Source organism: Sus scrofa, chromosome 4 (genome assembly GCF_000003025.6).
Source record: "Sus scrofa isolate TJ Tabasco breed Duroc chromosome 4, Sscrofa11.1, whole genome shotgun sequence".
NCBI classification, from domain to species: Eukaryota; Metazoa; Chordata; class Mammalia; order Artiodactyla; family Suidae; genus Sus; species Sus scrofa.
The window spans coordinates 15,980,830-16,086,303 of record NC_010446.5 but is presented as its reverse complement, the minus strand read 5'-3'; the positions used below and the strand labels follow the sequence as shown (position 1 = coordinate 16,086,303).

General features: G+C 39.9%; 2 protein-coding genes across 4 annotated transcripts in view; one reads left to right on the top strand and one right to left on the bottom strand.

The window, feature by feature from the left end:
• Positions 3,961-74,026, bottom strand: ATAD2 (ATPase family, AAA domain containing 2). Of its 2 annotated transcripts, XR_002343117.1 has the most exons (29): positions 73,483-73,987; positions 62,290-62,438; positions 55,595-55,647; positions 53,843-54,008; positions 52,908-53,010; positions 52,574-52,661; positions 51,412-51,591; positions 50,544-50,661; positions 44,207-44,314; positions 40,624-40,732; positions 40,261-40,376; positions 36,417-36,591; positions 35,267-35,355; positions 32,657-32,816; positions 31,589-31,679; positions 30,607-30,921; positions 29,348-29,480; positions 28,330-28,516; positions 27,291-27,476; positions 19,873-20,008; positions 18,664-18,860; positions 17,960-18,119; positions 15,414-15,536; positions 15,143-15,286; positions 12,297-12,689; positions 10,081-10,214; positions 8,553-8,681; positions 7,401-7,557; positions 3,961-5,144 (listed from the first exon to the last, which is right to left on the bottom strand). XR_002343117.1 is itself a non-coding variant. In XM_001926030.7 (28 exons), exons 1-28 carry the CDS (start codon positions 73,648-73,650, stop codon positions 7,513-7,515), a joined length of 4,155 nt encoding a protein of 1,384 aa, XP_001926065.5. In that variant the 5' UTR covers positions 73,651-74,026; the 3' UTR covers positions 3,961-7,512. The 2 variants fall into 2 exon arrangements, 1 of the variants encoding a protein (XP_001926065.5); XM_001926030.7 differs by having other exon boundaries at positions 3,961-7,557; positions 73,483-74,026.
• The window catches only part of WDYHV1 (WDYHV motif containing 1), an 18,233-nt gene continuing 126 nt past the window's right edge, over positions 87,368-105,474 (top strand). The window contains exons 1-6 of one of the 2 annotated variants that reach the window (XM_001928505.4): positions 87,368-87,828; positions 93,098-93,197; positions 94,437-94,487; positions 100,258-100,406; positions 101,053-101,177; positions 104,908-105,474. The exon at positions 104,908-105,474 is cut by the window's right edge and continues 126 nt beyond it. In XM_001928505.4, coding sequence (XP_001928540.1) covers positions 87,740-87,828; positions 93,098-93,197; positions 94,437-94,487; positions 100,258-100,406; positions 101,053-101,177; positions 104,908-105,017 — 624 coding nt within the window. In that variant the 5' untranslated portion in view covers positions 87,368-87,739 and the 3' untranslated portion in view covers positions 105,018-105,474. Of the gene's footprint in view, positions 87,829-88,040; positions 88,072-93,097; positions 93,198-94,436; positions 94,488-100,257; positions 100,407-101,052; positions 101,178-104,907 lie in introns of those variants that run through there. The other variant, XM_013996501.2, reaches the window with a different exon arrangement.

Here is a 105,474-nt window from a genome sequence, read left to right as displayed (position 1 = left end):
AAATCCAACAGCAGCAGCTTCTAAAAATATAAACAGGAGTTCCCGTCGTGGCTCAGCAGAAACAAATCTGACTAGCATCCATTAGGAAGTAGGTTCAATCCCTGGCCACGCTCAGTAGGTTAAGGATCTGGCGTTGCTGTGGCTGTGGCTGTGATGTAGGCCTGTGGCTGCAGGTCCAATTTGACCCCCAGCCTGGGAACCTCCATATGCTGTGGGTGTGGTCCTAAAAAAAAATACACACACACACACACACACACACACACACGACATGATTTTTTTTTTTTTTTTTTTTGGTCTTTTTGTTGTTGTTGTTGCTATTTCTTGGGCCGCTCCTGCGGCATATGGAGGTTCCCAGGCTAGGGGTCGAATCAGAGCTGTAGCCTCCGGCCTATGCCAGAGCCACAGCAACGCTGGATCTGAGCCGCGTCTGCAACCTACACCGCAGCTCACGGCAACGCCGGATCATTAACCCACTGAGCAAAGGCAGGGACCGAACCTGCAACCTCATGGTTCCTAGTCGGATTCGTTAACCACTGCGCCACGACAGGAACTCCCTTTTTTCTTTTTTTTTAAGGGCACATCGGAGGCTGCAGGCCTACACCACAGCCACAGCAACACCAGATCCATGCTGCCTCTGCAACCTATACCACAGCTCACAGCAGTGCTGGATCCTTAACCCACTGAGCAAAGCCAGGGATTGAACCTGCATCCTCATGGATACTAGTCAGATTTATTTTTGCTGCACCACGACGGGAACTCCTCACCCTCCTTTTCTAAAGTATAGGCTTCTCTTCACCATAGTCCCCACGGTCCTTTATTTTTTAATGTCATATCTTCCTGTTCTCCCGCTCTCCTTATCTATTGCCCAATCACTAAGTCAACTGACATTTATTTAGTGTCAACTATAGACCTGTTATATAACTGCTGGATCTATAATCATAAAAATGAAACAAACTTAGTGCCTGACTTTAAAAACTTCCTCCTCCGGGGGAGGTTTTAGAAGAGAAGGCAATGTAACCATCAAGTCACAGCCATGACAATGCTGAATCCTTAACCCACTGCCCCACAGGAGAACTCTGGAAGCGCACACATGATGCAGGAAAATGGCATCTACTTAGTAAGTGCAGTTTGAACAAGTATTTTAGCAACCTGTGTCCTATTCTAATCATGCCCTTCCCCCTGAACAAAACATTTTAAAAAAGCAAAAACGTCCCTTTTTATTTGAAAGTTGTAGTATTCCTACTCCAAGTGAGAAATCCCCCTTCATATAAAATCAATTCAGAACCTCTTTCATTTCCTTCCTCATCTTACTCTCATATATATCCATCCCAGCGTCTGAGGCAGACTCATCTCAAGGGAAGGAACTTAGATGATTGTTCTTCTCACCACCGTTTATAGACAATCGTAACTCCTCCAGTTCTGAAGGTCAAAAGTCCAAAATCAGTTATCAGTAGGCCAAAATCAAAATGTTGGCAGGGCCGCACTGCTCCAGAGGATGGGGGAGGCAGGGGGAGAGAGCTGCTCCTTGCTTCATCTAGCTCCTGGTGGCTAGCTGCCAGCATTTCCTTGCTTGTGGCAATCGACTTGACGGTCACACAGCCTTCTCTTCTAAAACCTCCCCCTGGTCTCCCTGCATCAGGATATATAACTGTATTTAGGGTCCACACAATCCAGACTAATCTCCCTATCTCAAGATGCTCCGTTTAATTATACCTAAAGAACCCTTTGCTTTTTTTCTTTTTTTTTGAATTTTTTGCTATTTCTTGGGCTGCTCCCATGGCATATGGAGGTTCCCATGCTAGGGGTCGAATCGGAGCTGTAGCCTCCGGCCTACGCCAGAGCCACAGCAACACGGGATCCAAGCCGCTTCTGCAACCTACACCACAGCTCACGGCAACGCCGGATAGTTAACCCACTGAGCAAGGGCAGGGACCGAACCCGCAACCTCATGGTTCCTAGTCGGATTCGTTAACCACTGCGCCACGACGGGAACTCCTGCTTTTTTTCTTTTGCTATAGAAGGAAACATTCGGAGGCTTTAGGGATTAGGATGAAGATATCCTTCTGGTGGCCATTTTTCAGTCTATCACAAAAGTTATGTTCAAAATACAAACCGTACTCTTAATATTACCTGAATATCAAAATGTTTCCAATTACATTCAACTCATTCCTGAACCCAGCAACTTTTCTCTATTATTGTTAATACCCCCCCCCTCCAGTCCCCAGGGGGCTTATAAACATGGAATTATTTTACTATGCACTGTATTACTAAGCAAGTTCTTATTAAGTTTTCCTTTGCAATAAAATGCCCCTGAAGTCTTTCTTTTGACTCTCCTACCTTCACTTTTCTGGACCATCCAAGAAAAGGTTTCAGGTCCATTTGACTCTGCCACTTGTGTGCTCAAGGACTCACGGGCTCCTTACTTTTTCCACTTTTGGTTCCTATAAGCAACAAGTCCTGAATAAGAACCCTAAGCATTAAAAATATTATTATCCCTCCATCCTTCCATCTTCAAGGTCACCTTACAGTCCAAGATAGCTTCTGAAGTTCCAGCTGTTTTCTACCTTTCTCTATTCTATTATAGCAAAATGTGGTCATGTGACTAAGTTCTAGCCAATGAGATGAAAAGGGAAGGGCGCACAATTTCTAGGGAAGGTCTTTGAAAGGAAGGCGTAAGAGCACTTTCTGCCGTCTGCTTTATATATATATATATATTCACATACACACCCCATATATATATATATATACACACATATATATGGTGTGTGTGTATATGTATGCTACATATAATAATACATAAATATAGGGGGGTTCCCACCATGACTCAGTGGAGACAAATCTGACTAGTATCCATGAGGACACAGGTTCGATTCCTGGCCTTGCTCAGTGAGTTAGGGATCCAGCGTTGCCACGAGCTGTGGTGTAGGTCAGATGTGGCTCGGATCTGGCATTGCTGTGGCTGTGGTGTAGAACAGCAGCTGCAGCTCTGATTCAACCCCTCCCCCATATATATATATATTCTAGGCAGCAGGTAAAAGGAAGCACAGATGCACAGAAAGTGTTCTTACTCCTTCCCTTCCAAAGACTTTTCCTAGAAATTCTGCACATGTCCTTTTCTCTTTGGCTAGAACTTAGTCACATGGCCACATAATTGCTGTTCAAATCGGAATCAAGAAAACACAATTTTCCTGCTCAGGGCTTTGTTACAAGGAATGAGAGAGGGTATTAGGGGGTAAACTTGCACTCTTTTCCTTTATGTCCTAATAGAAAGCGAGTTTTCCTCCTACATTGTTGGTAGGAATGCAAACTGGTACAGCCACTGTGGAAAATAGCACATATGGAGGGTCCTTTAAAAACTAAAACCAAAATTGCCATATGATTCAGCAATTCCACTCCTGGAAGACAAAAACTCTTAATTCAAAAAGATACATGCACCCCATTGTTCACAGCAGCACTACTTACACTAGCCAAGATATGGAAGCAACCTAAATGTCCACTGACAGATGAGTAGATAAAGGTGTGGTATATTTATACAGTGGAACACTACCCAGCCATAAAAGAGAACAAAATAATGCCATTTGCAGCAACAGGGATGGACCTAGAGATTATCACATTAAGTGAATTAAGTCAAACAAAGGCAGACAAATATATATCACTTACATGTGAAATCTAAAATGATACAAATGAATTTATTTACAAAACAGAAACAGACTCACAGAAATAGAAATTTATGGTTACAAAGGGGAAGGAGGGGGGAGGGATAAATTAGGAGTTTGGGATTAGCAAATACAAACTACTATATATAAAATATATCTACAAGGTCCTACTGAATAGCACCGGGAACTATATGCAGTATTCTGTAATAAAACATAATGGAAAGGAATATGAAAAGTGACATATATGTATACATAATTGAATCACTTTGTGGTACTATTGTAAATCAACTATACTTCAATAAAAAATTGAGTGAGTTTTTACCCTCCATATAACATTCCTCAGCAAGTAGTTACCTTATACTCAAGTCTCTCTTATTACAGGGCAATCTCTCAACTGCATCATTTTGAGCAAAAAATGTATTTGATGTGTGTTCTGTGGCGGGGGAGGCACTTGAGAGAAATTAAGTGAGACCGAAGTAATTTCAACTGATCCCATGGTGCACACTTACAGAGATCCCTGATAGAAACACTACAAAAAAGAAGGGGGGGTTAAGGGGGGCATAACTTCTTATTCCTTAAGAGTGGGCTATAAAGAAGAAGAAAAAAAAAGAATGAGCTATACAGTGATCTTCCAGAGCACAGAACCCAAAGAATAATTTAACAATGGAGAAACCTTCGAAACACCACTTCTACCAGGTGTCAAGGTCAATCAACAGTCATAACATACCCAGAGTATATAACCTTGATATGATCACTTTACTCCGTGATCTTTTCAAAACCTACAATCCCAGTCTAATTACGGGGAAAAAAAAAAAAAAAGACTAATTCTAACAGAGGGAAACCTTCCAAAATGCCTGACCACTACTCCCCAAAATGGTTAACTCACCAGAAAGAGCCACTGTTGGACCTTTTCTTCTTGCGTTTTGAGATAGTATCATATTAAATTACATAATAGTATAGAAACTATCAAAAGCATGAAGGTTTTTTAATTTTGATGAAATACCATTTATCTAATTTTCCTTTAGTTGCTAGCATATTTTTGGGGCTATATTTAAGAAAATCATTTCCAAATTCAAGATCACGTTTCCTTCTAAGAATTTTATAGTTTTAGCTCTTTAGTTCTGATCCATTTTGTGTTGTTGTGTATATGGTGTCGGGTTGAAGTCCATCCTCATCCTTTGGCATGTGGATATTATTTTCCCAGCAACATTCGCTGAAGAGACTATTCTCTTCCCATTGAATGGTCTTGGGCACCAGTGTTAGAATCAATTGATCACAGACACTCGGATTTATTTCTGAACTCTCAATTTTATTCCATTGATCTATAGATCCATTCTTTAATAAAACAGTGGGGTGCTGTCATAATGTAACTTCATGTAAATTTTGGAATAAAAAAATATGAGTCTTCCAACTTTCTCTTTTTCACTGTTTTGGCTACTCGGGGTCCCTTGCAGTTCCATTATGAATTTAGGATTGACTTTCCCATTTCTGCAAAAAAGGCCATTGGGTTTGTGAAAGGTATTGCACTGAACCCACAGATTGCTTTGGGGAATATTGCCATTTTAACAACATTGAGTCTTCCAATGCATGAACACAGGCTCTTTCCATTTATTTAGGTCTTATTTAAAATTTCTTTCAGCAATATTTTGTAATTATCAGTGTATAAGTTTGCACCTTCTTGGTTAAATTTACTCCTAGGTGTTTTATTGTCTTAGATGCTATTGTAAATGGAATTGCTTTCTTAGTCTCCTTTTTTGGATTTCATTCATTGCTAGTAACAGAAATACAACTGGTTTTTACGTTGATCTTCGATCAAGCAACTTTGTGGAATTAATAGCTTTAATCAATACATTGTGGATTCTTTTAGGATTTTCTATATATAACATCATCTGTGAATAGAGTTTTACTTCTTCCTTTCAATTTGGATGTCTTTTATTTTTCTTTCCTAATTACTATAGCCTGATTGTACTTTTAAGCCAAAAAAAAAAAAAAAAAAAAAAGAGAAAAAAATTCTAAGCTTGCAATTTCAGCAGGATTTTTGAAAGTCTACATAAGGCATGTAGATGTATTAATTCCCATGTCTGTAGATAGTATATCGTGAAAAAGACAGGAAGCACATTAGCCTCTGTAGCTAAAGAATATATATACATTCCACTGTCAACAGCATTTAAAATTATGCACAATAATAAAATAGGTTTGTTCACCTGTCTTGCATGGAATTATTTTTAGGGCATTTTAAAATAATGAAAAAAACAGGAGTTCCCGCCGTGGCATGTGGTTAACAAATCTGACTAAGAACCATGAGGTTGTGGGTTTGATCCCTGGCCTTGCTCAGTGGGTTAAGGATCCGGTGTTGCCGTGGGCTGTGGTGTAGGCTGCAGACGCGGCTCAGATCCCGCGTTGCTGTGGCTCTGGCGTAGGCTGGCAGCTATGGCTACGATTCAATCCCTAGCCTGGGAACCTCCATGTGCCACAGAAGCGGCCCAAGAAATGGCAAAAAGACAAAAAAAGAAAAAAAAAAAAAAAAACAAAAACCAGAAACAAAACTGAGAAGCAATTTTTAACCTTTAAAATTTATTACAGAAGCTATACATACAAAATCCTAGTTATAAAAGATCCATCTAGAATAAGTTACAATTAACTTCACTAAAAATGAGTATGTGTGTATGTATGTGAATCCAGGAATGTACATGTATTTAAACATTTTCAGTGACTCGCACTGCATTATGTATTACATAAGACATAAGACAGTATCGACTAATTAAAGTATCTGAGCTACTGGGTTTTAGAAGGCTTTAAATACAGTATTCAGATAAATTGACAACAAAAGGCAGTTCAACTCAGAAATTGTCTTAGAGTCCAGAGCCTCTCATTTGAGATTATTTCCCCCTATTCCCCTCAAAAGAAGTTTCCAACATAAGCCTTTTCACAAACTACTACTAGTATATGTCCTTTAAAAAAAAGAAGATTAAAAAAAAGGAGGGGGAAAAGGGAAGAATATGTATGGTGGTGAATTTTTTTATTGCTTTAAGAAATGTATTTTTGGTATCATTAATACAAAATTTATAATATTTATATTTATATAATTGTATATAAAAGGTAGCTATAGAATACAACCTAAACACACGTTTAGAAGGATATAAAGTTTTCAAATATAGAAATTTTGTGCCATTAAAGCAATGTTTAACAAAGTGGTTATTAATACATTTGTTATGTATAAACATAAAAGTAAACCAAAAAATATTAAAATTTTTTATTAACCCAAATTAGAATTATAAAAATGTTTATCTAAAAAGCATTAATTTTTAAGTACATTCAAGTACAGAACTGTGGTGCAGCCAAGAGGCTGTTCAAGGGGCCTCCTGCAAATCATGACTAGAACATCGGCTTTTAAGTGACGGGTAGGGGAAGGTAAAGGCAGGTCTGAGAGAGGAGCACTGAAGAACACAAAGGTAACAAAAGGATGGCAAATGTACAATGGTTCAACAAGTTTGTAGTATGACCAATCAACTATTTTGGGGAAGGATAAAATTAAAAGTGCTTAAAACAATAAAGGTCAATGTTACTAATTACTCTTAAGTGTCACAAACAGCTAAGAGTTGGCCACACTTCAACTACTGATAGGCACAGCAATACTATTACTACAGTGACTTGTTCAATCAAACTTCTAATATTTATGTTATCTTGGCAATTTATCTTACACATGTACATAAATATGAGAAAAGTTTAAATATCTTTATTTACCATTTTAATCTTTTCCTTAAATATGCAGGATTTCATCTTGCATCAGTTATATGAACATGACAGAGGTGAATTAAATAGGAACTGAATATAAAGAACATCTGGTGCCCGGACATCATAATCTGGAACAACTGAAGTTTGCTACCTCTTGCTCCATTTTCTAAAGGACAGGGAGGAAAACAAGTAAGTTTCAACACAGAAAAAACGAAAACATTACTTCACTGCTGCCTTTTTTTTGCATAAACAACTTTAAGGATATTATTACCCACGTATATGTGTATATATACATATACACGACATATACGATACGTGTTTTCACTATATATATGATAGTGAAAACAGAAATCTTTTCAGTATTTGTAACTACCACACAGACTGATACCACTGATGGGACTTACTATTTAAATCCATTTGAATTAATTCTGAGATGCTTTCATCTTACATTAAATTCAAATAGTTATATAATCAAGGCACGATGTACTTAAAGATATTAATACATTATATTTCGTACGTACCAGTGTTACAAATATATTATACTGTGTAGGTACCATAGTATACTTTATTAGATATACTAAAGACTACATATATATTACATACTAGCAGGCATATAGTAGATACCAGTAATATATGTGCATACATATAAAATACTATATAGGTTTTAGCCAGTATCACTTTTTAAACATTAGCACTCTAATGCTCACTATAAAGAAAGATCAAGACAAATAGGTCTATCAAGTCTGTCTTAAAAAGGAACTATAAACCTTCATTAAAATAGATACAAAATAGATTTTCCATAGTTTACAGATATTACAGAGCTCCACTGTTTAAGACACACAAACTACATATATTTATGGCTGTATCCACAGCATACAGAAGTTCCTGGGCCAGGGACTGAATCCTATGCCACAGCTGTGGCATCCTTCAACCCACCGAGCCAGGCTGGGGACCAAATCCACAATTCTGCAGTGACCTGAGCCTCTGAAGTTGGATTCTTAACCCACTGCACCACAGCAGGAACTCCAAAACACAAACTAATTTTAAGTGCTAGATTTTAAAAGTAGAGAACAGTTGTATCTAGAAATAATCCATAATTCATATTAAAAATTATATTTAGAAATCTTTTAATCAGTTGATTTCTTATATAGATTAGTTTACCTGAATGAGTGTTGTTTTGTCATAGTCCCTGCGATGCTGATAAATACACTGGCTGATTACAGCATACAAATTTTCCAACTGAAAAATATTATATCCTTGACTTTTCTTAACGACAGTCTTCAAAAGATTCTAAAAGAAAACATGAGTGTTCACATATGTGAGAGAAATCCCCTGAGATAAGAGATTTTAATTTTGAAGATTTGGGGGCATCTTTAGCATATAAGGCAGAGAAAAGGCATACAAGTCATCTGATGGTGGCTCTGACATTCAGCTGTTAACTTTATCATCATTTTAGGGGTGCCCATCGTGGCTCAGTGGTTAACGAACCCAACTAGTTTTCACAAGGTTGCAGGTTTGATCCCTGGCTTTGCTCAGTAGGTTAAGGATCCAGCATTGCTGTGACCTGCGGTGTAGGTCATAGACACGGCTTCGATCCCGTGTTGCAGTGGCTGTGGAGTAGGCCAGCGGCTGTAGCTCTGATTCAACCCCTAGCCTGGGAACTTCCATGTGCTGAGGGCGCGGCTCTAAAAAGACATGAAAAAAAAAAAATATTCTAGAATTCTGGCCTCTGCTGCCCTCAGTAACTCATCCTAAAAACTACAGTTGAGGAGGTTGCCAATTTCAATTCTAGTCGTAAATCTCTAAATCTCTACAGACAAAAAATAATTCACAGGAAAAAAGGCAACATTTTTGCAGGATATTTTATGGCACTATGAGTACATTATAATTAATTGTGTTATGTGAAACAAAAAGAGACAGCACAGGGAGTTCCCTCGTGGCCCAATGGTGGTAAGGATCCAGCACTGTCACTGCTGTGGCTTGGGTTCAACCCCTGGACCAGACTTCCTTGTGCTGCAGGCATGGGCCAAAAAAAGAAAAAGAAAAAGAAAAAGAAAAAGAAAAGAAAAAAAGATGAACCACCTCACCACATCAAGGTTATTTTCCTACAAAAAGGAATTTCCATCTGCTCAGTATTTTTTCTCTTGACTGAAATGGACACATCTCCAAGTCTGGTCCTACCACAATATTCCATTATCTCATAATTTTCCTCTTTTTTTTTTTGGTTGCCCCATGGCACATGGAGATCCTGGGCCAGGGATCAGAATCTGTCAGGGATCAGCAACACTGAATCCTTAACCCACTGTGCCAGGCTGGGGATTGAACCTGCATCCCAGTGCTCCAGAGACACCACCAACCCCATTGTGCCACAGCAGGAACTCCTCCACTACCTCATAATTAACAAAAACATGCAATCATGGTTAAGTTAAAAACCAACTAAAATGGTTCTAGGTAATGGTCATAAAAACAGTGTATGGGATCAATGATACAGACAAGTATATTAAAACCAATAATGTCAATACATTAGCCATCTCCAACCACTGCCTTTATGAAAGTTATTCTATACCAAATTGATCCTTTCATAAACCATCACTATTTACTGCATGCCAAGGTGATACATCACAATCCCTCTTCACCTGGCTTATGTTACTAATCTGCACAACCCAAGCACCGATTTAAATTTACATACTTTTAATCGCTCATGGTCCACAATAAGTGAGGGGGTAGGCTGAGAAAGAATGGCCAAAGCCTTTTCAACACTGATGAGCTGCTGTTGCTCTACTTGGGAACGTCTAGCTCGAGTCATCCGCAGAACACACATTTCTAGAATGAAAACATAACTATTATATGGTTCACAGACATTTTATAATGTCTAAAATAAATTTCAGACAGATTAAATAGCAGGAAATACTAAGACACAAACCCCAGTTCTGGTTTACTGACTGCTGTAATATTAAGATGCTGCCATTCTCAAACACTCAGAAATTAAGGACATTTGAGAAACGTTTTCTCAAATAGAGTATTTTGGGAGATCCACAACAGATTAGACTGTCTCCAACTTATGCATAAAACCCAGAATTTAAGAGCTGGAAGGGCCTCAGTAATTTAGAAAAGGAGTTGCAACTGCTACCATAGGCTAAATTTGGTCTTCTGTTATAATTAAAGTTTTATTAGAATACAACCCACAGCCATAATGGAAAAAAATAAAAATCATTAAAAAAAAAAAAAAGAAAAAAGAACATAACCACACCCATTTTACATATAAATGTCAGTGAGGCCCTTCCAGCAGGGCTGAGCAGCTGTGACAATCCAGCTCTTTACAGAAAATGCTTATCACTGATCTAGAACCATCTACTCAGTGATAGATGAGAAAAATGACACTGAAGAAAGGTGAAGAGACTTCTAAGGTCAATATACCTAACTGTTCTTCGAGCCAGGACAAGAACCCAAATCTCCTGACATGGGAACACTAAACTGTGTCCTTTCAAAAATGACAATGATAAAAGAAAAATCAAAACAATCCAAACTTAAGCAAAACACACTAAAGTATAAAGCCAGAAGATTAACATTTAAAATATTCACATTGGAGAGTTCCTATTGTGGCTCAGTGGTAACAAACCCAACTAGTAACCATGAGGATGTGGGTTTGATCCCTGGTCTCACTCAGTGGGTTAAGGTTCGGCGCTGCTGTGTGCTGTGGAGTTGGTTGCACCGGTGGCTTAAATTTGGCATTGTTGTGGCTGTGGCGTAGGCTGGCAAATACAGTTCTGATTTGCCCTCTAGCCTGGGAAATTTCATATGCCGTGGGTGAGGCCCTTAAAAAAAAAATTCACATTGGAAATGCTACATCTTAGCCCATTCTGCTGATTACTAAAACACACTAGAACTTCACGGAAATCCTTGAAAAAGATTTACCTACAGCCTATAAGCCACCGAAGAAAACCAGTCTCATTAACGTAGTCAATACTTGTTTTTGATCAAAATAAATTTTTGACCCTGCTACCCTTCTTTTTGCTTTGTAAGACTAAATGATGTTTGGCTTTTCCAAAAACCAAACAAATCTAAATCAAAGATCCAAGAAGATCCATATAGAAGGCAATTCTAAATGAAAAACTTTGGGAGCAGTATCATTAGAATAAATATAAATAATCTTGGATTCAAGCTACAACAGAGGAACGATGGGGGTGAGTAAGAGCCGTTCTACATTACTCAGCAAGAAATTACAGGAAACCGCTTATCTTGCTCAAAATGAGAAAGTATCCTGCCAGCTTTTAAAAGCACTTTGCTACAAGCTTTAGATGTATTACTTTATTCAATCCTCAGAATATCTTACTACCCAGCAAACCACCCCACTATTGCAAATCATAAAACTGAGGCTGATGGGTCAAGAACCTTGACCAAGGTCACAAGCTACTAAGCAGTGGACTAGAGGCTCTGTTTGATGCCAGAGTGTGCTTTTAATAACAGTGATTTATTAGCTCAATAGTTATTAAATATTATGCTATTTTCCCTAATTAACATTTATACTCTGAAAGACAAGGAAAAAAGAATACCCTGAGACAGTAATTAATCATTTAAAAACTTTGAATGGGGAGTTCCCGTGGATCAGTGGTTAACAAAGCTAACATCCATTATGATGCAGGTTCGATCCCTGGCCTTGCTCAATGGGTTAAGGATCTGCCATTGCCCTGAGCTGTGGTGTAGGTCAGAAGATGCAGCTCAGACAGATCCTGCATTGCTGTGGCTGTGGTTGGCAGCTACAGTTCCAATTTGACCCCTAGCCTGGGAACTTCCATATTCTGCAGGTGTGGTTCTAAAAAAAAAATTTTTTTTAATTAAAAAAATAAATAGAAACTTTGAATGAATCACTTCATAAAATGAGTACACTGCTTAACTGAGACTTACCTCTTGCTTCATTTTCATCAGAAATATCTATTATCTGAGAGCTAGAAGCATCTCCATTGCAAGCAATTTTATCTTTCCTTAAATCTGTACATGCTGTAGTCCTCCCAGATTCTTCAAGTTCATTCTCAATACAAGTACCTGAACTATTATTTCTCAGTTTTATTTTGCCTTCAGAGACATTTTGCTGCTTTTCATTTTCTTCCATTGAAGACTCCCCTGTGTTTCCGGTCTCATTGTGGTCTGCGCTTGTATCTTGATTTTCCTCTGTATCAGTCTCAATTTTGTCATCTGTGACATTTTGGCCATCATCTTTCGCCTGTGAAATCCTCCTTCGTTTTGTTATGGTGCCCAAGTACCACTTTGACTTTTTGCGGATTTTCCTCTTTAACTGAGCTTAAAAGAAAAAGGATTCAACAATTTTCTAAAGTCTAATAAGTGGGGTAAAAATGCTTCTTGAGACATTAAGAGGAGAATTTGAGATATCACCCTAGTTTTGTTTGGTCGGAATATACAAACAAAAGCAGAGAAGGTAAAGTTGGCAATGACCTATCATTCTAAGGAGGCTGGAATTTATCTTGAATTTTTTGCCTTTTTTTTTTTTTTTTAGGGCTGCACCCACAGTTTATGGAAGCTCCCAGGCTAGGGGTCGAATTGGAGATACAGCTGCCGGCCTATGCCGCAGCCACAGCAGAGCAGGATCCAAGCTACGTCTGTGACCTATACCACAGCTCACAGCAATGCTGGATCCTTAACCCACTGAGTGAGGCCAGGGATCGAACCCACATCCTCATGGATCCTAGTTGGTTTCTTTAACCACTGGGTCACAAAGGGAACCCCTTATCTTGAATTTTTAAAAATCTTGAATTAAAATTATTCAATTATTAAAATTAGGCATATAATGACATGAATTGTTCGATGCATATATTACAAGGTTACTTTGGCAGTAGTATGAGAAATGAACTGGAGCAAGGGTAAGACTAAATTAGCCTATGCCTGGAGTTTCTTGGTGGCCTAGTAGGTTAAGGATCTGGCGCTGTCATTGCTGTGACTCAGGTTTGATCCCTGGTCCAAGAACTTCTGCATGCCATGGGTGTGGCCAAAAAATAAAATGAAATTAGTCTACTTATTGAGTGTTTACCACATATATAGTAGGAACTCTTCTAAGCCCTTCATATGTACTAACTCACTGAAATTTCAATTTAACCTGATCAGGTTACTACATTACCAACATCATTTTACAGATGAAGAAACTATGGTATACAGAGATTAAACATTCTGGTTGGCTAGATCAGTAGTCTCGACAGTCTAACCACACTGCAACCTTATGTTTGGGAGACTCATCTGTACTTCTGTATGCACATGAAGTATAATTAGTTCTCGCTTTTATATAATAATCTGTATTTTTCCATCCTACTGTTGATGGGCATTTGCGTCCCTCCCATTGTTGGGCTATAATGAATTTTGGTTCTACAAAAAATTCTTTTAATTTTTTTTGGCCATACCTGCAGCATGTGGAAGTTCCTGGGCCAGGGATCAAACCCACGCCACAGCAGCAACCTGGGCCGGTGCAATGACAATGCTGGATCCATAACCCATTGCATAAGAGAACTCCTCTATGAACATTCTTGTACATGTCTTTTGATGATAATAACGTACACAATCCTGCTGGGTATATATGGCTAGGAGTGAATTGTTTTCAGGGAGTCCTTTTCCATGTCCTCAATCCTCGTGTGTGTGTGTGTGTGTGTGTGTATTTGCTTAAAGTTGATTTGTTGGAGAATGTTCTGTTAGTGGAAGTTTCTTGCTAGTTCACTTTTCTTATTTTCCCTTTCCCAGCTGCTTCCTCCCATTTTGACAAAAGAAGGGCTTAGTCTATCTCAAATCAATCATCACAGGACAGACAAACTTGTAGTATAACTAAGGAAGGTTCCAACACACATACTTACAAAAGCACTGGAGACCTAAGAAAGCACTAAGGAATTATGGCACCAGTATCTGGGAAAACGAACAGCTAAGAGGTTAAGAAGCCGAGGACAGTCTGACATTCATGGAACTTAAAGAGCAAAAATTGGAATTAGGAGTCTGACAAGAGAAGCTTTGGGAAACCCACAGGATTTGGGTTGCTACCCCGTGAAGTTATACACTAAGAAAAAAGAAGAACAGGAAGCAAACTAGCATTTATAGGAAATAAAACGCAGTTTCAAGTTCCTGTCGTGACTCAGTGGTTAATGAATCTGACCAGGAACCATGAGGTTTCGGGTTCGATCCCTGGCCTTGCTCAGTGGGTTAAGGATCTGGCGTTGCCGTGAGCTGTGGTGTAGGTCGCAGATGTGGCTTGGAACCCGCATTCCTGTGGCTCTGGCATAGGCAGGCGGCTATAGCTCTGATTAGATCCCTGGTCTCGGAACCTCCATATGCTGCGGGAGCAGCCCTAGAAAAGGCAAAAAGACCAAAAAAAAAAAAAAAATCAGTTTCAAATCAAGTCAATTCACAGTTAGATTATGAACTGAAAAGTGAACTGGGATTGCAAGTGGTACCTTATTGTAAGCCTGGATTTATTTCAAGAATGCAAAGTTGCCCTAATATTAACAAAATCAATGTAATTTTCTGAATCAATACAGACAAAGGAAACTGAGGGGAAAAATAAATGGCATTAGAAGAGAGCAAAGGATTCAGATTTTTCATAAGTAAAAATCAGCAAAAAGGGGGGCAGGGAGAGTTCATCTGTGGCTCAGAGGGTTAAGGATCCAGCATTGTCTCTACTGTGGCTCCAGTTCAATACCTGGCCCGGGAACTTCTGCAAGTCTCGGCCAAAAAAACCCCACAAAATACCAAAGTGCTCTTACCAGGAGTGCTGCAAGCCATAGGAGTATTGGGTGTCTTCAACTTTTCATTTTGCTCTGGATCTGATTTTTTATCACCAGCAGGGGTGGAATTTTGCTTTGGCATTACATGGTAGTAAGACGGGGCATATTTGGAAGAGCTACAACCTTATAGAGAGACATGGGGAATATCAAATCAAATTTCCAGATTTCAAAATTACATAAAGAATTAACCAAAAGGACTCAATGCATTACATCGAAAGCATCTTTTTCTGATATCACATCATTTTCCTACCTCTCTTCTTTCTAGATTCTTGAATTTCTTCACAAAGCTGCTCAAAGTCTTCATCAAGTTCTTCTTTAATTATTGCATAGGCAGTATCTCTTAAAGCACAGGCTCTGTGCCTAATAAGACGATCTAAGGGATGAATAAAGAATTTTAAAACTTCCTCCTTTAATAATTCAACAAAAATTAACTCAACATGTCAGACTAAGATTACAGCTATTCCTTTTTAACTTCCACCGTGAATAGTAAAAGTCACTGGCGTTATGTTATTTCTGTTTTTAGCATTAATCTAAACATCTGACTCAACATGGCAGACTAAACCCAGTTTCACTGTCCTGTTCTATCCAGATCCCCCTGAAATGTCAGAAACAATATAAGAATCAATCAATAGCAAGACTAAACAACAACACAATGACACAAAAATAGCAAGGAAGGCTATCAGGGTTATTACTGAACCAGGGATGAAAAAGAATTTCGGAAGAAATAAAGAGGACATCACTACACTGACTGAGAAACTAAACAAAGACAATGAAACAGTAATCCCACATGGGAAACAATGGAAAAAATCCTAAATTGAGTACAAGCACTGTAAAACTGGAATATGCCTTTAAGCAGGAGGCAGGTAATAAGAGAATGTAAGAGTCCTGTCATGGCTCAGTGGGTTAAGAACCTGACTAGTATCCATGAGAATGTGGGTTCGATCCCTAGCCCTGCTCAGTGGGCTAAGGATCCAGCAGCACTGCTGTGAGCTGTGGTGTAGGTTGAAGATGTGGCTTGGATCCTGCATTGCTGTGGCTGTGGCATAGGCTGACAGCTGCAGCTCTGATTGGACCCCTAGCCTAGAAACTTCCATATGCCTCAGGTGCGGCCCTAAAAAGCAAAAAAAAAAAAAAAAGTGAATGTAAATTTGCTTGAATAGCTGGATCAGTCCCCCTCATAGGGTAGGAGGCTGCACTATCTCACACCCAGTTTACAGTTGACAGCAACAGCTACAAGGACAGAAAGGATATTGTTTCTAATGTGGCCTGAAAAAAAGGAAGGACATCAGTTTCTGGAGTGTGGTAGCATCGGCACCACCTGAGAAACTGTCAGAATCCCATTCTTAGGCCCTAACCTACATTACAGAATCAAAAATCACAGAGATGGGCCCAGCAAGCTCCTCTTAACACGTCCTTTAGGAGATGCTGATGCATGCTAAAGTGTGAATATCACTGGTCTAAAGTAATTTTAGATTGTCACAATGGACAGAAAGGGAAGTAGCAGCGGTACAATTACAATGAAACAGGCTATCTCCCTCCAGGATAAATGTTTCCCTCTTTCTACAGTGATGAGATACTCCTCCTCTTGGTAGCCTGTTTGCCACTGCTTGCGCTCCAGCACTTTGAACTGTGGGGTAAAGCCTATGGAAAGCGGGGGTAGAAGACTGGCAAGGGAAGAAGAGTAAGCTTTTCAGCTGCTGAAGAAACTCCCAGTGTTAATCAATCTAATTTATAAACAGTACAAATTTAAAAGCAGAAAGCCAATGTACTGGAGAAGAGTGTCAATGCAGAAAACAGAACTATTAAAAAAAAAAAAATCATCCACTGAGACAGATAAGGACAACATGGCATCCATAAAGCAAGACTAGGAAACTAGGGAAAAAAATCACCTGAGAGAATATTTTTGGGAAATGAACACGTTTATAGCAAATATGAAGATATTTGAATATATCATTACATATGTGAACAAATATTATCACTTAAAAATCCCTTTATATATTTTATTCATTAATAGACCAGACAGGTGAGGTAGAATGTGAAAGCATTCAATTCATTGAAAAGGTCTGGAGCGATATCCCCAAACTTAACAGTGTCTACCTCCGGAGAATGGAAATGGAGACTTAGTTTTAAAACTATTATTATTAGCAAGTATTATGCTATATTACTTTTGTAATACAAATTATAATGTGCTTAACTAAGAAAATCCTTTCAAACTTACTAGTTTTAATTTTTCTATTTTGAGAAAGAACACTGATAAACAAAGGAGACAAGCTAAGTTATTACATAATTTGTGTTTCATTAGAAGCTATATCACATAATTGTCTTGGAGTGAAAGAAACCTGCAAATTCTGTCTCTGCCACTTCCTGATAGTATCCTTGAATAAGTTTTTTTTTTTCTTTTTTTTTGTCTTTTTGCCTTTTTAGGGCTGCACCCACGGCATACAGAGGTTCCCAGGCTAGGGGTCAAATTGGAGCTGTCGCCACAGGCCTACACTAGAGGCACAGCAACGCTAGATCCAAGCCGCGTCTGCGACCTACACCACAGCTCACAGCAACGCCGGATCCTTAACCCACTGAGAGAGGCCAGGGATCGAACCTGCAACCTCATGGTTCCTAGTCGGATCCATTAACCACTGAGCCACGATGGGAACTCCTTGAGTAAGTTTTTTCTCTCTCTAAACTTCCATTCTCCTCAACTGTAAGATGAGGATATTGTTGAATGGCACCGTAAAATATTTGTAATATAGAGTCCCCACTGCACCCTCTGGGGGAAAACAAAAGAACGCTAATGCTCACCTCCAGGATCTCTATCTGGATTATATTCTAAAGCATTACTACAGATTAGATCAATATCACTCAAATAGTCTTTCACAGTCAGATACTTGTGGAGATCAATTTTACTGATTACAGACGAAAGGTCCATTGGCTGTTTTATTACAGAGACATAATCAGGAACCTAAAATTCAAGCAAATGACCAAATCACTAAATTAATTCTGAACATAAAAAATATGAGTCACATTTTTCTGCCAGGCAAAGTAGGGGAGAGAGAACAAATACATAAGAGACAACGAAAATGTATTATTATGAAACTTTGACTCTAAGATGGGCTTTGCTTTATATTAATTCTTATTCTTGGGCATCTATATCTCCAATAACATCCTATACCTCTTTCCTCATCGAAATGCCACCAATCCTTCAATGTCAACTTAGGACCTCACTCTTAACTCTGGAGGTCACAATATCATCATGCAGCATTAAGACATTCTTGAATTACTTCTAGAATGTTTGAGTGGGTCAAAGTTAATTATCTATGCTTGTAGGAAAGGAAAATGCCTTCCTCTCAAAGCCTCCATGTGCTTAGGAAACTACTTGATAGGTTTCCAAACACAGAAAACAAATTCAGAGTGTATAGAGGGAACCACATAAACTATTCAAATATCCTCTAATTCTGAAGCATTATTTATATAGCTTAGCACACATTTTATCCAAAGATTAATACCTCATCAGGGTCAACAGGTTTGGTAAATATTCTGAATCGCTTGTCACTAGCAAGTCTATGTGTAACATTTCTTAAAAAAATCCTCAGTTCTCTAAATGTATCTTCTTCTTGTTCTTCTAGTCTTTTCACTTCTTCTGCTGTCAATGGTCTTGGCTCAGGTGGTGGTGCTACGGGGAGTACCTCCAAGGCCTGCAAAACTTTACACGAATGGAAGATTTTAGTTACCACTCTCCCATCATACCGAGAGTGACAAATGTTTCAGTGCACACAGTAGCTGAGCTTTCAGGGGTTATCTCCTTATATTCGACTGCCAGGAATCAGAGGATCTGGAATACTAAAGTGCTACAATAATCCCAACCACTACACCCTCTCCAGCAGTAATTAGCTACTTGTAATTTGGAGTGCTAATTCCTAAGTCATTACCACTTTAAAATCCTTTAAGAGGCTAAAATTAAAATTTTGAAAATACATATTTTCAGACAAGAATATTCTATTTTAAAAGTTGTCTTTATTAAGTTAATTCTTGAACTAATGAAAAATTATGGTATGTTTCAAATATAATAAAAGTTTTATTTTGTTTAGATATGCAATAACAAGCACTCAGGATAAAAAGGGGAGTATGAGAGTGCTGTTCCAATAAGTTGACAGTCAATTAAGGGAGTAAGAGACATAATTATAACATCACTGTAACGTCATATTAGTAGTATGAAAAAAGTACAGTGCATCTTAAAGGTAGTGTTAATTTTGTCTATATGTTGGGGGGAAATGACTTATACTAGAAGGGAAAGTAGTTCCTTAGGCAGTGACAGGGCTAGGGATAGAAGAATTACTGACAGAGAGCGAGGATGCATAAAATTATGAAGACAGGATTATGTTGTATATGATTTAAAGACTGAGTGCTTTGTAAAGAAAAAGGTAGGGGAGAGAAAAGTGCCAAAAATGGCCTTGGAAAAACAGATTAGTAGGGCTATTCTATGGATTGTGGCCCCAATCCCACACAGATTTGGGCTATCCTATGAAAGGCTTTTGTATGCTTTAAGAACTTTAGTCTATTTTAATGGGAATTATAGGGATTTTTAATCAGTAAGAGCTATCAACCTCATAACAGGTTTTAAGCTTATGTTATTAAAAGCTAGCAATGTCATTAACTGATATTTTATTTCCACTTTCTCAAAATTATTATATATTAACTTTAATATAGGAACTAACCTGCTTTCTTTTTTGATATAGGAGGCTTAGCAGCTTGCTTTAGAATTAAATCTTCAAAAAATTGTGTCCGTTCTTCTTTATTAGGTAACTGGACATTAAAAATTTCTCCATAATCACGGATAAATAATTCTTGTACCTTAAAGAAAACAGATGTATATATGTACACACACACTACATATGTGTCAATCATTCAAGGCAACAGTAGATTACTGTACACATATTTCTAAATAGCAATCTAAATCATATAATAAGGATAATAAAGGACTTCTTAAATCTTTATACTAGACATATATAAAGCATGTATGCAATAGATTAGGAACTAAAAAACATGAGATCGTCTTTAGAACTCAAGACTTCAAAACTATAATTCCTATGGTAACTGATAGGATAATATTTTACCTAAAAGTTTTTTTTTTAAATAAATTAATTCACTTTCACAATCCAAAGTGACATATGAAAATGAGTGGTTGTTCAATAAGAATAAAGGCTGGAAAACAACAAGTACTGGTAAGGATGTGAAGAAATTAGACCCCTTGTAACGGTAGGAATATAAAATGGTGCACCCACTGTGGAAAATGGTATGGCAGTTCCTGAAAAGTTAAACACAGAATTATCATGTAACCCAGTATATGTATTAAAAAAAGACTCAATAGATACTTGTATATCAATAATCATAGCAAGATTATTCACAGTAGACAGGAGGTAGAGACATTCAAATGTTCATCACCAGCTGAACAGATAAAATGTGCTGCCTAGGTACAGTGGGATATCATTCAGCCTAAAAAAGGGATGAAATCCTAACATATGCTACCAAGTGGATGAACACTGAAAATATCATGCTAAGTGAAATAAGCCAGTCACAAAAGGGCAGATACTCTATGTTCCACTTAAATGAGGACACATTCCAAGAGACAGAAAGTTACTAGAGGTTTCCAAGGGTTGGGAGAGGAGGGAATGGGGAATAACTGTTTAATGGGTACAGAGATTCTGTTTGGGATGATAAAAAATTCCAGAAATGGATCATGGTGATGCTGCATGAAATGAACAGACTTAATGCCACTGAATTATATGCTTAACAATGTTAAAACAGTAAACTGCATGGGTTTTTTTTTGGGGGGGGCGATGGTTAGGGCTGCACCCACAGCATATGGAAGCTCCCAGGATAGCGGCAGAATCAGAGCTGTAGCCACTGGCCTACACCACAGACAGAGAAATGCGAGATCTGAGCCACATCTGCTATCTACACCACAGCTCTTGGCAATGCCTGATCCTTAACCCACTAAGTGAGGCTAGGGAGGCTAGGGATCGAACTCGCATCCTCATGGATACTAGCTGGGTTCTTAACCTGATGAGCCACAGTGAGAATTCCGGTAAATTACATGTCATGGATATTTTACTGCCAAAAAAGTAATATGGCAAAACAGATCTCCAAAGGATGTTTCTACATAAACCTCTAGATCTTTCCAAGTATTATTTTCATTATTTTCTTCTTTTTTGGCTCTTCCATGGCATATGAAGTTCCTGGGCCAGGGATGGAACCTGCCTCCCAGCACTCCCAAGACACTGCAGATCCCATTGTACCACAGCGGGAACTCCTCCAAGTATTACTACTTTTATCTTACTTTTTTTGGTCTTTTTAGGGCCGCACACATGGCATATGGAGGTTCCCAGGTTGGGAGTCAAATTGGAGCAGTAGCTGCTGGCCTATACCACAGCCACAGCAACACCAGATCCATGCCACCATCTGTGACCTATATACCACAGCTCGTGGCAACGCTGGAACCTTGACCTGCTGAGTGAGGCCTGGGATCGAACCCTCATCCTCATGGAAACCAGTCAGATTCGTTTCCACTGAGCCACGATGGGAACTCCTCCAAGTATTACTTTTAAAGGATAGTAATGTTTATTCCTTATATGATGCTTGTGTGCTTTGATTAGCATATCTTTATACAGAGAAATTTACATTTATGGCTTTTGCACTTTCTGCTTTGTCGGGTTTTTCCTGCTTCAAGCTTATGAAAATTATGATAATTTTCCTCATATCGTCCCAACACAATTTATGAAATAAGCCCCTACTTTGCTAATTCATTTAGTTTACTAAACTACTTATATACAAGAGTCTACTAATGAGCTGTAGTCCATTAATATGTTCACTCTGGCCCAAATTCAGAGTTGTTTTTTTTGTCTTTTTGCCATTTTCTTGGGCCGCTCCTATGGCATATGGAGGTTCCCAGGCTAGGGATCGAACTGGAGCTGTAGCCACCAGCCTACGCCACAGCCACAGCAACGTGGGATCTGAGCCACGTCTGCAACCTATACCACAGCTCACAGCAACACCGGGTCCTTAACCCACTGAGCAAGGCCTCAGTGGGATCAAACCCGCAACCTCATGGTTCTTAGTCGGATTCATTAACCACTGAGCCACGATGGGAACTCCCAAATTCAGAGTTTTAATTGCCAACTTTGTGGTATGCTTTACCAAATTTGGTGGGCTAAGAACCTACTCACTGCTTTTTCAAAATTTTCTTGGAAATTCAAACACTTTTTTCTTCTATGTTAAATTTTAGAATCCACTTGTTCTGTTGATATTTTTATTGCAATTTGTACCTTTCCCCGCTTTTTGCTGGCCTGGAAGTTACATTTCTATTCTTTTACTGTTATAAGCTTATTTTCCTACCAAACTGTAAGGCTAATCATTGTCTACATATTGGCTAAATATCTGATTTTGCTTTTACTGCCTCATTCTCAATATACCCTTCCTGCCGTTTTGAGTTCAGACCAAGATCGACTTAGCTTTAGTTTCACATTCCTTAAAAAAAAATGTTTTTAGCACAATTTTGTAACAAGTTTTACTGCTTTTTTCACTCCCTGCTTCTTATATGTCTCTTCTGCAAAACAAACAAAAACAAAAAACCCAAGAGGAGAAATAATAACCCTTTAATAATTCTTTCAGTCAGGGGTATATGGGTAATAGTTTCTTAGGCATTGAATGTTCAAAAATATATTTTGCTCTCTCATGCAAATGCTAACTTTGTTGGGAAGAAAATTGCAGGTTCAAAATCATTTTCCTTCAAACTTTGAAAATATTGCTTATTTGCCTCCTTAGTAACCAGTGTTACCAATAAGAATGTAGAAGCTTGGATCTGGCATTGCTGTGGCTGTGGTATAGACCAGCAGCTGTAGCTCTGATTAGACCCCTAGCCTGGGAACCTCCATACATATGCTATTGGTGTGGCCCTGAAAAGCAAAAAAAAAAAAAAAAAAAAAAAGATTGTAGAAGCAATTTTTCAATCCTTTCTAGTAATGTTTTATTCTCTTAGAAGATTTTTTCTCTTTACTTTTGATGTTGTGAAATTTTATCTAGATGTGGATCTTTTTATATCCATCAGTTAGAACAAGGGACCTTTTAAATCTGAAGACTATGGTATTATTTAATTCTATGAAATCTTCTACAATTCTTTTCTCTCATAAATCCCAACAGATGTTAGACCTGAATCTATTTCCTCCATTTTCTTTAACTTTTCCTTACTTTTTAAATCTTTATTATTTGTTTTTGTTATATTAGGAATTCCTGATTTTATGATCTTCCATCCTGCTAATCCACTCTTCAACTGTGTCTGCTCTTTTTTCACCTTGTGGGCCTTTTTATTTTCATGGAGTTATTTCATTTATAATGTCTTCAATTGGTTCTTTTCCACAAGTCTGTCGCTGATACATGGACATGACTGTCTTACTGCAAATGCTTATTTATAATAAAAACCCATCTCTGCCTTGAAATCTCTGAATGTTCACTGGCGCCTTTTCTGTTTATTCTAACTTCTACTTTCAGTGATTATGGAAGAAGCTAGCCTATACTGGTACCTGTAATTTGTCTTCTGGGCACAGGGTCGCCCCACTCCTTCTGACATTAGCACCTATGGATAAACTCAATGCTCTGCCACACTAATTCTTGGGTGCATAGTCACTGCTCTAGCTGGGGACAAACAACTCTGCTGACTGCTGTCTGGCATGGTCAGAAGTGAAGAAAGCCAACTACCCCAAAGTTGTCCAAGGACTCTTTCAATTCCTTACTAGCACTGACCCAGAGCTAGAAACTACTCCCATCTTTCAAAGCAGTCCTTTCGCACACATACTTTGAAATGTGGTTACCTGCATCAGGCTAATAACCCCTGCTTGTCTTTCACGGATCCATCAAAGTATCTAATTCACTGATGACATTCTTTCTCATTTCTCCATACTGCTAAGTTTTTATGTCCACTAGTGCTCATGCATACAGACACTCTGACTGCAGTTTTGAGATGGACAAACTTTAATGTAGCTAATAATGGTTTACACAGTAGTTCTCATGTATTATAGTCCAACACTATATAGACAGCATCACTGAATCACAAAGGACTATATAGACTACATAAGGCTCAAAGTGGATTTACTTATTTGTATCTATATAGTCTAGTCTAGATTATTCATTTTGTAAAATGAGCAATTCCAGGTCCAGTATCCATTCCAACCTGCTGTACAGTATGATACTAGGATACTTCATCCAGTTTAAAATTACATGCTCAGGAAATATTACTGTAAGAACATGAAGAATTTGTCTTAAAAAAATTTTTTAAGCACAGAATTTCCACATTCTCAATAAAGTTATCCCAGGCTAAATTTTTTTGTTTTTCAACTTTGTCCATATAAAGAAAATTCAGCTAGTTTGCCTTACTCATTACCAAGAATACAAACTTATCTTCACTTTAAACTTTGAAATAATTAACAAGTTTTAACTTATAGTGAGTACAATAAATCAATAGTATAATGGGGCTACTAAATAGCAATTCTTCTTTATTCTGTTAATCAGAACACTGCTAGAATACTTAATTCATTCTGGGTACAGCCTTTTAGAAGGAATATAAAAAGAAAGACATTCATTCAGGAGAGTGACTAGAATTTTGAGGAAACTAAAAATATGTGTGATGTGCAACACAGCCTCTATTATCACAGCCCATGTTCTCCTCTTTTTGATGCACACTGCTGTAACACTTTTCCTAGTCTCCCTTGCAGTCAGGTTTGGCTATGTGAATTTTAGCTAACAGAATGTGAAAGGAAATAATATGTATTACTTTCAAACCAGGCACAAGAATGGGCCAATCCTTTTAGCTGGGTGGAATAAAAATAACCTGGAAAGCCACATGATGAAAATTAGAAAGCTCCCTCAGCCCAAGTGTCTGAAATGACTACTTGGGGGAGGGTAGACCTATCAGTCTAATTATCTGCCTGGTATTGTTAAATGAGCAAGAAATAATCTTCTATTGTATTTAATAATTCCAGGGACTATACCTCATCGTAGGAAAAATGTTTAGTGTGAAAAACCCTGGGTCAGAGTGAAGAATAGAAATGAACTCAAAAGTATATTTGAACATACAAAGAGTTATCATAATGAAGACAAATTAGACAGGTTCTCAACTGTATTGGGGAAACAAATGGAGATTAAGAAATCTCTCAAAATAAATGCATTTTTTAGGAGTCAGAGCTAACAAAATGAAGAGAGAAGGCGCTCTACACAATGGAAAGACTTTGAAGTTCAGAACTAGATTAACTAAATTAGAAACCTTTAAGGACTCTTCCCACCCCAAGAATCTGTAATTAATCTATACGTAATGTTCCTTTCACAATTACTCAATTCTTTAGTTGAATGATTCACAAGGACTAAAACTGCCATCAGGGACATTATCTGGTCCTTTGGTAACTTCTTGACTTCATTTCCTTCTATTCTACCCTTCACTCAGTCTGCTCCAGCCACTCTGGACTTTTTGCAACTTTTCTAACACATCAAATGCACTTTTGCCTCAAGACTTTTGCACTTGCTTGTCCTCTGCCAGGAACCCTTGTTGCTTAGATGCTCAGGTGGGTCACTACCTTACCTCTTCCAGGTATTTAAATGCCGTGTTCTTAGTGACGCCAACCCAGGGGATTTAATAATGTGAACCTACCACACTTGGCAATGCTTAGCTAAATTTTCTCCAAAGCTGTAGATTAGTATTATATTTTATTTATGTCTGTTTCCCACTCAACTAAAATGTAAGCCCTAGAAGGATATGAATTTTGATCTGAATTGTTGAATGCTATATTCCAACACCTAGAATGATGCTTGTCATAGAATAAGCGCTCAATATTTCTTTAATAAAAGATTTGAATTTATCTTCCTACTAATGTTCTAAAGACTATAAACAAATTCTGTTAAAGGCAGGAAAAACGTATTAAAGTCTGTTTTTTTTGTCTTTTGTCTTTTTAGGGCCACACTCATGGCATATGGAGGTTCCCAGGCTAGGGGTCAAAACGGAGCTATAGCTGCTGGCCTACACCACAGCCACACCAACGCCAGATCCAAGCCTCATCTGTGACCTACACCAGTTACACTGGCTCCTTAACCCATTGAGGGAAGCCAGGGATGGATCGTGAGTCCCCATGGATACTAGTCAGGTTCGTTAACCACTGAGCCACGATGGGAACTTCTAAAGTCATTTATTTTTAAAAAAGCATACACACAGAGAGACCTTCGATATACTCATCAGTATGTACTCTGGGGATAGAGAGATAGAAAAAAAGTACTTAACTTTACATACTTTACATTCTGCTAGGAGAGACAGAGTCAAAAAAGGAATATTTAATATCAAGTAGTGACAGAAACAAAGCAGAATAATGGGCAGAGGTGCCACTGCTATAATTGAGAGGCTAATCAGGGAAGACCTATCTGAATTGATATATAGGCAGAGACCTGAGAAAAATAAAGGATCATGCCAGGAAAATATCTAGGAGAAGAGCATTACAAGCAGGGCAGCATCAACTTTTGTTACTGGTAGTTGTGTAAACTGATACAAATTTGAAGGACAACAATTTGACACTATCAAAAGTGTCAAATGTGCATATTCTGACAAAGCTATAGTTATTCCATTTCTAGGAAGGGATGCTAAAAAATCCACATAGTAATGATCACACACTTTAAAACCCAAGAGTACTCACTGTAACAGTTCAACAGGAAAAAAAAAAAAAGAGGAAAAATGAAATATCTATTAATAAGGATTTGGATAAATGAGTTATGGCATATCAAGACAATGGAAAAAGTCATGTCACTCTTAAGACTTACATATTAAAAAATACATAAGATATAAAGCAAGTTACAGATTATGCATCAAATTCCGTTTGCGTAAGAGAAAAAAAAATTATGTGGTCTTACTATACACATACACATGTACACATAACATCCTGCCCAATAAGAACATATAACAAACAGCTAACAATGATTATCTTTAATAGGAAAACTTTTCCTTATTTTATTCACCTCTGTAGCACTTTGAATTTTTACAATAAATTCTTATTACTTTGGTATGAATATCTCTTTTTGAAGTATAATGATTTCTCCCACAAATTACCTCTTCTGGCAGAGAAGAATGGGGTTTGTCAGAAGTTGCAAGTAGTAAAACTGGAGCAAATGAAGGAATATTCTGTAATAATGTGGTAAATGTGGCTTTGAGTGTTGGTCCAACTATTTCCCACCACAAGTGAATATGAGGAACATATACTATACTTGGTGCTGTTCTCTTAGCTTCACGAATCATCTAGTAGAGAGAGAAAAAAATTACATTCAATTAGAGTCAGTATATTAGTAATGTGCTTTATTAATTTGAAACAATGTTAAGCTTACCAGAATTTTCACATAAAACCTTGAGTTTTTAAAATGCTCCCCCAATCTTTAATCTTATTTTTAAATGTTTTGTAGAAGTCTCATTTTTTGAAAAACACTGATTCAAGCAATTAGAACACAGCTCAAGAAATCTAGAAGATTTTTCTTTTTTCTTTTTTTTTTTGTTTAGGGCTGCACCTGCGACATATGGAGATTCCCAGGCTAGGGGTCGAATCGGAGCTACAGCTGCCAGCCTACACCACAGCCACAGCAATGTCAGATCAGAGCTGCATCTGTGACCTACACTCACGGCAACAACCTGGGATCCTTAACCTGATGAACGAGGCCAGGGACGAACCTGCAACCTCACGGTTCTTAGTTGGATTTGTTTCCGCTGTGCCATGATGGGATCTCCAAGAAGACTTTTTTTTATGACAACCAAGGTTAAATATAAAAATAAAACACTTTTACATTTACAAAAATTAATATAAACATAGTAAAAATAGAATCGGCAAATATCTGCATAAAGCAGTCACTGTTTTAAGTACTTTACTCATTTAATTCTTACAACTGCCATACAAGGTTAAGTACTCTTATTATCTCCATTTTACAAATAGGGAAAAGGAGACAGAGAGATCTAATAACTCTCCTAAGTCACACAGATATTGAGTGGTGAAAATGGGATTTAAACCCATACTCTTTAATAAAAAAAAAGAGGCAATTCTAAATTCTGTCTTTGGAAGACTACTTTTTCTTACAGCTTATCTGTCTGAGCAAAAATGAGTTACCTGGGCACATGTTTCTTCAGGAGATGTAGCACTGACTCCAAAAAGAACAGGAATGTCTAATGTGTATACTGCAAATTTTTCCAAAGCATGGATGACAGCTGGGGCTAAATGAGAACCCTGCCCAAATCCTGGCTCTCCCACTATCAACATTCTTGGTCGAAAAGACATAGGTTGATAACATGCATTTCTGAAAGAAATGAGTAATAATCTATGTTTAAGGAAAAAAAGTTTAAATTTCTCTCCCAAATTACTAATCAAGAACTTTTTTCCCCTGTCTTTTTAGGGCCCTACCATTGGCATATGGAGGTTTCCAGGGGCTGAATCAAAGCTGTAGCTGCTGGCCTACACCATAGCTACAGCAACGACAGATCCGAACCACGTCTGCGACCTACCCCACAGCTCATGGCAACACCAGATCCTTAACCTGCTGAGTGAGGCCAGGGATCAAACCTGCATTCTCATGGATACTAGTCAGATTCGTTTCCGCTGAGCCACGACGGTAACTCCTAATTATGAACTTTTATAAGTCAAAAAGTTTTGACTACATGGCTAGTCAATCATAACAACATGGTTTAGGAATCCTTGATGGGACACAATGGGTTAAGAATCTGACTACAGTGGCTCAGGTCGATTCTGGCTCAGTGCAGTGGGTTAAAGGATCCAGCGTTGCAACAGCTGTGGTGTAGGTTTCAGCTGTATCTTGAATTCAATCCCTGGCCCGGGAATATCCATATGCTGCAGAGGCGGCCATAAAATAAAGTTTTAAAAATAAATAAAAATAAAATAACAGCATGGTTTATATGGCTTTTGGAAACAACCAACCTCTACAGATTTTTAGGAATACTTTAAATAGTATAGTTTCTACCATCACGACAACATAACAATAAAAAATTTTTCAAATAATTTTAGTTTAAAAAAGATTAATTAGCATCCATTATCTTTTCAAACATCATTTCATTTAGTCTTAGAGAATTTACACATCAAAGAATACATATATTAATTTTCAAGGGAAATGTACCTATTCAAATGAAGAAAATTAAAATTTTCTTTTGCCTTATTAAAGGATTTTTGAGAAAGTCCATTTTCATATACTGATGGAACATCATCATCACTGTACGCCAAGTCACTTTCTAACAGAGGACAAGAAATATCTATAAAACAAATGAAAAAAGTGTACATTAGTAACGTTTTGGGATTACAAAGCAAATCTTTGTTACGATTCAGTTAGCAAACTGAGAAACTTCCATTACATTTTTTAGCAAATGGATGTGTACATATGTATAACTGAACCGCTATGCTGTACAGTAGAAATCTTCCAACATTATAAATCAACTATTCTTGAATAAAACTAAAAAAAAAAAAAAAAAAAAAAAAAGGGAAACACCAAAAAAAAAAAAAAAAGTTTCTTGAGTTCCCATTGTGGCTCAGCAGGTTAAGAACCCAACTAGTCTCTGTGAGGATGCAGGTTCAATCCCTGGCCTCATTCAGTAGTTTGAGGATCCAGCACTGCTGTAAGCTGCGGTGAGGGTTGCAGATGCAGCCTGGATCTGGTGTGGCTGTGGCTGTGGCATAGCCTGGCAGCTGCGGCTCCAATTCATCCCCTAGCCTGGGAACTTCCATATGCCATAGGTGCAGCCGTAAGGAGAAAAAAGTTTGTACAGAGGGTTTCCTTGTAGCTCAGTGAGTTAAGGATCTGGCATTGCCATTGCTGTGGCTTGGGTCGCTGCTGTGTGGCAGGTTCAATTACCGGCCCAGGAACTTCCACATGCAGCAGCGTGGACAAAAACAAGTTTGTGTAGATACAAATAACAAGTAAATATAGAAATGCATTCTAAACTTAAAAACAGATTAAGTCTAGGGCAATCTGTGAAGTAAATTTCCTTCAAATATCTAGGCAAGGATGACCAAATTACTTTCAAGAGGCTGTTTATAAAAGAAGTATCACTGGGATGTATAAAACACCTAGCTTTATTGATTATAAAAATGAAATGGTCAGAGTTCCCGTCATGGCTCAGTGGTTAACAAACCTGACTAGCATCCATGAGGACACAGGTTCAATCCCTGGCCTCACTCAGTGGGTTAAGGATCTGGTGTTGCCATGGGCTGTGGTGTAGGTCGCAGATGCAGCTTGGATCCTGTGTGGCTGTGGCTGTAGTGTAGGCTGGCAGCTATAGCTCCAATTCAACCCCTAGCCTGGAAACCTCCATATGCCACAAGTACGGCCCTAAAAAGACAAAAAGGCAAAAAAAAAAAGACATGGTCAATCAAATTTTGTACCTGAGTCTAATGCCTTATTTTTCCTGATTTCGGCATGTGGAAATACTCTTTGCAGGGCTTCTAAGATCTTGTGAACGGTGCTTTGCAGAAGTGGTTTCACAATGGTGGACAATGCTTGCCCAGGCGATGTCACAGCTCTTTGGGAGGCTGGTATCATCTTTTGCATAGCTACCTCAAAATCCTTAGCTGAGATAGTAATTGAAGACAGATCCAATTGTAGTTTCTCACTAGTGGTATAGATCTGTGGGTAGCGTCGCCGCAGAGCACATAAAGCAGCCTCAGAGCATATTGACTTGATATCTGCACCACAGTATCCTATTCAAAGCAACCAAAAAAAATTTTTAAGTAAACCACGACCCCATTAGAGTGACCAAGGTTAAAAAAAAAAAAATCAGCCTAGCAATATAGCAGCAAAATCTTTTAAGAGTAATAAGGCTAACATATCTCTCATTCCTCCAGGCAACTTACATGGTGGTAATAATCCTTAACAAAGCCATCAACTATTTGAGTGAGATGTGCATGAGGGGTCAAGAGCTTAAGTTTTAAAACCAGACAGGCTATGTTCAAATTCTAATTTGTCATTTACTAGATGTGTGATTATTAGAGAATCACCCATGTTCTCTCAGCCATTTCCACATCTGTAAGATGGGGATAAGGCTAACTACTTCATAGGACTGATGTGAGAATTACCTGAAACAATAAATGCAGAATGCTTAACAGGATGACTAGAAAAATATTAAGTCAGCAAAAGGTAACTATTATTATTATTGCCTAACTTTGTTCTCAGACTACCTGACAGCCAAAATGTCCATTATCTCTATTTAATATCTAGGACTCCATAAGAAGAAAACATGCCACAAACAATAAATTTAAGAAATAAATATAACCTTTATGTCTTTAAACATAACCTCAGCAAAACTGCAACTTGTTCCATCTTTGAAACGCATGTAATATTTCTTTTAAAGCTTAAAGCAATGTTTACCAACACAGTTTTCTGCTAGTTCTTCTAGAAACATGTCCAGTGGTTTAGGATTCCAATCCCTTGTGTGAATCTTTAGAATTTCTTTTCGAGCCTACAAATAAAAATAATTTAATTTGTCTATAATAATAAAATGCTATTCAGATTAGAATAACAAAATAATTTGATCAAAAATTTAAAGACATCAGTAACTAATATAAACAGAAATATGAAACAGTAAAAATGAAAAAGATGTATTTTCAAGCACTTAAAGAATTTGTGTTAAACATATCTGCATTTACAGTGCTCAAGTTCTATTCATTATAAATGTGAATGAGAGAAATTAAGTCATTAATGGACTACTGTTTATTCTGGAACATATTAAGAACTGTTTTATTTAAGAATACTGACAACTTTACTCATCTTTTCTTACTTAGTTCTCAAAAGATTATGCAGCTTTAAAATAACTAAGTATGATTATATAGTTATATCCATGAAAAGCCAAGGCTAATGAACTGGCTAAGGAATGACTGTTCATTATGGCCACATGTTCTGAATCAAAATCAACTTGCATGATTAACAAGCAAACGTTGTGCTCAAACTCAAAGAATTTTAAGAGCATTTTCAGGGAGGTACTATTTTAAAAAAAAAGAATAAAAAATTATCCGCTATTTCTTTAAATAAAATAATACCTCTTTAAAAATACATACATTATGTATTGGAACATTAATCATGCAACTTTGCTTCAGAATATACAAAACTCAATCCTCAAATTTTCACTATACCAAGACTTGTTCATGATAAAGGCAATCAATTTTGTCAAAATTTCAGGATGTTAAGTTCTTTTTTTTTTTTTTTTTTTTTTTTTTAGGGCTGCATTTGCGGCATATGGAAGTTCCCAGGCTGGGGTCCAATTGGGAGCAACACCAGATCTGAGCCACATCTGCAACCAAGACCACAGCCACAGCAACAACCTGGGATCCTTAACCCGCTAAGCAGGGCCAGGGATTGAACCTGTAACCTTGTGGATACTAGTCAAGTTTGTTACCACTGAGCCAAAATGGAAACTCCAGAGTGATGTTAAATTCTTACATCTTTATCAGGTAGGCTAAAAAGGAATTCTCTGTCAAAGCGACCCGGCCTTCGTAAAGCAGGATCAATGGAATCCAGTCTGTTGGTAGCTCCAATGACCACAATTTCTCCTCTGCTGTCCAGTCCATCCATAAGAGCTAGTAGGGTGGAAACAATCGAACTAAGTTCAAAAATAAGAGAGAAGAGATTAATTGTATGAAAGCTGAATACATCATTTCTTTCTTTGCTAAGATTTAACACATTAAACATATGAATGAATTTTCTCGGAGCATCCCATTATTTTCAATGGACTAAAAAAATCTGTAAAATAACATAGTAAATAGCACATAAACATAAAAATCAGTGGAAAATATAGTCTTTAGAATGCCACGAATGATCCTGGAAGCCATTTCATAAAGCATAATTTCACCGAGGAACTTAAAGAGTTCTCAAACAAGGAAACAATATAAAAAATTATTAGGAAATACTAGGCAGACAAACAGGAACTAAAAATCACAAAACGCTTTCTTGTGTATGCATTATCAAAGGACCCCAAAATAAAATGGAATATACATACAGCATAAAAACAGAATTTTAACTATATTTTAATCTTTTTATTATGGAGAGAACAGTAAAACAACCTCTACATCTTCATCACTCGGTTTCAATAATTGTCAGTATTCCTTTATATTTTTACCCAACAGCTTTAAAAAGATCCAACCAAACAGAAAAATCTCAGATCAGTTAGTCCACAAATATTTCACGCTAAGTACTGCACATATGTATTTCTGAGATGAGAGCTTTAAAAAACTCCCATGAGGAGTTCCCATTGTGGCTCAGTGGTTATAACGAATCCGACTAGGAACCATGAGGTTTCGGGTTCGATCCCTGGCCTTGCTCAATGGGTTAAGGATCCGGTGTTGCCGTAAGCTGTGGTGTAGGTTGCAGATGCGGCTCAGATCCCGTGTTGCTGTGGCTGTGGCGTAGGCTGGTGGCTACAGCTCCGACTTGACCCCTGGCCTGGGAACCTCCATATGCCGTGGGAGCGGCCCTAGAAAAGGCAAAAAGACAAAAAAATAAAAAAATAATAAAAAAATAAAAAACTCCCATGATACTATGACACCAACATAAATGACATTAATTCTTTAATATCACCTAATATCCAATTTCAATGATTAACTCAAATTATTTTTTAAACTTTTTTTTTTTTTAGTGGCCACACCTGTGGCACATAGAAGTTCCTGAGCCAGGGACTGAACCCAAGCCTCTGCAGCAACCCAAGCTGCTGCAGCCAGATTCTTAATCCACTGTACCACAGCGGGAAATCCCTTTTTTTTTTAATAATTATTTTTATTTTTTCCTTATAGCTGGTTTAGTGTTCTGACAATTTTCTACTGTACAGCAAGGTGACCCAGTCACACATACATGCATACATTCTTTTTTCTCCCATTATCATGCTCCATCATAAGTAACTAGATATAGTTCCCAGTGCTATGCAGCAGGATCTCATTGCTTATCCATTCCAAAGGCAATAATTTGCATCTCTTAACCCCAAATTATCTTTTTACATTTCGATCTGCTCAGGCCAAGATACACACATGCTGCACTTGGTCAAGCATCCCTCAAATCTATAACAGTTCTCATCACACTTCCGTTTTTTCCCCTCTTCCTTCACGCCCTTTATTTGTTGAAGAAACTGGTTCATTTGTCTTTCTACATTCTGGACTTGGCTGACTGCTTCTAGATAGGGTCATTTAACTTTCCTCTAGCTTTGCATTTCCTGTAAACTGGCAGTTAGATCTAGGAGTGTAACAGATGCAGACTAAACTCTCTGGGATTACATATCTCACAGCAAGATTCCATGTACTTATTACGGTGTATCTCAGGAGGCACATAATACCAGATTTTCATTTAAGATCAGAGAATTGGGTTTAGTTGAGGTGTCATCAGCTCACTCCACTCAGCATAAACTTTACTATTAACCTTTTCACCTATTTACTGTTTTAGCAGCCTCTGATAACTATTGCTCAGATCAGGATTTCTCAATCTTGGCTCCACTGACATTTTGGCCCCCATAACTTTTTGTTGTGGAGAGCTGTCCTGTGATTACTGTAGAATATTTAACAGCATCCATGGTATTCATCCACTTGATGTCAGCAGAGCACCCCCTCCCAGGTGAGACAATTAAAAATATATTCAAACATGTGTCTCCTGGGGAAAGCAAAATCACTCCCAGTTGAAAATCATAGGTCTTGATCCACTCTTTCATAAGAGGTTGAAAAATGGTTATTTTTCTAGCTTAATAGTCTCCTCTGCATTTATTAACTGTTATTTTTCCTATGGAAAACAAAAGTTACTTCAACAATACTATTAATTTGCTTTGAATCATGGCCTGAATCATGGTTATAGGACAGGAAAAAGAAAAGCTTGATTCATTCACTTCATCAATTTTCAGAGTAATGAGTCACTGTTCAAGCAACTCTGGAGTGACCAATTAAGTTTTTTTTTAAAAAGAAATAAAAAACTGATGACTTCTGCATATTTCTTTCACCATTTAACATTCTATCCCTCATGCAACATCAATATAGTTTAGAACGTAGGAAGAAAGGCAGAGGTGCCATCAAGTTTTACCTGTGAATTTGATCTTGCCTACTTGATCGTACTGGAGCCAGACCGTCGATTTCATCAAAGAAAATAATTGATGGGCGCATCTGATAGGCCTAGAAAGCAGGTCCAGTGATTGCATGTTATCATGAAAACCTTCAAATATGTAGACTTAATATAAGTCATTTTAATTCATTTTCATTCTAACTTGCTTCTAAGAAGTTATACTTTTTTAAAGAAGTTACACTTTTAAAATATAAATGTAAATTAAAGAACTATGTTTTAAAGATTCAGACTAAATTATAACAGCATACTATTTAAATTTATTTGCATTTTTAGTTGGAAATATGCAAAATACTCCACTGGTTATATCCCTTAGATTTCATATAGCTATAATTATTGGGACACAAAAAGTATCTATTAAAGACCAGCTGTCAAAACAAGAGAAAGAACAGAAGACAGTGACATACAAAACCTTCCTCCACGTGAGGACGAGAAAACATTTAACAAGATGCTGTGGTTTAAAAAAAAATCTATTTCAGACTTTTAAAAATAAAAATTAAATACCTCAGTGAATTCTACAAAGGGATATAAAAGCATTTTCAGGAATACGTCTCAGTAGATGAGAATGTATTGTCTCACAATGTGCTGTCAATACAATGAATATGTATTGAAACTGAATGCCACTCTGGGGCAGAGCTAATCTTCAGCCTGCATCCTGAATCATCACTCACTACTGCTGTGTCTCTAAGTACAAAACTACCAATCTCTCTCTAGATATGGGACCTAAGACTCCAAAGAACTTAGATCCAATTACTCCTTTCTCTTTTTACTGTAAAACTGTTGGTTTGATACCTGGCCAGGCACAGTAGGTTAAAGGATTCAAGTTGCTGCAGCTGTGGCATAAGTCACAGCTGCAGGTTGGATTTGATCCCTGGCTTAAGAGCTTCCACATGCCACGGGTGTGGCCATTACAAACAAAAAACAAAACAGAAAACTTCAGAAGATGGTGCTATCATAACACACAAAAGAAAAATAATCTAAAAAGATTATATACATGGTATAATTCTCCTGAGTTTATTTCTATGAAAGTGATTAAAGCCAAGGTTTATTCAATTCTTACATACTGACATCTACACTGATTATAGATCTAGATAGGTAAATTTTAGTATCATACCTGGTCAAATAGCAATCGCAGCTGTCTTTCAGATTCTCCTACCCACTTACTCAGACAATCAGCACCTTTCCTCATGAAAAATGCTACTCTTTTATCCCCTTGACTGCACTCATTGGCAAGCGCTCTAGCAACTAGAGTTTTTCCAGTTCCAGGTGGACCATAAAACAAACAACCTCTGTAAAAGAGTAAGTATTATTTTAGTACTACATTAAAAAATGGATTATTTAAACAAAGTTAGAAACCAATTTCATGAATGCACCTAATTAGTAAATAAGAATGTAAATAAGACACCTGAAATATCATTTCAATCTACAAAGCACAACTTAAAACCTGGAAATCAATAGTGATACTACAAAACTACTATTGAAACTAATTAAAACCCTTTATTTGAAATATTTTCTTTTATTCATTCAACATGCTTATCACATTACTTTACCTTGTATAAAAGTAATGATTAAAAAGACATGACAGAAGTTCCCATCATGGCTCAGTGGTCAATGAATCCGACTAGAAACCATGAGGTTTCCGGTTTGATCCCTGGCCTCGTTCAGAGGGTTGGGGATCCAGTGTTGCTGTGAGCTGAGCTGTAGGTCGCAGACATGGCTCGGGTCCAGCGTTGCTTTGGCCCCAGTATAGGCGGGCAACTACAGCTCGGATTGGACCCCTAGCCTGGGAACCTCCATGTACCATGGGCGCAGCCCTAGAAAAGACAACAACAACAAAAAAAAAAAAAAAAAAAAAAAAAAAAGATAAAAAGACCTGACAGTTTACTTTTATAACATATCAAGGGAAAGAACAGCAGATTTCATCTTTAATCTTTGGCCCTTTGGTACCTAAGACCGAAAGTTTTACAAGAAAACACGCTGGCAATGAACAGGAGAGAAAGTAAGATAAGAGAGAACAATGGTGGCTGGATGATAGGAACTAGAACGATGCACTTTTTTTGGGGGGGGCGGGGCTGCCCTTTGGCATATGGAGTTTCCAGGCCAGGGATCAGATCCAAGCCACAGTTTCAACCTATGCCACAGTTGCAGCAACATGGGATCCCTAACCCACTGTGACAGGCCAGGGATCAAACCTTCGTCCCAGCCCTCCAGAGACACTGTTGATTCCCTTGCCACAGTGGGAACTCCAATGTACATAGTTTAAAATAATTTTTGGTGGTTATCACTGCACTGCTATGGAGTAAGATACAGCTTTTCTGCGTACTTTCAAAGCTATTCATTGCTCTCAGGAAAGAATTCTGAGAAAATGGGTTATATTCATAATCTTGATAGAAATGATCATTAAAGTAACTGCTTTTGAAAGGAAACATGGAAGACCCCAGAAAAACGGAAATGACAAATTAAGAACGGAAAAAAAGAAATCACAAATCTTATTTTCTTTTACATTTTATTCTTGACTTTGAATAGATTTCAAATAGACTTTTGAATAGGATGACATCTATCCAAAGTCAAGAATAAAATATAAAAGAAAAATAAGATACAGACATAATCAAATGCAGATGGAAAAAACAAAGTAACTGTTAAGAAAAAAATCAGACAAATGGAATAAACCACAGGAACAGATTTTTAAAAATATATCTAGTGAGAAGTTCTCTTGGTGAACAGCAGTTTAAGGTTCTGGCATTGTCACTGCTGTGGTGCAGGTTTGATCCCTAGCCAGGGGAACTTCCATATGCTGTGGGTGTGGCCAAAAAAAGAAGCGCTCCCTTTAGTTAGAAGAGAAATCGCAGTGAAACAAGAAAATCTTTAAAAAGAAAAAAAAAGGAGATGGTAGTATTTGAGACACTCCAACAACATTTTGCAAGTTAGAATGCAGATGACACTGGACACCTGAAAAAGCTAAAAACCTGAACTTAAAAAGTACCCAATAAGGAAGATAATTTGCAAAATCCCTCTCATAATTTAGAGGCAATTTATCTCAAGGCAGGAGTGAAAGGCAGGGATGAAAAAGGCACAGTGTGAAACACTATTAAAGAGCAGCGAGACAACCCTGATCCCCTTTCCTTATCCTGTGCAGGCAACTTGCTTGGGTGGTTTACTTTCTAGTAGAGCACAAGATGAGTTGTTGCAAGAATTAAGTTTAAAACTCCATACTTAATGGTGGAGACTCCTAACCCTTGCCTAGATCTGCTGCTACAATGCTGGCAGTCAGGCTCAGGCGCATAAGCATCAGACAAAAATGGAGGAGCCGTCCCCGGGCGGGAACCCTCCTAGATATCGACTCTGAGAAATTCTGGTAAAAGAATCATCCTCATCAATCACCCTAAGGTGAGGCCTAGAACTTAAGCCCCACTAACGAGCTTTTAAAAATATGTTTCATTCTTAAATACCAGCAGAGAGCTAAGGATTACTAGACTTAAGGATAAGCCTCTAACATCAAGACAAACCAGAGAAAAAAGCTAAGAAAAGCAGATTATCTAGAAGGTCCAACATTGAACTGACACGAACTGAAAAAACAGTGAAAAAACTATGAAAGAATTTAAAAAACTTTTTGAGAAATCAAAGCCATGTTTCCAGATCACAAAGGCATAGCCAAACAAAGGACTGAGGGGAAAAAGAGATATCATGAGTATTAGTTACATGACCACTCTCGAAAATGAAATAAAAAATAATCTCCCATTCACTTTTTCCCTCAGGCTAGTCCTAGAATGTGCTCTACTAAATATAGCTATAAACCAAGGTCTTAGCTGAATCCAGGAAGCTGGGAACTCAGCACCAAGAAAAACACAGAGGAAATTCATGATGATGGTAATGAAGTCCCGCAACTGTGTTATGCTACAAAAGCCTCCCATCTGACAAACATTAAAGTTGGCGGGGAGAGGAGAGATGTAAAAGAGAAAATGCAGTTACAACATAATGTGGCTCAACTGTAAGAAATATTTATGTAGCCATAAAGCAAACCCTGAAAACCAGCTCAACAACTTTATATATGTATAAATAAACTACTATTGAGGAATGGGGAAAATGAATGAATGTGGAGGGTGGGGAAAGTAAAAGAGCCAAATAGCCACTGTTCATAGTTAGAAGTCTATTAATTGTGTCTAAAATAGAAAAATAAGAAACTATGGTATAAATATATTATTTAGATATGTACTGGTAAAAATCTAACAGCAAAAAGAGTTAAAAGTGGGAGTTCCTCTTGTGGCTCAGTAGGAACGAACTCAACTAGTATCCATGAGGATGCGGGTGCGATCCCCGGCCTTGTTCAGTGGGTTAAGGATCCCGAGTTGTCATGAGCTGTGGTGTAAATGGCAGACACAGCAGACGAGGCTTGGGCTCTGGGATATGAGCTCAGATATGGCGTGGCTGTGGTGTAGACTGGCAGCTCCAGATTCAGACCTGGCCTGAGAATGTCCATAAACTTCAGGTGCAGCCCTAAAAATCAATCAATCAATCAATCAAGGAGTTAAAAAGTAATTGGCTCTGGAAGTAGAAACTGAAATGGAGAAGGGTAGAGGAGGGCCTACTATCATTATTTTCTTTGTAAAACTTACAGCACTATTTTACTTTTAAATGCACATATTTTACTTTGTTACAAATTTATTTTTTTGTTACAAATTTAAAACTAAATTACAAAAATGTAAGAAAAAAGTAAAGAGTATTCATGGGAAGAATTTTACTAAATGTATAGAAAGCCCATAGAAAATGATTTTTTAAAAATAGAGAATCAATTTGAAACCATTTTTCATGTTAAACATTAAAAATATTCAAAATACCAAGGACCTTGCAAGATAAATATAACAAAATACAGTACACCTGGAAAATTTCAACCAAGAAGCATTATCTTTCTGGACAGAGCATAGCCCAGAACTTGACTTAAAGAAAAATAACTATATTACCTTGGAGGTTGAATTTTGAATTTTTCAAAGACTTCTGGATAAAGCAATGGAAACACTACCATCTCTTTCAAAGCTGCAATGTGATTAGACAGGCCACCAACACTATCAAATCGTACCTGGTAATGGAAGAGGAACATTGACATTCTTAGGTCTGGAGTCAAAATTAAAATCTCACTTCATTTCCAAACCATACTCAAGCCACACAGTCAACTGAGTAATCTTAACAGTTGTGGCCTGAAGAGTAAAAGACAAGAAAGAAAAGAAGCTATAAAGGTTAAAGTTTCTGATAAAATAAAATTGGCTTCTTTTTTACCTTTAAACTAAAAAAAACAATATTCTAGTTCAAGCATAGACTGTACTCACTGAAGAATCTAGTTGCATTGGATCAACATCAGCAAGGCTTGCTCCAATTTTCATTCGATCTTTATAAATTCCTTTTAATTCATCTTTCCGAAAATTTAGTGGAAGGCACCTATTTTAAAAAGATTTTAAAAAAAAGAGTGGGAGTTCCCGTTGTGGCGCAGTGGTTAACGAACCCGACTAGGAACCATGAGGTTCTACAGCTCCGATTCGACCCCTAGCCTGGGAACCTCCATATGCCATGAGTTCGGCCCTAAAAAGAAAAAAAAGAAAAAAAAAAAAAGAATATTGAGGAGTTCCCATCGTGGCTCAGTGGTTAACGAATCTGACTGGGAACCATGAGGTTGCGGGTTCAATCCCTGGCCTGGCTCAGTGGGTTAAAGGATCTGGTGTTGCCATGAGCTGTGGTGAAGGTTGTAGACTTGGCTCGGATCTCACACTGCTGTGGCTCTGGCGTAGGCAGGCGGCTACAGCTCTGATTAGACCCCTAGCCTCAGAACCTCCATATGCCTCGGGTATGGCCCTAGAAAAGACAAAAACAAAGCAAAACAAAGAATACTGATATTTTTCTTAAGAATTAAAAAAAAGTCCAGGGAGTTTCTGTTGTGGCTCAGCAGGTTATGAACCTGACTAGTATCTATGAGGATGTGGGGTCGATCCCTGGCCAATCTCTGGCCTCGCTCAGTGGGTTAAGGATCCCATGTTGCCTTGAGCTGTGGTGTAGGTCGAAGACATGGTTCAGATCCCACGATGCCATACTATGGCTGCGATGTAGGCTGGCTGCCGAAGCTCCAATTCAACCCCTAGCCTGGGACTTCCATTTGCCACAGGTGCGACCCTAAAAATCACCGCCCTCCCCCCAACCCCTGCCAAAAAAGGGGAAAAAAAAAATACGAATGCAGCAATCATGAGATTATGTGTTTTAAGTTCCTAATTTTTTAAGACTGAGAACTCAAGTGTTAGAAATATTATTAAATATATATAATCAAATGATAATATTAGTTTTCAAGATACCAAAGTAAAGTAATTCATGGTTGAAAATTCCAAAGGTATCAACATATATTATAATGATTATGTCCAACCTATAGAGACCTATAAATATAATAAACTTATACAGATCTTCCTATTTCCTGAATACTGTTCGGGTCTCCAAATCTGCAACAATTCTGCTACTACACCTCTCGGCAAAATATTCATAGTCCACCAGCACTTGGATCCAAGTCAATCCTCCTATGCAAGAATGAATCACTACTTCCCTAATTACTCTCAAAAACAGTTATGGCAGCTTATGAAGATATACCTAGAAAAGTCTGCATGGAAACCTGAGGGAAGAATGAAAACACTTATGTTAAAAATTAAGATGCTTGTACCCGAATGTCTAAGCAAAGAATGCCTGTTGCAACTGAACCTAGGTAAAAGTACCCTATGGTCACCCCAGGTGAAAATTCCTGCCAGTCTCAAACTCTACAAGGAATTTATACTGTGAAATTTAAGATGGAAAAGCTTTCAACTGCAGCTTTTAAAAAGGTGTTTCTTAAATAATTCTTTTTTTTTTTTTTTTTTTTCTTTTTGCCATTTCTTGGGCCGCTCCAGAGGCATATGGAGGTTCCCAGGCTAGGGGTTGAATCGGAGCTGTAGCCACCGGCCTACGCCAGAGCCACAGCAACGCGGGATCTGAGCTGCGTCTGCAACCTACACCACAGCTCACGGCAACGCCGGATTGTTAACCCACTGAGCAAGGGCAGGGACCGAACCCGCAACCTCATGGTTCCTAGTCGGATTCGTTAACCACTGCGCCACGATGGGAACTCCAATAATTCTTAATAAAACTGTAACTGCATAATATAAAAGCCATATAGGATTAGATGCACATTTCTATGAAATGAAGGCAAAGTATATGGCTTTTGAACAGTCTAACTCATTGCTGTTAAACAGAAATAAAATGCAAGCCAAAATATAATTTAAGATTTTCTATCAGCCACACTAAAAGAAAAAGAGTAAAATTAATTTAATACTGTATTATATATTCCAATATATCCAAATTATTTCATCATAAAAAATTAATTTAGAAAACGAAGATGTTTTACATTTTCTTTTTTTTTTTTGCACTAAGTCTTTGAAATCCAAGAGTGTACTTTTTTTTTTAAATAAAAACTGATAGTACATCCTAATTCAGACTGGCTGCATTTGAAGTACTCAACAATGACATGTGGCTAGTAACCACCTTACTGAATAGGGCAGAGTTAACGTGAAAAAAGCATAGAGCTCAGGATACAAAGAACAACTGGTTTGCATGCCCCTTCAATTATTATGTTATGTTCCAACCGCTTTATTAAGCATTATTTTCTACCCTAATACTATATTACTAGAATCCAAGCACTGAATTTTTTTTTTTTTTTTTTTTTTTGACCACACTGTGGCATATGGAAGTTCTTGGGTCCAGGATCAAATCTGAGCCATAGCTGTGACCTATGCCACTTCGGCAATGCCAGATCCTTAACCCACTGAAACAGGCTGGGGATCAAACCCGTGTCACCAAAGAGCCCACCCAGATCCTTAACTGGCTGCACCACAGTGGTAAGTCCCAAGCACTGCATTTTTCACTTACCCACCCACACCCATAAAATGGGAATATTCCTTGCCCTATCTACTTCATATAATTATTGTGAAAATCCAATGAGGTGATTTAGTATATGTGAACTTACAGTACAAGGAGTTATGAAATGAGTTAACCTTTCAAATTTTCTAAAGAGTTCTATAACAAGAATGTATTATTATTATGAACAAAAATATACATATTTGAAATGAAAAAAGTTATTTCAAGTCAGTGTTTATCAAGAATCATTTTGGTTTTACAAGACAATATATGTTCTAACCTGTTATTATTTTCAACTGCAAATACTTTAAAGACAGCATTCTGGCTTATACATTAATTTGGTGTATATTTTTTATTTTTTTTTTTATTTTTTAGTCTTATTTTTTGCCTTTTCTTGGGCTGCTCCCACGGCATATGGAGGTTCCCAGGCTAGGGGTTGAATCGGAGCTGTAGCTGCCGGCCTATGCCACAGCCACAGCAACGGTGGATCTGAGCAGCATCTGTGACCCACACCAAAGCTCATGGCAACGCGGGATCCTAAACCCGCTGAGCAAGGCCAGGGATCGAAACGGCAACCTCATGGTTCCTAGTCCAATTCATTAACCACTGTGCCACGAAGGGAACTTCCAGTGTATATTTTTTAATTCAGCCAAGCTTTACCTATTGCCAAATTATTCATCTTTCTTTCCACTTAAAAGAAAAAAACTGGTATGGAGTTCCCATTGTGGCAGAGTGGAAACGAACCCGACCAGTATCCACAAGGATGCAGGTTTGATCCTTGGCCTCGCTCAGTGGGTTAAGGACCCAATGTTGTTGTGAGCTGTGGTATAGGTTGCAGACACAGCTCAGATCCTGCATTGGTAAGCCAGCAGCTGTAGCTCTGATTTGACCCCTAGCCTGGGAACCTCCATGTACTGTGGGTGCGGCCCTAAAAAGCAAAAAAAAGAGAAAAGTTGGTAGTTTTGTTAAAAGGAGTCAGCATGCACTTACCTGTTAATAGCTCTATTACGGCTCCTTTTTCTTCGCCTCTCAAAGTGCTGTTCATCTTCAGAAGAGGAAGATGAAGTAGAATCACTACTGTGGATTGCATGTCTTCGCCTAAAGTAGAGGAAAGCTGAAATCATGATGCAGAAAGGCAGGAGAAAAAAGGGCATGTTTCTGATGCAAACATCAGAAATACCTAATGATCCAAAAATGTTTACCATAAAATTAATACATTTGCTGAATCAATGAAGTAAGCTTTGTGGGCTGAATCTTTTGAAGGGAATAAAACACTTGGCTAACTGAGAAGGGAAAAAAGATAGGAAGCTCAAATGTTCACTAAGAGAAAATATGGTTCAGGCAGAGTGACTTCTTAGTCTTAATACAAATTGGTTATCCTCAAAGAGAAAGGTGGCACAAAGAGAGTATTAGCATCTTTGGGACTGTGATTTTGGAATGCATTTTCAATGTTACAACACATATAATTTCACATTTGGAAGAGAATCACCTATTTTGAAATGTCAAACAACCCTAAAAGAAGAACAAGAGAATATTTTTTTCTTTTTATAGCCACACATGCGACAAATGGGAGTTCCTGGGCTAGGGGTTGAATTGGAGCTGCAGCTGCCAGCCTACACCACAGACACGGCAGTGCCAGATGTGAGCTACCTTCTGGATCCAGAACAAGAGAATTTTTATGTATACCAAAGGGGATCAAGAAAGGTTAAAAAAAGTGAAAAGAAACAGTGAGAAATAAGATGGCTTTTTACTCTATTATATTTTCAACTCTAAATTTACAACTGCTAGAGTTCCAGCGGGTTAACCTGCATAGTGTCTGAGGATGTGGTTCGATCCCTGGCCTCACTCAGTGGGTTAAGTATGCAGTGTTGCCGCGAGCTGAGGCATAGGTCTCAGATGCAGCTCTGATTTGACCTCTAGCCTAGGAACTTCATATGCCACAGGTGCAGCTATTAAAAAAAATATAGGAGTTCCCGTTGTGGCGCAGTGGTTAACGAATCCGACTAGGAACCATGAGGTTGCAGGTTCGGTCCCTGCCCTTGCTCAGTGGGTTAACGATCCGGTGTTGCCGTGAGCTGTGGTGTAGGTTGCAGACTCGGCTCGGATCCTGCGTTGCTGTGCCTCTGGAGTAGGCCAGTGGCTACAGCTCCGATTCAACCCCTAGCCTGGGAACCTCCATATGCCGCGGGAGCGGCCCAAGAAATAGCAACAACAACAACAAAAGACAAAAAGACAAAAGACAAAAGACAAAAAAAAAAAAAAAATATATATATATATATATTTTTTTTTTAATGAATTCACAACTGACATTTAACAGTCACATAAATGCGGATGAATTACCCAGCCCATATAAGCCTCAATCTTCTCACTTACCAAAAAAAAAATTAATAAATAAATAGATTTAAAAAATATACAGTCAAAATCTGGTTGGTAGTATCAAACAAGATGCTAAGTGCTACAAATATTCCAAAAAAATTTAAATCACTTTCACTTTTGGATAGTTGCAAAAGACCCACAGAATAAAAACAAAGAATCTGGCTAGGAAAACCTTTAATCATTCTATTGGCTCAGGGTCAAGAGCATTTTCCTGAGTCAGAGTGCAATCATGGTTAAGTAGGTATTTCCAAAAATATACCAGGTTCACAATCTATTATCTGCATAATTAAGGTGTAGAATCTTATGCCTAAAAGACTCTGAAAACAAGTTTTTTCCATTATTCACTTAACACTTGGTGGCAAAACATGACCTGAATGTTATAAAGGCATAATCTCCTTTTGCCCCGCTTACAAAGATTATTCATGTTTTACTATTAAATTAACATATTTGACTATACAGTGCTGGCTCATACATACCCACAAATATTAATGTTGTACATTATATATGTTGTATGTTACCTTTGTAAATTCCACCCCCCCTCATAAAATCTGAATTCTAGAATATAAATGGCTCCAAGGGTTTTGACAAGGGGTTGTGGAAACATAGCTATAAGTGAGAAAATAATCCACCACCATTCACCGAAACACATCTAAGACCATTTCTGTGATTTGCCCAAAACTAAAATTATCTAGTAGAAGTCTGAATTTATATGAAAAACCAATTAATAAATTTATTTAATATCGCCATTAATATTACAAAGAGACCAAGTTACACTTACATAATACACATAATTGTATATGAATTTAGTAGGTATCAACATAATTTAGACTAATTCAACAGTTAATAAAAATGACCAGCATTTACTAAGTGTTTCTTATGGTAAGTGGCTGACATATTACCTCATTTAATCTTTTAAAAAATTAAAAAAAATTTTTTAAGTATAGTTGATTTATAATATTGTGTCAATTAATCTTAACTAACTTTGGACAAGTTCATATTGCATGTATTACATGTGTTAACTCATCTAATTTGCACGATACTATGAGATAGGTGCTATCGTCTCCATTCTACAGATCAAAAGGCCATTATTTCAGTTTTTTTAGAGGATTCTAAATACATATACCCACATTCACTCACTTTTTCTTCATTTTACTAAAAACTTTTAAAACTCTGGCATGGAGAGCACTGGACCAGCACTTTGAATTTAACCAGAGTGTCTAGACTTGCCAGTTCTAATTTCCTGACAACCAGTAAGATGTACTTTGGAATACTGGTGAAACAATTATGCTATTTATGTTACCTTCTTGTTCAAAAGGGTTAGGCTTGTTCCAGAACTACAAACTAGGCTAAAGAATAACCCTTAGATGACTAGAGGTTAGCAATCATAAGAAAGAAAGAAAATCCTACTTAAAGGCAGCATTCCTCAAGCTCTGATACATAAGTGTGTCAAAAGACTTTCGGAAGATCCTGCATTAACAGGCTGCAAGTCTCACTAAGAGCAATGTTCAAACACTCCTCTGGATGTGGGCTTTTTATCCCATGCCTAAACAGGATATGAACTATAAAAAGAAGCTAGAGAGTTCTCTTGTGGCACAACAGGTCAGGGATCTGGCATTGTCACTGAGTGGCTTGGGTTGCTGCTGTGGCATGGTTTCGATCCCTGGCCCAGGAACTTCCACTTGCCATAAATGTGGCAAAAAAAAAAAAAAAGAAAGAAAGAAGTTGGTATCATCAAGAGAAAGTAAAAAGGCTAATAAGCAAAATATCTACCATTAAAGCTATCACAAGGAATGAGATGTTAACTCCACCTTTGCAAGAAAATTGAAAAAAGGAAAAAGGTTTAAAGGGCTACATTCAAAAGATCAGGTAGTAACAAGTATTAGTAAAGATGAAGGGAAATTGGAACACTGTACACTGCTTACAGGAATATAGTGTAGCAGCCATTTGGGAAAACAATTTGGAAGTTCCTCAAAACATTGAATATAGTTAGTCTTTGACCCAGCAATTCCATTTCTAGGTATATACCCAAGAGAAATGCAAACATATGTCCATACAAAAAGCTGTACATGAATATTCACAGTAGCATTACTCATAATAGTCAGAAAGTAGAAGCAACCCAAACGTCCATCAACTAACAAAGGGATAAACAAAACACAGCATATTGAAATAATGGAATCTTACTTGGCAATCAAAAGGAATGAAGTGCCAATACAACTTGGATGGATCATGAAAAGGTTATATCAAGTTGAAGAAGCCAGTCACAAAAAATTCCACTTACAAAAAATACCCAGAATTTATAGACATAATGTAGGCTAGAGGGACTGGGGAGTGATAATTATAGAGTACAAAGTTTCTTTTTGAGGCAAGAAAAATGTTCTAAAATTGATCAGATGATAGTTGCACAACTCGGTGAATATAATAAAAGCCACTGAACTGTGTACTTTCAACAGGCAAATATATGGTATGTGAATTATATCACAATAAAGCTCTTATCGAAAAGAAAAAGTTAAGAGTTCCCATTGTGGCTGAGTGGGTTAAGGAACCATTATACTCTCCGAGAGGATGTGGGTTCAATCCCTGGCCTTGCTTAGTGGGTTAAGGATCCAGCATTGCTGCAAGCTGCAGCACAGGTTGCAGATGAAGCTTAGATCTGGTGTTGCTGTGGCTGTGCCATAGGCTGCAACTGCAGCCGATTCGACCTCTAGCCCAGGAACTTCCCTATGCCACAGGTGTGGCCATGGAAAAAAAAAAAAAAAAAAAAAGGAAAAGAAACGTTCTGGAGTTCTCGCTGTGGTGCAACAGGATCAGTGGTATCTCTGAAGTGCCAGGATGCAGGTTTGATCCCAGGGCCAGCCCAGTGGGTTAAAGGATCTGGTGTGCCACAGCTGTGGTGCAGGTTGCAATTGCGGCTCAGTTCTGATCCTTGGCCCAGGAACTCCATATACCACAGTGCAGCCAAAAAAGAGGGAAAAAAAGAAAGAAAACGTTTTAAAGGGAGTTATCAAAACCAACACCAAGAAGATAATTAAGTCAAATAATGTGATTCAGGGTACAGCTTAAATCTCTCAGTTCATACTTAAATGTGTCAGAATCCTCCACTAGTCTGAAATCCAAGGGCACAAATTCTAGCTTAGTCATTTTTATATCCACAGTGCTCAGCAAATAGTAGTAGTCAAACATTTGTTAAGTAACTGGAGGGGAAAAAAAATCCTGTACCCAAGAAGCTATAAGATGACATAAGACACTCTCTGCAGAGAAAGAGCAGGCCCTGAGATTTAAATATGGGAACTCGGGGTTCCCGTAGTGGCTCAGGGGAAACAAATCTGACTAGCATCCATGAGGACTTGGGTTTGATCCCTGGCCTCACTCAGTGGGTTAAGGATCTGGCGTTGCCGTGAGTTGTGGTGTAGGTCCAGACACGGCTCAGATCCCATGTTGCTGTGGCTGTGGTGGAGGCTGGCGGCTACAGCCCTAATGGGACCCCTAGCCTGGCAACCTCCATATGCTGCAGGTGTGGCCATACAAAGACAAAAAAAAAAAAAAAAAAAGAAAGAAAGAAAGACAGTAAATACATACATAAGGGAACTCAAGCACTAAAGTGGCAAAAAAAATTCCTACCCACTGTAGGTGGTGACTAGAGAGGTGTAGTCAATCAACATGTTACTTTCAGAAATAGAAACCCTCTCACTTCTGTTGGATCAAACAGACCTATCTTTTGAGTCAGGCAACCAAGTCAGTTGCCCTGGGCCCTATGCCTGATAAGGACTACAGAGAACGCTACACCTTACTCTCCTTTTCTGAAGATAATTAAATTTCACTAGCAAAATATTAGTCTTCAACAATATCCTAAGGTGCCTATGAAAAGTACCAGCAGCGTGGCCTCCTTTCAAGTGCAATTTATCTTGGCTAGCCCTGACGGGCTGACTTTTTGGTCCTCTATCCTGGGCTCTGGTTGTATGAAAAGGGATGATGAAATAAGAAATCGAGAATGTAAATGGGATGTTGACACTCTGAAAAGGAAATTCAAAGACCCCGGGACAAAGTGGTATTTCATGGTTTCCCTACAAGAGAGGAATTTGTCAGCACCTAAAGAGGTGTTGCCTTCCATGGGCAAAATATGACCAAATAGTCTCCTTCTATGAGAAGGCTTCTAGGAACTGTTGGAATAGCTGAAGTCTCCTAAGGCTTCAGTCTTACTTCTGAGCAGACTAAAAATATTAGGAAAAAAAGCACCATTTCTCATACCAATGTCATTTCTTTCTGCCTTGTTAGGCTTCACCCTATAAGCTCTTTATCACCCAAATAATTCTAATGCATCAGAAAATCCTTTATTACTCAGGAGAATAAAGAAATAACAAAAATTACCTCTCTGGACTTAAATATAACAGAGGAGCAATGGGTGTTAGGATGCAGAAGGAAAATTAACCTACAAATAATTTGGGTAGTCAAAGAAAACTAGTGTTTTCTACTATAAAGGAGAAGTAAACTCAACAAAATAGATCCAAAAACAGATGGTCAGTTATCAGGAGTCTAGAAGCTATGTAACTTGAATGTTTTTCACGGTAAGAAAATATGTCTGGAATAGACAGGGATACTAAGTCTATACTCTAACTTAATGTGAAAAATAAATGAAACAGTCTATGTAAAATGTTTTAACACCAAACCAGGAATACAGTAAACACTGAAGCAAAGGTAGCTCTCTATTATTAAAGTGTGGAATAATGGAATCAACTACCTTCCCATGGTAGTTATTAACAATTCAATTAGTGAACGCAAAAACAAAAACCACTCAGTGGGAGTGGGGATTAGAGCACTAGAGGCATAGAGTTAACGCTCTCAAATACATAATTCTAGAATTCCGTCCTCATATACCCAACCCTAAGACTCTAGAATCCTACCTACATAGCCACAATTATGTTGTCATAAATCATTCACTCTTTCAGAACCAAACCTGTTCATTCGTTTACAATAAGGACTCCTCGGTCCCGCAGAAGATAATCGATATCTTGGTCTTGCAGGAGAAGCTGGGCCACTATAAAATATGTTGCGCTTTCTCTGATGACGAGGTTCTAAGAAAAAAAATTATATCTATGTGACATATAAATATGTATAGCAAAAAGACAAAAAAATTATGTATAAAGATAATTTTACTTCTCATCTAAATACTTACAAAAGTGCTTACCTTCCACGAAAATATTAGTACATATCTACTATAGAATATTTTACTGTTCACGTTTTAAATAATTTACTCCTGCAAGGTTGCTGCTGAATATATGTGTACAGCACAGACAACGACCAACCAAAACATACAGTGGCCATAAACAACCATTATGATTATACTCATGCGTAACAGCCTTACATACATATGCTCATAAGTACTAAGGCACAGCTTTAACATAAACCAAAAGCAGTCCTATTCCTATAATCTTATAAGTACAAAGTTGTGAAATCTAAAATAACTAAAGACAGATATGAAATCTCAAAATAACCAAATTATTTTCTCTGGTCAAGGCTAACATTTAACTTTCTTCAAAAAAACAACTTCCTGAATATCTTGGGTAAGTTAAGAACGACAATAGCCAAGGGTATTCCACAAAATGAAAACATGAAAAATAAGAGTAACAGTGGTGCAGTGGGTTAAGGATCCAGCATTTCCTCAACTGTGGCAGAGGCTGCAACTGTGGCTTGGGTTCGATCCCTGGCCCGGGAACTTCCACATGCCATGAGCACCTCCCCCCACCCCCAAGTAATAATAGCAGAAGAGCAGTAAAGATAAAGGCAACATAATAACATCTCTGGAAAAAAAATATAGCACTTACTTTCCAATGGAGCCTGGTAGTAAACAGTAGCTTTTCTCTGTCTAAGATAGTATCGCTTCTGATTATCTTCTTCTCCATCCTCTTCGTCATCCTCTTCGTCATCCTCTTCGTCATCTTCTTCATCATCTTCATCTTCACCATCATCCTCATCTTCTTGGTCTTCACCCTCTTCAGATGACTCTACAATTAAGAAATACTTACTTTCAGGCTGCTCAACCAAACGTCAATTTTTAACATGGGGAATAGAAAGAGACGATCCTTTTAAAATTTATTTACTTCTGGACTGTTCAAAGAAAGAATTTGTAATTTTGAAACACTGCAGATTTTTAAAAATGAAGTAAAAAATTATACAATTAGAAAAATTAGAGGGAAAAAAACTAGAGGGCAGAAAAAAAGTAGTTTAAAGACTAATGTCAGTGAGTATCAAACTAAAGTTTAGAGCATTGGTGCTAATTTAATATAGTGGACTTCTGGCTGTCATTGAGTTACAGGCAAGTATAATTCAAATGGTCTACTGACGATAATGTAAAACTCCCCCACCAAACATTCAAAACACATTTCAGAAGACTGATTTTCATTCAAGAAAAGTTCTAAGAAACTACAGCAATAGGTCCTAAAAATAAGAGTAAAACTTAACTTTAATCATCTTTTAACTAAAATAGGTAGAGAGATACGTTGTCTGTAGACGGATTATACAAGCAAACTTATTTCCTTTTTTTTTCCCCCCTTTTAGGGCAGCACCCACGACATATGGAAGTTTCCAGGGTAAGGGTCAAATCAGAGCTGCAGCTGCCAGCCTACACCACAGCCAGATCCAAGCCACATCTGTGACCTACACTGCAGCTCATGGCAATGCTGGATCCTTAACCCATGGATCGGCGCCAGGGATCGAACTCGTATCCTCATGGATAATAGTCAGGTTCGTTACCACTGAACCAAATGGGAACTCCCTTTGTTTCATATTTGTTGATTTCAAGTATTTTCTCAACAAAACAGACTATCCTTTTATCTCACCTGCCCTCACTTTTTTCTTTTAAACCACAACCAACCTAATTTATCAAACTATCATAAATGTCACAGCTTCTGAATAAAAAGGCTATATCCTACTAAATAAAAACTCTGAAATTCAAACCCAGAAGACAGAATAAGAGAAAAGACTAACCCACACTGCCTTCTTGATTGTCAGTTGTTTCTTCATCAGTTCTTTGAATACTTTTTTGTTTTCCTCTTGTGTACATGTTAAGATTCCCCTAAAAATGTTTAAATAAAATCCATTAATGTTCAGTATGATTTTTTGAAAAAATCCAGTAGGAACTTCCAATCTTGCTTAAAATGAAGGTATTTCCAGCTATAAACTCTTACAACTCCAGCAATAACTAATGTCTGACCACACAAATGCTGAACAAAATTAACAAACAAAAAATGGATAGGTACTATAGAAAAAAGGTTAAACTGGGGATTATTAAATCACCCCCTTAATGGAAGAATATATTTACTTCTTCTGTTTCATTGAACACCGCCAAATCTTCAAGTTCTCTCATTCGCTGTCTGCGCATCTTCTTCATATCATCCATTTTCTGAAGTACAGCTTCAGCAGTGCTTTAAAAAAATGGAAATAAATACAAGCTAAAATTGTAAAAGAGTAGTACATTTTAAAAACTTAGTTTTTCTTCCACTGTGTTCTTTGAGTGCTGGGTTTTTATGCCTTTTTTTATTTTTTTTAGGGTTGCACTGATAGCATATGGAAGTTTCCAGGCCAGGGGTCAAATCACAGCTATAGCTGATCGCTTATGCCACAGCCACAGCAACAGCAGATCCAAGTGGCAATTACTCACGGCAATGCCAGATCCTTTAACCCACTGATCAAGGCCAGGGATTGAACCCACATTCTCATGGATGCCAGTCAGATTCATTTCTGCTGAGCCACATCGATAACTCCGATGCTGGCATTTTCAATATCTCTATAGCAAGTACTGATTTACTTGTGTAAAATTTTTTTTAACTTGTGTAAAAATATTTTAATATTCTTTGTAAGAACTTAGATACACAGGAGTTCCCGTCGTGGCTCACTGGTTAACCAATCTGACTAGGAAGCATGAGGTTGCAGGTTCGATCCCTGGTCTTGCTCAGTGGGTTAAGGATCTGGCACTGCTGTGAGCTGTGGTGCAGGCTGGCGGCTACAGCTCCGATTCGACCCCTAGCCTGGGAACCTCCATATGCTGTGGGTGCAGCCCTAGAAAAGACAAAAAGACAAAAAAAAAAAAAAAGAATTTAAATACACATATAGAATTATTACAAAATTCTCTAATAATCACTTTCCTTTATATTTAGATAAACTGAATATATTAAATATTTATGCTAGTCAAAATTTGGTCCCCAACAAAAAGTTTTCACCAGCTAACCCATCTTGATTTAAGTAAGTTTTACTTACTTTGTTATAAGTTTGTCAAACAGCACAGACTGGTTCACACTGCCATAACGACTTCTAATCCTACAGCTTCGGCGAACTTCAACATCACCATTCTCTTCATGCAAATGTTCTGCATTTTGAACTATGTTTCTAGTCCTCAATGACCGAGTAACTGGAATCACTTTGTCTTCACAGATGTGTACATAAAACCAAACACAAAAATTTGAAATAAGAGCATTTATAAAACAATTCTAAAATGAACAACTACACTTTCATATAACAAAATTATAGTTTCTTAAACTTACCCTTCTTAAAAATACTAGAAAACAAAATAAAGACATACACCCATCATACATGTACCCATACCAACATCAAGAAAAAAAAAGATATATATACATATATATAATATATAGACTTATTAACACACTGTTCAAAGCTGTTTTGTGACTGTCCCAAAATGTAAACAACCCAAATGCCCACTAAAAGATGAATAAACATACTGTGGGAAACAACCTAAGTGTCCATGATAGATGAATGGATTAAAAAAAGATGTGGAATATACACACAATAGAGTATTACTCATCCATGAGAAAAAAGGACATCCTGCAATATATGGATGGACCCTAAAGGCATTATGCTAACTGAAATAAGTCAGAGAAAAGACAGATATTGAATGATATCACTTACATGTACAATCTAGAAAAACTGAGCTCACAGAAACAGAGATTAGAATGATGGTTACAAAGAATGGAGGAGTAAGAGAAAAGAGGAAACTGATGGTCAAAGAGTACAAATTTTCCACTCTAAGGCAGTTCTGGGGCTGATTAGTACAGCAAAGCAATACAGTTAATAATCCTGTACTGTATACTTGAAAGCTGCTAAGACAGTAGATCCTGAATGTTCTCAGCACAAAAAAGAAATTACATGACATGACACAGATGTTAGCGAAAGCCACAGTAGTAATCATCTTACAGTACGTAAGTACCAAAGCAACATTCCTTGTACTCTTTTAATTAACATAATGTTATATGTCAATTACATTATACTAGAGCTAAGGAAAAAAATCAAATTGTGGTATATCCATATAATGGAATACTACTTAGTAACAGAGGCAACAACATGGATCATGCTCAAAGTATTAGGCTGAGTGGAAGAAGCCAGGTGAAAAAGAACATACTAGGTAATTCCATTAACATAAAACTCTAGGAGTTCCCGTCGTGGCGCAGTGGTTAACAAATCCTACTAGGAACCATGAGGTTGTGGGTTCGATCTCTGGCCTTGCTCAGTGGGTTAGGGATCCGGCGTTGCCGTGAGCTGTGGTGTAGGTTGCAGAAGCGGCTCGGATCCCGCGTTGCTGTGGCTCTGGCGTAGGCCAGGGGCTACAGCTCTGATTGGACCCCTAGCCTGGGAACCTCCATATGCTGCAGGAGCGGCCCTAGAATAGGCAAAATAAATAAATAAATAAAAACTCTAGAAAATATAATCTAATCTATACTGAAAGAGAGTAGTTTGGGGGATGCTCAGGAATCTTGGGGTATAGAGAGGAGCTAGGGGAACAGGAGGGATTATAAAAAGGGCCTGAGGAAATTCTAGGGAGTGATGGTTTTCTTCACTACCTGTTAGCTTATTGTGGTAATAGTTTGATAGCATACACTTTTGTTAAAACTAAACTATATACTTTAATCATAGTTTATTGTATGTACCTCAATACACCTGCAAACAAAATACTAATTTCATGTTTCAAAATCTGTAAATGCCTTTAACATTACTTACCTTCTTTGCACTCTTCTTTTTTTTTTTTATCAGCCTGCTGTCTGGCCAACTGCCTATATGAGAAAAATATATTAAATAATTCAAAATAATTGACAATTTAAAATTCTACATTTTATAATACTACAAACTATGATAAAAAATTAAGTCAGCTTGGAGGGCAAATATTTATAGCTACCTAAAAACCACTGAAAAAATAGCTTGAGAATATCTATGCTTATATAAGTTATGGCTAAACAAAAGCTGAGAACCTGCTGTGAAATTCAATGATATACAGTATCGGCAGAGGATGTGGTATCTTCACGGATACCAAAATCCCAGGATGCTCATGTCCCTTAGATAAAATGGCATGGAGTTCCCACTGTGGCACAACAGGATCAGTAGCATCTCCAGAATGCTGGGACGAAGGTTCAATCCCCAGCCTGGCACAGTGGGTTAAGGAGCCGTCATAGGTCACAATGCAGCTTGGAAATGATCCCTGATATGAGAACTCTACATGCCTCGGAACGGCCATATAACCTATGCACATCTTCTTGTATACTTTAAATCATCTTTAAATTACATATAATACCAAATACAATGTAAATTCTATATAAACAGCTACTGGTGAGTGGAAAATTCAAGTTTTGCTTTTTAGAATATTTTTGATCCAGTTGGTTGAATCTATGCATGCAGACCCAGTGGATACAGAGGGCCAACTGTATGCAATGACTCTTAGCTAAACAGAACTAATCAAATCAAACTATTTTACTTAAAGAAATGAAATCCTTAGCTTAAGTATTTAGGTATAACTGAACTAATACGCATTCAGCAAAAATAAGACAATGCGTTTTACACCACAGGATACAGTGGTCCCACATCCTTGAGGAATTTATAACTATACACAGACCTACAAACATGCCAGAGAACTTAGTGACATGTTTAGAACATTCTAAGAATATCTGCTGGCTACAATCTTTACTTAACGTACATTACCATTCCCATGTAGAAACGGTCACATTTGCAAATCACCTATCCCGCATACAAACTGGCATACAGAATCCTGAATTGGAAAGAACACCTCCCAAGGTTTAAAAAAAGTACCCTCCTCTCATCTTTCCCCCCAAATCTATTGCACAAACAAAGCACTATGTCTATTTCTAGGGACTCCATTTTCCATACTAGGTTAGGCTATATCTATTAATCAACCTACATTATCAAGCTATTTGTAAGTGAGCTGGTTATACCCATGGAATTTCAAATATGACACTTTATTTATTTATTTATTTGTCTTTTTGTCTTTTCTAGGCCTGCACCCATGGCATATGGAGGTTCCCAGGCTAGGGGTCGAATTGGAGCTATAGCCACTGGCCTACGCCACATCCACAGCAACACGGGATCCAAGCCGAGTCTGCAACCTACACCACAGCTCACGGCAATGCCGGATCCTTAACCCACTGAGCAAGGCCAGGGATCGAACCCGCAACCTCATGGTTCCTAGTTGGATTCGTTAACCACTGTGCCACGATGGGAACTCCTCAAATACGACACTTTAAAATAAAATGAACCATGAGGTTGTGGGTTGATCCCTGGCCTCGCTCAGTGGGTTAAGGATCTGGCATTGCTGTGAGCTGTGGTGTAGGTCGCAGACATGGCTCGGATCTGGTGTTGCTGTGGCTGTGATGTAAGCTGGTAGCTGTAGCTCCAATTGGACCCCTAGCTTGGGAACCTCCATATGCCGTGGGTGCAGTCCTAAAAAGACAAAAAGACAAAAAAAAAAAAAAAAAAAAAAGGAAAAGGAACAAAGGAAACCATCCTATCTGGAAGAGTTAACTCATGTATCCTTATAACAATTTAAGTTATCATTAATCCCTTACCTCTTCTGAAACACAGGTAAGAACCAAGCAACAAAATAATAAACCTTTCAGCAATCCACATATAGGTCTGTTCACAGGCTCACAGACTTTTCTCATAGAGAAGCCACTCTTTCCATACCATGTAGGTCTATCCTTTTATAAAGCAGGTCCCCATTGGAAGCTAGGGACACAAAGATGAAAGCAATACTTTTTTTCCTTTTTTTGTCCTGCGGGGGAAGGGAAACATTTTTTTTCCTTGCAGGAGTTGGTAAACTTTTCCTTAAACAGCTAGATACTAAGTGTTTTTGGCTTGTTAGCTATACAGTCTCTGTCATAAATACTAATACAACTCTAACATTGAAACAGGAAAACAGCCATAGACAGAATGAACGGGCATGGCTGTGTTCCAATGAAACTACTTACAAAAACAGGTGTCTGGACTTTTGTCAACTCCTATGAATTTGATGAAAGCTACTGATCTTTTATCCCTAGGAAACTGCACATATACATACAAGTTTAAACATTATTTCAGAGGTTTCATGTGCCTCCTGAAAACTATGATTACTGAACCCTAGTGAAGAACTCCAGGGCCAAAGAACTATATATCCTGCCTGCAAGGCACAACTACTCAAATCTTTCTGTATTATTCTAACAGTCTTGGTTCTCTGGTCTTGAGCCCAAAATAGATTGAAAAAAATGTGGGGAGGGGGGTAGTTCCCGACATAGCTCAGTGGGTAATGAACCTGACTCAGTGATTAATGACTCAAGTTCGATCCCTGGCCTTGCTCGGTGGGTTAAGGATCTGGCATTGCTGCAAGCTGTGGTGTAGGTCACAGACACCGCTCAGGTCCCACATTGCTATAGCTGTGGTGTGGGCCAGCAGCTATAGCTCCAATTCTACCCCTAGCCTGGGACCCTCCATATGCTGTGGGTGTGGCCCTAAAAAGACAAAAGACAAAAAAAAAAAATGTGGGGGGGAATGGATAGACACAGAATGGAAGTATGTAAAGGGATTGATTGGCAAAGGGTCGGGCAAATTGGCAATAAGAAACAGGAAAACTACATAAAACAGAATTCAAAAATACTATAGGCCACTTTATGTAAGTCTTATACAAACAGATCCTGATATTCATCTGATTTTGGGGGGTTTTTGGCCACCCCAAGGCATGCGGAGTTCCCAGGCCAGGGAAGATCCAAGCCACAGTTGCAGCAACCCCAGATCTTTAATCCACTGTGCTGAGCTGGGGATCGAATCTGTATCCAAGAGCTCCAGAGATGCCACCAATTCCAACGCACCACAATAGGAACACCCAGGGAGTTTTTTTTTTTAAAGACAGGAATTCTTCTCCATAAAATACATATAAATGACAGGCCAATGAATACATGAAAAGATATTCAGGAGTTCCCATCGTGGCACAGAGGAAATGAATTTGACTAGCATCCATGTGGACACAGGTTCAATCCCTGGCCTCGTTCAGTGGGTTAAGGATCTGGCATTGTTGTTAGCAATAGCATAGGTCACAGATGCAGGTCAGATCCTGTGTTGCTGTGGCTGTGGTGTAGGCTGGCAGCTGCAGCTCTGATTCGACTCCTAGCCTGGCAACCTCCATATGCCTCGGGTGTGGCCCTCAAAAGACAAAAAAAAAAAAAAGGTACAGCTGTTCTGGGCAACAGTTTGGCAGTTCCTCAACATTAAAACAGTTACCATTTAACTTAGCAATTCACTCCTAGGTTAGGTATATACCATATGTCCATATAAAAATTTATAAACCAATGTCACAGCATTATTAATAATAATCCAAAAGGATAAACAATTCAAATGTTCATCAACTGATGAGTGGATAAACAAAATGTGATATATTCATATGATGGAACTTATTTGGTAGCAAAAAAGAATGAAGTGCTGATAGATACAATACAAACAACCTTCAAAATACACCAGGTAAAAGAAGCCAGACACAAAAGGCCACATATTATATGATTCCATGTGTATGAAATGTCCAGAATAGGCAAATCCACAAAGACAGAAAGTAGATGCATGGCTCCCAAGGAGCCAGGCATGGGGGGATAATGGCCATAGGGGTTCTTTCTGGGGTGATGAAAATGTTTGAAATTAGACAGCAATGGTTGCACAATATCACAAATATTTTACAACCACTGAATTGTACACTTTATTTATTTATATTTTGCTTTTTAGGTCTGCACCACAGCATATGGAGGTTCCCAGGCTAGGGGTCAAATCAGAGATACAGCTGCCAGCCTACACCACAGTTACAGTAACTTGGGATCAGACCCGCGTCTGCAAACTACACCACAGCTCACGGCAACGCCGGACCCTTAACCCACTAAGCAAGGCCAGGGATTGAACCTGCATCTTCATGGATCCTAGTCGGGTTCGTTAACTGCTGAACCATGAAGGGAACTCCAAAATTATATACTTTAAAATCATGAAATGTATGATATGTGAATTATACTTCAATAAATTATTTTAAATTAATAAAAGTATAGGAATTCAATATATCTTAGAAGGAATCCAATTTAAAAATACAAAGTCGCTCATCTTTAAATCAAGATTTAAAAAATGTTTACTACACTCCTTTAATACCTTTCGAGCATAAAGCCTAGCACAATGTTTTACAAACCTGAATAACATACGGAGCTTTTGAAAGCAAAGACTTGGAGGATTTCCAACATTGTTTTGTTATGACTACCTATAAGCCAAACTAAATATAAATTCATTTAAGTTTTATACAAATATAAACTATAAAAACAACTACCAAAAAATACATTAACAGAAGACACTGGAGTTTTAGCTGAAACAAAATAACCATTTGCTGTGTCAATGTGGTTCAGACTGCTGTTGGTTTCTGTTAAGTTTGGCATGTTATGTATCACCTTTGTTTTGTATTATGACTCAATGTATCCACTTTAAGTGCTCCAAACCTTCATTTGAACTGCATGTCATAGCATAACAGTTTTCTCTTGGAAACAGATACACTGTTTATGTATTAAGTAAGATCAGAGTCAGTTCTTACATGGTGAACCCCAGAGATAACTAAAGCAGTACTACTTGGTGCCCATTCTAAGCAAAAAGGTAGGGCCTGAAATTTTATGGCTATTCTCTATAAGGAAGCAATTTGGATGATACAGAATGTTTATTTTTAATTCAGATCATGAATCTTTTTTTTTTTTTTTTTTTTGGCCCCCCTGTGGCATATAGAGTTTCTGCACCAGGGATTAGATCTGAGCCACAGTTGTGACCTACACAGCCGTGGCAACGTGGGATCCTTAAACTACTCTGCCAGGCCAGGGATCAAACCAGCGTTCCAGCACTCCAGAGACACTGCCAATCCCATTGCCCCACAGCAGGAACTTCCAAAACATGAATCTTTAAATTCTCATAGAATTTTAAGTCATGGACCCCACCCACCCCAAGAAGACTTCGAGTTTCAGAAATACCAGGGTAGCTTTTTTTTTCTTTAGGGCTGCACCTGTAGCATACCGAAGTTCCCAGAGGTCAAGTCAGGGCTGTAGCTGCAGGTGTAGCCACATCTGCGATCTATGCCGCACCCTGCAGCAATGCCAGATCCTTATCCCACTAAGCAAGGCCAAGGATCGAACCTGTATCCTCATGGATACCAGTTGGGTTCTTAACCTGCTGAGCCACAATGACAACTCCCAGAAATACTGGGGTAGCTTAAATTGTATTTCACTGATTCTAAAAATTGTACATTTTCTCCCCATTTTAACATCTCTGAAATTGAGATGTCTCCTAGAACTGAGAGGATGTCATAATCTAACTTGCAGTGTTTTTTTCTTTCTGTCTCACAAAATAATGTTGTGTGTTTCAACAGCTGTTGCTACCTTGGAATCCATGAAATACTGTAGTAGCCTCTTCATAAATAGTGGGTAAAATAAGATACAGATTTAAATACATATAATAAAAGACCAATTAAATAATTGAAAAAATAACAGTAACAAAAAACAGACTTAAAAGGGCACAACCTCACTTTTCTGGAAAATCAGCTACACAAAAAGAGAATCAAAATTCTATTTGAGAGAAGAGAGTTCTGGTTTTCAAAGTCATTATAAGTAAATTCTTTATGAGAAGAACATAAAAACAATTATTTCATCAAACGAATTTTACTCTAATTTGTACCTCCTCCCAATTTATGTTAAGCCCCACCAAAATGGAAAGAAAAGTGAAGATTTTGAGCTAATTAAAGTTAGATTTAAATTTTCTCTGGACCAAACAAACCCAAGTTCCATTAAGTACCTACTACCTAATTCACAGAGTATTAAAATGGGATTCATAACACCTACCTCGGGGTCCTTGAGAAACGAAATTTAAGTATGTATAAGGCACCCAGTCCAGTTGAACAAGTGAAAATAAAAATCATGCTCTTAACTCCTATGTGAAGACAGTTTTAGAAGCATACCAACACAGAGGTATTCATAAATGATTTAGAACTGATGAAAACTTGATAGTAATCAGAAATATTACTACTGTTTTAAATAAAGACTTTTTATAAACTATGAAGCAGAACCACATATCACAAGTAAGTTTACAGGCATAAAGTCTTTATAGATTACTTAAGTACTCAGAACTGATCCTGTATCAACCAAACAGGTCAGCTGCACTCACACATAACACAGATAGTATTTTTGAACAAGAAAACAAAAACAAACCTGACATTAAATTTTTAATTCAATAATATTCATTTGCGGCAATTTCTTTTCAAATAAATTTTTTCTACAACCTGACTACTGATGACCAGTCAAGAATACTCTTAAAAATTAAAGGCAAACCCTAAATTATTGCTTTCAAATTATTTTAGTTAGCATTCAAGCATCTTGCATTACCTTGTAAAATGCCTGCCATTAGCATGCTTCTCCGTTATTTCCATATTCTTATCGAAACTAGAATCTGAAGAATTCTGTGCATTTTTTCTCAAAGACCTTAAAGCACGTGTCCGCTGATAAGTTTCAACTTCCTTAACTGAAGACCCATCCTTTAAAAAAAAAATTAAGAAAGCCATCTAAGTTTTTCTTCAGTCAAATCCCAAGTTAAATTCCCAAGATTTCTGATTACAAGTTCGTAACAACTGCTTCTGGTGCAGTACCATTTTTGTATCTCTTCAACAAACTATAAAAATTAATATCTAAAATAATCATTGTAAGGTAAACAAATATCAGCAATGTCTACGAAGTGACTAATACGATTTATTGATGTTTATAGTTTAACAAGTAGTCTAGAGGGTGAAATTTTTCTACCACTGATCAAGAGTTGTAATAGTTCACAACAGTAGGTATGCCTTTATTTTAAGGCTACAGCAATTAGAAAGATAGACGCACACATACACCATTGTCTGCCATGCAACCTTTGGCAGCAACCTTAAAATAACTAGACAATCAGAATTATGATTTTGGCTTGGATGACATAAAGGAGTTAATACCATCTCACACAATTTCACCCAGATAATTTAACAACTCAATTTAAAGACTGTTTAGGCCTGTTAATCTGTTATAAAAACCACAGAGCTCTATTTATTTCTGCTCAACAGATTAGAGGCTAAGTTAGTGGGTTGGTTTATGAGCTGGAGAGGTTCCATCATAAAGTATTCAAAATTTCATATATGGCCCTTTGAAATCATATAAAAGATACTTATATATTAGAAGAGAAGGAAAATGTACCTAACAGCTCTATAATCCCATGCCTTACTACTCTAAAAATGTATAATTTTAGAAAAACAGGCAGTTTTGTTTTTTTTTTTTTTAAATGTAACATTAGTGTCCCACCATGGTCCTTAAGCTGGCTTTACTTGGTCATTTCATCACGTTTTTATTAAGATAGTCTGCCATTTAATTTTGTTTCAGGGAGAACATTTGAGTGGTTCACAAGTAAGGACATTTATACCATGAGGATCTGTGTAAGAATCAGACAGGTACTTCATAAGGTATTAAGTGATGTGTATGATTTGTCATCATTTTTATCAGTGTACCTATATTTAAGGATGTTTGAGAAAAGAATATCTACACATTTTGGTAGGTGTATTATTTTGAAAATGGATACCTACATCTTAAATGGGTGTAGTGCAATATAAGACTTTCCAAGGAAAACTGTAAGGGTATCTATTTCCAGTTTCTCAGTTTCCATATGTACTTTTCTTAAAAATACCTGAGAAGGCACCCTAACCAAGGCATCCTCTTTCATTTACCTTTCTCCCATTTTACAAAACAAAAGTCATGTCTCTTACTTTTTCTGAATCTTACTATTGTGGACTGCTTCAAGGCATTAAAAAAAAACCTTCATAAAGCCAAATAAAGAAAAACATTAATGTAGGTGTTAAGAAATTGAATGGCTAAACTAGGCAACAAATCCTTTCCTTTGTTAGGTGGTTTCCAATTCTCTGCTTTCAACAAAATTGAAAGGAGACCTAATCAAGCTAAGAGACCATTAAAAATGTTTGGCAAGTGATTTTCTGCATATAAGCCAGAAAACCTGAGTGGCACTACAAAGAAAACTCCTTTCATTACTATCTACTTACTTATATGAACAATGTCTCTCAGTGCTTAAATTTATAAAAACAATGAAACTGATGCCAAAGCACTGTCTTCAGCAATAAATAAGATTCACCCATAGATACACTAACTGGGGGGGGGGGGGGAGATTTCAACTATATGAAATCCTAAGAAAATGGTATTTCCCATGTTTAATCATTTTTAATCGATATAGGTACTTTTTTATTGTTTTTACCACTTGAATATTAATAAGTATAATACATTAATAAATTAAATTTTATTTTTGGAGTTTTATCATCATGGAAAAGTAGAAAAAATTCAAATTTTGTTTTATAAGTATAAAAGGATAATAAATGACTTTCAAGCATAAAAATATATCAAGATAAAGTGCTGTGGATTTAATACAAATTAAAAGAAGAAAAAAGAATCAAGGTAAACTTTCTGATGTTACAAGAGCTTGTTCCTGTATTATTTTTTAATGTATCAAGACAGGTATCAAATAACTGGTTTTTAGATTCCAGGGGACACTTAGAAAACTCTAATGTAATAGTTATAGTTTTATTTTATTTTAATTTTTATTTATTTATTTGTTTATTTATTGCTTTTTTAAGGCCCACACCTGCAGCATACGGAAATTCCCAGGCTAAGGGGCCAACTGGAGCTGCAGCTGCAGGCCTACACCACAGCCACAGCAACACCAGATCCTTAACCCACAGAGTAAGGTCAGGGATCAAACCCTCATCCTCATGGATACCAGTCAGGTTCATAACCCTCTGAGCTTCCATTATAGTTACAAAAGGAACTTCCATTATAGTTTTACTTTTTTAACATCAACAACAAAAGATGACAGAAATCATCTTCTTTGTAAGTATTTAAACCTATGCAGGGGTGGAGGGGGGAAGACTTTAGATGACAGCTTAAAAATGACAGCTTAAAAAGTTAATCAGAATTTCAAAAGAAAACATAGGGGAAAACTTTCATATGACAATGGATTTGGTAACGATTTCTTAGGACACCAAAAATATAGACAACAAAAGAAAAAATAGCTAAGTTGGACTTAAAAGTTTTGTACAAAGGACATCATCAATAGAGTGAAATGGAAACCCACAGAAGAGAACATACTTGTAAGTCATGTAAAGGACAAAGGACTGATACCCATAATACATAAAGAACTTCTGTATTTTAACAACAAAAGATGGGCAAAAGATTTGAGTAGATATTTCAGTAAAGAATATGTACAAATGGCTAATACACACATGAAAAGATGCTCAACACAATAATCATAAGGAAATGCAAATCAAACAAAATGAGATACCACTTCACACTCATTAGGATGGCTATTACCAAAAAAGCCCAGAAACTAAGCGTTGGCAAAGATGTGGAGAAACTGGAACCCTTGTGTGTTACAATGGTACAGACACTGTGAAAAATGATATGGCAATGGCTCAAAAAATTAAACACAGAATTGCCATATGATCCAGCAATGTTGCTTTTGGATATATACTCAAAAGAAGTGAAAGCAGGGACCTAAACAGATATATGAACATACATATTCATAGCAGCATATTCACAAGAGCCAAAAGTTGGAAGCAATTCTAGTGTTCATCAACAAATGGATAAATAAATATACATATGTGTACTTATATGTATGTATATAGGACATACAATGCAATATTATTCAGTATTAAAAATAAATACCCTGGCCCAGGAAACCCATATGCCACAGGGCAGCCAAAAATGAAAAAAGGAAATAACATGGATAAACCTTGAATATATTATGCTAAGTAAAGTAAGCCAGTCACAGAAGTACAGATACTGTATGTTTCCTCTTATGAGGCTCCATTGTACTTTTAGAGACAAAAAGTACAATGATAGTTGCCAGGGGCTGGGAGGAGGGAAAAATGAAGAATTAGTATTTAATAATAGGCAGAGTTTCAGTTTTGGAAGATGAAAAATTCTGGAGATGGAGGGTGGTGATGGTTGTAGAACAATGTGAATGTACTTAATGTTGTAGAACTGTACACTTAAAAAACGGTTAAAGTGATAAGTTTTATGTTACCTGTATTTTATTACAATAAAAATAGTAAATATCCCCATGTTCCTGGGGATAATTTTTAAAAAGTTTGTTTTCATAGGAAAAAAGAAAGGAGGGGGGGTTGCTAAATATTGGGAAAAAAGATTCCCTGAAAAGCTTGGAATATTTAATCTTTTTTTTTTGGCCATATCTAAGGCATGTGAAAGCTGATCACACCCACACCAAATGAGCCACCTAAGTCACTGCAGTCACAATGCAGGGTCCCTAACTGCTGATACTTAACTGCTGGCCACAAGGAAAATCTTGGAAGTGGTCTAAGTGACTCTTTGATTCGCATAGTGAGGGGCTTAGTTCATTCTCCCTAAATAAACACTTAGTATCAGAAAAGACTATCCTTAACAACATGGAGAAAAAAATAAAACAGGTTTTTGGGGAATCACCTACGTAGAGGCACTCAATGGGGAATTTTAAAATATCAATAACTTCAGAAAATGTTTTTTTATAAAAGCAATATAAAAATCAAAGCAACATGTGCCCATTAAATGGAAAAAAGAAGAAATGAACAAGGATGAAACTGTCACCCTTAATTCTAGCTATGCGCAGACAACTACTGTTAACCTTTTGGTGCATAAACAATTCTTTTCTTATGCAAATATATTTACACAATTTCTAAATTGGGATATTATTTATGCTTTGTAACTTTTTTCAAGGAATACAACCATTTGCCCATATCATGAACTATTATTCTAAAAATCTTTTTCTTTTTTTTTTCTTTCATTTTTCAGGGCCACATCCGAGGCATATGGATGTTCCCAGGCTAGGGGTCAAATCTAAGCTGTAGCCACTGGTCTACACCACAGCCACAGCAGCAACGCCAGATCCGAGCCATGTCTGTAACCTACACGGCGGCAACACCAGATCCTTAACCCACTGAGCAAGGCCAGGGATCGAAACTGCAAGCTCATGTTCCTAGTCGGATTCGTTTCCACTGTGCCACAACGGGAACTCATAAAAATCTTTTAATATAAAGGAATAGTATTCCAGCCATTACATGAATCTACTTAACAAACTGCTTAATGTATTATGTTTAGGTTATCTGCAATTTTCTGGTGTGTTATAAATGCCTCAAGATGAATTATCTTGTGTACATCTCATTTTGCTAAAGAAACTAAAACTGTTATCAAATCCAACTCAGTTTAATATAGCTAATCAAATAACTCTCGAAGTAAGTTTAACACCAACTATTAACCAAAAGTTAACCCTGGAGGATAGAAAGGAGAACTTCCACTGTCTATTTTTCACATTTTCACCAACATGTATTACCAGAAAAAAATTTCCTAAGAAGTGAAAAAGAGAAAACACCATGTGAAAACTAAATCTAGAGATGGAGTCATTTATTCTTTCGCTAAAATCTACTTCAATATTGAGAGCACTGATTGTTCTTAAAAGTGAAATTTTAAAAGAAGAAAAAAATATATTTCATTAGCTTTTAAGTCTGCTGTAATTTTTCAGAATCAGTAAGTTAGTACAGGGAGCATGCAACAACAACAAAAGTTTTTCCCTGAAGTAGACAACTGAAAAACAGAAATATTCTGATGTTAGTTTTCCACAAAAGATCAAGCTTATTAAAGATTTAATTCATGACAAAATATGTATGGGAGTCATACTGGTTGAGTCAATTCAAGCATCAATTCAACAAATTAGGTTTAAATAGGATTTTAAAAAATTTTTATTGAAGTATAATTGATTTAAACAGGTTTTTTAAAATCATAGTTATGATACCAACACAAAATGTATTCATCCAGACTTAGGGCTTCTTGCAAACAGCAGCACTATATCCTATTGTAAAAAGTATTCACATTATACCCAGGATAGTGGGGATAGCCTTTCTCAGGTTGTCTTTAAATACTGGTGTGGTCAATTACTCACAATTACTCCACTTGTTCCAGCAATTCGGTTTCCAACTCTACAACTCTTTCAGAAGGTCTAAAACTATCTCCCAATAGCTAGATCCAATGGCCTATTTTACCTCAGTGGTGTCTATGGAGTTGTTTATTCCCTTCTTTGATCCTTTGTTTATGTGACACTCTTTATTTTTTTTAAACCTAATTCATCCTCTTCTCACCCTTAAAGTCATTGCTCCAGATGTTAAATATTTTTGTGTTTTGATATGTTTTGTCTTCAAGGATTTAACTATCACCCTATATAGGGACTCCCAAAGAAAAACAGTCCTAACCTCTCGTCAAACTCATATTCCCAAAGGTGTATAGCTTACCTCTTCAGCTGGGAATAACACTTCCTCCCTCCTTGTATCTAAACAACTCTCAGACCCCTTTTTCTTCCATGCCTCCTAGTATCACCTTAATTTAGGCTCTAGTTCTGGTCTATTGTGGTAATAACATACTAATTAAGAACCCAAATTCTTAAAGATAGACTGCCTAAGATTGTCACTTAGAGCTGTATAATCTTGTCCAAGTTACAAAGAGACCTTAGTTCCCATATGTATAATGAGGATAATATATTAATAATAATAAAGTTGTTATGCTCCAATTAAAAATTAAAAATATTAATTTTTGGAAAACAAAATAATAATATTTTGTGTATGCATATTGGGTACTTGCCTGGAATGTAGCAAGTGCTATAAAAGTCGTGCCTATTAGTATTACAATCTTTTTTTTTTTTTTTTGGTATATGGAGCTTCCAGGCCAGTGATTAGATTTGAGTCGTAGCTTGATCTACACCACAGCTGTGCCAACACCAGATCCTCAACCCACTGTGCCAGGCCAGGGACAGAACCTGAGACCCAGAGCTCCAAAGATGTGCCAATCTCGTGGGGCCACAGTGAGGACTCCAGTATTACAATCTTTTAACTGGTCTTCCAAACTCAGATTTGTTGACTACAATCCTTCCTAAACACTATCTGATTAAATCCCTGTTCTAAAAGTTGCAACTTCTAAGCCTAAAATCAAGGGCCAGTCTAACACAAACTTACAAAAATGGACTGTTATTCTCCAAAAACAAGTAAACTCCCTCAAATGAAGAGTAGCCATGTCACTCAACTCCAGGAAGATTCTAACATGTGGCAATTCATTGCCACATGTTAGAATCTCTCTATCCATGCCTTGTGATACTTCACTGAGCTATACATTTTTCATTTCTGTGCTGATATGCTCCAAGTTTTAAAAAAATCTCTCATACGTTATATATTATCAGTTTGGGATATCTTTCCAGACCTCTAAATAAACACACACACAATTTTTTTTTTTAAGTACGTTCTAGGAGTTCCCTAGTAGCACAGTGGGTGAATGAGCCAGTGCTGTCACTGCAATAGCTTGGATCAATGCCGTGGTGTGGGCTGAATCCCTGGCTTGGGATCTTCCATATGCCATGGATGTGACCCCCCAAAAAAATTGTTTTTAAGTACTTTCTACATACTACAGAGTGTTTTATTTTACCTAACATACAGAATAAATATGTACATAAACACAACCCAAAAGTAATGTACAATTACCACCAAGAAACCCCTACTATCCATCCTGAAGGGTCTCCTTCAGCTTGAGAAACAACCCTAAATTTAACAAATCAAAGAGCCCCAGACCTGTGAATGCAGAGAAATAGACAATGGCAAACCTGATTCTGGAGGAAACTTTTAAGGTAGGAAGAAAATAAAAAGTTTAAAAAACAAAGAAACAAATTTTAAACAAAATATTTTCAGGAAATCCATACAAGTCAGGGGAAAAAAAAACCTTAAGCCCAACTAAGTGAGATCATATTCAAAATGTAAAAGTAAAATGGAGTTAAAAAATAGATAACTATAGGGGTCTTCAGAACTTGAAGATAAGGTTGGCCTCCAAGATGAGATGAAGGAAAATACAAGTTAATGAATTAATCTGAATAAATCCAACCATTTAAAAAGAACCGAGGAGGGAGTTCCCGTCATGGCTCAATGTTTAACTAATCCGACTAGGAACCATGAGGTTGTGGATTCAATCCCTGGCCTTGCTCAGTAGGTTAAGGATTCGGTGTTGCTGTGAGCTGTGGTGTAGGTTGCAGACACGGCTCGGATCTGGCGTTGCTGTGGCTGTGGTATAGGCCAGCAGCTACAGCTCCGATTAGACCCCTGGCCTGGGAACCTCCATATGCCGAGGGAGCAGCCCCAGAAATGGCAAAAAGAAAAAAAAAGAAAAAAGAAAAGAAAATAAAAGGAACCGAGGAGGTTCCCTGGTGGCCCAAGTTTAAGGACTTGGCATTGTCATTATTGTGGCTTGGGAACTTTCACAAGCAGTGCACATGGCCATAAATAAATATAAAAAGAATCTACCATAAGAAACACTCTGTCAATAAATGAGTGAATTAAAAAAAAATGTGTGAATGAGGAGACTGAGAAATACCCAAATACAATGAGGGTGGATAAAAGAGTTACATTTCTGAAACACATGACTAATGTCAAAAGCAAGCTATAGTCAAGTCAAATGTATAGAATGTAAAGTCCCCAAATGAGAAAATATTCCAATCACAAAGTATGTTTCATTTGGGTATTAATGGACTTTGTTAGTATGAATACATAACCCCCCAAGATCCAATCCATGCTGCCTAAATAACCTTCTGATTATAATTAGTTCTACAGAGGATTTATGGCTCAAAAAGGCATAACTTCTACTGGAAATCCTAGCCAGGAAGAAAAATCTTTCCTACCCTACAACAATCGCTAATTGCTCAACCACCACACACACATATATGGCAAGACAATCAACAAAATTATTTATTATGTACCTACTACACTCTAGGTGCTAATAAATACACAGCTAAATAAAAGGTCAAAATCCAAATCCCTATGGAGTTACATTCTGATTGGCCAAGATAAAAATATTTTTAAAACAGCAAACTTTAGAATACTTAGAAGGTCATAAGTGCTGGGAACATAAAACAAAGAGGGCTGTCAACGAGTGGTTTGTAATTTTAAATAGGGTGTCAGGGTAAGTCACTGTAAAGGTAAAGTAATGGCTCATGGATATCCAGGGAATCCCAATACCCCAACATAAAGAAGAGCAAGGGCAAAGACCTTGGGATTCAGGAGCAGCTAGGCCATAAGGGCTAGAATAGACTAGGTTTTGCAAAACAGAGAACGGAAGACAACGTCATCATAAATGGAAGGGGACAAGAAGGTAGAGGGTTGCTCTTCAACTTTCAAACTTTTAGGGAATTTTGAGCAGAGAAGCAATCAATTATTTGACTTTTTAATTCATTTTTTATTAAAATTACTTCAAATACTTGTTTTATTTATTATTTTTGCTTTTTACGGCCGCAGGTGGAGCATAGAGATCCCAGGCTAAGGGTCAAATCGGGGCTACAGCTGCCAGTCTACACCACAGCCACAGCAATGCCAGGTCCAAGTGCATCTTCGACCTACACTGTAGCACATGGCAACGCCAGATCCTTAACCCACGGAGGGGGCCCAGGGATCAAACCTACATCCTCGTGGACACTAATCCGGCTAGTTCCCAATGAGCCACAAGGGGAACTCCTGTTTTAACTTTTAAGAAGATCACTCTGTAACCTACACAGAGAACTGATTTTTGGGGGAGGAGGGCATTACAAAAATAAGGGTAGAAAATAGGGAGGCCAGTCAAGAATCTATTTTAATGATCCAGACAAGAGATAATGGCTTGAACCAGCAAGGCCAACAATGGAAAAGCTGAGAAGTGGTCAGATTCTGAATATATTCTGAAAGACAACAGAATTTGCTACTATGAACCAAGAGAGGAGTTGAAGATGACTTAAGATTTTTAGCCTGAAGAACTGAAAAGATGGAGTGGCCATTAAAACTGACTGGTCTAAACAGCTGACAACGACTGAGTACTATTAGCTAAGTGTTCAGCTAATTTCCTTACATGCATGACAACATTTAATTCTCACTACCCATGTGGTTAAGTATCCCCTACTTTTATGAAGTATAGAAACCCCCTGATTACCAGTAGGTTAAGATTCAGAACTAATAGTGGTTTTAAGCACCTATGTTACTTAACCAGTATTCAGTACATCATTACAGTCACAGAATCCAGCACTGTCCTGAGGATAACAAGCACTCAATATTTACCGAAATACTCAGCTCTTTCGAACACAGGTTAATAAGTCAAGTGACCGAGTTCACTGAACAAGTGTCTGCCTCTCAGATCTCTAACAACTTGTGCCTGTGATTGAGAAACACATCCTAAGAGTCAGGAAATTATTTGTTTTTTCAATTCGGATCACAATTTCAGAAACTGAATGAACTCTTTCATTCCCTCAGTAGAGGAACAACTAGCATGTGGGGGGGGGGCTCTAAAAAAAGATACTGACAACTGATTTCATACAGCGATCACTCTCTTACCTATGTTTTGTCACTCTCTCCCACCACACAAACCTCCCCTTGGCCTCTTATTCTGGCTTCCCAGTTCTAACTCTCTCTCTGGTCCTATTTTTCCCAACCCCATGCCCACTTCCCTATAACAGAACTAGACTACTTCCTGCTGCCTTAACTTTGCTAGTCTTGCTTCCTCAATTTCTCTAACCTTTTGTTAACGCTGTCCCCTCCACCCGCGGAAGGGGAGGTGGAGGGACTCTCTCCCTCAGCCTTAAATCTACCAAACATTCCACCTGTACCTCAGACCCAGAAGAAGCACTTCTTTCAAGGAGACCTACTGCTCCACCTCCTTGGAATCCTTACAGACCTTGCTTATGACTGGAGTATGAAATAACAGAAAGAGAAAGGTTGTGTAGGCAGAAAATCCAAGTTCCAGTTTTAGATCTATCACTTACTGGGTACCTCGAGGCTGTTTTTTTCATCTGTGAGATTCATATCACAACTCTCCATTCTCATGGAGCTGCTAGGAGGCTTAAGTGAAGATGTACCTGAAATGTCGCTCTCCATCCCTGCACATTACGCAACCTGGTATTATTCATTGCGTTCTGATTACCGAACCTCTCTTAGATCGTAAATGAAAGTCAGGGAACCTGAGTCACACTCTTTCTATCTGCCGCGGCCTCTAAAACATGTCACGCATACAGTAAGCGCTCAGTACAGGCGTGTGGCTCGCGATTCCTGCGAACCTAAAGCCGGAGCCTGGGAGATTGGTTAGGGAGGTGTGTGAGCTGGGGCGGGGCAGCCCCCAACTCAAGGGTTGGCCTCCAAGTGCACTTGGCCTCCGGGGAGCTCGGGTTTCCTCTGGCGTAAAAGTAGGTAGTAACCAACGGCTTAGCCCTCCTGCAATCTGCCCCATCTCTTCGCCCACCCCACACCTCCTCGGGCTCCGATCTTGAAAAGCCTTCCATTTTACTTGTCCTCGACAACACTCCTCCCAACACGCCTCTTCTCTCCCCGCGCCAACTGTCACCAGGACCGCCCACCCCACCCCCAGGCTCCACCGGGCACCAGGCAGACAGTCCCCCAGGCCCGACGGGGCACCAGACAGACAGTCCCCCAGGCCCGACCGAGGGGCCTGCCCCAGGCTGGTACTCACGCCCGCGGCGGCCGCGGTGACCGCGGACTGCTCAGCGGCGCCGGCCGAGCGGAGCCGCCTCCGGCCGATCTGCTCCAGACTGAGGAACTCGTTGGACAGGTCCAAGGAGTCCGTGGCCGAGGCGGCGGGGTGGCTGTGCAGCTCCAGGCTGCTGCGGAGGACCACCATCTTCTCTCCCTCTTCCGCAGAGCGTCCGCGGCGGGAGACGGACCCGATACTGGGAAACAGCCGCTCAGGCGCTTCCGCGCTCCGAATTCTGGCGCCACAAGCTGCGCGCGGGTGGCCGCAGCGCGCGCACTCGGAATCCTTCCGCCTCCTGTTCCGCCCACGCGGCCACTCTACGTCGGCGGGCTCGAAACTTTCCCCACATCTATAGAGCGAAGGACTTTGGGCCGAATTTGAAGAGAGCCCGCACGGATAGTGTGGACGACCTGAGCGGACAGTGAGCAGAAACCGCTGACTTCTTTTTCTTAGATAGTTCCGGCTCGCTGAGCTCGGCGGAGGGAGACGGCGGGTAGTGGCGCGATATCGGGTTTGGAATTTTGGCGCGTGGACGCCGGGGGGGAAGGGAGGCTCCCCGCCCGCTCTGATTGGCTGGCGGGGCCTGGCGGCCCCTCCCCGCCCCTCCTGACACCTGCCCTCCGCTTCCCGCCACGCTGGATTCAAATGCAAAATGCTGGGTCCTTGACTGAAGGGGTGGGGGAAGCGCTTGGCTTTTGACAGTTTTTGTCTCTGAGTCTTTAGAGCTTTTCACTGTTAGCTTAATCCAAACAAGTTAACAGAAAGGGATCTAAAGGCCAGTTGGCAGAGTATTATAGTTAGAGACGTAGGTTCTGTACTCAGCGCCGCCCAAGCTAGGAATTGAGCAAGTAATTCCCTTTGCCGGGTCTTTATTTCCTAATCCGTATAAACTGAGTCTATTTATAATATCTAAATTTTAAGATATTATTATACCTTAGGACCCTGTCTACACATCTAAATGTTTTATACCATTACAGAATTACAGAAAATGGCTTCTCTGGAATTAAAGCAGTTACGTGATGACTGAGAATAGATAACATGCTGAATGATCGGAATGTGAGAGGAGTCTTCCTAGTGAAACAAATAAAAGCTACTTATTGATTTGGAAATCATTTCCTTAATTCGACATTTATTAAATATTTATTGAGCATCTATTATGAGCCGGGCAGTATTCTAAGCACCAGGGATGCCACTGTGAACAATAAGAGCAAAAATGCCCTCATGGAACTTAAATTCTGGTAAAAGGGGAAGGGCAATAAACTAAGTAAATGATATGTTCGTTAAAAGAGGAAGTGCTGCAGAAATATAGAGAAAGTGAAGGGAAGCGTGCACTTCTAAACAGGGCGATCTAGGAAAGACCTCACGTAATGTAAGCAAAGACTTAAAGGAGGTTAGTTATACCTGGGAGAAGAGAAGTGCAACCAGAGGCCAGGGGAGGACAGTGGACCAATAAAATCAAAGAGGAAAAAGCTGCTGGGAGCAGATCCTGCAAGGCCTCAGCTTTAAGGTTTTTTTTGCTTTGTATAATAAGTGAGATGAAAAGACATCACAGGGTTTTGAACAAAGGAGAGACTTATTCTGACTTTTTGAAAGAATCCCTCTGGCTGCTGCATGGAGAATGCAATAAGGGGACATACTTATGCTAAAAAAATTGTTGTTCATCTGAAATTCAATTTTTAACGGGGTGTCATTTTATTTGCTAAATATGGCAACTCTACTTCGGAGGCCACTACAGTTATTCAGGCAAGAGATAATGGTGATGCAGATCAGTGGAAGTAATGAGAAATGGTTAAATTCTGGGTTTATTTGGAAGAAAGAGTCAATCGAATTTGCCAATTAATTGGATTTAGGCATGAGAGAGAGGAGCCAAAGGATGACTCCAGTACTTGGTTTTTGGTTTGCTTGCTTGAGCTGATGGCAAGATGAAGCTGCACCTAACTTAGAGAGAGAAGGCTATGGTAAAGCAAGTCTGGAGGGAATATCAGGAAATCCCTTCCATGCGCTTTTGAGATACAGAAGTTATTATATATTAAAGCACTTAAAATTCAGTCTTTTAAAAGCTTTTTAAAAAATGTATGCACCATGATATTTACCACAGCATTATTTATAATGTCAAAAAGCTGAAAACAGCTTGAATGTCTCTCATTGGGAACTTAAAAAGAATGCTATACGATCATTAAAAATTATAATGCTGGAGTTCACGCTGCGGCATGACAGGATTGGCTGTGTCTCTGAAATGCCAAGGATTCAGGTTCAATCCCCCACCACAGCTATGGCATAGGTTGCTCCAGCTGGGATCTGATCCCTGGCTTGGGAAACATATGCCAAGGGGCAGCCAAAAAAAAAAAATGATGCAACTGTGTTTAATTATACAGAAAGTTGTACACGATGCATTGTAACGTGTTAAGAAAATACAAAGAACTAGGTATTCACACAGTCCCATCTTTTTTTTTTTTTTTTTTTGTCTTTTTGCCATTTCTTGGGCTGCTCCCGCAGCATATGGAGGTTCCCAGGCTAGGGGTCTAATCGGAGCTGTAGCCACCGGCCTACACCAGAGCCACAGCAACGTGGGATCCGAGCCTCATCTGCAACCTACACTACAGCTCACAGCAACGCCGGATCCTTAACCCACTGAGCAAGGCCAGGGATTGAACCCGCAGCCTCATGGTTCCTAGTCGGATTCGTTAACCACTGAGCCACGACGGAAACTCCACAGTCCCATCTTTGTTTAAAAAATATTTATGTATATGCTTGCATTGGAAAAAGCCCACAAGAAACTATAACAAAATGTTAATGGTTAATTTCTGGAGGTAATATTATAGTCGTTGTAATTTCTTTGTACTTTTCTCAATTTTTCTGATTTTTTGCAATAATATGTATTACTTTTATAATAGAAAAAACGTTTTAAGACAATTGTTTACCCAATATACATGAAAGCAGAAAGAACAATATTTAAAGTAGCATTGTCTACCCCATGATATGTTCACTTTTCTTTATGCGTATTATATCTTGATAAACATTTATGAAAAGAATTTCTACCCAAAAGGCGTATGCATTTGTGATTTTGTTAGATATTACCAAACTGAAGGAGTTCCCATTGTGACTCAGCAGAAAATATTCTTGAGGATGTGTGTTTCATCACTATCCCGGATCAGTGGGTTAAGGATCCAGCATTGCCGTAGCTGTGGTGTAGGCTGCAAATGTGGCTTGGATGTAGCGTTGCTGTGGCTGTAGTGTAGGCTGGCAGCTGTAGCTCAGATTGGACCCCTAGCCTGGGAACTTCTATATGCTGCACCTGTGGCCCTAAAAAAAATAAATAAATAAAACCTAAAAAATAAAAATGCCTATTGCCAAATTGACCTCTACAGAAGTTATAGCTGTCATTTTAGTTTTCACTTTTTTTTTTTTTTTTTTTTTTTTTTTTGCTTTTTAGGGCTGCACCCAGGCTAGAGGTCAAATTGGAGCTGCAGCTGCTGCCCTACGCCACAGCCACAGCAACTCGGGATCCACACTGCGTCTGTGACCTACACCACAGCTCAAGGCAACACCAGATCCTTAACCCATGGAGCAAGGCCAGGTATTGAACCCACATCCTCACGGATCCTAGTCTGGTTCGTTAACCGCTAAGCCATGAAGCAAACTCCAGTTTTTACATTTTTTAAATAAGCAAAGACATAAAAATTTCAGAACACCAGGAAACAGAGCTAGCCAAATGCTTTTCTCTCTTCCTTTGTTCTCCCTCCAACATTGTTAAGAATCATCACACTTGCTGTAGCCTTCACTTGATGTAGTGGGCTGATTTGTGTACCCCAAAAGGATACACCCAGGTCCTAGACTCTGGCACCTGTAAACGTGATCTTATTTGGAAATAGAGTCTTTGCAGATGTAATTAGGATCTTGAAATGAGATCATCCTGGATTTATGGTGGACCCTAAAGCTAATGTCTGGTGTCATAAGAGAAAGGAGAGGAAGGAGTTCCCACCGAGGCTCAGTGGTTAAGGAACCCAACTGGTACTCATGAGGACGTGGGTTCGATCCCTCGCCTTGCTCAGTGGGTTAAGGATCCGGCCTTGCCATGGGCTGTGATGTAGGATCCCATATTGCTGTGGCTGTGGCTGAGCTGGTGGTTGCAGCTCAGATTTGACCCCTACCCTGGAAACCTCCATATGTCACAATGTGGCCCTAAAAAGCAAAAAAAAAAAAAAAAAAGCCTCCTGAGGGAATTGAGCCTGCAGACACCTTGGTTTCAGACTTTTGGCCTTCTGAACTGTGAGAGAATAAATTTCTGCGTGCGTGTGTGTGTGTGTGTGTGTGTGTGTTTGTGTGTGTGTGCTTAAGCCACCTGGTTTGTGGTAATTTGTTACAGCAACCTTAGGAAACTTATAGAATTGGTCTAGCATTGGCCTCTGGCAGGTCATATTTCTTTCCGTGTCTTCGCTATTGTCAATAGGATGGACTTGATTTAGGAAAAGAGAGGGAGTCAAAACTGAGGTTCTTTCCCACACCGCCTGACTTCTTAAAGAGGGTCAAATGTTCTTACCCTACATGTGACAGAAAAGAGGGCTGAAGTAAGAGCTAATCATCATTCCATTACCTCATCTGAGATGAGGTCATAGGTGGGTCCCTTTCTGTTCTTTAGTAACACAACGAGAAAGTAAACATCAGCTGGAACAGGGGTTTCTTACAAGAATGTGGTAAATCTGACCTCACTTCAGTATGATAGGTAATCTCATTGGTTTTCCATAAAAGAGGAGAAAAACCTTAATCACCTGGAGGTGAGGGGATCATAGTTGACTCCGCCATTTTTTAAGCTACTCTGGATCTAAACAGACACATCGCTTATCTGAGAGATTTTTCTCTTTGGGTTTGGGTTGGGCAGGGCCCATCTCCTTCACTGGAAACCCTACAGGGACAAAGACGTCATTTCCCCTTTAATCTGACAACTAGGGCTCAGGCATGTTACCTCATCTCAGTCAGTAGGCTGCTCCCACCTGGAAAATTCATTTCCTCTTGAAAAACTGACCCAGGAGTTCCTGTCATGGCTCAGTGGTAACTAACCCAACTAGCATCCGTGAGGCCACGGGTTCCATCCCTGGCCTCGCTCAGTGGTTTAAGGATCTGGCATTGCCATGAGCTATGGTGTCCGCTGCAGTCGCAGCTCAGACCTGGCGTTGCTGTAGCTGTGGTGTAGGCTGGAAGCTGCAGCTCTGATTCAACCCATAGCCTGGGAACCTCCATATGCCTCAGGTGTGGCCCTAAAAAGACAGAAGACAAAAGAAAGGAAGGAAGGAAGGAAGGAAAGAAAGAAAGAAAGAAAGAAAGAAAAGAAAGGGGGGGGGGAAGTGACCCAAATCCGAAGTGGCAGAGATTATTCATGGTGGCAGCAAGAGAAGGTAGAAAGGCAGGGTAGGTTTAATGGTGGCATCCTCACCAGCTAATTCTTGGATTCTTGGAGGAATTTATCAGTGTGACCTGGCTGTGCTTCCTCCCCTCCAAGTCCTTCCCAACCTCTCTCCTCCTTGTTCTTCTAGTAAATTTCCTGTTTTGGGTTTTTTTTTTTTTTCTCTCTCTCTTTTTTTTGGGGGTGGGGTCTTTCGTCTTTTTAGGGCCACACTCTCAGCCTACGGAGGTTCCCAGGCTAGGGGTCGAATTGGAGCTGTAGCCACTGGCCTACACCACAGCCACAGCAACACCAGATCCAAGCCGCGCCAGTCTGTGACCTACACCACAGCTCATGGCAACACCGGATCCTCGACCCTCTGAGCAAGGCCAGGGATCGAACCCGAGTCCTCATGGATACTAGTCAGCTTTGTGAACCACTGAGCCATGACAGGAACTCCTGATTTCCTGTTTAATTTAGCCAGAGATGGATTCTGTTGTCTGCAGTCAAGAACTCTATCTAGCATAGGGGCTTCATGTGAGAAAGGGGAATTTTACCAGTGGTTTCCTGTAATGGACACTGCCAAAATGACTGGTGGGAGTACATGTGAGACATGCACCCCTATCAGATCTCTTCTGGTGGGGAAGAGAGCATATGTGGGCAAAGGAAGTGAGCCAGGAAGCCATGTCGTAATTTTATGATGTGATTTTTCAGACTTACCCTATCAGCCTCTCTTGAATGTACTTCACTTTCTCAATTTTCCCATGTGAGGTGTGGGACAGCCCTGAGCCTAATACTGCAGGCATGGGCCCTGGGACCAGAAGAGGCCCAGCCTCTTCTAAGTTAAATTAGTGATGATAGTTTTGAATTCCAACCCAGCCCAGCTCCCCACCCTCAGTGATAAGGGGCTTCCCCTCTGAGAGCTCACATAGCACTTTGCTGCCTTTGCATTTACTGCTTTATATTGAAATTATCCCTTTAACACGGGAAAGTAGTAATCAGATAAATGCAAAATAAAATTACAAGGAGAGGAGTTCCCTCTGTGGTGCAATGAAATCAGTGGTGTCTCTGAATCGCTGGGACATAGGTTCCCTGGCCTGGCAGAGTGGTTTGAGGATTCAGCGTTGCTGCAGCTGTGGCATAGGTTGCAACTATGGCTTGGATCTGATCCCTGTCCCAGGAATTCTCTATGCTGCAGGGTGGCCAGAAAAGAAAAAGAAGAAGAAAATTACAATGTGAATGTCAGGTTTTTTGGCCTATATTTTAATTTTTTAAAGCACTCCTCAGAGTTCCTGCTGTGGTACAAGGGGATCAGCAGCATCTTGGGAGTGCTGGGATGCAGGTTCGATCCCTGGCGGGGAAGACTCCTATGTTGTGCAGCTGTGGCGTAGGTGGAAATTGCAGCTCAGATATGATCCTCGGCCCAGGAATTTCATTTGCCGCAGGACGGCCAAAACCAAACAAACAACTTCAAAACAAAAAAACTTCTCAATGTGATATTGAGGTATAGGCCTGTTTCTTGAAAGCAATGTAGACAGTAACATGTATCAAGAGACCTGGAAACATTTAAAACATTTCACCCAGGAATTCTACTTCTAGAACTCCCTCCAAACATTAATCATTAGAGGCATGGACTAAGATTTACGTACAAAATGCTGATTGTAGATTTATTTCTAACAGTAAGATCTGAAAACAAACTAAATGTACAACATTTGCAGAAAAGTTAAGTTAGCAATCGTCTGTCCATGTTGCTTTTTATATTGATATTGATGAATTTCATTTTTTTAGAAATGTTTTATTAAAAATTCAGCATTAGAAGGTAAAAATTCAAGCAGTACAGAAACGTAAAAATAAAGGTACAAGTCACTCTGTGTGAATGCAATAAGGAAAAAAAAAGTTTTCTCTTTCCAGTAGTGTTGCCAAGCCTGGAAAATATGAATATGGGACTGCCAGCAGCCATCCTCCCACAGCAAGAAGTGAAGTCACCTCAGAATGAAGCAGACAGCGACAGGAGCAGGAAGGCTCCTGGGGAAGTGAGCTTTGCTTCTGGTCCCTTGAGAACCCTGGTTTCTGCAGCTCATCCTTTGACTGTGAGAGCTGCTTCAGGGTCCTTCCTCTTCAGTGGGCTAATAAACAACCTTTCTGCCTTGGCTTTTAACTGACCGAGGCATGACTAATACCACGGGGACAGCTGCTTTGTTGGAATCAAATTATATTCCGTTTGTGCTATAATCCTATTCTGAGGATCAATTAATTCTTCCAACAACATGAAATGAGGTCCATTTGGCATGAAGTGGGCTTGGCAAACCAGTTGAGGCCTTTAAATAATCACCTTTTTTTCATGGTCACAAATCATCCTGGGAAGAGACATCAAGTTCCCCTGGGTATAGTGTCTGGAATATATATTTTTTCCTTTTATGAATCTGAAGACAGCAGCTATTCGCATTTAGTCTTATGTCATCTCCTCTGACATATTTTCTCAAAGATCTGTAAGAAAGGCTTTGGGGTCAGAGTCTAAAGCACTTTCAAAGTATGCTGGAATAGAACGCACCTGAATTGAAAGGGTTTTTTTACCCCATTTAAGGTAACTCGGTGCTTTCTACTGCTGCACCTTGGCTTTAATTTCCTCTTACTGCTATTTTCCTTACTCTTTATAGCTTGAGGATCCTTTTCTTTGATAGAGAAAAATGCAAGCAAAATAGACATGGGGTATTTCTGTTTTCTTTCAGTTGTCTGAGCACATCATATCATGTGGTCTCAAAGCAGTGGGATTATCTCCTCCTTGTTCTTCTGGCTCTTCCTATTAAGCATTAAAATACCCCCTCCCCCAATACAAAATAAAAGCCCCTTTTGTTGTTAAACCTCACTGTACTGCGTGCTGTAGACTTCCTGAATCTCCCCTTTCACATCCATGACCCCTTCTTGATATTTTCCTTTGTTATGTGTTCCTCCTCCAAATCCCCGCCCATAACATCCTGATTTCGTTGGGTATTGGCTTCTGTGAGTGCATCTCTTATTTCTTCCACATCCAGATCACTGGAGTTTGTAGGTCCGAATCTGATTCTACGTTCCTCCGACGCCACCAAAACCATATCCCTTTTTATTGTCTTTACTGTAAAATCTTACGTAATTTAAAGATACGATCTATTTTTCCAGCTTAAAAGTAATTCCTGCTTATTTGACAAAGTTTAGAAGCATCACGCCCCAGACTGCTGGCTCTCTCAACATTCATTCCCTCCTTCTGCTTGAGGTATTTATTTCTCTCTGCCTCTCCCTTTCTCTCTGCCATGCCCATGGCATGTGGAAGTTCCCAGGCCAGGGACTGAACCAGTGCCACAGCAGTGACAATGCAGGATCCTTAACCCACTGCACCACAAGAGAACTCCCAGCTTGAGGGATTGATGGGCTGGAGAAGTGATAGATGGGCTGGAGAACAAACCCTACATTTCCTGATTTCCCTTGCAATTATCTTTTTGTCAGTGGGATGTAAGCAGAAGTGATGTGTACAACTTGGGGATTTTGTTCTTAAACCTTCCACTGCTCCTTTTTCCTGATTTTGGTGACCAGAATGTAATTGCAGTAGACAAGGTGTTGAGTATTTCTCAGCTACGTGGATCAGGGCAACGCTGTGGGAAACACCATATCAGCTCTGGAATGTGAACACTCAGGCTGTCATATGAGAAATGCATTTGTGGAGTTCCCGATGTGGGGTGCAGCAGGAACAAATCTGACTAGGAACCATGAGGTTGCAGGTCTGATTCCCAGCCTTGCTCAGTGGGTTAAGGATCCGGTGTTGCCGTGAGCTGTGGTGTAGGTCACAGACTCGGCTTGGATCTGTCATTGCGGTGGCTGTGGTATAGGCGGCGGCTCTAGCTCTTATTTGACCCCTAGCCTGGGAACCTCCATATGCTGCAGGTGCAGCTCTAGAAAAAGGCAAAAGGCAAAAGACAAAAAAAAAAAAAAAAAAAAAAAAAAAAAAAGAAATGCATTTGTATCTCATTTTAGCCATTTTGGTGTTTCTTTGTGACAGTAACCTCACTTGTATCATAATAAATTCAATAATTCAACAAGGATTTACGGCAATCACAGTGCTTACACTGTCCATAGAGAAATATAATGATAGTAATTGTAGTTGGAAAACTCTGTAGTTGTTTACTGCATAGGGTACTTCTGATGCGCCAGCCACTATGCTTTATTTATTTATTCATTTTTTGTCTTTTGTCTTTTTAGGACTGCACCTGTGGCAAAAGGAAGATCCCAGGCTAGGGATCGAGTTGGAACTGCAGCCACCGGCCTTCACCACAGTGATGTAACATGGGATCCCAGCCTTGTCTGTGACCTACACCACAGCTCACAGCAACACTGGATCCTTAACCCACTGAGAGAGGCCAGGGATTAAACCTGGGTCCTCAAGGATACTGGTCAACTTCGTTAACCACACTGAGCCACGAAGGGAACTCCCGTCACTATGCTTTTGCACAGATTAGTTTATTTAATGCTCACTACAGCACCATTAGATAGACACTCTACTTTTTTTTTTCTTCTATTTTTGGCCACACCCATGGCATACTGGGGTTCCCAGGCTAGGGGTCAAATCAGAGCTTTAGCCACTGGCCTACGCCACAGCCACAGCAACATGGGATCTGAGCGGCATCTGTGACCTATACCACAGCTCTCGGCAATGCCAGACCCTTAACCCACTAGTGAGGCCAGTGATCGAACTCATGTCCTCATGGATCCTAGTCAGGTTCATTAACTGCTGAGCCATGAAGGGAATTCCTAGACACTCTACTTTTATTTCTCATTTCACAAAGAAATTGACACCCGGAAAGGCTGGTGACTTGTCCAAAGTCATGCAGAATAGTAAGTTGCCAAGAAAGGATTTGAGCCAGAGTCTGTCTGACTCTGGAGCCATTACTTTGTCATACCTCTCAAGCCAAGAACATGTCATGGAATTGCTCATGGTAGAGGTAGAGACAGGATGAGTTACTTAACATGGTAATAATTTTAAAGACAAGGGACTAAAAAGTTGTGATAAAACAAACAAACAAAAAAGCTGTGTAAGGAGTTCCCTTTGTGGCTCAGTGGAAACTCACTAGTATCCAAGAGAAAGCAGGTTCAATACCTGGCCTCTCTCAGTGGGTTAAGGATCCAGTGTTGCTGTGAGCTGTGGTGTAGATCGTAGATGCGGCTCAGACCTGGTGTTGCTGTGGCTGTGGCATGGGCTGGTAGCTACAGCTCTGATTCAACCCCTAGCCTGGGAACCTCTATATGCTGAGGCTGTGGCCTGAAAAAAAAAAAAAAGAATATGACTAGCATCCATGAGGATGCAGCTTCAATCCTTGGCCTCACTCAGTGGGTTAAAGATCTGGGGTTGTCTCATGCTGTGGTGTAGGCTGAAGACTTGGCTTGGATCTGGTATTGCTATGGCTGTAGTGCAGGCCAGCAGCTGTAGCTCTGATTCGACCCCTAGCCTGGGAACTTCCATATGCCACAGGTGCAGCCCTAAAAAAAAAGAAAAAAAAAAGCTGTGCAAAAATGGAAGGCAGCAATGAACTTTTCCTGGGAAAAGCTGTAAACAAGGAAAGTGAAAGAGTATATTAGACAGAAGATGTATCTTCTGCAAAGGTTTAAAGTGTCTGAGGAATAGTAAGACACTCAGTGACAGGAGTATAGGGTATACTGGAGTTCATGGGGTGAGATTATACCACAATCATGTTTGCTAACATTTATTATTCTTGGAGTTCCTGTTGTGGCTCAGAGGAAATGAACCCAACTAATATCCGTGAGGATAAGCGTTCAATCCCTGGCTTTGATCAGTGGGTTAATGATTCGGCATTGCCATGAGCCATGGTGTAGGTCACAAATGTGGCTTGGATCTGGCATTGCTGTGGCTGTGGTGTAGACCAGAAGCTGCAGCTCCGATTCGACCCCTAGCCTGGGAGCTGCACCTTTAGCCCTAAAAAAAATAAAAAAATAAAAAATAACATTTATTATTCTGTGCCAGCACATATTCTAACCAATTTATATAACATACATTCAATCAACCCTCATAACAACCCTAAGAGGTAGGTGTTATTATCACTAACTTCATTTTACAGATGAAGAAACTGAGGTACAGAAAGGTGACATAACTTTGCCCCAAAACACACTAGTAAGTAGTAGAACCTACCTAGTTTGGTTTCAAAGTCCTATAGTAGTCTGGGTCCGATCAAAAGAAACCACGTGTTAAACAAGTGAGTTTTTTAAAATTGAAATTTATTTATTTATTTATTTTTATTCTCTCTTTAGGGCTGCACGTGCAGCATATGGAAGTTCCCAGGCTAGGTGTCGAATTGGAGCTGCAGTTGGTGGCTTACGCATAGCCACAGCAACACGGTATCTGAGCCACGTAAAGCAACCTCTGCTGCACCTTGCAGCAATACTAAATCCATAACCCACTGAGTGAGACCAGGGATCAAACCCGCATCCTTGTGGATACTAGTGGGGTTCTTAACTCATCAAGCCACAATGGGAACTCCTAAACAGTAGAATTTGAACGTCAAGAATTAACCATGGGGAGTTTCCTTTGTAGTGCAATGGAAACAAGTCTGACTAGGAACCATGTGGTTGTGGGTTCAATCCTTGGCCTTGCTCAGTGGGTTAAGGATCCGGCATGGCTGTGAACTGTGGCATGGGTTGCAGATGTGGCTGGGATCTTGTATTGCTGTGGCTCTGGCGTAGGCCAGCAGCAACAGCTCCAATTAGACCCCTAGCCTGGGAACCTCCATATGCCACAGGTGTGGCCCTAAAAGGACAAAAGACAAAAAAAAATTAACTATGATAAAAGTGAAATGTAAGAGAAAATGAAACTATCTGGTGCCTGAGGCTGAGGGAGAGTATGTAAGGACAAACTTGAGAGGGGTCTGGATCTTGTTGGGGAAGGTTGGCTACCAGAGAGCAGATAAGTTCCCTGGTTTAGCCAGGCTGCAGGTGGTCTGGAGTTGCTGGGCAAATAGAGAAGCAGGTGGAGGGGAGCAATCACCAACCAGCAGTGTGGGGAGCCATGAGAATGTAGGAGCCAGCAGAGACAGAAGGTCTTGAAGATGCCTGGGGGGAATGAAAGAGTAGAATGAAGGGCTGTGGAGTGTGTGACCCTGGGCTCCCACAGACGAAAGGCTTCCTGGAGGACAAGGGGCAGGTGGTTGCCTGCAAGCTGCACAGGAGTCTGGTTTCTCTGCCAAGAGGGCTGCGTGAAAGTTATTGCCAGGCTAAAACTTCAAGGTGATAGAAGGACCGAGTTTGGGTCTGTGGCTGGGCAGATCCTACTGGGTATTATTCTCATGACCACCCTCCTACTTCTAGTCCACATTTCTGGTCTGCTCTCAGGAACTGCAGAAAGCATTTTCCTTCAGTGTAGGTAACTGAGAAGATTTCATGTTGTGCCCACTTTGAAGGAGAAGTGCTTAAAATAATTCCGTTATTTATCATGGGGCCAATGCTAAAGTGTGTATTTGGATCTGAGAGGCGATACAATGATAACTGACACAATGACTTATTTTCAAAATCTTTAGGACTTTTGAATTGGTAAGACTGGGAGAATCTATGTATGGCCTATAAACCAACCTAACAATTTCAGATTTTATAACGGGTAATAAATATCTTGATCAGCCATTTATGTCCCTTGCAAATATAAACATTCAGAAAGATATAAATCTAAAGTGAAAATCCTACCATTCATTCACCAGAGATAATCACTTTTTAACAGTTCGGTGTCTTTCCTTCCAGACTGCCAGCAAATAAACAAATATATATGATTAATACCAAAAGAATATCATGAAGGGTCTCAAATTTTTTTCTTACTTAATATGTGAAAAAATAAATATACATTTCTTAGCCAATACATAATTTCACCTAATTAAAAAAGTTACAATATGCTGAGAGTTGGGAGTATTATCCCGAACACCATCCTCCATGCGGTCATATTTGGAATTAACCTCCTTCTACCAACCTCTTTCCCCCTACCCCGGGTTCTCTCCAACTCCAGGCTCAAAGTGCTAAATCTTTGTTTTTCACATGCAAGGTCCTCTAATTTCACTTGCATACGTGGAGTCTTCCGAGTCTCAACTTCCACAGCTGGCGATGGGTTGGAGTCTGTCTCACGCTCCGCCGAGAAAATCACAGAGCACCGATTACCGAATCCAAGCCCTCCCAGGACTCCTCCCTCAAGCCACGTGCCAGAGACCTCTCCTCTCCCGGCCGGGACTGGCACGCCCAGTTAACAAACCCTCCCTCGTGCCTGGCCCCGCCCCCTGCCAGGACCACGTGCCGCACCGCCCAACTTCTGGCCCCACCCACCTAGCGGACTCCGCCCACCAGGAACCACGCGGTCTTCCTCGCCCCGGGCTCCGCCCACTGTGAACTCACGCTGCTCGCACCACCCCGGATCCATTCTTGGCTCCACCCTCTTGGCAGAAAGCGCCGCGCGCCTCGAGCTCCGCCCACCTCGACCGGGCCTTCTCACGCCAAGTCCTTGCGCCTCTCCCCGCCCAGAATCCGCCCACCAGAACTTGCTCCACCAAAGCAGAGCTGCCCGCGTCCTCCCACTAAACCCCCCCTACCTTGGCTCCACCCCCCCGCAATCCAGAACGCGCATCTCAAGCTGGGTGCGTTGGAATCCTGCGCCACACGCTGGCCCAGGCTCCGCCTACCGTGCCCTAGGCCCCACCACCCGGGAACACCACGGGCGGTCGATCTCAGGCTCCGCCCACTCCGCCACGAGAACCCGCGCTGCTTGTTGAGCATCGGGCCCTCCCCCGAAGCCCGCCGCCGGGGCTTGTCTCGTCCGTCGGCCTTAGGCCCGTGCCCAGGCCCGCCATGGAGGGGGATGTCCCCGTCGCCGCAGCAGCCCACTACCAGCCGGCCAGCCCCCCGCGGGACGCCTGCGTCTACAACAGCTGCTACTGGTGAGGCGGCGCAGGGGCCAGCCCCCGGCATCTCCCCTGCCCACCCGGCCTGGCGTTGCAGCTGGGCCCCGCCTCTTCCCGGCCCCTCTGGGCCGGGACTGGCGGGTTTTCTGGTTTGAGGGGAGGAGAGAGAGGGAATGGCAGCCCTTGTCCCTTGAGTTGAGCTTGGGTATTTGGGTTGCGGGAGGGTGTGGTGTGTGCGTGGGGGGGGGGGGGCGGAATTCGCCAGGAATGGCAGGGTCGGTAAGTGCACTGCTTCAGCCTGGCGTTTTTCGCTTGGATTTTTCTCAGCGGACCTCAGCGTTTGGGGGGTCCAAGAAGGGGAGGTGGAGATGGAGGCGGAGTGCAGAGGGTCTTTGAATATTATTCTGCTGATAATGAAGGTCATTTTAATTTTGGAAGAGAATGGGGGTGCAAAGTTTTTGCAGTAACATTCCCAAGGTCACCCAGCTAATAGCAGCCAGGAATCCATTTCAGGCCCTGTTATACCAGATACCAAAATCTTAACCACCTAGTACTCATTGTAATAACGGTTAAATTTATACATAACACTTCACATGTGCTAGTCATTGTTCTGAGGCGGTTGCGTAAATGAATTCGTTTGAAACCCACAATTACACTAGGAGGTAGGTACTCTTATCCCCATTTTATTTTATTATTATTATTATTTTTTTTTTTTGCCATTTCTTGGGCTGCTCCCACCGGCATGTGGAGGTTCCCAGGTTAGGGGTCTAATCAGAGCTGTAGCCACCGGCCTATGCCACAGCCGCAGCAAGGCGGGATCCGAGCTGCGTCTGCAACCTACACCACAGCTCACGGCAACGCCTGATCCTCAACCCACTGAGCAAGGCCAGGAATAGAACCTCATTCCTAGTTGGATTCCTTAACCACTGAGCCACGACCGGAACTCCTTTTATCTCCGTTTTAAAGGTGAGCACGTTGAAGCACAGAGGTGTGCAAGTCATTTGCCTAAGGCCACACTGCTTGGGAGCGAAGGAATGGCGAGTTAAATGCAGAGTTTGTTTCTGGAATACACACACTGTACCCCCTATCCTGGGCCACTACTGTGGCTGAATCACTACTCTTATCGTGATTCTTTTCATTCCCTTTCCCTTACTTGATTAATGACTTCTAACCCCAATTTCCATTCCCTGCACAAGAAACCTTAGGGCCCTCTAAAGCTGCCTTTCTCTCCTCAGCTAGTCACCAAAGTAATGCTGGGAAGAGCTTGACATTCGTTCAGCTCTGACAGTGTGTCAGGCCTAGTACTTCCATCCGTCTTTGGGAGGTAGTTTTATTATTATCATTTCCCTCATTTTACCAATGAAAAAACTGGGCAGAGAGACCTGTTGTTTGCCCAGGATCACACATCTGCAAGGGTGGTGCTGAAACTGGAACCTCAGTAATGCCAGAGTCTGGAGTCCGTGCTTTGTTTCTGCCCTGCCTCTCACCTGGGTTCTGTTCTTGTCCCTAACATCCCCTCATTGTTTTGTCAATTCAGTAAATGTTTATTAGGCCCTTGGAGTGTGAGATGCACAATTTTATGCATGAGGGAGATAGCAGTGAACAAAATAGACATATTCCCTGGTAAGAGGTTTTTTTTTTTTTTTTTTTTAAGGTTGTACCGGCGGCATGTGGAGGTTCCAGGCTAGGGGTCGAATTGGAGCAGTAGCTGCTGGCCTACACCACAGACACAGGATCCAAGCCGTGTCTGCAACCTACAACACAGCTCACGGCAACGCCGGATCCGTAACCCACTGAGTGAAGCCAGGGATGCTAGTCAGATATGTTTCTACTGAGCCATGACGGGAACTCCCCCCTGTAAGAGTTCTTGATTTCTTGATTTCTTTCTTTCTGGTTTTTTTTGAGTGCATTTGTTTTATAGTGTTTTTAATTTCTGCTGTACAGCATAGTGAGGCATTCACACACACACACACACACACACACACACCCACCCTTTTTTTTTTTTCATACTATCTCCCATCATGTTCTACCCCAAGAAATTGGATGTCCCTCATAAGATTGCATAGTTCTCAAATTTCGATTGGGGGAAAACAGGCAAAACCCCTTTTAACCATGTTTGGGTTTAAGTGGTAGGAGAAAGCTAGAACAAGTTAAGGGGTAATGACTCATTGTGTTATTAGGAGATTTAAAGAAGACATTGTGGATAAAGTGATCTTTGAACAGAGATCTGAAGAAAAAGAGGGCAGGAGCTTTGTGGATATTGGCAGGAGGCCACTTCGGGTGCAGAGGCTCTCAGAAGGAAGTGTATCCTAGAAACGGCAGGGAGGCCGGCACAGTTGGAATGGAGAGGCTTGGGGGAAGGATGGTGGGAGATGAACTTCACTTCAGTAGATCGTCTCCTCTAATTCCTTCAGCCGAGGGCCAGACCCTCCTTACCTGGCCCTCGGGGCCTCTTCCAGCTGCCCTTCCTGACAGGCCTCTCTGCCCAGCTCTCCCCTGTCCTTAAGGTCTTTAACTTCAGCTGGCTTCACGTTGCTCACATCCCTTCTAAATTTGAACGTGTTGGAGAATCACCTGGGAGCTTGTAAACTATGCAGATCTCCAGGCCCCACCACAGAGCTGCTGGGTGTGTGAACAGCAACCTGGATGAGTCTGAGGCTGGTCTGTGGATCATATTTCAAGAATGCAGCCTTTGACAATAAAGTCTGCTTTCTGAGCCTAGTAAGCCCTCTAAAGATCTAGTCACCACCTGTTCCTTCGGTCTCTTTGTGAACTTGCCTTTCCTGCCCTACCCGAGGGTTTTTCAGCTTTGCCTCTGTTGGCATTTTGAGGTGGCAATTCTCTGGGGGCCTGTCCTGTGTATGGTAGGTTGTGTAGCAGCATCCCTGGCCTCTGCACACTGAATGCCCGCCCATTCCACCGTCTCCCAGTTTGTGACAACCTGAAATGTCCCCAGACACTGCCAAATGTCCCCTGGGGCTGGGGCAGAATCACTTCTGATGGAGAACTGGTGCTTTGTCCTGTCTGAACACATCGGGTAGGTATGCCTTTCTACACTGGCTCCTGTGGGTCCTCCTAGCTTGAAATAAATGCCTCCTTTCCACTTCCGTTAGCTTCCATCAGCTGTTACTTATCTTTTAAGACCCAGCCTCATGAGAACAGTGATAGCCTGTGTTTGTGTGGCTCTCTGTAGTTTGCAGAGCACTTGTGATTCTTTTATAATGGTGTTGGATTTTTCAAATATTTGTTGAGCACTTGCGTGCGCCTGGATCCTCCCCTTGAGGTCCTCTCTGACTTCAGCCCATCACCGGTAGCCATTCTTGCAGAATCCTGGCCCTAATGGTGCTTTGTCAGCGTTTCTCCTGCCAAAGTAATCAACTGGAACATTTCTATTATCATCCCCTCTTTTTTTTTAAGAAAAAACAGTTAAATGGGTTTCAGGAGTCACACCAAATCCAGGGCTTTTTCTCTGCCAGTGTTTCCACGGATAAGGCTCTCTTTTTTATTAGCATCACAAGTTTTACGAGATCCTTCTCCATGATAGTAACTGTACTCTTGAAAAAATTGATTAAAAAAGGACGAGAAACCCAGTAACTGTTACGTTTAAATTTGTTTTTTCTCTGCGTAACATTCACGCGTGTTTGAAAAGTAATAGGCGAAGTATGTCCAAGTCACATGTGTAATTCAGCTTCTTACCAGTAGTGCTTGTGGTACATGAGGATTTTCGAACCTTTTGCATTAACTCGGTGCCCACCCTTGGAATGTGCGAGGGGAGCAAGGAGCATCCACTGACCTACACCTCCTCCATCTTCCTGTATCCTTCAAAATGAACGCCTCATCTGTGCTTGCTCTATGCATCTTTCATGCCTTCTGTGATGCTCACTTTTTTATGGATCTGTATGGCTCCTCTTGCTGGCTCGTTACATTCTCCAGGCACTTAGCAGTGTGTGGTGTACATCACAGGCTCTTGTTTGTGGTCAGCTCTCCAAAATTATTAGGCTGGACAGACAGATGTTGTCTCAAAACTTGGTCTGAGAACATCCAGAGTAAAAAAAAAAAAAAAAAAAAAAAAAAAAAATTAGCTACTACAAGTTGTGTGGTACTGAAACAGTAAAATTTTGTTCCTCTGTGCTACACATCCTATGGAATTAGTAGCGATCTCCTGTTTTTACCTCTGCCATTTTTTTCTCTAAGGGTTCTTAGATATTTCAGGGGAAAATAATATTACCGGAGAAAAATGCAGACTCTCCACTTCAGTAAGCTTAGTTGTTTAGATCATTGAGACAGGTAGACAGGGCAAGACTGAATTGAAAGTGTGTCTTTCCACAGCATGGCTATAGTCCTTGGTGCCGTTTGTGCCTTGCCTCATCTTCAGGTGGCATGGTGTAGGTGGCTGGAAATTGGATTTTGACACAGTGAGTCACTTGTGTGAGCAAAATGTTGGTGTAGCTCATTTTGAGCCGAGGTGCTGTGTAGCTCACTAGAAAAAGACAGAAGCCCAAAGGCTGAACTGTGGCTTCCAGCGTGGCTTGGTTTGATGCCCTGGGCATTGCATTACTTGGGCAGTTCTGACCACTGCTTCAGAGAGCTAAAGGCATCTCATGTAGAAGAGAGATTCATCTGGGGCAGGAGTATAGGAATACAGATTTCAGTTCAGTATGAAAAACAGCTTTGTAAAAGCCAGGACCCCCCTCCATTCCAGGGGGGCCCAGGGAATACCACTCACAAGGGGCTCCCTCCAAAGAATTCCTGGGCATAAGACAACTGTCCCAGTCGTTTTTCAGTAAGGAGACCTCCTACCCCAGACACACATCCTGCCCCATTCCTAAGGGGAGCAGGAAACCAGTGTTAACTAAGATTGAGTGTTCATCACATGCTGTGGTTATGATGGTTGTGTCCATTTTACAGAGGAGAAAAGCAGGCCTTCAGAGAGGTCAGGATGTCTGAAGCTTCCTACTTTGTATGTGGCTGAGTTGGAATTCCAGCTCCATCTCAGGGCCCTGGATTATAGATTATAGAAGGCTGACGTAGTGTTTGAGCGGTGTTAAAATGCCTCCGTACAGTAGCACTGCTGACAGAGGTCCTGAGCTCTGTCTGTAGATGGGGTCGGTCACGAGCAGTATAGTTTGGTAACAGCTTGCTGGGGGTGTTTTAGAGGAAGTTCTGTCAGCCAGTTAGTTGTTGGATGAAGTGGTGATTATGGTTGCTTCCAACTTTTTTATATCGTCATCAGTCTTTTGTTCAAATTTGAAAAACAGCGCGTTCTTGCTTGCATTATATTGCTTAAGCAATTATTTTATTTCAGTGAAGAAAATATTTGGAAGCTCTGTGAATACATCAAAAACCACGACCAATATCCATTAGAAGAGTGTTACGCTGTCTTCATATCTAATGAGAGGAAGATGGTAAGTTGGTGAGTGATTGCAGGAAGAAGACAAGTTTAGGATGGAATCAGAAGCGAAATAGAGCATGAGTTTAGCACTGACCTAAAATGTGCTTTACAAAATATAACAACATTTTAAAGTTTGTTTTTGAATGAGATTTTTTTTTTTTCCCTACCAGAATGTGGTTGAGTTAGTAGAGTTTAGTCCCTTATTTGTAGGTAAGGAAATATGTGATGGTATGGTTATGCAAATTAAGTCCCCTCTCCTTGGATATTAAGTTAGAGCTTTTTATTTATTTTATTTATTTAAATTTTTTTTTTTTTTGTTCCCCCGTCTCCTCTAAGGCCGTACCCGCAGCACGTGGTTCCCAGGTCAGGGGTCCAACTGGAGCCGTAGCTGCCGGCCTCCGCCAGAGCCACAGCAACTCCAGATCCGAGCCTTGTCTGCAACCTACACCACAGCCCATGGCAACGCCAGATCCTCAACCCACTGAGCGAGGCCGGGGACTAGACCCGCAACCCCATGGTCCCTAGTCGGATTTGTTAACCACCAAGCCACGATGGGAACTCCTATTTTTTTTTTTTTTATTATTTACTTATTTATTTGGCCGTGCCCGTGGCATGTGGATGTTCCCCAAGCTGAGAATCCAACCCGTGCCATGGCTGTAACCAGAGCCACAGGAGTGACAACGCTGGATCCTTAACCTGCTGAGCCAAGAGGGAACTCTTAGAGCTTCTTAAATTGCTTAGATTAGAAGCACACATTCTCAGGTTTGATGTAAAAGATTTCTTTGTTTTTGGAGTTTTAATGGAACTCTAGTAAACTTATAGGAAGTATTCAGAAAAGTCAGCCTTTCATAATTGTAAAGCTCTTTTGCAAGCCTCATCTTGTTTGATCCCAGTGGAAACCCTGTGAAAGAGACAAGGTTCAGACAGATGTCTGCATTTTATAGATGAGGAAGTAGAGACATGGGGAGGTCCTGTGAATAATTAAGTGGGAAAGAAAGACTTGAACCTGCCAGGCCTTCCAATTCCTAGTTCAGGTCTCTTTCTACTCTCTAGAGAACATCTTATAATTAATTATTGCTCTTTCATTGTTAAGGACACTTGGAAGGATTTGGATTTCTTCCTATAATTCATTTTTTTCACCTTGATTGTTGGTTGATTAGAAACACTTTATTTTTCATGTATGCATTGCTTTAAAGAATTTATTAGTGGTTTAACTGAAGTTGTGGCTTAAGAAATTTGTTGAATTTTTCAGATTCCTATCTGGAAACAACAGGCAAGACCTGGAGATGGACCTGTGATCTGGGTAAGATCATCAACACGAACAGCCTCTGATGCATTAGTACTTGTAATCTGTGAATGGTCTTTGTGTTTTGGTAAAGCAGAAATTATGGGGCAGTAGATGAAGGCTATGGTAATTATTAGTAATTTGACCTTTTGCCAATAATTGTCATTTGGTCTAAGGTTGAAGCACTTAGGACATGTGTTCTTTTAATTTTGAAATTATTATAGGAATGATTTTAAGTGGCTGATGTGGCAGGTATATTTGTGTTCTGGACTCTTGTCTGCTTAGCACTAAAAAGAACTTTAGCAGTATCTAGTCTGGCGGTACAGTAGAATGATCCAGAGACTGTTAAAAATAGAGGTTTCTTTTTCCTTCTTTTCTTTGCTTTTTTCTTTCCTTCTTCTTTCTTTCCTTCTTTCTTTCTTTTTTCTTTCCTTCTTTCTTTCTTTCTTTCTTTTTTTCTTTTTTTCTTTCCTTCTTCTTTCTTTCCTTCTTTCTTTCCTTCTTTCTTCTTTCTTTCTTTCCTTTCTTTCTTCTTTCTTTCTTTCTTTCCTTTTTTCTTCCTTTCTTTCCTTCTTTCTTCCTTTCTTTCCTTCTTTCTTTCTTTCTCTTTCTTTCCTTTCTTTCTTTCCTTCCTTCCTTCCTTCGTTCTTTCTTTCTTTCTTTCTCTTTCTTTCTTTCTTTCCTTCCTTCCTTCCTTCTTTCTTTCTTTCTTTCTTCTTTCCTTCCTTCCTTCCTCCCTTCCTTCCTTCCTTCCTTTCTTTGTCACTATGTGCAGCGGCTTGACGTGGGATCTCATTCCCAGATCGGGGATTGAATCTGGGCCGCATTGGTGAAAGCACTGACTCCTAACCACTAGACCACCAGGGAACTCCCCAAAATAACAGATTTCTGATCTAGTTGATGTAGAGGTGTAGGAATTCGTGTTCCCAAGTGAACATGACTAGCATTTGAAAAATACAGATCTGCTCTAACCGTTTCATTTTTCAGGTGAAAGATCAAGCCCAGAAAGGCAGAGTGTGCAGCTCAGGGTCATCTGGCTCATCAGTGGCCAGTCTAGGTCCTTTCTAGGACACATCTTGTCACCTTAACCTGGCCTCTGGAGAACAGAATTGCTCATGCTCATAAACATGAAGATAAAGGAAAAACTCCATTCATGCTAATGTAACAAACATCAAATTTCTGACGCTTATTAGACTAAGATAACATTTGAATTGACTTCATTCGTTTATGTAACATACATTTATTAAATGCTTCTTATGTGCTAGACACAAAATTGACTAAATCCCTGGCCTCGTGGAGCTCATGCTCTTCCTTCCTTCATCTGTTCTAACATGAAATCCAGCAGTGTTGGGCTAGAAGCATGGGCTCAGGGTCAAGCAAACTGGGATTAAGCTGCAGTCCTCACCCTGGGGGGTTGTGTGAGGTGGATGTGGTATTTGCTGTCTTTCTTCAGTGTCTTCCTCTGGTCAGGCGGGTTGTCAGGCTTTAGATACATAATGTATTTGAAGCATCGTCCTGCGTCCCGGAGGCGTTACACTCTGGAGGCATTTGCTAAAGCTGTTACTGTGAGCAAAGCTACAAGACTCTGGTTACCGAGTGTCCAGCTGCCTCCGCAGTCATGGCCATGGCCGAAGTGCTCAGCTGCCTTTGAGCCATGGCCTTGCTACCTGTCTTCAGGAGGCTCACAAGGAGAGGGCCTTTGGTCACGTCCCCCTTTACACAGCAGCTCTGGTGACTCAGGGTGGGGAGTCCTGTTGTAGGAAGTCTCCCCACAGATTTCCTGTGTGAAATAAGCCTCTGGCAGATTGATCTGTGCCTCGCTGCCATCCTGTCGTGGGGAATGGGTAGACTCCCCAAGTGGGTGGAGACACCAACCCCCAAGGAACAGATCATGTTCTAGGTGGGCCTCCCTGCCTCTGACCTCGCTGGATCTTTTCTGGCATTTGGACAAGCTCTGTATCCACCTCAGACTGAGGCTTCTGCTGGATCTGCACTCCTTGGCTCCCCATCTCTGCCGTGGAGGTGATTCCTGGTTGAGGCCTGCTTTCCCTCTCGAGGTCACCAGACACCTGGTATGTAGGAAAATGGACCTGAGCTAACCAGAAGGATACTTCTTGTTTTAGCCTTTCCACAAGTTGTGTCATCTTTCTGGAAGGCCTTCCCCTTCGAAGATGTGGTGATGGCAGCCCTTTCTCAATGAAACTCCTCTTGGTTGCCTTTTTTTTTTTTTTTTTTTAGGGCCACACCCGAGGCTTATGGAAGTTCCCAGGCTAAGGGTCGAATCAGTTATAGCTGCTGGCCTATACCACAGCCACAGCAAGGCAGGATCCGAGCCTTGTCTGCAACCTACACCACAGCTCATGGCAATGCTGGATCCTTAATCCACTTGAGTGAGGCCAGGGATCGCACTCACAACCTCATGGATACTAGTTGGATTTGTTTCCACTGCGCCACAATAGGAACTCCTTGGTTGGCTTTTTAAAAAGACTGATCATTTACATACATCATCTCACTAATTCTCTCAGTAATACTATGAGGAAAACACTACAGTTGTCTCTATTTTGTGGAAGAGGAAACAGGCTGGTTAGGGAGGGCTGAGGTTGAACCAGGTGACCTGACTTCAGATGCCCTCACCTGCGCGCTCTCCCGCCTCCCTCATTTCCTTATCTCCCTGTTGTGCAACAGTTGACTTGTGTTTCCCAATCACTTCTCCCGAAACTCTTACCGCCAGAAAGATAGAAAGGACTTATCTTTCTCATCTTCGTATTTTATTTTATTTCTTTTTTCTTTTTAGGGCCGCACCTGTGGCATATGGAGGTTCCTGGGCTAGAGGTCGAATCAGAGCTGCATCTGCAACCTACACCACCCACTGAGCGAGGCCAGGGTTTGAGTTCGCATCCTCATGGATACTAGTCAGGTTCGTTACTGCTGAGCCACAGCAGGAACTCCTATATCTGTACTTTAATAGCACACTTTGTCATAAATAATAGGGAGTACATAGTTCAAAAAAAACCAACACAAAGTAGAAGATGTTAAGGGAGAGACAGGTTTTGGAAAGGCAGAGACTCCGGCAGGGGCGGGAGAAGATCACAGATGGGCTCATGAGGAAGAAAGCAGACAGAGCTTGAGTGATGGGTACGGAGAGGGGCAGTGGAGGAGGTCGTGCAGGAGGAGTGGAGTAACACAAATAAGCCTAGGGGAAGGAATCTGTGGACTGTTATGGGGGAGCAGCTTTTAGTTCATTTATCTGGAGGGTAGGATGCATTAAGGGGCAGTACAGGGAATAAGCGTTCATTTCTGATGCTGGATCTGCTTTACTAAGATAGAGTTGGAGCCAAAGGAAGCACTTTAGGCTCTGATGGTACAACATCTCCAGTCTCAATTAATTATCTGCCCCACCTCACAGGGTCAAATGAAATGTTTGAGAAAGTGCTTTGTGAGCTCCGAAGCACTGGAAATGTAAGATGGTATTTCTGATGTTGTATTAATGTGATTGAACTTTTTATCTCACAGTACTGTTCTCTATGAGAGATTTTTTTCCCTAAGGAGCTCTGAGCACCGGACTATTGCATGTCCCTTGATAACCACCCTGACATGCCTCCCAGCCCTTAGCTGGTGTGGGCTGCACTGGGCATCTGGCATCGAGAGTGAGAAGTCACACGTGCACTGGGACCCAGCTGTGCGGGAGAAGCTCTGTGTCTTTCTTCTGTAATGACTACAGACTAGGGCCTGGCTGGTTTAAAAACAATCGCAACAACATTTTATTTTTATTTTTTGTTTTTGCATGTTCATCTTTATTAGAAATGCCCCAAAATAAAAGTCTGCATGAATATACCAGTTATACTCCCACTAGTGGTAGGAGGGAATCTTCTGTTGTCTCCCTCTCATATACTTGGTATAGATAGATTTTGATTTAATTTTAATTATTATCAAATTGCTAAATATAAAATTGTGTTTTATTATGGATTTAAAGTTCTCTCTGATATAAATGGAATTGAGCTTCTGTACATAGTCTTCTAGTTTATTTGCATTTCCTTTGTGAAACACCCGTTGATATTTTTCTTTTTCTTTTTTTAATTAAAGTGTAGTTGATTTACAGTGTTGTGCAATTTCTGCTGTACAGCAGAGTGACCCAGGCATACATATATATACATTCTTTTTCTAATATTATCTTCCATCATGTTCTGTCACAAGAGGTTGGGTGTAGTGCCCTGAGCTGTGCAGTAGGACCTCATTGCTTATCCATTCTCAGTGTCATAGTTCGCATCTACTAGCCCAAAACTCCCAGTCCATCCCATTCCCTCCCCCCTGCCCCTTGGCAACCATAAGTTTGTTCTCCATGTCTGTGAGTCTGTTTCTGTTCTGTAGATGGGTTCATCTGTGCCATATTTTAGATTTCACATTTAAGTGATACTATGTGGTTGTTTTTTCTCTTTCTGATTTCACTTAGAATCTTTAGTTGAATCCATGTTACTGCAAATGGCATTATTTTGTTTTTTTTTTAATGGCTGAGTAGTATTCCGTTGTGTATATGTACCACATCTTCTTAATTCATTTGTCTGTTGATGAATATTTAGGTTGTTCCTGTGTCTTGGTTATTGTCAATAGTGCTGAACATAGGGGTGCAATTATCTTTTTTTTTTTTTTTTTTTTTGCTTTTTTAGGGCTCCGCTGGTGGCACATGGAGGTTCCAAGGCTAGGGTTTGAATCGGAGCTATAGCTGCTGGCCTACACCGCAGCCAAATTAATGAAAGATCCAAGCTGTGCGTCTGTGACCTACACCACAGCTCACGGCAACGCTGGATCCTTAACCCACTGAGCGAGGGTTCAAACCCACAACCTCTTAGTTCCTAGTCGGATTTGTTTCTGCTGCGCCACAATGGGAATTCCTGAGTGAATGTTTTGTCTGGATAGTTACCCAGGAGTGGGATTGTTGGATCATATGGTAGTTCTATATTTAGTTTTTTGAGGAATCTCCATACTGTTTTCCATAGTGACAACATTTTAAAGTCTTTCTTCCCCTCTCCAGGCTCACCATAAGCCGTCCCCTTTGTTGGTGGTTGGAGGATATCCTTGTAGGCTTTTTTCTCTGTACTCACACTCGTGCATGTGTACTTCTGAATGCTCATGTCTGTCTCTGTATACACATACATTTGAAAAATACAATAATCAGCAGTTTGCTTCCACCATCGAACCGTATAACATGGACTTAATCCACTTTCACATAAATTTACCTATTTTTTTATTTTTTGGCTGTGCCTGCAGTGTGTAGAAGTTCCCGGGCCAGGAATCGCACCTGAGCCACAGCAGTGACGTGCTAGATCCCTAACCTGCTGAGCCATTGGAGAACTCCGCATTTACCTGACTCCTTTAAGTAGCCCCCTGGGACTCCATCTTATGGCTGCACCGTAGTTTGTGAACCATTCCTCTCGGTGGACTTCTGGTTGCTTCTGAATTTTCAGTTATAAGCAATGCTGCAGAGATTTTCTTTGCATATATACCTCTCCATACACACGGCCGATTTTCTGTAGGATGGATTCCTCAGGGTAAAGTTGCTAGGCCAAGGGTGTACATTTAATGTACATCAACATTTCCACCGGTTGCTTACCTGTTCCCCGTCACTGGACTTTTGGCCTGTTTTCAGGGTTTTGTGTTTGCTTTATTTGCTGTTATAAGGAGGGCTGTATTTGTCTTGTCCATTTTTGATGATATGTATGCAGTACTGGTATACCCTTGGAATACACGATCGTAGGGTAATCTGGTTAATTTCAGCAACTTTTACTTCTAGGATTACCATGTTGTCTTGCTTCATGTGTCGAGTGGAGGACAGAGCTTCATTTATGACCTTGACACTGTCCTGCCATTTCCCTGCCCCTTTGATACGTATGTGGAAGATGCCTTTAAGTCTGATGAGGACATTCATCCGCAGTTTAGAAGGTGAGGAGATTCAAGGTGGATTTATCAACTTTCTGCAATCGGACCTTGATAATAATTAATATTCAGTTGTTTTGTTTGTGTGTTTGTTTTTGCATTGGTTTTATAAACATCAGTTGTCTGGGCTTCACCATTTAGTCGAGGTTTGAGAATGATGTGCTATATAGAAGATTCAAAATGTTTTAAAGTTTTAAATGTTGTCCGTTGTGTAAAAGGTTGGCAGTCTTTTAAAAATTTGTGTGATGAGATCCAAAACATTTTTCTGAAAGTTGTTGTGGGGCTCTCTGTCCTTTTCTTATTTTTGGGGGGAGTGTGGTGGGATGGTGTGGGGTGGGTGAGTAGGATGCCTTATGATGCCACCGTGGAGAGCGCTGTGATGGCAGTCTCTGAAAACTACCCTTTGCCCCTGATACACAGTTGGGAAAGTAAAGGCAGCTAGATATATTTCCATGCCTTTGAAGTTTGGGTTTTCAGCTGATCATTTCTCACGCTGTCTTTAACCGGTATTAAAGCAGCATGTGTATGTTTTTGTATCACAGAGTGTATAAAAAGGCCTGCGTGGTTTTGTTCATGTCATAGAACACGGTCTATGTAAGAGCTGAGTTAGGATTTCAGCTGTGATATAAAATGAATGTTGGTTTGTGTGTAGGAAATTCCGAGTGATCCGTGCAGATTCGTATTTGAAGAACTTTGCTTCTGACCGATCTCACATGAAGGATTCCAGCGGGAACTGGAGAGAACCTCCTCCGTCCTATCCCTGCATCGAGACTGGAGGTGAGCCACGGCCGCCCCCAGGGGGTTCCCGTCACTGTGCAGATGAGCGCGTTCCCTTAACCAGGGTCAGGAAGCACATTGTTCTTTGGGTAAGACCTCTGGAGAGCTAAGGAGGCAAGAGGGAGTGTCGTTCTGTGTATTCATCGGATTTAGGAATCGAGGCACGGAGAGCAGGACTGGAGGGCACCAGAACTCATGGGAGAGGAACGGTGTTAGGGCCCAAACCCTGGCACCATTGCTGGGACATTGGGCTTCGGAAGGTCTGCGTGTTCGAGTCATTTAACAGCGGGACTACAAGCATCTTGCCACGGGAGGGTTTCATGTTATGGGGAGGAAATCCCAGCGCGTCTTTGGAATGTGTGAAATGTCATTTCACTGGCTCTGTAATAAAAGCTGCCTAAGAAGGAGGTGAGAGCTAGCAGGTTTTATCGTCCCACTCATCTCATTTATGTGCTTTTAGGCATCAGTCCAAATAGTAATTCTTCCAGATTTAAGCGGATAAAGGGTTCTTCACCTCTTTCTGTTGCTTGGCACTCACCTGAAGCTGGAAACATTATTTATGATGGGAAGTAATTGGTAGCGTTGCCTTTAATTGGTGAAATCATCCTCTCACATGGATGAGGCTGTGTGAGTCAAACTGTTCTGTAAGCTGTACAGGATGCCGGAAAAATAGGACAGTGGTGTTCGGAATTCAGCAGTGAAGAGAGTAAAAAAAATATTTGGCATGTTTGAGGGGAGTGAAGACTGAAAGAGGATTCAAACTCTGATTTTTGAGGCTCTCTGTGAAAAGCTCTCATAATTTTAAAAATTTATATTGGAATTGATTTTGCCTCACCAACCGGGTTCCCAACCTCAGGGTTAGAATTGGGACAGCTGAGGTCAGGAAGGGGCCTCAGGGATCTTGCCTTCAGTCTCACTCACCAGGCTGACAGGGCCTGTGGCAGCTCTAAGGCAGAGTTTGGTGCGTAGTAGGCCTTCAGGAAACAACACCTTCTCAGCCCCTGTCCTCTGTGAGTCATTTCTTTGGGTTTGATGGCTACTACCCAGTAGGTGCTGTTTTGGGAGAGGCTTCGGTGCCAGCCCCTTTGCATCTTATTTTGGTTTAATCTTCACCACAAGAGGCAGGCTTTGTTTTCCACACTTGCCTGCCATACAGACTGGCGCACAGGCAGGTCAAGCCTGCTTCCCCAGCTGGAAGGCCTCCAAGTCCGGTAGCACCTTGTGATCGGGTGTCAGTTGCCCCCACCCTCGTGTAGCTAGCTCATCAGAGGCCTCCTGAACTTGAGATTGGAGCTCAAAGGAATCTGCTCCAAAGTGTGGGGTAAACACACTGGTTTCTCATGTCGTAATTTACTGTGTGTTCTCTTGTATGGGACATGCATTACTGCAAGCCCTGTCTTTATCAAAGCAGTATATTTGAAATTAGGTTAAGGGGGAATTACTTTCAGCTAGTTAGGGTTTTATTTAAGAAAAAACGGTTAGGAAAGAAAAAATGGTTCAAGAAAACATCACACTTCACCTCAAATATGTTGTTTAGATAGTGTGTCATTTTCCTCTTAGGTCAGTGATGTTCTGTTCATCTTTTTCAGACTTTTTCTGTATGTGCTTCATTTTCAGTAATTATTTTGCTTGTAAATTCATTGATCTTAAATCCTTTTGCGGTGCATTTTTTTTTTTCCATTTTACGTGTTTGTTTTTTCATTTCTAGATGCTCCATTTGGGGCTGATTTACTCTCTCCCCTTTTGGTCTTTGTCGTGCTCATGTTTAACTACTCTTTTGAGTAAATGGAGCCTATTTATAATCGCTGGTCCTTGTCTGCTGATTTCTCTCCTGGTTTTGAGTTGTATTTTCCTGTTTTCTTTGTATGACTCCTAATATTTGGTTGGCTGCTGGATTTTGTGCATTTCACATTGTCAGCTCCTAGATCTTGGGTTACTTTAAGAAACAGTCTTGGATTTGGTTCTGGCCCCACTTAAATTTCTGAGGGTCAGGCGGGTCCTTTCAAGGCTGGCTTGTAGGCCGTTTCCTGCGGGTTCGAGGTGGCCTTTGGCTGCTGCTGATTTAGCTTCCCCACTCTCGAGTGACCTTTCTGTGGATTCTCCCAAATGCCTGAGGGCTGGAGGGGTGTTGTTAGACTGCTTTCTGCTGCTTCTTTCCTGGACTTGTGAGATCAGTCCTTAGCCAAAGACTTGGGGGTAAAGGGCTGAGGCGCCTCTGCAGGTCTCCAGACAGCTCTCTGTGTAGTTCCCGCCTCTCTCACACTGTCCCCAGATCTAGCTGCCCTGGCCCCCTCAACTTAATTTTTTTGTTTTTTTTGGTTGCATGTGCAAGTTCCTGAGCCAGGGATCAAACCTGTGTTACAGTGGCCACCCAAGCCACAGCAGTGACAATGCCGGATCCTTAACCTGCTGAGCCACCAGGGAACTCCAGGATTTATTTTATTTTTCATTTTTTGCTTTTTTAGAGCTGTACCTGTGGCATATGGAGGTTCCCAGGCTAGGGATCAAATTGGAGCTGTCGCTGCCGGCCTATGCCACAGCCACAGCAGCATGGGATCCAAGCTGTATCTGCGACCTACACCACAGCTCATGGCAACACCGGATCCATAACCCATTGAGCAAGGCCATGGATCGAACCCGAACCTCATGGTTCATAGTTGGATTCGTTTTCACTGCGCCAGGACGGGAACTCCCTTTAGAGTCTTTTTGATATGTAGAGATTCGTAGTCCAACTCTTTTTTTTTTTTTTTTTTGGTAATTTATATGTTGGAGAAACTGAGTCTGGGAGAAAATGGTGTGGGTTTTGGTGATTGTATCTCTTTTGTGTTCTCTGAATTCCTATAAATTGGCAGTTGCCTCCAGTAAACTGGCAGTTTGCTTATTTTTACAGGTTTTCATTTAATTTTTTATTTTTGAATAACTTTATTTTTAGCCTACTAGAGAATTGGTTAAAAAATAAAACACTGCAGTTTTTCTATACCTTTTGGTCAGATCCCAGGGGAATCTGAGAAAACCATAGTGTAATTATCTAAACCAAAAAAATAATACAGTTGATACAAAAATATTGCCACAGTGCTCTTAACTTACAGACCTTATATAAGTTTTGTAATTTTTCCCACTAATTTCTTTTTTTTTGGTTTAGAATCTAACCCAGAATATTACATTTATTTGTCATCTCTCCTCACTCTCCTTCAATCTGTGACACTTTTTGTTTTTTCTTTGATAACTTTTATACTTTCAAAGGGTACTGGTCAGTGATTTTTTTTTTTTTTTTGGTCTTTTTAAGGCCATACCCACAACATATGGAAGTTCACAGGCCAGGGGTCGAATTGGAGCCGTAGCTGCCAGCCTACACCATAGCCATAGCCACAGCCAGATCTGAGCCACATCTGCGACCTGCATCGCAGCTTGCTGCCACCCCAGATCCTTAACCCACTGAGCAAAGTCAGGGATCACACCCACATCTTCATGGATACTAGTCGGGTTCTTAACCCACTGAGCCACAACAGGAACTCCAGTGACTTTGTATAGTGCGCCTCAGTTTGGGTCTTTGTGATACTTTGTCATGGTGAGATTGAGGTTATGCATTTGAGACAAGAAACCGCAGAAGTGATATTGACCCCTTGTGAAACGTGAATAATTTTCCCTACTTTTGGTCTCCTGGGTTGTTTTATTGCTGTTAAACCAAAATTGTGTTTTCAGTGGACATTTTGTTCATGTATTCTTTTAGATTCCAAAATGAACCTGAATGATTTTATCAGTATGGATCCTGAGGTGGGATGGGGAGCCGTCTACTCCCTGTCTGAATTTGTACATCGGTTTGGCAGTCAGAACTACTAAACTTGACCTGTGGATGTAGTCCTGTGGAGAAATGCTAGGACCCGAACAGATCCACCCCTTCATCTGGGACAGCGAACATTATGGTACATTTGGTTTGGAATTATGTTTTCCGTTTTATTTCAGTTGAGTTGAAACATAAGTGAACAAAGTAATAAATAGAACCAATTTTTTTTTTGATATGTCAGGTTGAAACTTGATGTAGTGTGTATTTGCTCAGTTATTCCTACAGCTCAGTTGTTAAAACATGTGAAGACTTAAGCCAATAATTGTTTTTGTTATGATAGATGTGTGGATTTCATGTCTGTTTTGGATGTTTCATTTCTCTCCAGCTACACTGTAAGCTCCTTGAGGGCAGGGCTGTGGCCCATTTCTCTGTGAATCTCTAATGCCCATAACGTGTGCCATAAAATGTTTGCTAGTGATTGTGCTCCTGCTTGAAGAGGGCTGACATAGTGAG

Bases quoted from the DNA above. Each gene is read 5' to 3' on its own strand.
- ATAD2 (XM_001926030.7), bottom strand. From the start codon at position 73,650: ATGGTGGTCCTCCGCAGCAGCCTGGAGCTGCACAGCCACCCCGCCGCC. The intron at 40,733-44,206 runs GTAAGTGCATGC...TTTTTAAAATAG, and splicing joins CGTAATAGAGCTATTAACAG to GTGCCTTCCACTAAATTTTC. The intron at 29,481-30,606 runs GTACAAAATTTG...TTTGTTTTATAG, and splicing joins AAATAAGGCATTAGACTCAG to ATATTTCTTGTCCTCTGTTA.